Source organism: Xenopus tropicalis, chromosome 3 (assembly GCF_000004195.4).
Source record: "Xenopus tropicalis strain Nigerian chromosome 3, UCB_Xtro_10.0, whole genome shotgun sequence".
Lineage (NCBI taxonomy): Eukaryota > Metazoa > Chordata > Amphibia > Anura > Pipidae > Xenopus > Xenopus tropicalis.
Window position 1 is genome coordinate 96,949,418 of NC_030679.2, and position 144,179 is coordinate 97,093,596.

Below are 144,179 nucleotides of genomic sequence, written 5' to 3' on the forward strand. Positions count from 1 at the left end.
TCTTTCCAACTGTACAAGACCTCCGTTTTTCTTCTGTATCTCTTTACTGATCTATTTGTCTATCCAAAATAAGGTGCTATATTTTGTAAAATAAAATTACATTTTCCACACTTAAACTACGTCTCTATGTCTTTATATTTTATGTCCAGGTGAAATCAATTGGTATACAAAAGGTTAAATAAAAAAGAATTCTACATATCACTGACATAGCCTCTGTCTTTATACACCATCCACACCCACTGCTCTCTCTCGTCTAAAACATTTCTATCTCCTCTATAGGGAACAATCACTCACTATCTTTAAGAAAAAACTCTTACTGCTTACTTCTGGAGCACTAGAACATTATTTTGTTTTAGTTTGTAATATTGGTGTAGGCAGCCTGCTTTCAGAAGGAGCCAGTGTTACACATTTGAACTGCTTTCAGATAACTTATTGTCTCTCCTACTCAAGCCTTTCTTGACACAACCGCACCTTTTTTGACGGCAACCACAAATTTCTGTGGTAAAATGTTGTGGCAAAATGTGGAATTTCGTTGCAAATCCTTTCCTGGCAAAAAAAATTCCCTTATCTCTAACCAGTAACTTTATAAAGTGTACAACCAAGTTTCAACATACATCAATAAAAAACGTTTCTGTGACCAACAACTTACAAGACCAAAGAGCTTATAACACCCCACAACAAGGACTCTTACTTATCCACAACCACCTGACTTCTATGCAGTTTCTTAACCCATCTCCCCTAACTAAGTTGCCAGCACTCTTACAACGTTTTAGGACTTAAAAAGACTTTAGTTCTAGAGGAACTGTTTTTCACCTATCATGGTCAACAGGACCCATTCTCAGGTCACTACCACCATCGCTAGCTGCCAAAACCCTGTACCCTATGGAGAAATGGAGAGATGTTGGCAGTGTGGCCAAAAAGTCTGTGTTTAACACCTACAGGTTGTTACTTCTGAATTCTCCTCCACCAATCAATCCCTGTTAAGCCCATGAATGATATGCCTTTCCATGAACCTCCCAATGACCAGGAAAAGGTGGAAAAACCTCTAATCTTGCTTCCCACACAGGCTACAGGTGTTTTGGTAATAAGAAATAAGAATAATGAAGATCTTAATCTCTTAACCTCATTCATTTTTTCTGACATCAATATCTCTCTTTTTATTTGTATGTTCTCCCCAGTGCTTGCATAGGTTTCCCACAGGCACTCAAGTTTGCTCCCACACTCAAGCAAGTTGGCTCCTGATAATATAATAATATTGTAGAGGCAGAAATCGAAGAGACCTTTTGGTGGTGAGTGATCCGGTGAAGTGCTATATACCTGAACAGGGTCCTAAGTCGTGGCTATCGACCAACAAACTGGGATGCTTTAGATGTCCCACTTGTACCTCATGTCAATATATGACCCCTGGCACCACCTTTACCCATCCGAGGACGGGACAGAGATTTAAGATTAGACACCACATCACATGTTAGATGACACATGTGATATATTTGATCACCTGTTTGCACGCATTGTCATATGTGGGTAAAACTGATTTGATGCTTAGGTTACACATGGATGCACATAGATTGACCATTAATACAGCATATAGGGACAATAGGTCCTCAAAACCGGTTGCTAAGCACTTTTTAGAGATGGGATATCGGCTACCGTCTTTTAAGTATATAGCTATTGATCACGTACCCATGCCTAAAAGGGGTGACGATAGATCAAGGTTGTTGTTACAGCGTGAATCCTTTTGGATAAAAAAATTTGAGACTTTATCTCCCAAAGGCCTTAACGAATACCGCTCTTTGAACTGTTACCTACCTGTAAGATAGATGGAGTTGCATGAAATCGGTTGGTTCCGCCTCCTGTGGATTACAGATTGTGTATATATGGTGATTTTTTAATTTGTTCATTATTTCATTTCTTTTTTGTTTTTTGATATGTAAATTTCAAAGTATATTTCATACGTATTTAGTGGGTTGCTTATCCGGTCTCTGCATTGATTTGGGATCACAAGGGTGTGAGTAACCATATTAACTCACTGGCTACATGGTGCAGGGCATGACCCCTGATGCTTACCCTAGTGGGCGGGGTTTTGTTACATTTAAAGGGATGTGTTTAAACCTGCATTTTTATTGTGGATAACATCTTGATTAAGGTCCTAGACCTGGACCGCAACGTTGATGTGATTTTATGGAACAATAAATTGGATTGATGTAGAACATTGCAGTGCGCATTGTTCCTGCAGTAGAATATATATATGTATACAGTATATATGTGGGCATAAAGGATATAAACAATAAGCTGCTTTACTGTTATATGTACAAATAAAGCGCCCAGCCTGGCTCCATTCCTTTACTTTCCCTTTGCATATGTTTGCTGTTGAGAGGTGTGGCCTCATGACATGCCACAACAAATCAGCTTTCACTCTGTTCTGTCACTCAAACATGTCTGCGCAGACCAGGGAACCAGAGATTCTGGAGGATGGGGGATGGGATGCTGCTTTAATAATTAGCCATAACTTTGAAACGGTGCAAAACTTTTGAAAGCTATAAATTGTCAAAATGTTTGTCTAAACTTTATATTTTCAATATTATGAAAAAATTTTTTTATGTTAGTTCCCCTTTAAAAATTTCAAATAGGACTAGAGAATGAGAATGATTCCTAAATGTGTTGGAATACTAGTTTGCCGAGACACATGTTTTTAATGAATAAATGTTATCCCTTTTTACTCCTGCTCTTACTGTGTGAAATTTATATTTGGATAAAAACCTTACATTTAAAGAACTCCTTAAACAAATTATGTTTTTAGATTTACTGTTAACAGTCTGTTGTCTGGTTTACAACAGAAAGGACATGCCCTCATTGGAGATCAGAGGTGTAACAACAGTGTGCCATGCCACCCAAAAGAATCCATTCTCCCCACAAAAATCTGTCTGTTGCTATCCAAGGATTCACTTACGTTGCAGCCATAATACTGGCTCGTAATAATGTGGCTAGTTTTCTGTATTAGATATTCAAATGTTAAAGTGATACTGACACGAAAAAACAACTTTTTAAAATATAAATCTACATAAAAAGTTGCCTATAGGTCATGTTGATAATTTTTTACTGATAGGGCTGCTTTTGTAAGTAATTGTTATTGAAATCCCAAAACCTGACTGTTTTGCCAACCTGACTGTCCCTTCTCAGCCTGTCAGTTATAGCTTCTAACGCTAACAGACTCCTGCTGGACAAATATGGCCGCCCCCTCATAGGGGAACATGGGGGATCAGATAGGGAATGTAAAAGCATCAGGCAAATACTTTTATGGCAAAATTATAAATAGCATGCAAAGGCAATGTAATGATAGATGTAAAAATGGTTTCATTTCTGGTGTCCGTATCTCTTTAAAAAGGCTTTTGCATATATATTTTACTTACTTTAACTTAATCTAGTGTTTGGGTGCTCAGAACAGGGTGGTTAGAACCCTAAAGCAGTATCCTGTTAGGTGGACTCCCTTCTTACAAGCCCTAAAGCAGTATCCTGTTAGGTGGACTCCATTCTTACAAGGCCATTTTAAGATACTAATGGGCTACAGCAAAGATCCTTCCTGTGAGACCCTTTATTCTGGCTTAAATCTTGCAAGAAATGTATTGCATTACTGCTCCAACCCCACTAAAAAGGGGTTTAGCATACATAATGAAACCTCTTTGCCAAAAAATTCAGAAGATATAAGGAGTAACAGCCTCCATCTTGGTACTATTTTAACTTTTTGCTTTTTTTAAAGGGGAATTAAGCTCACAATGAATATGGCTAGAAACACCATCGTTTATATACTGAACTTGGTGCACAAGCCTAAACATTCATCATTTCTATAATAGTAATGATCTAGGCCTTTAACGTTGTGCATAGGATCTTGTATTTTGTTAGGGATGTCAGTGATGCTGCGCATGTTCAGTGTGCTCTGAGTAGCTGTTGAAAAGCTAGGTTTAGGGTCAGTACAAATCAGCATGCAGAAAATAAGATTCTCATATAATCCAATGCTTTCGGGCTGGTTACTAAATCCTGAGCAGGGAATTACAGGCAACTTCGGAAAACCAAACACCTGTAAGCCTTCCTATTGGCAATTCACTTTATTTTCAGTGGAAAGGAATTTTGGAGAGATTACTTGCCCTCCATAGCCAAGAATTAACTGTGGGTGAGCAATTTCCCCATGTGCCACTGCCCTAAGTACTGTGCCTCTGTTTGCATTGCCTCTTTAAACTGCTTTCACTCTCATTGTTAAGCCAGTCACAGGCATTCCAAGCAACAGTACAGTAACTGTTTATGAGCTATTCATATAAAGGGGAATAGATGTGTATTGTGGTTTAGTGCGTCTGATGCAGGGACCATATATAAAATCCCATAAAGCAAAATTGTCTTCCATTGTTTGCAAAAAAAGAAACCCGAAATAGTTGAGAATAGGGTTGCCAACTTTTCTAGAAAAAAAAATACCGCCCTTCCTATCGTTTTTTCTTTCTGCCCTCTTTATAAGTTTGGGCTCAAGCGCCATTTTTACCAGACAGGCCGATAAAATACCTGCCAGGAGGCAAGTCTAGTTGAGAACCAGGGGCGCAATCTTTTAAAAGTGTAGTAGTAAACGGAAATTGAAGTAACAAAATATAATTGGAGTTATTATTCTTTTATAAGACTCCTCTGAAGAGCATAGGCACAAACAAAACAACCTGAGGTGGAATGAACAAGGAAGGGATGTGGAGGAAATGCAAGGCAGCCGCAGCAATGCATTATTCGGTCAGCAGATGGCGCTGCACAACTCCATAAGCACAAGCAGGAGAGCAGCAGTTCTGCACATGTGCACATCCAGGGAAAGAGAAGGGGGACAGGCTCACAGGAAATCAATGCAAATACTCAGTGCGTGTGGGAGAGACTCTCACACGGGGAAATGTCTGCCCTGAGACGCAACAAAAGCCAGAAAAGCCCAGTCATGAAGGAGGCTGGACGAGTGCTGGAGGGACTGCACTGAAACCCAGGGCTCAGGAGAGGAGCTGCCCTGTGTGCTTTCTGTTCCAGCTGGCTTCGGGCTTCCAGTTCTCTGGGCTACGGAACCATACTACTTGTGGCTCAGCAATGTTCTCTCTCAGGCAACCCAAACCTTCCTTTAAATCCTACCTTCTGCCCCCTCAGGTGAGTGGCTAGTCAGGCGTTACACATCTGTGTAGTTCTGGATTTTAAGCCCGTTGCCGTCTCATTGCTGCAACTCCCACCAGGCTGGCTGAGGATTCTGGGAGTTGAAGCAGAGTTGCAATTGGGCTGCTGTTATTCTGACGTGACATCCCTGGCAGGGTATAGAGATCCGTGCATCCCAGCCTCTGATTGGCAACCTGTGGCTGCTTAGTGTGGGTTTTCAGTATCAAGATTTGGGAGTTGTAGTTTACAAACACAAGAACTGGGGTGTCAGGTTTCTTGGGGTGCACACACACCTGCCTGCATGTATGTTTGCACCCACATTAAGTTTGATTTCTTTATCAAATTTTTGCAGCAAGAAGACAAACTAAATCCAGAGACAAAGATAAAAAAGTTGAAACCTGTCCTTCTGCCAGGTAAGTGATTATCAGTGAGATGTAGCGGATTGATGGCACGCTAATATGGCACAGAGGTGCCCAACCTCTAGCACTTTGTCTACATAAGAATGCTGGGACATGTAGTTCAGAAGTTTGGAAGCATGGTGTTGGTTTCAATTGTTTTAACAACTATTTGGAGAACACACTATAAATATGTGCTAATTATTTGCTTAAAAGGTATTTGCCAATAAATTACATAATAATATGTTAATCAGTCGCTATAAACATCATTATATCTTAAGGGCAATTGTAATTAAATTGATTTATTCTTTTATTGGCGGCTTTATGTATCAAGCATTACGGCAGGGTTAATACAAGCTGATGCACCATGCAGAAAAGGGCTGACATTTGTGCTGCCCCATTCATTCAACTGGAATGTGAGGGCAGGCATCTCTGCTGGAGAGAAGGCATGGCATGTTCTCTTCATTTTGCAACCCCCCTAACTTTGCCTCCTAGGGATCAATGTGGGGGAGGGGGGTATTATAAAAAAAGCTACCCACAAAGACTGGCACTTTTACATCCCAATGGCAATGTTACACTCAGATTGTGAAAGTTTTCTTGGCTTGTATAAAGCTAAGTAATGTCTCATGCTTTGTGTCCCATAACTCCACTTTGGGTGCCATACCCTTTCTCCTTTTAGATTACAAGCTTTATTGAGCAGGGCTCCTTTTTTACTCTTATAGTGCATTTCGAATTGACGTATACCCCTGTTTATTGTACAGCACTCTGCTGTTAGCAGTAAGGGTGCTAAATAAAATGCACGTGGTTTGCCTTATTTTAAGCCTAGCAGTTGAACCTGTGCAGTGACTGGAATATATGTTGTTCTTTATAGCAAGGTGTGATGAGCAAGGTGTGATGCTGCATTTGGCAGGATATATATATATAGATATCGGTCTATATAATATGTTACAGCAGATTGACATATTTCTAATTTAGCTACTGATTGAAATCCCTTATCCCTTATGTAGTGAATTGGAAAGAAGTTTGAAAAGTATCTAACATGGTGTACAGCTTGTCCCAGTGATTGGGCTAGGGGCACTTGCACTCTTGTTCTAAAAGCCAACTTTATTTCCATGCAAAAAGGGGGCTCTGAATGCTTCAGTGAATACAATCCTCTTCCGATCCCCTGCATGCAAATCAGCCTCAGGCATACGCAGAATAGTGAATCGGGCCATTCTAGCAGACACCACAGTGAGACACATTACTAATCTGACCGTGCCCAAGGCATTGATTTGCATTCCTAGGAAAGGAGTTGGTATATCCAAGGCAAAGAAGATTGCTAGAGTGGGTATATCCACGGCAAAGATGATTGCTAGAGTGGGTATGTCATAGACAAAGAAGATTGCTAGAGTGGGTATATCTGAGTCTTGAAAAAAAATATTTCTTCCTACTTGGAGTGAGCCAACCATGACTTAGCATTGAACCTGAATTGCGTTAAAGGCAAGTGGTTATCAAAAAACTTGTCATCCTAAAGCTCTGAAGCTCTGGTGTACCCTATTTAAATAACAAATAATAAGTCCCTTGTAGTTGATGATAACTAGGATAAATCCATGTTGTCAAAACAATGCAGTTAGTTTGCACCTTTTGCCCACTGGCATTTACTAACTTGTACATGACAAGCAGGTGGAATGGGGGCACCTATATTCCTTCCTCAGCCCTTTTCTCATAATTACAGTGCTGTTGAATGCTGGTACTGAAATATTTATGGGGGGTAGTGCAGGTCTTTAGGCTTCACTCTGAAGTGTAAGTCTCTGTGGCCTGTTCTGCAAAGTTCTAGGCAGGGTGCTAAGATGTGAAATGCATGGTTGGTTGTAACCAGTTTTTTGCAATTTGCATATGTGTTAAGGGAGATGGTGGGATTTGTAGTTCTAAACTGCAAGAGTGATGGTAAAGGTTTCTTACCTCTTGCATGAAGTGTAAGTGGCTTTAATCTGATTTAAAGTGATATTGACAGCCACTTAATTTTTTTTTTTTTTTTTTACACCTGCTGTTGTGTTTTCATTTGTATCAGCTTTAAATTCCTTATAAACTAAATCTGCAAAGTGTTTTCGCTTCATAATTATGGTAGCATGAATTACAGACCCACGGAGCTGTCATGTTTGTTCCCCTCTTCCGGGTTTTAATTTAAATGCCTCCCAAGTGAATAAATATACCCAATCACAAACCTGCAATGCCCATTCTGCTTTCAGTCGGTGTGTGACAAGCTCAGCTCCGTTGTCTATGTGTAATGGGGAAGGGGAGGGAGAGCCCTTAGAAGCAGGGAGGGAGAGCCCTTAGAAGCAGGCAGGCAAGCAAGCACGGGAAAACTTAAGCTGGCCTGCTATTTAATTCTTTGTGGGAAGAGCAGAGAGGGGGCACAGCCCTTTGAAGTAGGCAGGCAATAGAAAGATCAAGCCTGCCTGCTATCTAGTTCACAACACCATGCAATGCTATGCGAGGGAGGGAGGAACGGAGGGGGAACTCTTTGAACCAAACGGCAAGCTGAATCTTCCCAGTTTATGACATAGTCCTTTTGACAGATTGAAAAGCTACAGTCGGGTTGCCAGACAGTCGGGTTCAGGATTTTCAGTAGGATTTATGTAGAGAAACAAGACTTTTAGGAAAAAACAGTCAACATTCTTTTTTCCCATAAAAACAATCAACGCACCAGAGGTCACCCCTTTAGATTAGAGGAAAGGAGCTTCCATTTGAAGCAGCGTAGGTGGTTTTTCACGGTGAGGGCAGTGAGGGGGTTGGGGAATGCCCTTCCTAGTGATGTGGTAATGGCAGATTCTGTTAATGCCTTTAAGAGGGGCCTGGATGAGTTCTTGATCAATCAGAATATCCAAGGCTATTGTGATACTAATATCTACAGTTAGTACTAGTGGTTGTATTTATAGTTTATGTATGTGAGTGTATAGATTGGTAGGTGTGGGTTAGGTGTGCTGGGTTTACTTGGATGGGTTGAACTTGATGGACACTGGTCTTTTTTCAACCCTATGTAACTATGTAACTATGAACTATAGGTAGGTTTGGAAGTAGGTTCATATTTTTATAAGAAATTTTTTGGTGTCGGTATCACTTTAATGTTAGGTTCTTTGCATGCGCCATCAGTATTACCAGTTGCTTGTGCATCTTTTGGTTCTTTGAGAAATTAATGTGAACTTGGGATTGGTCACTGGCATTTGTTGTTAGATATTTCTGCAGCTATTTTGAAAGCTGTGCTTCTGCTAGTGGCTCTGTTACCAGTACACACTCTTTGAGGGGTGGTCTGAATGCTTTTTGTTTGTTTGTGGCATACTCTGTATGCAGGTCTCACCTTAAGTGTTCCTTGTGGTTTACCACAGCATTTTTGTACTTGGTAGCAGCTGACACTTAACCACAATTCCTCTTTACACCTTGTAGTGAAGTACCACATTCTAGGGCCTTTAATATGGCAAATAAAGTAAGCTTGCAATGCCTGGTTCATAGTATTTACATAGTAGTTGCGGTAGTGTCTAGATTTGCCAAAGAACTAGTGTAGCTCACTTTCATGTCGTTTTCTGTTGTTGTCATTTTACATGCTAAGTTGTGACTAATATGTTATTTTATAGAACCCACCTTGCCTGTTTAAGTGGTTTTATTTCTTTCTGCAGTGACATAGTTATAGATGTCTGCTCCAAAGTCTGTTCTGTCTTCCACTCTTACTGCAACCCATGAGGCACCTGCAAAGGGGCTATTTAATAGCTTTGGCCCCATTTTAGTAAATAATAGGTAGAGGGTATAATAGGTAAGATATTAATAACCTTTGTAATGTGACATGAGGCTGCACATTTCTTTTCCAGCCTGTGGTGTGGCTAATCTGTATATAAATACTTTGTGTGGCCTGTGTGACATTTGGGACAATGCCACATTTGCAGTTATTTGCTCTTTCTTGTCATTGTAGATAAATGATACTTGAGACGGAAGCAAATATAGTGCAGGCAAATGCTTCCTCTCCTACCTTGCTACAAAACAACATAATGGAAGTTCTAGCAGTAAGTAACTTCTTTGTGTTTTGTAGAAAGTTCTTTTCGTTCAAAGAACTCTGCTTTAGAAACAAAATTTATTAAAGAGCCCCACACAACACAAAAACCCATAATATACTTCTGTAGTACTGTAATCTGTTTCTTCAAAAAGTAATAATATATAGTATTTTTATTTGTATATCTTTATTTATAAAGCGCTACTTATGTACACAGCGCTGTACAGTAGAATGTAGCTGCAAAACACCTCTTTCTGCATCATTTGAAATCCTGTCAGGGGAGGAGGGACTGATTTTACAAATTGTAACAACAACTTCTCCACAGCATGCAGAAACTACATAACCTACAATGCATTTTCTTAATGGCAGTTGCAGGGAATTGTGGGATTTAAAGGATGAAGGCTGAAGGCAGACTGAGCACAGTTGACTACTGTTACATTTTATTTGAGTCTCAAAGTAGCAAGATCAGCAGGAGAACAGGGGGCTAGGCTTAGGTAACTATTTCAAACTATATTATTACATTAAAAATCATGAAAAGGCTATACATATTTTGTAATTAATGTATATTGCAAAGTTGCTTGAAATTATGTTTACTTGTCAAAAAGCCTAAGTTGTGTTTGGGTGGCGTTCCCCTTCAATGAGCTTCATAAAATAGGTAAAGCTGGTCCCCAAGCAAACAGATCAGGCTGATATGATTGGTCACCCCTCCCCATTCAAATGATATGGTAATGGAAATGGTTCATACTGATAGCTGTCTGAGGACTGGACTGATAGTCTTATGTGACCTTTAGCTAAAGGATTTTTTTTTAAAAATTGCTTGTAAAAGTGAACATATTGAAAAAAAAAGATTGCAACAAACATCACAAATACTCATTCTTCATTATTTATTGGTTGGGCCACGTTTATATACAACAGTTCATTTGTCATACCCAAATCCTTACATAAGAACTGGCAGAGCTCTTCTGTACAATGCACACACACATTTATTCTTACTTATTTGTTTTCCTATACATTGATGTCATAACACTTCTACAGTTTCACCTTTAGGCACACAGAAGGCAGCTGTACTGTGTGAGGGGGAGGGGCAGATTAAAGGCCAACCATTTTTCACTGTTTTTCTGCATTTTTTCCTAAAACATTAATTTCACCTAAGCTGAACAGATGGGAGAATTATTTCAAAATAATGTAGTATTTTATCAATCCCTCCACTTTTTTCTTCATATCGGTGGTTGGATGATGCACTGTTATTGGTTAAACAGTATATTTAATCAGCTCTATCTAAACACTTTTATGTCTCTCTAAATATTTTTCTCTCCTAGAATACTCAAATTTTTTGTTGCTGCTGTTTAAGGCTCAGGCACCTGTAAGGTTTTTATTTGTATCATTCTGTCTTACAGTTGGGCACACAGATGTCAGTGCACGTCCTTTGCTGAATTACAAATCCGATGGGCTGGGAATTCCATTAATCTGTCTAATCTAATCAAATTATCTTTCAACATAATAATATGCTGAGAGCAAGTCTCATTTGTCCAGCGTCTGCATTTACCCAGGTTTCAGTTATAGCTTGGTTTGAGTGTCGCAGCATAAGAACTGATGACAGCTTCTACGGGCAAACAGTAAAGGTAGTCCACACACGTTCAGATTTTAGCCGCCTTCTATTGAACGTTGACTTCGCTTGTACGATTGAATGCAACAATCTAAAACTAACATTCAGACTAAAATCGTAGAATAAAGTCCTAAAAAAATAACAAATCGGAGGATGTTCTGAACATGAAATAGTTGGCAGACACCAATCATATGAAAGTGACTTCCTGGAAATGCATTGTAGGTCCCCCAAGGATATATTATATATTGTTATATTACCGAAATGTTCTAACCCGTCTGATCGGCGTGGTATGAAAATTATCGGGATGATAATTTGGAGCCCACACAGAGTCTGAAAATTGTAACCCACAGTAAGCATCACCAAATAAGCGGGTGTTTACAGAAACTGGAATGATCCCATCTTATGGCCCCAAGGCCAATGAGTTCATACGGATATGTCTAGGGAGACCCGTCAGGCATGGACCACATCAATGCTACAATGTGGTTCTTTTCTAAGCTGTCTGAGTTATGGCCACATATCGCTGGCTCTCTGAAGGGCCTCATACACGGGCTTATGAGCTGCCATCTTAGTCTGGAGGTGCTCATCTGTTCTGCTAGTAGATTGTGTAAATAAACAGTACTACACTATATTAGTAATAGTGTATTTATTAACACAGCTGAAAATCTAATAGAAGTATATGATTTTTTTCCTCTCTTTTTATAAAATCTGCTTGTTAGCAAAGGGATACCAGTATTTTAGCATTCAGCCTGGCTTGCAGCTGCCTTTTGTTTTCCCACTTCTCATTTTGTTACGATTAAATGGCCTGAGAACAATAATGGCCTGTCATTCCAACCTACTCCAGTCATGTTTGGGAGTGCTGCAAGCTGAAGGGTCACACAAGGGAAGGCACCATTTAGGGTATAACAGCTGCACAGAAACTGCCTGGTATTCAATCAGCTGGGGAATGTGACTACAAAAGAGACAGTTTTTGGAAGATGCAGATTACATTGCATGATTAATTACAACAATATAATTTGGGAAAGGAAATCACATTTTATATTTCACTGATAGGCCCTGAACCAATATACAAATAACTACAGAAAATTCAGTGAAAATAAAACCACATTTTAATGGCTCAAAGATTTTTTCAAGACATAGTACATAACAAATTTAAATGTATACTATACCACACAGTGACAGGGTACATCCTAGTGCCTCTCCTAACGCGTATCGCACAAAGTGCTTCATCAGAGGAGGTCAAAGATTACATTGCATGCCCTTATTTTCTAACATCTGTTCTGTAAGTGGGCAGTTTAGCCTGTGTATATAACCATTTTCTAAGACTTTATTTTGCTCAACTAACACAATCGAAATACATTTGGAAATATTTTTTAATGTGACAAGTCCCCTTTAAGTAAGTAGAGTATACGGTTTCCTCTTTAAGGAGAAGAGCATCATCAGCTTTTAGGAGCAGGGCCCTCTTTCGCATTCTGTAGCCCTTTTAAGAGCACCATAACTTTTTTTGTGTCTATATAAATAAATAAATGTGCACATACAATATTAAAGGAGAACGCAAGTAAAAATTGAAAAAGCATACTGCCCAATAGTCCTCCTATTATTTAGTAAAAACGCCACACTTTGGGCTCACCTAATCAAATATTTACTCAGTCACACTTACTTCACATTTTCTGAACAGGCAGCCATCTCTAAAAATTTATTCCCTCCCCTCTTCCAGATCTGCTTCTGATTGGCTGGTGGGCATATGTAGCTCAGATGAGGAGACAGGATCAAGTTACACACATGCTCAGAGAATAGGAAGGCTGCCGCTGGCAGCCTACAGGAAGGACAGAGATATTTCAGTGATATCACTGTAGTCTTCACACTGCTGTAGGCTGCTAGCATCATATCTCAGAGAAGCAAGCAGGGATCTGGGAATTTAGATATGCAGTAAGTACTTAAAAAGAATGCCTTTAGAATTAGTTTTAATTTCAAGCAACCTTGAAATATACATACATTTCAAAATATGCAGCCTTTTCCTGATTCTTAATATAATAATATGGTTTGGAACAGTTACCTAAGCCTAGCCCCCTGTTCTCCTGCTGATCTGGCTGACTACTTTAAGATGAAAAATTTAACAGTAGTTGACTGTCCTCAGTCTGCCTTTAGCCTGCATCCTCCAAATCCCGCAATTCCCTGCAAATGCGATGTCAGTAAGGAAAAGAACATTATAGTGAAATGCATTGTGCATTGTGTAGTTCCTGCATGCTGCCCAGAGCACACTTAAGGTGGCCATACAGGGGGCGATTCTAGCTGCGATATTGGTCCCTTAGACCAGTTCGGCTGCTTATCGGCCCGTGTAGGGGCACCAACGATGGGCTTGCCCAACAGACATCTGGCTTGAAATCGGGCAGATATCGATCTGGCAGGTTAGAAAATTTAGTCGGATCAGGGACCGCATCGGCTCGTTGAAGCGGTCCCCGAACCGACTGCGCCCATTAGCGTTGTTTTAATTAGATCGTTTGGCCCCAAAATTCGCCCAATATCGCCCACCCATAGATGGGGATATTGGGAGAAGATCCGCTCGCTTGGCGACCTCCAAACAAAATCCAAGATTCGGAGCTCCTGTAACAATTAGGTCCTCGTCCCAACCAGGATTTTGAATGATGTAAGTTATGGATTTCAGCATATTAAAATAGTATTTATTTACACTTTTTGAAGGAACAGATTACAGCGATGGGTATATTAGGGGTTTCTGTGTTTTGTAGGGGCTCTTTAACAATATACGCAAGCTGACAATCTGCCTCATGAAGCCTTACCCTTAATGCAAACATTCTGTATAATCTTTCCATTTTAACATATGTTTTTTCTTGTCATTGTTTATTTGCATTCGCGATCATTTTATTGTATCATGTGATAATCTCTATAGACATCAAGGAAGCAGTCTTACATTACGGTGGGATTTTTTAGAATCCTATTAGCATATTTATATGTAAACATTTCTTAAACAAATGTCAGGAGGGAGATTTATGAGTCATGTTGCTGTGGGTATTTTCTTTCTGTCCTTGGTTGAGCACAGAATTTCATACCAGATTGTCATATGATGTGACTGGAATAGTATTTAGTTCTAAAGTTTCTTCATAAGTGATGGTAAATAGGAAGGTAAATAATACTAACAGCACAAAAGATACAAAGGAAATCAAACAGAGCAGTAGGTTTGCTTCTAACTAGTTTAGTTAGTGTCAAGACGTGTATAATAATGCAATAACAGACTGTTTATTAGTAAATACCGGCACTTCACTCTGTGTGTAATAGCATTACCTTCTGAAGAGTTTTTTGTCAGATTCTTACAAGCAGGGTTTAACTGGTTCTAGAATATGGTTTGTGTTGATAAAATAAAAATGTAAAGTTTTTCAGTTGCAGTAGCACTTCTCCCCTTTCTTTTCCAAATTACCATTTTTTCTATGTCTAGTCCTAGAACTGTGCCACAACAGCACTAGAGATCAAAGGGATGTCTTATGTTTGTCCAAAAATAGCAAGCTCATTGCTTTAACTAGCTTCAAGACATCGATCACAACATAGGAAATATGGCTCGTTTTTAAATTCACATGAATTTGAACAATTTTAGAAAGAGTAATGAAAGGAAATTACTGAACTTACTGCACCAACCTAAAATTTCAGCTTCTTTAAACAGTAATGATCCAGGCCTTTAAAGCTGTCACAGGAGCTCCGCATCTTGGATTTTGTTAGTAGTGTCAGTGACACACACATGCTCAGTGTGCTCAGGGCAGCTGGTTAAGGACAAGGAAAGGCTAAGTCACTTGGGGGTGCCTAACATTTTGGCACCCCCAAGTGACTTAAATTGCTTACCTTGTACCCCGGGCTGGTGCCCCTGTTAGGAGAAAACAGCACCAGCCTGGGGTACCTGTAGCAGAGTGCTTCCTCCTTCCACCTTCGTTTTGGAAGGACTAAACGGCAGGCGCATGCACAGTAGAGTGAACAGCCGACTTCTCTGTTAAAGTTTGGCTTTTCACTCTACTGCGCATGCGCGCGCGACGGAAGGAGGAAGCGCTGTAGCTACCCTGGGCTGGTGCTGTTCTCTCCGAACAGGGGCACCAGCCCGGGGTAAAAGGTAAGTGATTTAAGTCACTTTGCGGTGCCTAAAATTTTGGCACCCCCAAGTGACTTAGCCTTTCCTTCTCCTTTAAGAAGCTAAGCTTAGGGGTCATCACAAAGTAGAAAATAAGGAACGCCTGTCATAGAAGCTGATGCTACAATGCTGATAATAAAATTCTGATACAGAATGCACTGGTTCCTGAGTTGCCATGTAATGTGAATTTCTGAGCTGCCACGTAATATGATGTAATTACTAATAAGAGTTGGATTGTGACTTTTATACACAGTATACTGTGAGTTGGTCCCTAAGCTCAGGTAACTGACTGCTGCAAAGAGCATGTGCTGTTTATCAGCAGAAAAAATGAGGATCTACGGGAACATCCCTAAAGGCACAGATCTTTACAGGGCTATGCTTGTCTTAGACTGCTTGGCACAGAACCCTAAAACATAATGGGCTAGTTTCAGTTCGGTTATAAAAAAAAAAATGTTGTAGAGGGTAATATCTTGTTCCCTCCAGATGATTTTTTTTCAAGGGCCCTCTAATAACAGATGGATCCAGGGGTATTCGTTCTCTCCAATCTGCCTGTTTGGCTAGTATAAAATGCTGTCATAATCTGGTAACAATCTTAAATTCAATATTATTGTTGAGGTTTTGCTTCCAAGTTTGAGGACCAGTGTAGCAGGAAAATCCAACATTTGGCCCAACTTTTTTTCTTTGGATACAATTTTAGTATCCTCTATATAGGGATAAATGAAAGGTCATGCTGATTATGCATTGCTACTTTTAGTTGGAAGCCACTTATTGCTTAATGTGTGCCTTATGATGCAGGGTATTGATTTATTATGGGAAAATACCATGTACCACTCCTGCTTACAAGCCAGAAATGCAAAGTGTTTGACATGACAAGAGCACTTATCTTCAGTATCTTCCAATATTTCTGTCTTTTCTCCAAGCAGGTTTTGGGTGCTATATTTGTCTCTCTGCAGGGATTGATCTCTACTAGTTCTAGTTGATTAATTGCCTCTAAGGGCGTATGTTATTGTGCATTTGCAGATGTTAAAAAAAAAAAAAAAAAAATCTGAGGCCAGCTGACAATGCTAAGACAAAAGCCTTATTGTTTTCCAGAAACACGACAGATCATTTCAGTGTTTGTCTCTTTTATTTCAGGCTAATCTGTAAAACCCAGTACATGTAGTGTTTTTTTTCCCTTTAAATAGTGTTGTAAACTCTCTTAGCACCACATGTTCGTTACTGTTTAGCAGCACTTGTACACACAAAGCCCCTCATCCTTACAATAGAGAACAAGGACAGAAGAAACATTTCTCATGGTTAATTCAAAGTTAATACAAATTTATTGCTAACATCCCTGAAAGTTGCTGAGGTGGACATTTTAATGTCATCTTTGGGTTTAAATTTTTTCAAAAGTATTTGCTCTTTTTGGTGCCAATTTACAAAGTTTGGTTAACTATAAGGCTTACAGCAGGTTTGCCAGAGTTACATTCCTTTGTAATTACCCTCAGTTTGAGGGGGTGGGGTTTGATTAGTTGACCTTAACAGACTGTTGAAATCGAACCACTGGCACTCCAGTGGAGCTTGCTCTGGTGGTAGGTGCTCTGTAAGTGATTGCTCTTTAAGTGGGGGCTCTATAAGTGGAGTTATAATCACAGGAGTTACAAACTAAGGGAGTTAAAACAAGGTAAAAAAAAAAAAAAAAAATTTGTTTATTTAATAGCCTTTTTTCACCAATTTTTGTTTAACTGTTTCTGTAACTGGGAGAATGAGTGGCAGCAACATTGAAGGTATGACACAGTGCACAGCCTGCCGCATGTATGCAGTTGTGGAACAACAGTTCCAAAGTGCATACCTCTGTTGTGGATGTGAGCGAGTTGCCACTTTAGAGGCTCGCGTTAGAGCACTAGAGGAACAAGTTGCAACACTGCGTTCTATTGACAATCTTGAAAGAAGTCTCTTGCTAACTGAACAAGAACTAGCGGGGTCAGATAGTATGGGGGGAGGGGAGCAAGGAAAGGATGATAGGGCAGTAAGCTGGGTGACAGTTAGAAAATCGAGTGTGGGGAAAAGAAAAAGGGAGGCTGCTCCAGGGTTTGCGCATCCCAACAGATTTGCCAGATTGTGTGAAGAAGATGGGAGTGTGAACTCTGGACTGGCGGTTCTAGATGAGGCTGATCTCTCTAACAGCCGGGAGACCAGTTTCTCTAGTAGTGGTGGGGAGGAGAGCAGAGCTAGGCCTAAACAGATGGTGGTTATAGGGGATTCAATCATTAGGAAAGTGGACAGGGTAATCTGTCGAGCGGATCGCTTCAACCGGACAGTTTGCTGTCTTCCTGGTGCCAGGGTTCGGCATGTGGTTGATCGGGTCGACACATTATTGGGAGGGGCTGGGCATGACCCGGCTGTCTTGGTACATATCGGTACTAACGACAAAATGAACGGTAGGTGGGGGACCTTAAAGAGTGAGTTCAGGGATCTAGGCTCTAAAATTAAGCAAAGGTCCTCCAATGTAATTTTTTCGGAAATTTTGCCGGTGCCGCGTGCTAGTTTAGGGAGACAGCGGGAGCTTAGGGAGCTAAATGCGTGGCTAAAGTCTTGGTGTAGGAAGGAAGGGTTTGGGTTCCTAGAGCACTGGGCTGACTTTTCTTTGGGGTACAATCTATACAGCCCTGACGGATTGCACCTCAATGGAAGGGGGTCTACTGTGCTAGGGGAGAGAATGGTTAAGAGGCTGGAGGAGTGTTTAAACTAGACAAGGGGGGGGTTGGTAAGCTAGATTCTTATGGGAGAGCTAGTGTAGATGGGGCAGTGGGACCAGTAAAGGGTTGTGGGGGAGGAGTGAGGGGGGCATATAGTTTATCAGATAAGGAGCTTCCATTGTTACAAGGGAAACAGACTAATTTTCACCTTAGCTCTAACTGTCCTTTAGCTAATGTAAGCTGTAGAGGAAGAAGTAGTAATCTCCGCTGCATGCTGGCTAATGCGCGTAGCTTGTCGGGAAAAATAGGGGAGCTGCAGGCTATTGCATGTATTGAAAATTATGACTTAATTGGTATCACTGAGACCTGGTGGGATGAAAAATGCGACTGGGCAGTGAATTTAAATGGGTATACGCTTTTTAGGAGGGACAGAGGGATTAAAAAGGGTGGAGGGGTTTGTCTTTATGTAAAGTCAGATTTAAAGCCATGTAATAAAGACATTACCAATGAAAACGTTGAATCTCTTTGGGTAGAAATTTCAGTAGGGCTGAAGGTCACAAAGAAAATGATCATTGGTGTATGCTATAAACCACCCCGTATAGATGAGGGGGATGAGGCCCAGCTACTTTTGCAAATGGAGGAGGCTTCAAAATTGGGTCAAGTTGTTATTATGGGGGACTTTAATTATCCGGACATTGACTGGAGTAATGGGGTGGCTAAGTCAGAAAAAGCTAGTAGGTTTGTAAATATGCTAAATGACAACTTTTTATTTCAGGTGGTTCAAGAACCTACTCGGAATGAGTCTATTTTGGACCTGGTAATATCTAATAATACTGAACTTATCTCTAACATTTGTGTGGGTGAGCATTTGGGGAACAGTGATCACAACATGGTCTCCTTTGAGATAATGCTACAGAGACAGCTCTATAAGGGAGTAACTAAAACGCTCAATTTTAGACGTGCAGACTTTGCCAGTTTAAGGGCATCTCTGCAATGTGTCAACTGGGAAAGGCTTTTCATGGGGTTAGACACAGAAGGAAAATGGAACATCTTTAAAACATTGCTTTGCAGGTATACACAACAGTATATTCCCCTTGTAAGCAAGGAGAGGCATCGCAAAGCAAAACCCTTATGGCTGAATAAAAGAGTTAAGGTCGAGGTTGGTAATAAAAAACGTGCTTTTAAAGCATTCAAGTTAGCTGGGACAGCGGAAACTTTCATCAGGTACAAGGAAGCAAATAAAGCATGCAAAAAAGCTATCAGGCAAGCTAAAATAGAGATGGAAAGGGATATTGCAGCTAGGAGTAAAAAGAATCCAAAATTATTTTTTAATTATGTGAATAGTAAAAAAATGAAGCAAGAAGGGGTGGGAACTTTATTATCACGGGGAGGTACGTTGGTTGATGAGAACGGGGAAAAAGCTGAAATTTTGAACTCTTATTTTTCATCTGTCTATACATCTGAGGAGCCAGATAATGAAGGCTTCCCTTTTAATATACCCAGTGCTAGTAATTTAGCTACTGGCGCATGGGTCACTCAGGAGGAAATTCAAAAGAGACTTGAACATGTAAAGGTAAACAAAGGTCCAGGACCGGATGGGATTCATCCCAGGGTATTAAATGAGCTGAGCGCTGTGATTGCCAAGCCTCTTCACATAATTTTTCAGGATTCGTTGAGGTTTGGCATGGTGCCGAGAGACTGGCGGATTGCTAATGTGGTGCCGTTATTTAAAAAGGGATCTCGTTCTCAGCCTGAAAACTATAGGCCTGTTAGTCTGACATCAGTAGTAGGAAAGCTTCTGGAAGGGGTAATAAGGGATAGGATAGTTGAATACATTGCAGTTCACAATACTATTAGTTTGTGCCAGCATGGTTTTATGCGTAACAGATCTTGCCAGACTAATTTAGTTGCCTTTTATGAGGAGGTGAGCAGGAACCTTGATGCTGGAATGGCAGTTGATGTCATCTACTTAGATTTTGCTAAAGCGTTTGATACAGTACCGCACAGAAGGTTAATGATCAAATTGAGGAATATTGGCCTAGAACATAATATTTGTAATTGGATAGAAAACTGGCTGAAGGATAGAGTACAAAGAGTGGTGGTAAATGGAACATTTTCTAATTGGGCCAGTGTGGTTAGTGGAGTACCGCAGGGGTCAGTCCTTGGTCCTTTGCTTTTTAACTTGTTTATTAATGACCTGGAGGTGGGCATAGAGAGTACTGTTTCTATTTTTGCTGATGACACTAAATTGTGCAAAACTATAAGTTCCATGCAGGATGCTGCCGCTTTGCAGAGCGATTTGACAAAATTGGAAAACTGGGCAGCAAACTGGAAAATGAGGTTCAATGTTGACAAGTGCAAAGTTATGCACTTTGGTAGGAATAATATAAACGCAAACTATCTACTGAATGGTAGTGTGTTGGGGGCATCCTTAATGGAGAAGGATCTAGGGGTTTTTGTAGATCACAAGTTGTCTAATTCCAGGCAGTGTCATTCTGTGGCTACTACAGCAAATAAAGTGCTGTCTTGTATAAAAAAGGGCATTGACTCAAGGGATGAGAACATATTTTTGCCGCTTTATAGGTCCCTGGTAAGGCCTCACCTTGAGTATGCAGTGCAGTTTTGGGCTCCAGTCCTTAAGAAGGATATTAATGAGCTGGAGAGAGTGCAGAGACGTGCAACTAAACTGGTAAAGGGGATGGAAGATTTAAGCTATGAGGTTAGACTGTCGAGGTTGGGGTTGTTTTCTCTGGAAAAGAGGCGCTTGCGAGGGGACATGATTACTCTGTACAAGTACATTAGAGGGGATTATAGGCAGTTGGGGGATGTTCTTTTTTCCCATAAAAACAATCAGCGCACCAGAGGTCACCCCTATAGATTAGAGGAACAGAGCTTCCATTTGAAGCAGCGTAGGTGGTTTTTCACGGTGAGGGCAGTGAGGCTGTGGAATGCCCTTCCTAGTGATGTGGTAATGGCAGACTCTGTTAATGCCTTTAAGAGGGGCCTGGATGAGTTTTTGAACAAGCAGAATATCCAAGGCTATTGTGATACTAATATCTACAGTTAGTATTACTGGTTGTATATATATAGTTTATGTATGTGAGTGTATAGATTGGTTAGTATAGGTTGTGTGCTGGGTTTACTCGGATGGGTTGAACTTGATGGACAATGGTCTTTTTTCAACCCTATGTAACTATGTAACTAACTATGTAACTATCTTTGTGATGCTGAACTACAGAAGTCGCAGGGGTGGCACAGCAATCACCTAGTTGGATTCACAGATACCTTTCCATTCATCTTGCAACTTCTGTCCCTTGTAATTTAATGTAGGTTGTAAGGGCACATAACTGTGTTCCTGAAACACTTGCTATCCTACATTTAACTATTGTAAATATATATGACATCTATATATATATGTATGAAAAATCTTTCAAGCGATGCTTATTAAAGTCATCTTTAATTTTCTGGTTAGCTAGTGATTTAGTTGGACTTTCTAGCCAATCACAAGAAGTTTGTGACTTTGGTATTAGAACCACTGCAAGGACTTGGATATGAGTTATGAATACTCACACTAATACTTATACTCGGGCTTTCTGACAATCAACTAGTCCTGACTTTTTTTTAGAGTTTTTTTTTTTCCTTAGTAGGTTCTCATTTTTGGTTTTTATTTTCAACCATGAAACATTATTGATGAAGTTATAACTTGCTGTATTTCTAAAGTCAATATACAATGTCCTACAAAAGTTTTTGTTTTATAGTTGGCACCACTGATATTCTACTAGGCAAGTCAGTAGGGTTAACCATGTTTCCAGGTTTTCCCTTTAATCTGTGCCATACAAATGTTTATACAGGTATAGGACCTGTTATCAAGGTCCTATACCAAGGGTATTCCGGATAAGGGGTCTTTCCGTAATTTGGATCTCCATACCTTAAGTCTCCTAAAAAAATCAATAAAACGTTAATTAAACCCAACAGGATTGTTTTGCATTCAGTAAGGATTAATTATAACTTAGTTGGGATCAATTACAAGGTACTGTTTTATTTCTACAGAGAAAAAGGAAATCCGTTGTAAAATTCTAAATTATTTGATTAAAATTGAGTTTATGGGAGACAGGCTTTCCGTAATTCAGAGCTTTCTGGATAATGGGTTTCCGGATAAGGGATACCATACCTGTATAGCAATAGGGACTAAAGGAGTAGCCACTATGTTCTTGTTGGAGTAAGCCGTATAAATCTAAAATCCTATAATTTCATGTATGGGAAAACCTTGTGTGTGTTCACATTTTTCACATTCTAGTGGTTTTGTTATCTTGGTACATTTCATCATTTTATAGCATAGTGATGATTTATTATACCACAGGTCAATAAGCAAGGAAGTTAGAGCACATACATTTCCAAGCCAAACTGACCCTATTGTATAGAAGAGAATGTATTGCAATTGTACTGAATCTGTCAGAAGCATTTTGTAAAGTGTTTGTGTATTTTCAGGATTTTTGTAGGCCTAGCTAGGATGAGCTGGATCATTTTGGTGGTATACTTGCTCTATGTAGTGCTTAGTAGGTTTGTCTTAATTGCAGATTAAGGGAAAGAAATGCAGCAGATCCATAAGTGTGGTTCTGACAGTGAACAGAAATTCTCACTTCCCACATGTACCAAAGAGGAAGTGTGGATATCTAAATAAATTGGGCACAAATAAATCCAATTTTAGAAAGCGAAGGGAGTATTCAGCTGCAGCTCTTACAGTACAGAGCATTTGACATGCCGATATAATAGCACAGAAGACACTGCACTAACATTAGCACCTGTGCATTGTCACCCATGGCTTCTACATATACAGAAAGGCATCTAAAGCCACTAGTTAAAAATACTACCGCATTGCATGACCAGCAGTGTTAGGCTACATAAACCAGAAACCCCTATCCCAACAGCTCCTACTTATCTTCTAGGTTCTTATAGGATGAAGTCCAGAAGGAGTGCAGTGCAATTTCTTTGGGATGCTAGGTACTAGATGCACATGAAGTACATTGCTTTTCTGCTATTAAAGAAGTGCCGAATCCCAGAAGAATAGGAAAAGAAAGCTGTGCTTGTGCAATACAGATAAAGTAGCTGCCTATGGGAATTGGCACAGTAGCCAGTCTAACCCAGCCTGGAAAGGGGCTGAGGTTGCCTCAGGCTAATGACACACATGGTATATTTTCCACTGGAGAAAACCGCTTTTGAAGATTGTTCATTGATGTACAGTATATCAAAAAGTTGCATAAGAATGTTTTCTTGCCATATAACTTATTGCCTGTAACCATGCCAGTCAATAGACATCCCAGAACCATAGACTTTAGGTTGATCCTGCTTTGAATATCGGTTACAGGTACCTTTAAAATCACTAAATAGTTTTACCTAATATAAAACAGAAATTTCTTAGAATTCCTTTTTCTATCTTTTGTTATTTTGTGGCGTTCCCCTTTAATCCCTTCATGTTTCCACTGGACAAATACCAAAAGGAAAATTAGCTTCCTCATAATTGTAAACTAGACAAACTTGTATAGCAAGTGCATGTAATCTCCAAACACAGACAGTGTTGATGGTACATGAACAAAGCATAACAAAGTATATATTTGCAGTTGCTAAAATTCATGAGACGAACATGAAGGTATAGTCTCTGTCAGACAACCCTATGGATAACAAGGGCACTGGCCTGTGTAGCAGTTTGTCTTGATACATTAATGTGAATCTCAGTCTAGTGTTTGAGTTCTGATGGGTGACTAAACTTACATTCTTATTAAAGGAGAAGGAAAGGTACAGTAGTGCCAAAATGTTAGTCTTACCCCAAATTACTTAATTTGTAGCTAGAGCTGTTATAAGTATAATCAAATTTTGTGTATTAATAAATATTTACATTTGTCCATGATTCTGCAGTTTATAAAATTCTAGCAATATCTGACCAAAGCCCAGGGCTGATTCCTCTTGTGTCAAATTGTTAGTAAAATGTAAAGTATTTTGCTTCCCTGGCTTGGATCATTGCTTCCTCTAAGGAAACATCAGATACACTTTGAGATTACATTTTTAAAGCTGTAAAGTTTATATATGGCATTCTGTGTCGGACACTAAGGAGAGGAATTGCCTGATGCAGAAGTATCAGGCAATAGTTGAAAAGAGCAGCCATTCTGCACAGACAACATATCAAAGCTAAAGGATTACAGCCACATGTTTGCTGGTTTTTAGTTCCTGTAAATATTTATTTCCTGCCACTAAAATCTGTTAGTAATTTTCTCAGTGTGTGATTATATGTGACAACGGTATATCCAAATTTACAACTTTGAGCCAGAAAGGTACAGGTTGCCTAAAAAACTGTCCAGCCAATCCCCTCAACTATAATATTATTACACAGAGCAGCCTTCTATATAGTTCTGCTATTTGGTGTTTATGCTGCATTTTTGAGTACCAGTAGACAAGTAGCTTACTAAAATGCCTTCCTACAACCAAAGCTCAGATCTATCATGGCAGTATAATGGCAGCATAATTTCATGTTTGATGCTTGGTCTTTTGACAGGAATTACGTGCAAGGGGAACATAAAGAGCTACCCCTGTCTTTTATGGCATGCTAATTATCTTTGTTACAATAATGCAACTCTGGAAAAGAACATCTTAAAAAAAAAAACAAAAAACAAACTACTGTATATACATATACGTATATAAGCCGAGGTACCTAATTTTACCTAAGAAAACTGGAAAAACTTATTGACTCGAGTATAAGCCTAGGGTAGGAAATGCAGCCGCTACTGCTAAGTTACAATAATCAAATAAATGACAGATAAATAAATAGATAACTTTAGGGAAAGAAAAATGCTACAGCAGCAGACAAAAGCAAGTTTGGAAAGGCTAAGGAAGCTGCCATACTAATTATCAAGTACTTGCCATTCTGCTGTGTGCGCTCCCATTGTATCAATCGTGTGCTTCACTCATATGCTTTGTGCGCTCCCATCATATTAGTGCTGTGTGCGCTCCCATCATATTAGTGCTGTGTGCGCGTCCCATTATGGTGTGTCGCATTAAATAATGTACATATTGTGATTCATATATGCTGTCAGCGACAGGACATGAAATGAAAAGGCTATGTGGTTGCCAATAGTGACAGGCATTCTGAAGCCGAGGTTCATTTTGATATTATGGGAACATATTTCTCCTTTGTGCAATACAGATCCAGACAACACAGTCATCAAAGAATGCGCAGCAAATGCTTAATATGTAACCTTCTCCCTCTTACTGACATCTGAATCTGAATCTCCCTCTGTGCAGTTGTAACCGTCTCCCTCTTACTGACATCTGAATCTCCCTCTGTGCACTTGTAACACCCCCCCGTGTATGGTGGGTCCGTGCGTACCTGCGCACACGCGTTACAACTGCACAGAGGGAGATTCAGATGTCAGTAAGAGGGAGACGCTTACATATTAAGCATTTGCTGCGCATTCTTTGATGCCTGTGTTGTCTGGATCTGCACAACGAGCAACAGCACACATATACATATACACATATACTCGAGTATAAGCCGAGGGTTACTTTTTCAGCACATTTTTAGTGCTGAAAACTCAGCTTATACTCGAGTATATACGGTATATGCCATACATGTTCAGATTTTAGTCATCATATGGCGAATGATCATACATTTTAATGCACCCATCTAACACTAACATTCAGCTTTAAATTGTATAGTTAAAATGGGAAAAATACAAAATCAGACAAAGTTTTGGCCTTTCTGCCATTTAAAGCACTTGTAATAGTATGGGCAACAGCTCATCAGGTAAAAAAGAATATAGTCAGATAGGCAGTACATGCAAAGATATTATAGTTAGAATTTTCCTATCTGATCGACTAAACGAACAATTGCCATGGTATGGAAATTGTCTAGCCGATTATTGGGAGACCACACATGGTCTGAAAATCATACAAAACTTTATTTCGTAAGATTATATCGTTGTGTGTATGGCCAGCTTTAAAGAGTAAGAGCAGACACCAAAAACCTAATTTTGGCTATAAACTCAGTGAAATATTACTAGGCAGTTTTAAAACCAAAAATTGCTAGGGGATGACATAATTAGGCATTGTTATTTGGCTTTATTGTGTCAGAAGCAATGTACTTAATGTGGCAGAGTGTTTGGTGCATACTGCAGACTTTTGGGATATTCTATATCAATATGATTATCATTTGAAGTGGGCATTGTAACTTCTGAGGTAGCCTCTAATGCCATCACCTTAGGACAGATGCACACTGACTACAGCACATGTAATAATGTATTCTGTGGAAATATGAAGACTGGATTGCCCGTTTTTTCTTGATGGAGCCCAATCATTAAGTTAATAATGTCACACACTTAAATTATAGTAACAATGCAAGTATTTATAGTCCGAGAGGTTATATTTTAAGGCTGTAATGTAAAGGTGTTTAGTCTCGATTATTATTTTCCTATGTCTTAACTGCACAATCTGTGACCCTAGCAGTATGTCCAAATCCCTATTTATGTTGTTGTGGATCACTTGACCTAAACATTAGATTTGTTTGGGCATTTTAGCTGATTTCGACCATAATGCAAAACTGTCTGGCAGGTCAGGGGTGGGTTTCATCAGATAATCTGGATCACAGATCTCGCTTATTTTAAAATTTTATCTGCAACATGTGGGATAGTGCACAATTAATCTGCAGCCACGGAAGTGAATAGGAGCCTCCATTTGTTCATATAGTGTCCATTTATTTATCCTATGTATACCAGCTAGTGTATGGTCACCTTTAAGATGACCATACACGATACAATTGCAAAATTTCCTGCAACCAAAAGATTGTTCGTTATCTTTACTTGCGTTAAGATCTGAATTGTCACATATGCAGGTAGAACCAATAAGAATTCTACATCTGTCTTACAATTCAGCATGAATGTTTCATAGGATAATATTGGTGCGTGTATGGCCACCTTTAAAATGACAGTGCACTGTATTCCATGAGATAGGGGGATAATAAGGGGCCTTTCAGCAGGGGTAGTTATAGAACAGAACAACATGACCATTTATCTGTAAAAGGGTTACTGCACAAACAAGCTAAACGTTTAGAACAAGCGATTCGGGTGTAATGCAATGTCTTTTGTTGAAATTGCAGATGTACTGTTCTTATTTCTGTACACGTGAGAATACATAAGCACAAATTTCCTGTTTCCACTGTAACAGGATAAAAAGAAGTCTCAGTATATAACCTATTGCTAAGCAAAATAAACATTAACTACAACAAAACAGCATGTTTACTTCCCTTTTAGTTTCTCTTTTTTTTTTTTTTTTCATTTGACTTTGCTTTCAGTGCTGGGCTGTTTATTTACTTGTTATGTTTTGTCTGACCATTCCTCCTCCCCTAGCCAGAGACCACGCAGGATCTGTGATGTGATTGTTCTTCCTACACTTGCTGTGCATATGCCGTGGGTTTATTTGATGCGCTAGGGAAGCAACATCATTAATGCACTGCGGCTAATTTCAAGTAGGAGAGTTTGCTAGATCACACTTCTGTTTTATAATAGATTCTTCTATACCTGTGCAAATTTTTTTTTCAAACAAATTATAAATAACTGTGTGCAACCCTGTTCGATATGAATTCAAAGATGTTACTTTAATTTGAGGTTCTACTCTCTAATCTAGCAAGGTCCGAAAAGTTGGTCTTGTACCCCGACACTAAGGATACTAAGCTGTTACAAACCAGTGTCGTAAGGTGGTCATACAAGGGCCGATAAAAGTCTTATGGACCAAGTTGGCGGGTTGGCTCTGATTGACATACCCAACCTATATCTGCTAAAAATTGGCCACATGTTGATTGTGCAAGTTTAATTTTCCCACTGAGTCTGTGCATTGATCTCGTTGTTGATCAATCAGTGACCCTTACAGTGACAATTATGATCCTTAAGCCAAACTATCAGATCAGCCCAATATCACCCACCTCAAGGCTGGCATATCAGGAAAAGATGCACTCGTTTGCCAACATCTTTTAGTGTATAGCCACCTTTTAACCATTTTAGCAAGGGATCAAAACTAAGTTTGAAAATGACCATAAATGAGCTACCCTAAATGGTATGGGGTCCCTTTTTTGGGTCGTGGTTAGTGATAGGTGAATCTGTGCAAAAATTAGCAAAATGCATTTAAGCCAATGGGCGATTTTTTACTTTGCTCATCACAAGTCAAGTTAGGAATCCCTCTGCTAAACAAGGAGTAACCTTCTATTTACCTGAAATTTGCTTGCTTGCTCAAGGCTCCACATATAGGTGCTAAAACGAGTTTCCCCTTTCCTCATTGTTTATTTGCTCTTAATAAACATCTTCATTTGGGTGCTGAACAAGATCTAAATATATCTTGTAAATTGGAAAAAACAAACTCAAAATGTAGCTAAAGTAGACAGAGAAGAGTTGGCAGGGCAAGTATAGGCGGTAGCTCCTTGGTTAACATATTCCAAAGTGCTGCTTATTTCAGGGGATGGGTGGGGTGCTGTGGTTGCAGACTATTGGCTAGATCTTCTTGTTCTGCTCCCAGTTTAGCAAGTGACTAAACTGGTATAAAATAAACTGTAAATTATGTTTTTCCCCTGAGAAGCCAATATTTTAATCATAGTTATTACCAATGTATTTCTATTTTGAAAACTTGATATTTAAAGAATGAAATATGTTAATATATTCTGCAAGTCAGCAGCTGCTCTTTTTGTTGCACTTACAGAAATATATTAGAGCTGGGAAGCCTTTCATGTGGTTTATAATGAGTTCCAGTGGACATAATCCTTTTTACATATTTACATTGACTTTGGGGGTAGATTGAAACTGCATAATCACCCTGATGGTAGAATACATTTTGTATTGTCTCTTAAAAGACATTTAAAACTCTTTGCTTAAACTTAATTGTATGTTAATATCCACATGTTACAACTGGTGTCTAGGTTGACACGTTTTCATTTTATCTGACTTTTCAGGTGAGTTTGAATTAGACGACACCTCTGTTATTGTAGGATGTGCTTTTGTAGATACTTCTTCTGTGTTAAACAATTTATAAAGTGTCTCGCCCTGATTTCCTGTGCTGGCATTGTGTACTTTAGATAATTATTACCCGTATCGGTAATATGCTGACAACAATTTGATCATTTGAGATAGACATGTATGACCATTATGCCCGGTGAGGGGAACTCAAACAAACGTTTAAAAGTATAGCAGTCTGTGTAGTCAATGTTTACCAAAGAAAACCTAGTTGACCATAGGCTTCTCTGTCTCCACCTGCGTAAAAGTCATTGCCAAGCCAGAAAAGCATAGACCATGTACAGGCATGGGACCTGTTATCCAGAAAGCTCTGGACCTGCGGTATTCTGGATAAGGCGTCTTTCCATATTTTGATAACCATACCTTAAGTCTGTTAAAAAATAATTTAAACATTAATTAAACCCAGTAGTATTGTTTTGCATCCAATAAGAATTAATTATAATTTAGTTGGGATCAAGTACAAGGTCCTGTTTTAATATTACAATGAAAAAGGGAATCATTTTAAAAATTAAGTCTATGGGAGATTGCCTTCCCATAATTCATTGCTTTCTGGATAACAGGTTTCCGGATAACGGATCCCATACACATCAGTGTTTTGGTAATGGCTGTATGAACAATGAAAATAGGTTAAAGCTTCTATGCAGGGTTCACTGGGTTCCAATGATCAAAAACTTCTGCAGTTTCAAAATGCCCACAAACTGTTATCCAGTAGCTTGCGTCTGTACGAACTAAATGTATGCCAGAGAATTTTAGAATTTTCTGCCTCAATAGCACATCCATTTCAGGGGTATTCATCCCCTGTTAATTGTCACTTTTACACCAATTACTGCCCAAAATTGTTTGCCTCCCTGCTATACCTTCTGCAGACAAATGACTTATGTGAATTCTGCATGGAGTCAAACCCTGTTAGACTTTGTGCTGTCCATTTTAAGCAAATAATTCCAATATTTAAAATGATTTCCTTTTTCTCTGTAATAAAGACCCACCTGTTTAGAAAAGTATATTCAATGCATCTTAATTTAATTAAGACCCCTGTTTGTTATAAATTAATGTAAAGTACTGCTTGGGATAGGGGGGGAGCTGGGAGAGGGGCTTGGAGGCTAGTGGATTGGTGGCAGGCTGGGAATGGAGGGCTAATTATTACAAATTTGCCAACAAAAAATCAAATGACAGTTTGAAAATTTGGAATAGATCCATCAATAATAGATTAAATTTTAAACTAGAGATGAATTTCCCTTTATGTAACTGCAAAAGATGGCAGGCCCTCCCTTTTAATGCTTTGGATGAGCTTTCCATATTTGGATTTAGAGAAAAAAGACTTTATAATGCATCATGTTTAAAGGACAAGCAAACTCCACTTCACTGAGGGGATGCCAGTATGTTAGTCATATAGTTTCCCACCCAACTATTGGGCCTGCATGTGTAGTGTTAATATGAAAGAGTGTATTTAATGTTTACTTTACAACTGGCACTTTTGGCTCTGCATTTAGCAGAGTCAGAAGCTAAAATGAAATGTTAGGGCTTTGCTTTTGTTTGACAGTGGAACCTTCAGTTCATTTGCTTGGAATGTAAAACAAACGTTTCAATGCATATACAATAAACTGCTGCCTTCCACTGTAACAGAGTGGCTACTGGGAACGTAATGGGGAAAAAGACAGCCTTATCCGATAATGACTTGGCTTGCTTTCACCCTACTTCTGGTTGCTATTTCAAGTAAGGGTGGAAGATATAACAAGCTGATCTAATTCCTTCATAATTAAATTATTCACTTATTTTGTGCGGGATCCTGTAGCATTAGCCAATGTCGGACAAAGAATTGTGTGTTCGTAGACCTTTAACATAAAAGAATGTTACTGGCACAGTTTTCCATCGATGACTAAGAATCCATGCATGTGTCAGCCGTTCAGCCTGCCAAGTAACTAGGAATTTCAGCAAAATAGTTTAACAAGAAGATTTGTTTCTCTTTGGTTGCCTTTCAGCGTGGCTTGTCACATTAACCCCTTCGCTGGAAAGGAGTTCTCTCTTTTTATAGATTTCTCAGTGTTTATTGTGATCATCATGCAGTGGAGATGCAGGTGAAATAGGCATATGTTTTAAAGGATATACATATTACTTTACTTTATTATACACGCAGTATAAAATGTATATGGATGTGCCAAATCCTAGCCTTTTTTTTAGCAGGATTCCAAATCCAAGTGCCTGGCCAAACTGAATCTGAACACTGGGTATATTTATCATGTGTAAAAAGTGGAGTGAAGCATGAAGCGGTGACTGGGGGCTGCCAATCTGTCAACCTTTAAAGGAGAAGGAAAGGTAAAATCACTGGGGGTGCCAAAATGTTAGGCAACCCCCCGGGCTGGTGTGGTTGTCTCCAGCTGGGGGTACCTAAGGTAAGTGATTACAATCACCTAACATTTTGGCACCCCTCAGTGATTGGACCTTTCCTTCTCCTTTCATTTAGCCCCAGGTACAAAAAAAAATACAAATGATTTAAGAAAACTTGCTTCCTTTCCTTTGTGTCTGTAACTGGTCACATTTTGGTTGTGTTGCTGTAGCAACCAGTGCCAATGACAGTGTTTCATGTCCGGTTTTAACGAGTGAGTCATGTTATACAGTCATTACACAAGTGACTCATCAAGCTCTAAAGCTTTTTTTTTTACTAATTGAGAACAGTTATATAAATCATCCCTTCTTAAAGGAAAGGGGAAGGAGGCAGTAGAGTGTTCTTCTAAATTCTTTGCCTTTATAGAATGTGATTAATACTAATACAAAGATCTCCTTTAATCCTGTCACTTCCTATGCACATAAAGTCCCACATTTTCTTTTCTTTCTCTTCCTTCTTTCTGTTGCATATTGTTCATCACATGCCAATACTGCCCATATATTTACTAACTGCTGCACCCCAACTGCTTACTGCTTCTTATTTAGTGAGTGGTAAGGTGCAATATGCCAAAATTGGCATTCCCAAAAGTGCCATTTTGTTCCTTGAACGTCGGCAACATTGTACCCAGTGCTGTGCTTACTCAGTTCAATAATATATATGCAATACTTTCTTCTTGTGCAAATTGCTTATTGGGAAGGATTACAGTCCTGGTGCTTAAAAGAAAGCTACAGTTCATTAATCTATGTATATGTAATAGTTTCATATGGCAGCATCAATGAATAACAACTCCCTTATAAGCTAGTCTGGGTGACCATACAATAAAGGGAATACATACCCTCATATTATGTAGCAATTTCAACAAAGCACTTTTGTTGTTTTTAATTTAGCAAATTATAGCTTTCAGGCAAGATTAAGATCACATCCTATTTTTCTCCTTGTTGATGCCTTACATTTTTTTAAGGAGAAAGAAAGGTAAAAACTAAGTAAGCTTTATCAGAAAGGTCTATGTAAATCTCTGTCAAAAGATTTCTTGTGTCTGTTTTCCTGTGCCAGAGACATGGAGCTCTCTCCTCTCTCCTGCTCCCCCCTCCCTCATGAATGCTAAGATGTGGATCTGAGCCAATCAGCAGAAAGCTTCCTCATAGTCTTACAAACTGAGCATGTACACTGGTCTCGGTGCAGGAGCAAGGCATTAAGGGAACTTTCTTTACACAGCTCAGCGTTTTTTTTCTTCCTGTTTTGCTTTTGATCATCTGAACAGGAGAAATATGGGGAGACTTAAGGGCACTATTGAGAGAACTGAAGGTATGCCTGCAGCTTGAGATTAACTCTTTATTAGCCTTTCCTTCTCCTTTAAGGCCTCTAGACCCCATGCTTGCCACAAATCTAGCAATCTTCTTATCTATATGTACAGTATGTAGGTGGGAAGAGACTGAGCGATAACCAGTAACTAAAGGACTAGTTTATAGCCGATAATTGCAGATACTATTCTCCATGGGTGATCTTTTTTGTGGGCTGTGTACCTGTAAGAGTATTTTGGAAAATCATTAAATGAGTCAATCACGATAAAGTATAGCATACTGTACATTTATGCTATACTTGAGCTAGGGCTCAATTTGAATCAACATGTTTTATTTTAGGTTCCGGTATATGTGTTTGTTCTTAATTCCTAAAATCTCAAATTTCTATTTAGGAGTACCCAATAGCACATAATACAGGTGTGGGATCACTTATCCGGAAACCCGTTATCCAGAAAGCTCCGAATTACAGAAAGCCCATCTCCCATAGACTCCATTTTAATAAAATAATTTAGAATTTTAAAACTGATTTCCTTTTTCTCTGTAGTAATAAAACAGTACCTTGTAATTGATCCCAAGTAAGATATAAATAATCCTTATTGGATGCAAAACAATCCTATTGGGTTTAATTAATGTTTTATTGATTTTTTTTTAGTAGACTTAAGGTATGGAGATCCAAATTACGGAAAGACCCCTTATCCGGAATACCCTTGGTCCCGAGCATTCTATATAACAGGTCCTATACCTGTATAAACATTTGTATGGCACAGTTTAAAGGGAAAACCTGGAAACATGGTTAAACCTACTGACTGCCTAGTAGAACATTTGTTATCAGGTGATATCAGTGGTGCCAACTATAAAACAAAAACTTACGGAAAGACCCCTTATCTGGAATACCCTTGGTCCCGAGCATTCTGGATAATGGGTCCTATACCTGTACTAAAGTATATTTTTATGAAAATGGTTTATTTAGATGAAGCAGGGTTTTACATATGAACTTGTTTATGCAATGTATTTTTATAGAGACCTACATTGTTCGGGGGTATAGTTTAACTTTAAGTACAGTGAATAACTAGTGCAGTATGGGAATAAAACAAAGGAATATGTTTATTTTGAATCCTTTTGATTTGTTGACGTGGCCTTTTTTTTGGTGGCCTTTTTAATGAAGTCTTATGACATGGGCTCTGCACTTTCCTGTGTGTTGATCTATTTGTTATTTGAATTAGTCATTTGGAAAAAGTGTCTAGTATTATCTCAGTTAAAGCTCTGTGTGTTACCTAACCAAATGTTTCTTGCATTTTTAGGTGAGATAGTTGTGAATGAAGTGAACTTTGTCAGGAAATGCATTGCTTCTGATACAAGTCAGTATGACCTGTGGGGGAAATTGGTCTGCACCAACTTCAAGATTTCATTCATTACAGAGAACAGTGTGCCCTTCCAGGTTGGTCTTATAATTTGTGTTTCCTTACAGAATGATTGGATAAAACTGCTGTTTTTTGCCTCCAAAGCAGACAATAAAAATATCAACTGACTCTAACACTAAATTTGGCAACTGTATTAATGTTGTTTTACCCTCCCAAACACGCTTTACCTGGCACAGTCTGTGCAGCACTGCCCAGGCTGTACAGGGGACCCATTTAATTTCCATATTAGAAGCAGTAGAGGATTCCCCTGCAGCTTTAGCCTTGAGTGCAATGAGCTGTAGCAAACATCTGGAACAGTTTGTCACTTCCAGCAGGCTTTGACCTCCAGATGTGCTGGCTGGGCCAGAGTGATAGGAGCCACATTGCACTGCAACGGTTAGGTCTGACTGTGCTGGGAAAACTGTGCAGACCAAACATATTTTTATAATTTGGTCTTCACAGAACTAGAGAAGTCTGTTACACAATGACAGGACCCAGACGTGTTAAAAAGTGTGTTACAATTCTCAGTTACACATTTGAAAACCAACAATTATTTTATATCTTTTTTTCGTTTGGAGTTCAAATATGGTAATATCAGTGCTACATGAGTCCATGAGTGCTCACTTGGAATTGTGCATTAGAGTCCACGGGTTATGCTTAAGCCTTTGATTTAACAAGGAACCGAATGCACTCATACAAGTAAATACAAATACTTAAATAATATGGAACATTGTTGAGAATACCAATAGTTTGTTTGAAGTTTATGAGGAGCATATTGTAGGGACACAGGGGTGCATAAACCAGCATTATGCATATGTGCTAATTCTTGTAAGCTCTACAGGTCAGGGACTTACTCATCTCTTTGACACTTACTATAGTTTGTAATCTTTATTTAACTGTACTTTGTATTTATTATTGTATTGACCCCCTGTTTGTTCTGCTGTACAGCACTGTGTATATAAGTAGTGATGTATAAATAAAATTTATTCAGAGGTACATTCTTATTTTACTGTAAAGTTGGTGGTGGTTGCGTGTGGGGGGCTTTCAAATACACACATCCAGTGCTTTAAAAAGTGACCAATAATTTAATTTGCATGTAACTTATTAGTTTTATTATTCCTTGTTTTTATGGCACTGACATGTTCTACAGCGCTTTACAGAGATTATACACTATCTCTATCAGTTTATGCTCCAATGGAGTGTATAGGCTTAGTTGCTACTAACACATTTACATACAGCAGCCATTATATAAGGAGCCCTTTATCCCGCCTATATGTTTTTTGAAGTGTGGAAGGAAATCCGTAGTACCCAGAGGAAATCAAGTATGAGAAAGCATACAGGCTCATTGCAGATATTGCCCTGCCAAGAATAAGACCTTGCACCCCAACAGCAAGGCAGTAATTCAGGTATGGGATCTGTTATCCAGAAACCCATTATCCAGACAGTTTTGACTCCATTTTTTCCTTGTACTTGATCCTAATTAAGATATAGTTAATATTTATTGGAGGCAAAACAATCCTTTTAGGGTTTATTTAATCTTTAAATGATTTTTCAGCAAACTTATGGTATATGGATCCAGATTACGGAAAACTCCAGGTCCTAAGCATTCTGGATAACAGGTCCCATACCTGGATTAATAACCACTCTGCCCATACTTAATAACTAATAATTGTTACAAACACATGCTCTATTGTTGTAGGGGTAGATTTCAGCAGATATGTGTTGTACGTGTTTGATATACTGCACTATAAACATGGTAGTGTATCAGGTTATTTGCACTAATTTTTTAATTTTTTTTTTACATTTTATGTTTCAGAGATTCCACTATAAGAACCTTCTTCTGGGTGAACATGATGTCCCTTTGACATGCATAGAACAAATTGTTGTAGGTATGTGAGCTTTATTGTGTGGGCAAGGTAAATCCAAATCAATCTATTTGCTCTGAAAAGGCCAAAGGCACAACTCTCTATAATTAATGCTAACTCTGCCCGTTCTATATACTCGGGCTGTGTGTACTATTAATTCTTTAAAGGGTGAGGGATGGGTTGTGAAAACTTTGTTCCTTTTTCTGATGGATCCTGTCCTGCCAGTAAAAAAAAATTTGCTATTTTGCTTCTGTAAATGCCACCCTAGCTATTTCATCTATCATTGTGCCTTAAAGGATAAAGAGATACATAGCAATGGAAAAAGGGATTCTCCCACTCATGTGTTATATATAAATATTTTGCCGGGTAAGGTAGCCATCATGTAAAGAAACAAAGGACCCAGCACTCACAGGATTTGCAGAAAAAAATTAAAAAAATTCTTTAAAAAATAAAAAAATAAAATAAAAAAAATTCTTTAATGTGCAAAATAAACGTTTCGTTCACATCTTGGGACCTTTCAATCTTGAAAAAGGTCCCAAGATGGGACCGAAACGTTGATTTTGCACATTAAAGAATTTTTTTTATTTTTTCTGCAAATCCTGTGAGTGCTGCGTCCTTTGTTTCTTTATATATATATATATATATATATATATATATATATATATATATATATATATATATATATTTGTATATATATATATTTGTATATAAATATATATACAGATATTTAATGAAGGGATTGGTTGTGTCAAGGTCAACAGATTGCATTGCATTGTGCTGTTGGTCGCTCTGAATCCGATGACAGCTACACAAAATAAGTATGGTAGTCTGAATAAACGTCATACATTTGAGTAAGGATTGTCATTCATTTGCCCTAGAGATTGCATGCTCCATAGATACTGTTGCCATTATTCCCCCATTGATGCCTTTGGATAATGGTTATGTGTAACTGCAAATAGGCAACAAAGAAAAACTGCTAGTAAAAGCAATGTGTGGAAGAGATGTATTTCGTACAGAGCCTCATTTACAGTTGCCTACAGTATATAACTGTGCAGGAGCCTGACAATTGACGTGTGCCTTTGAGAACAGAAATAAAATACTCTGTTTGATGCTGTGCCACCTCATGGACATATGTTGTACTGTACATGTCAGTGGATGTTTTGTCAGTATTCAGAGACTTTGCTTCATTGAATGTGAGCATATTTTCTTTTCAGAGTTATTCTTTAATCCCATGATATCCAAATTTCAATATTGACATTTTTTTTAATAAGTATCCAGTTTTTAAAATTGCTTATTAAGGTAATGCAACGGCAGGCCATCGGCTTGCGGTTTGTCACAAAATCTTTTCCCTGGAAAAATAGCAGTAGCAAGTTGCAGGGAATAGTTGCCAATCTCTTTCTTTATCTCAGTTGTGTCAAAGTGAATGTCTGAGATTTCTTACCTTGGCATAACCATTTCCTTCATTAGATACTATCCTAGTCCTTTTTCAACATTACTAACTATTATCAGGTATAAATACATATATTTTAATAAAGGTGTCCCTTTAATATCATTTAAATGGGCGGTGCTTTTTTTGCTTTGCTTCTAACCACAATAAAAACTTTCCATAGAAACAGCAGAAAGACTTAATACCTTCCCCTCACAATAGAATTCAGCAGGTGTGTATGGCAGACAATATATTATCAGTTTGTAACATGCATATCTGAAAGCTGATATAGAAGGCTAAAACTGTGGGTAAGTGACATCTCTGTAACTTTAGATCCATGGGACTGAGTGCAGTATTAGTCTATATCCAATAGCAGCACTCACCCAGAACATGATATTACGATTTAGTGCATGTCATACAGTGGCCATATCCGCCTGATCCTTCAGGAATATTTATAGTAGGTAGCTGCCTTCTATAGTTATTCCTGAGTGCAATATTTGCACTCGCACCCATGAGCACACTAGTAGATACCATCCTAATGAAAAGTCTGTGTGTGGCATCACACCATAGAGTGATGTGACTGGGTGCAATTGCACCTCCTGCACCCACTGTGGTTACACCAATGGTAACTGCTGTGCTGCCGTTGTCTGTCTTTTGAGCTTGAATGCAGTTTCTCTGTTTTTTGTTTCCTAGTTAATGACACCAAGAGAAAGCAAAAGATTCTCTCTCACAACCAGAAACTGAAGTTTAATCCTACAGAACTAATTATTTATTGCAAAGATTTCCGTATCCTGCGCTTTCGTTTTGATGAAGCTGGCCCAGAGAGTGCCAAAAAGGTGAGGTTTTTTTATGCTAAGTTTTCCCAGAAAATGTCCGTATATATGATTGAACCATTGAGATATGGGCTGCAGTTTTGTTGTTAGCATATTGTTACAATATGCTATTTTCTGCCAGTTAGGTTTATGCATATTTTATTTTTATAGTGCTACTTGCATACACAGCACTGTACATTGAAACACTGCATTCATATCTCAGAGGAATAACACATACTATATTATACTGTAAATACCTATATACAATGCATAGTATTACTTTCAAGATTAAGTGCTAAGTTTTAAAGGAATACCAACACTCCACTGTAAAAAAGAAATGTAATTGCAGTAATTGTGTTGCATTTTTAATGGCCGTAATGGCAGACTTTTAGCCCTGTTATCCGTGGAACATATACACATTGTTTCGTCACTGTAAATTTATTGAATAAGCACCAGAGGTCTTTATTCTCTGTTGGGCTTTTGGTGCTCAGTGAAAAGCATGACTTTTTTATAGGTTGCTGACAGTATCACTTCAAAAGGCAAAAGATAAAAGACTTTCCTTAAAGTATAATTAACTGAACAACACCCATATAAAAGATAAAACCTGGGTGATCTAATGGTTCTGTTTGTGGACATTTTTGCAATTATGTGGTCACCTGCTCATGATCTTCTAGAGGTTGATCATGTACTAAATTTTGGACAACTTTGGTTTAGGGCAGTGGCACACAGGACGATTATTCGCCCTGTGACAAATCTTCGTTGTCGCAGGGGACTAATCTCCCCGCAATGCCATCCCACCGGCTAGAATGTAAATCGCCGGTGGGATGGCATACGCGTCACTGATTTCTGGAAGTCGTCCGAAGTTTCCTCTCAAGGCAATTTGGGGCGACTTCCAGAAATTGCAGCGACACGTATGCCATCCCACCGGCGATTTACCTACTAGCCGGTGGGATGGCATTGCGGGGAGATTAGTTGCCCGCAACAACGAAGATTTGTCGCAGGGTGACTAATCTCCCTGTGTGCCACTGCCCTTAGGCTAATGCCCCACAGAGAGATTAGTCACCCGCAATAAATCTCTGCTACCGCGGGCGACTGATTTCTCCAAAATGCCTTTCCACCAGCAACAAAGTGAATTGCCAGTGTAAAGGCATGCATGTTGCCTTTGAAGGCAACTTTGGGCTTCTTAGGGAAACCAAAGCGACACATCTTTTTTTCTACCAGAAATTTACATTATTGCCGGTGAGAAAGCAATTACAGGAGATAATTTGTCCACTGAGGTTTATCGCAGGTGAATAATCTCCTAGTGTGCCATAGCCCTTAATGACTTTTTATACGTTAAACCAAACCTCTTTATACGATGTAGTGTTCCATCGTTAGACACATAATTTGCATAATTTCCCAACAGGTACTGAAAATAGTCAGTATGGTGAATGTGTATCTTCATCATGATACCTCTATATACAACTACATAAAGATTTGTACAATACTGACAAACTTGTGGCTTTGAGCTTTGGAGGCTTGCTGGTATATGCTGGCATTTGCAGGTGCTTAACAAGAGCTGGGATTTGTGGGCTTTTATATTCTTGATTTTAACGTTGAGTTGTTTTTGTCATTTTTCACTCATGAATGCACTTGCAGATCATCTGTATACACAAGGCTGATAGGCGGAAAATGTGTCTGTGGAAATAAATCTGCATTCTGCCAGTGAACTAGACTTGCCATACATGGCATGCTATATTAGGCTGGAGGTACCTGCATGCATGATTAAAGATGTGTGATATTTATCCTATCGGCCAGTTCCTTTGTGAAATGGAAAATGTTTCTTTTCCCAGCTTTACAGGACATTTACTCATTAATGTAATCTGTATTCATCTCCTGGAAATTGTGCAGAATTAGCGTTTCTTTGGCAAGAGTGCCATGTTTCCTCACGCCATTCTACCTGCCAAGTCAGTGTTAGTGGGTTCAGGAAAGGGTGAACAACAGAATTATTCATCAGCATTTCCTAAAAACATCACGGCGTGCATTTAGCCGCGCTGAATCACTGTAACCTGGCTTGATTTGGAATTGCTCAGATAGCCATCGTTCTCTGAAACTATGTATCGTACGTGCATCTGACTTCTGTGAATCAGATATTCATGCGAGAGAGCCTCAGATCAGTACAGCTGCCTGGAGTCATTCCAAGGCATAAAACTGTGTGTGGCTATTTCAGAGGCATTGCCTAGATGTTTTATCAGAACTATCAGGGCAGGATGCTAATCGTTTCCTGCAGACAGGCCATAAGTAAGCTTATTTCTGGCGATTTAGCACTTATGCAGTAGTGGCCTCGATGGATAGCCGTAAGAAAACATTTGTAAGTTATGTACAGAAATCATATTTAGTGGTTTCAGCATCAGTAAAAAAAGATAAACACCATATGCGCTACACCCTGTACATAATGTTTACTGCAGCATGGTGTCCTTTTCTGAGATTTACTTAGTGGACTATTGCTAGTGGAGATGAACCAGTAAAGCATCAGCTTTACCATGCTTCCTCCAGCTGATGTTCTTTTTTTCCTTTAGAGCTCAAATACCTTAGACACCTCACCTTCTCAAACAACATTACTATAGCTAGTTGTGCCCACTGTGTGAGGTCTCTCTAGTTACATTAGCCATAGTATTCACCAACTGGCTATGGCCAATAATCTGGTATGTGACCTTTATCATGGTGGTAAGTTAATTGATGAACTGATAAAAACACCCTTGTATGGGAGAACCTGTTTCAGTGTACTTCATACCCCACACTTAATTGATTTTGCTTGTAGTGTCTACAATAGATTCAGATATATTGATAATAACAGATAAAATAGATACCAATTCAGTAATCCAGTAAAGTTGGTAATTCCATTTTAACACAGAAAATAAGTATAGAACAAGAATATTTCTTTTATACAGTATATACTCGAGTATAAGCCGAGTTTTTCAGCACCCAAAATGTTCTGAAAAATTAACCCTTGGCTTATACTCGAGTCCCCCCAGCTAGGAACCTCTGCTGCCTGATTCCCTGTGCGCTGCTCCTTCTTGCCACCTTGTGTGTGACGAAGCGACGTCACACGCTCTCTGCTCCATTACCTATGTGTGTAATGGGGAGGGTGAGCCCTTAGCTTCGGTGTCTAGCTGGGGAAGTAGAAGCGGCTGCAGTTGACACGGAAGTGCAACGGGCGGCCCCTTGTTGATAGATGGCATCAGCGGTGGGGTGGCAGTCAAGGGAAGAGGAGCTTGCTCGCCGGTACCGGGAGCAACAGCATTGGATTAAGGGTACGTCCCGCATCCTTTGAGTCTGCACCACTCAATAATGCGGCCCTTTGTCTCTTCTCTCCTAATGATCGAGTGCACTATGTGTATGTGCACAATATATCCATGAATTATTTAATGGCCATACAATAGTATTAATCATAACGACCATCCCCTGTATCTAACACCAGTGTCCCTACTACCAAGTATGTGCATTCCCCGAGGTCCGCAAACGGAGCGCTGCGTGAGCGCTGAACATGGGGCTAATTTTTAAAAGCATGCTTTGGCCCAAGACATAGTGTTGCTAAGCAACAGAACATAAACAAAACAAAACAGTGCTAGTGTAAAGAGTAAACGAGTAAGAAAGATAGATAGGGTAAGAGTGTACATGGTGTCATAAGTCTGCCCGTCACCCCATTGCCTTTTAAAACGCTACCTAGAGGATACTTACAGCCCGTCGCTTCACAATCGCCAGACAGTGATCAGCTCCTGACAGGCGGTACGCACTTTCGGTAAAGTCCTGAGCTTAGAGGCCAAAGCTTCTGCGAAAACGACACGGTCCTACCCTAATCTATCCCTAAAAGAACGCCAGGCAATTAAGTCCCTTAAGGATGACACAAGCTTGGTCATTAGACCCGCTGAGAAGGGGGGCTCAATTGTATTGTTGGATTATACCTATTACAGGGATGAACTACTAGGACAACTGAGGGACTCCACCACGTACAGACTCCTTCCCGGGGATCCTACCAGTACATTTAAGAGAGAACTAGATTCCCTGTTAATCTCGGCCCTGAATGCGGGGTGGGTGGACTCGGACACTGCCCAATACATGAACACGGACTACCCACGCATACCCATCATTTATACACTACCAAAGGTACACAAATCACTCTCAGCTCCACCAGGCCGACCCATCATCTCTGCAGTGGGCTCACTGTATCAACCTGTGGCCACCTATATTGATTCATATCTGCAACCTGTGGTCAAATCCATGCAGTCCTACACACGGGATTCCACACATGTGATACAAAGACTCAAAGACCTCGGCGATATCCCTACGGACAGCCTTTTGGTTACCATGGACGTTAAAAGTTTGTACACGGTTACACCCCATGACCTGGGTAAATGGGCAACCCGCAGTGCATTAGCATTAAACCCACCTAACAACACACCCATTGAGTTTCTCCTACAACTCCTAGAATTGACCCTGACCAGAAATTATTTTCGCTTCGAAACCTCTTTCTACCTCCAGATGTCAGGCACCGCAATGGGTAGTGCACTGGCACCCTCTTATGCCAACCTCTTTATGCTCCAGTTTGAGACTGAACACATCCTCCCCCTACTGGGCAGCTCTATCCTCACTTACTTCCGCTATATCGACGACCTCTTCTTCATCTGGACAGGTGGGGCAGAAAGCATGCTAAGATTTCATCAGGAACTGAATTCCCTGGATAATCCTATCAAACTCACCCTGAATTACCATGAGGATAATGTTGATTTTTTAGACTTAAACATATTTAAGTCAGGTCCAGGACTGGGTACCAGACTCTTTCGCAAACCTACCGACCGCAATTCCATATTGCACGCTACTAGCCACCACCCCCCAACTACTGTTAGGGGTATCCCCTACTCCCAGTTCCTGCGGGTAATAAGGAACAACAGCTCACCCGATACAGCAAAAACACAACTTAACGAGATGTATAATAGGTTTCTCGAACGAGGTTATACTGACATCCAGCTAAACCAACAACTACAAAGGGCGCTCCTACATACCCAGGACGAACTGATCTACAAGAAGAAAACAGATGCGAATCAAACTACCCCCTCATTTTTACTACTACATATGGCTCTACATCCTCATCCTTATCTAAAAGCATCCAGAGAAACTGGCCAATGATTAACCAGGATGAAACCCTATCATTGTATCTCTCCAATAAGCCAATGCTGGGTTACAAGAGAAGTAGTAGCCTGAGGGATTTACTGGTCAAAACGGATTTTAAAGGGCCCCCTAAAACTCAGACTGACTGGCTATCTACATATAAGAAATTAGGTTGTTATAAGTGTCCTGATTGCACCACATGTAGATGTCTGCTCACAGGCCCTGACTTCCCTCACCCTCATACTGGCAAACGACTCAGGATCAACCATAGACTGACATGCACTTCTACATACGTTGTGTACATCATTACCTGCCCATGTGGATTATATTACGTGGGCAAAACCATTACTACCTTACGTGAACGCATTGGAAATCACCGCTCTGCAGTAAGCAGAGCACTAAAAGAGGGCAAAGCAGACCAACCGGTAGCGAGACATTTCCTTAAATTGAGGCATCCTTTACCCACCTTTAAGTGTATGGCCATTGACTTTCAACCCCCTCTGCCAAGAGGAGGGAACAGGGACCAAGCATTACTGCAGAGAGAATCAAGATGGATCCACAGATTGGACTGTGTATCCCCCAAGGGTCTTAACGAAACATTGCCACTAGGATGCTTCATCTAAATCACTCCTTCTACTTCTGTGTATATCGATGGCTACCTTGTAACAAATCCGTCTGTTCTCAATGTAACATTGGCTACTGTATCTCTTCGCCCTTATCACACTGTTTAACTACAATGTATATCTGTCTCCTCTTTGCCTCTCAATGTATTACTGGCCAAGTTGTAACCTCTCTCTACCTGAACTATAATAATGGTGATTTGATTATACTGTCCGGAAAAGCTGCATGTTACTATAATGACATAATGTCAGATATCTTCATGTTTATTTTAAACCCTTTCTCTTTCCCTTTGGGGTGTGTGATTTTGGTGTATACTCTGCCTAAATACCTTTCATTTGCCCAACCCAATTAAGGGGTAGCAGGTTGTACCCCGCCATGCCCGCTCATAGTGCCTCATGCGTATGAGGCTGTTCGTTTGGACAGTGACACCGATTGTATATAACTTTGGGACGTGCATCACCTTGGACTTGCCCCGCGGGGGGCAATGATAGGCCTGATAGGCGTTTTCTAGAGGTGGCATTTACCTCCATGGAATACCCGCTAAATAGGACAAGGGGCTGTGCACATTTACTTGGCTACTACCAAGTATGTGCATTCCCCGAGGTCCGCAAACGGAGCGCTGCGTGAGCGCTGAACATGGGGCTAATTCACTGAATAAGCCCAGGAGGGGGAGCACTGCCTGCTCGAAGCACGGCGTCTCTATTACCCGTAGCCCCCTAGCAACGCTGGCCCTTCTACTGCCGTCCTGTCTGCGTGTGCACGCAATGAGCTCCTGCCTGTCAGGAGCTGATCACTGTCTGGCGATCGTGAAGCGACGGGCTGTAAGTATCCTCTAGGTAGCGTTTTAAAAGGCAATGGGGTGACGGGCAGACTTATGACACCATGTACACTCTTACCCTATCTATCTTTCTTACTCGTTTACTCTTTACACTAGCACTGTTTTGTTTATGTTCTGTTGCTTAGCAACACTATGTCTTGGCGCCAAAGCATGCTTTTAAAAACGCCAATGTCTTTGCCTTTCTGCACTCCCTGACGAAAGTCCTAGTAAAGGACTGAAACGTTGGAAACAATAAAACTCACCGCTTGCATTTGAAAAAAAGCTTTATTTTTTGCCTTATTGTGGAAATCCTAAGAGTGCCGACATCTTTTACTTTCCTGCAGATTCTATAGCTCTGGCACCTAGGTTCACTTTCTTTTTATGGTGTGCCTCCCACTTCCATCTCAATGGTAAATCTCTCTTAATTTTCTCGCTTTGATTAGTTGTTTTGTCTCACTTTATAGGTATGCCTAGCACTTGCTCACTATTCCCAGCCAACTGATCTCCAGCTTCTTTTTGCATTTGAATATGTTGCTCAAATGTATCATAATCCAGGTAAGTTTTACTTTAAGCATTGCTGACAAAATAAATATTACTGGTCTGATTTTTAAAACTATAAATGCTAATGTACCTTAGCTTTCAATTCTTGTGATATTTCCACTGCATAATTAAATATTGGGGGTTAAAATTAAGCCCTAAGCATATTGCAAGCAAGGTCCCATTTTGGCTCATTACAATTTGCTACTGCAAGCTAAATTGCAAACAGGTAACAGAAAATGTGGCTGAATGTTTTGCCTTCTGTGTACTCACAAGCCAGAAAGTACCTCAGTCAATGCTTATTTGTCACATTTTGGCTATACTGTTACAAACTTTGTAAGACCTCTGTTTCATAGCAGACAAAGTCAATGGGATAGACCCTGGAGGAGGGGACTTTTGCCAAAGGACTCCTTTATTTGAAACCTACTCTGACTGGGATCGAGAGATAAAACGGACAGGGGCTTCGGACTGGAGAGTTTGCTCTGTTAATGAAGGATACATGATTTCTACTTGGTAAGAATATAATGATTGTTATTTTAATGTTGCCTTTGTCTGAAAGTGCGGTTGTGCATAACCTACCTTCTGAAGCTTATTTACTTATCCCATGGAATGATCTTACCTAACCAGTTGCTTTGTGGATCACTGTGGATAAGTGCTTCCTATGCATTTATTAGTTGGCTCACAACCTGATTCATTTACTGAACTGGTCAATTCAGCTTTAGTTCAGTTGAATGTCTAAATGGCCACATATCTCCAGTTAGCATAGTAATACGTTTTAAAAGATAAGTTAAATTGACCCTGCCACATTTTTCAGATTTTTGCTCTCAGATTCTTGCTCAGATCTTGTATATCTAGATAATATAGTGTAAGTAATGTTTATTTTTTTTAATGTTTATTTTTAGTAATGTTTATTTTTGTATCAACTAACATGATAGAAAAGAATTTGGAAACATTTCTTAGAGTGACAGGTCCCCTTTGAGGTATTTAACCCTGCCAGCAGGAAGACATCCATGCTTTCCACTTTGTGAGCATTCAGTGCATTGACTAAGTGAACTACATTCAGAAAGTTGGGCACAACTGACAGTGTGGGCAGTTTTGCTCTTTAGCCTTGTGTAACATTACTTATCATGAACAAACAGTTGATACTGAGAGGACGCACCCTGCCAGGCATATGGTAGCCAGTGAATAATGTAATTAATGTGGGCAGAGCTTCATCCAGCTCACTCATTCAAACAAATCAAACAGCCACTTTGGAATCTGGATGAGTCTGTCTAATTAAATGCTAAATGGCCTCATCCACTGCTTCCATTCAGTTTAGTGTTAATTAGTGTTAAAAAGAGCTTTGCTTGAAACACTTTAAGTTTCAGCGTAGCTCTGCAGTGTGACCATTCTTCCACCTGTGTTCTTTTGGTCACTAGTTCTTTTGGAACTAAAATGTGCCTGTGCCATAGGAGCCATTAATAGATCCCGGTTTTAGAGTTAGTTACCCTTTGATATTCTGAAAAAATGTTTTTTCAGAAGTGAGTGCATAAAAACTGTGGTGTGGGCCACGAAAGTAATTATAGGAAGCTGAATGAGAGTATTATGATTGCCGATCTCAGGCCTGCTTTGCACAGATAATATGTGTTCCTTCTGATGAAAAACACAATATAATTGGGAGCTTTGGCTGACTGATAAAAGGAAGGGGATGCAGACCTAGAATTACCCGAAATTATAACATGTGCATTTGGCTGCCTGATTTCTGGTACAGCTTTACAGCAAGTATCCTAATCACTGTTATTTCCTGTGTGGCTCTGTGTGGATATAAAAATGCTATCTAACCAGTACCGCGCATTACACGATATTTCCTCTACATGGCATTTGGCTTACTCTACACACCAGTGCATTAGATTGAATTTGGCTATCATTCTTTACTTTACTGATGAAAGTTAGTGTGTAGTGTGCAGGAATTGGGGGGGGGGGGGGGGAATTCTCTCCTGCAAAGATTGATTATTCATCATGCAATAATTAAAAAAACAGAATCATTTTCATAATGATTTGTTTAATTTCCCTCATAATTAAACATATAGAGAATTACCTTATAACTCAGCTTTTCTTACATGATAGTGTGCCCTTACCCTTATATGTTTAGTTGAAGTCAGTTTACATTAAATGCTATATTGTCTTGCAGCCTCCCAGAATATTTTGTTGTCCCTTCCTCTTTGGCTGACCAGGATTTGAAGCAGTATTCACATGCATTTGTTGGAAGGCGTATGCCGGTGAGTTTAAATTAACCTTAAGGTGTGTTAACAGAGAGATGATCAGTTGCATCTTGGCTAACATACAGTATGCATGAAACATGGGATAGACTTCCAGGGACAGTTCTTGCCTTGGTCCCCAAGCATCATATGCCCCTCAAAAATGTCACTGGTAATGAAATATTATATTTTGTATCATTTATATTAGTTAAAGACAGGTAACATTTCATGGTCATCAGGTTTGGAGGTGGGAAGGTTGCTGGTATATTGCTACAGTATGAAGGGTGCAAATTCTACATTCATTATATAGTTTTCTGCACTTCCCTTTCCTAATTTTAGTACGGGGCACTATAGGGGTGTTATGAGAATTGTAGTTCTGTGACTTCTGGGATTTACATTAACATTTATTTATAAATGTAGTTATGTAGCAGTAGTTATGCCACACTGGAATAGAGGGTAAGGAATACGTATAAGGCTTTCCTGTGCATCTCCTTGTGTCTCCCTCATACAGTTGTGGTGCTGGAATCATTCCAATGGGAGTGCCTTGGTAAGGATGGCCAGCATTAAAGATCTGTTACAGCTAAGAAAAATAGACCAAAGGTAAGAGAATAGGCTTGTACTGCTCTAGCAAGCTGTGGGACAAAGTGGGATGCTGGGAATATTCTTGGCATAAGTATAATAGGCTTAGTATCTAATCCACTAATCTGCAGCAGTCTTACCTAATGCTGAACTTGACAGCAGATGCGGTGCCACTTGCTCCTCGATGGGTTATTTACTACTTTGTGTTACAGTCACAATATAACAGGGATGGGGACAAGGCAGTCTGACTGGATGCTTGGCTAGCTCCCTTAATAATATGCTGTATGAAAATAGCTGTGTATACCGGCCACATAATAGAAAAGCTGAGCCAAACTATTATTTTCACTGAACTGAATGGAATTTATATCTTTGGACATTTTTAGTGATTATTTGCCTGCACTGCCTTGTATCCAGTAGATAAGAACAAACATAGTTACACTGCAGATATGTCAGGTTCCTGATTTACAAATTACAGGATGTGATGTACATTTGATAAATTGTCAGGAAAACCCCAAACTAAAGTGTAGACTGCATTGTTCTGCATCAAAGCTTTATTGTCCCTGTTTCTGTACAATAGCAATTGTCACTAGTCAGCAGCTTTTATTCACCAATTGTAAAAATGTCCACAAATTTGTAATAAAACTGAAAATTGGCACAATATTTAATATATATTCTATTTACAGTGTGAAATATTTTTTTGTGTATGTATGTAGAATGGTGTATTAGTAAAAAGTGTAAAGTGAAGGCCGGTTTGACTCTGCACATGCTTAAGTAGTAGGCATATGTTGGCCAGTTACAGTCCAAAGTGTATAATAAAGGGTTTGATCGCTTTCCCCTGTTTTACTAGCAATTCATTCTTCACAAGTGCTTATATTTTCAAGAAACATGGTTTTCATTTAAAATCTTATCATGAAGTTGCTAAACCTAAAGGTGCTACCATGTGATTCTGGAGTCCTAGGTTTGATTCCAGCCTGAGCAAGGAAGTTGAATTCTCCACGTGCGTGTCTCCTCCATGTAAATCAATTTTCTTCCACACTCCTACACATACAGACAGGTTAATTGGCACCTGATAAAACTGCAAGAAAGTTTTGGCTGGCACAACAGGTACAATGCAAGCGGGGCTTAACCCCTGCGTGTTTATTTCAAGTGAAGCAACATTTCGGGGGATGCCTGATGAAGGGGTCCGCCCCCCCCCCCCCCAAAACGTTGCTTCACTTGAAATAAACACGCAGGGATTAAGCCTCCCTTGCATTGTACCTGTTGTGCTGGACAAAACTTTCTTACATTGTGTATTTGTGGGTGCCGACCCTCTAAACTGAGCATCAGGTCGAAAAAAGGAAGAGGTACAGGTGTGCTGGTGGAATTTCTTCTTACTTGATAAAACTGACCATAGTATATGAATGTGATAAGGGCTTTAGATTAAAAATCAAAAATAGACCGTGCTGATCATTTACTGGTAACTGTCTCTATGTGTGTTTTTAAATATGTAGGCACTTGCAATAATCAGTTAATAATTACATATGTATGTTGTACAGTCCACAGTCTGGCAAAATCCCTTTACTAACACAAGGTATTCATAACTCACTGATGCTATTGGTATGCTAGATACTATCATCAAGCTTATTTATGAAAGATCTGTAACCAGCAGTGCATAGGGACCACTGTAGTGTTTTAATGTAGTCTAATGACTGTTTTTGTGATTTGTGCTCATCTCTAAGGGTTTGCAGTGGAATCACCCGCAGCCACCCTCTCCGGAGCGATGTTTACAAATGTGATCTAGATCATAATGTGCCAGGGATCCAAGACATCCATGCAGCATTCAGCAAACTCAGACAGCTGTGTGTGAATGGTAAATGAAATCCGCTTGTTTCTCTGCATTCTCTTACTCCAATATTTCTGAACCTGTCAATCCAAGTCTGACTCCTACATGTAAAAAGAATAAAGACAGAATGCTGAGAGGGGGATAGTGAAGAATAACTTGATTATCTCAGAAATAAAACTGAATTTTTAATTATGGTAAGAAACTTTCTTATTTTGTGAGAAGCAGCTCATAGTAAATGTTTATCTTCACAGTAGTTCAACTACTGTGGGATAAAAATGATAAAAATGTCTGTAAAATCCAATATGCAGCAGCGCTCTGAATCTTTGTGAAAAATGTTTGTGCCAACAAAACAGGCTATGTTTCGGGCTCTAGCCCTTTGTCAAGCCTCTTGGCTTTAGAAAGGCCTAAATACACAAAAAGGGCAGTCAGCACAACCCAATGGATATCTTCACCGCAGTGCACATTCCCCACTGGTCACTTACCACTGGAACTCAATAGAAAATTGATTTCAGTTTTCTATTGAGAAAGGGCTAGAACCCAAAACATTGCCTGTTTTTTTGGCACAATAAACATTTTTTCGCAAAGATTCGGAGTGCTGCTGCGTGTTTGATTTTACAGACATTTTTCATTCATTTGAGATCTCCGTCATTCTTTGAGTTAAAACAGGTTTTAACTCCTGATGCAACATCAGGCACCCCCCAGTGATTGTAATCACCTACCCGATACCCTGGGCCAGTGCTCCTGTTAGCAGAAACCTGGCCCTGGTCCAGTCTACATCTGAGCGATCCTCTTCCTGCTTCTTTCCTAGGGCCTTGTGTTCATGTGCAGTACAGTGAAAAGCCAAACTTTAACAAAAAAAGATGGCTTTTCCACTTTACACTGCATGCCTTTACCCTGGGATTTAGAAGAAGAGGATCACTCTCACATTTACCCACGGCCGGTGCAGTTTTATGCTTACAGGAGCACCAGCCCAGGGTATCCGGTAAATGAATACAATCACAGGGTAGTGCCTAACATTTGGCACTCCCAGTGAATATGAACCTTTACTTTTCCTTTGGTGTAAAGAAAAATGAGTGGAAAATAAACCCAATTTATCACCAAAACTACTCTGCATCTGAGTTTGTAGATAGCAAATATAAGGTTTTACAAAAACATGGTTACTAATAATCTGTGGGGGCAGGTCACAGTGACATTCCTTGACCATCAGACTACTATCAGAGTGCTCATTCAGTCTAATATAGGGGTCCCAAACCTTTCTTATACGTGAGCCACATTCAAATGTAAAAAGACTTGGAGAACAACACAAGCATCATAAAAGTTAATGGAGGTGCCAAATAAGGGCTAAGATTGGCTATTAGGCAGCCTCCATGCACATTATCCGCTTACAGGAAGCATTATTTGGTAGTAAATCTTGTATTCAACCAAAATTTGCTACCAAGTGAGGAGTTCAAAAACAACTACCTGGTTTGGGGCACTAAAAGCAACATCCAATGGGTTGGTGAGCAACATGTTGCTCACAAGCCACTGGTTGGGGATCACTTGTTGAAAATAATATCTTGCAATAAGTAATGAGAGAAAGAGAAATTTTGCCCTGAGTAAACCCTGAAGCAAGTGATTTATAAAACCAGGTCTATGGGAGTGCCAGAATGACCCAATACAGGGAGTTTGGGGGGCCCTTGCAAAAGCTTATTCTTGTCGTATAGGCTTTCAGTTTGAATTTATGCTCTTAGGCAGAGTAACTACTGAAACACATGGTTTGCATCATTTATTTATCTCTTGCCCCAAAACACACTACCCCAATCTGGTTCACCTGTTGCTCTGCGGTGTAGTAAGTGGTGTGGTTATAGGGTATAAGGCTGTAGTCCGTTAGTATCCTTGGTACATCCTTCATGCAACCCAATCTGTAGTGCTAGTGTGCACCACTAGTGCATGTCACCATTCTATTTTATATATCAATAGACAATTCTTATTTTACTTGAAGCACAATTCAAAAGTGTCCTATTTAATGACAGTATTATTAAATACCCATATACTTACTGGGTGACTGCCCTTCAGTGCGACTGCATTTCTCATCTGTAGCATCATTCCCTGTTATTGTCCAGTTTGTTATGTAGAACTGTGTTATACCATGACTTGCTGATTTGCCATTTGCCTATCCTGACATGCTTCTATATACTTTTAGAACCATTTGATGAAACAGAGGAAAAATGGCTTTCGTCCCTTGAGAATACACGGTGGCTTGAGTTTGTCAGGTATAAACGGAGTATCTGTTTTGTTACTAAATATTAGAGTGTCACATATTGCTAACTGTGAGTCAATTCTGTATATGTTTGTGCTTTCGTATGTTTGTGTGTTTATACACTCAGGGGGTGTCTTAGGGGCTTGTGGGGCCTAGCTGTTCCCATGGAGACTTGTGGCTTTATCAAAATAACAATCCCCATGGTGACAACTAGTGATGATTTCTCTGTCTAGCACATTAGAACAACATCCTCCCCTCCACACACCCTTAGATCAGAGTGCTAGTTAGTGACTCCAGGGTAGCCCAGGTTATTTATATGGTAGTTTTATCTGAGTAGGTTTAATTGTTTACTTTTTGTCTCTTCCATACAGGACGTTTCTAAAGCAAGCTGCCGAACTTGTATACATGCTGGATTTCAGCCGGCGTTCTGTGGTGTTGCAAGGTAAACAAGAACAATATATTATATTATCACACTGTTCCTCTCATTTCCTAGTATTCTGCCAGCAGAACAGAGGCAAGCCTGTGTCGCTATAAGAACATTCAGCCTACTTTGTTATGAAAATATATTTTTCTGGCATGTGTTAGCAGTCGCCACCCCTTCTGTTTGCCTCCGTACATTCCTAACACACTTGTCCCTAGGGTTTCTTTAAAGAAGATTGTTTCATTCTGCTGAAGACTGAGGGATTTCCCTCCAACCTGTGTGACTCACTCTCTGCTCTTGCCAAGTCAACTGATCTAAAGAGCTCATAAAGTTACTGAGTCAGAATATTGCTATTTCTGTGAAGCTCCAAATACTTTCCTGCCAAATATTTCAATTCCAAATTTTTTTTCTCTCTAACCAGTCTTAAAATCTCTCATCATTTTAACCACTGGTGAATATTTACAATTAACTGCTGTGAGACCTTTCGTGATCCTCAGGCAAGGTTTAACTAGGTTCAGCTTGTGGTGGGTGTAACTAAGCTGGTTATGGAATAGTAACACAGAAGAGTAACGGCCACTTGTACGTTATACAACATCTGCCACTGACAAGGACTGTAAGGGCTGTGGGATCTCCCTTGTCGCGGGCGACTATTCTCCCTGAAATGCCATCCCACCAGCAAGAATGTAAATCGCCGGTTGGATGGCATAGGCGGCGCGGCGATTCGCGAAGTTGCAGAAGTTTCCTCTCAAGGCAACTTCCGCGACTTCGGCCTGTGGGATGGCATTTCGGGGAGATTAGTCGCGCGGCAACTAATTTCCCTGTTAGGAACTGTTTCGGAAACTCATTAAGACAAAACACATGAACCCACCATTGTTGAAATAACAGTCAGTACAATGCAATTTATACCTCAACTGGATACATTTGGGGCAATATTGTATGTTTTTCTCCTTTATGTAGAAGAGGAAGGCAGAGATGTCAGTTGCCTGGTGGCCTCTCTTGTCCAACTCATGCTCGATCCCTACTTTCGGACCATTGTTGGATTCCAAAGCCTGATACAGAAGGAGTGGGTCATGTCTGCATATCCGTTTCTTGACAGGTGCAACCATTTGAAGAGATCTGAGAAAGAGGTACCTTACTTACTTGACCATACAGCATTAAATACAATATCTCTTGCCTAGGTTTCTAAGGGTTATTGAATCTTAAGGAAAGTTAGGTTTGGTCAGGTATACCAGTATTTCTCAACCAATCTCTTGTAACTAAATTTCATTATTTAGCCCAAAATATTTAATTCTATTCTGTTTCTATTTACCTATACAGCAATGTTTCTGCTCATCAAAAACCGTTAACTATTATTCAAAGATAACATAATTGAACACAAAATGCAGTTTTTAAATGAAGGTTTACGTTATTAAGGGAGAAAAAAAACTCCAAATCTACATGGCCCTGTGTGAAAAAGTGATTGCCCCCCTTGTTAAAAAATAACTTAACTGTGGTTTATCACACCTGAGTTCAATTTCTGTAGTCACCCCCAGGCCTGATTACTGCCACACCTGTTTCAATCAAGAAATCACTTAAATAGGAGCTACCTGACACAGAGAAGTAGACCAAAAGCACCTCAAAAGCTAGACATCATGCCAAGATCCAAAGAAATTCCAGAACAAATGAGAACAAAAGTAATTGAGATCTATCAGTCTGGTAAAGGTTATAAAGGCATTTCTAAAGCTTTGGGACTCCACCGAACCACAGTGAGAGCCATTATCCACGAATGGCAAAAACATGGAACAGTGGTGAACAGTGGCTGGCCGACCAAAATTACCCCAAGAGCGCAGAGACAACTCATCTGAGAGGCCACAAAAGACCCCAGGACAACATCTAAAGAACTGCAGGCCTCACTTGCCTCAATTAAGGTCAGTGTTCACGACTCCACCATAAGAAAGAGACTGGGCAAAAACGGCCTGCATGGCAGATTTCCAAAGCGCAAACCACTTTTAAGCAAAAAGAACATTAAGGCTCGTCTCAATTTTGCTAAAAAACATCTCAATGATTGCCAAGACTTTTGGGAAAATACCTTGTGGACCGACGAGACAAAAGTTGAACTTTTTGGAAGGTGCATGTCCCGTTACATCTGGCGTAAAAGTAACACAGCATTTCAGAAAAAGAACATCATACCAACAGTAAAATATGGTGGTGGTAGTGTGATGGTCTGGGTTGTTTTGCTGCTTCAGGACCTGGAAGGCTTGCTGTGATAGATGGAACCATGAATTTTACTGTCTACCAAAAAATCCTGAAGGAGAATGTCCGGCCATCTGTTCGTCAACTCAAGCTGAATCGATCTTGGGTGCTGCAGCAGGACAATGACCCAAAACACACCAGCAAATCCACCTCTGAATGGCTAAAGAAAAACAAAATGAAGACTTTGGAGTGGCCTAGTCAAAGTCCTGACCTGAATCCTATTGAGATGTTGTGGCATGACCTTAAAAAGGCGGTTCGTGCTAGAAAACCCTCAAATAAAGCTGAATTACAACAATTCTGCAAAGATGAGTGGGCCAAAATTCCTCCAGAGCGCTGTAAAAGACTCGTTGCAAGTTATCGCAAACACTTGATTGCAGTTATTGCTGCTAAGGGTGGCCCAACCAGTTATTAGGTTCAGGGGGCAATTACTTTTTCACACAGGGCCATGTAGGTTTGGATTTTTTTTTCTCTCTAAATAATAAAAACCCTCATTTAAAAACTGCATTTTGTGTTTACTTGTGTTATCTTTGACTAATAGTTAAATGTGTTTGATGATCAGAAACATTTTGTGTGAGAAACATGCAAAAGAATAAGAAATCAGGAAGGGGGCAAATAGTTTTTCACACCACTGTACTTTCTAAAATTACATTGCTTTCTGTTGCAAACTTAACACTGGTAGGAGCAAGCCGTCAGCAGTTAGAGAAATGCATATATATTGTCTGCTTTATTCTGACAAAAAAAAAATCTATTTTCTCCCCCAAGAGCCCACTGTTTGTGCTGTTCCTGGATTGTGTTTGGCAGCTACTACAGCAGTACCCAGCAGCTTTTCAGTTCACAGAGACTTACCTGACTGTGTTACATGACAGCACCAGGAACTCACTGTTTGGGACATTCTTGTTCAACTCTCCTCACCAGCGTGTGCAACAGAGCACAGTGAGTCTTTTCCAGGCTTTAAAACTTTCTTTTCATAGTCAATAATCTCACTTTTTTCCAATAATACCAATGATATTGTAGCAGCAGAGATGTTAAGCTTGTAAACTTGCCCCTGCTAGCCTCCAGTGACTGGTAAACATCTAGAAAAAAAAGCAGGTTGCTCATCCCTGCACTACAGACTCCTCAGGCCTTGAGAATGCCTGCCAGTTGTTCTCTGTGGCTTTAACTGTTAAACTGTTCAAGTTCCAAGTATAAAAATTAAACTTTAATGTTAAGGGACAAAATAGGTGATAATGAAGGTCAGAGCTTTCATAAATCATGAGAGAAAATTGAAAGTAGCTTTCAGTTCTTTATTTCTTGTGCTGAAAGATTCATGTTGGAGGCATTTAAAGGGGTGGTTTAACTTTAACTTAACGTTCAGAATGATGATGTAGACAGTGATATTCTGAGACAGTTGTTTAGCATTTTGTTCAGCAGGCTTTCAGTTTGAAATTTTAGCAGCTACCTGGTTGCTAGGGTCCACTTTACTCTAGCAACCAGGAAGCAGCTTGAATAAGAGACTGAAATATAAATAGTAGAGGACCTGTGTGGTAGGCTCACAGAGCAAGGATATTTTGGCTGCTGGGGTCAGTAACCCCCATTTGAAAACTGGAAAGAGACAGACAGGAAAGGCAAATAAATCAGAAACTATAAAAAATGAAAACCATTTGCAAAGTTTCTAAGAATAAGACATTCTGTAACATGCTTAACTGAAGCACCCCTTTAACAGCCTTTTTTCTGATCAGATTTTCCTACTATGACATGATGAAAAAAGGAGTGTTTCCTTAAATCGGTGCGTTGACCATATGATAGATAACATGTCCAGATTACGTGCCATTATTGTTATAGGGTTACAGTGATGTGGATGCAATAATATACATTGCCAATTCTCTCAGCCTTTATACTGTATCTGCGTCCTGTTTTCCGGCCTACTTTGGCAGTCTTGCTGTCTCACCTACTGTAAGATTGTTTGTGAATAAATAAACATTTCCATTCTCAGTTATACAACAAAGTCATTAAAAAGTAAAAATATACAGGCCCAGAGCTGACAAAGCATATTCTGTAACCTTTTAGTTTGTGAGTCTTAAACCGCATTTGTGGTTCAAATATGCTGTTATTACATTTGGCTATGTGGTTAAAGGAGAAGGAAAATTACTATTACAGGGGGGTGTCAAATGTTAGGCACCTTCCCCCTAGTGATTATAACTTACCTGATACCCCAGACCTGTGCTCCTGTTAGCCAAAAACTACACAGGCCAGGGGATCATGCAATGAGCGATTCACTTCACTTCTATCTTCGGAATTCTGGGGCCAGTGCATGCGCAGTAGAGTGAAAGAGCCGGCTTTCTTGTTTAAGTTTGGCTTTTCACTCTATTGAGCATGCGCAAGCTGCGTTAAGGCAAAAAAAGGAATAGGACCGCTTGATTGCAGGTACCCTGGGTATCAGGTGATTACTTGCAGATAAGTGCATTTTGGCACCCCCCCAGCAATCGATTATTTCCTTTTAATGTATAATATACACACATGCTGAGCATGATGTCTGCTAGCAGGCCTTGCATTGAATGTGTGTTATAATATAGGTTTACCTTTCCCCTGGCAGTTTCATGGGGACTAATAATGTATACTTGCAGGCTGTACACACAGTTATAATGCCTTCAGAACATGAAAATAAAAACCAGAACTAATAACAGCAACAGTTCCCTAGCTTGGAACCCAGTAGCATTTGCAACCTGCAGAACTAATGCTACTTTGCATTGTACAAATGAATGGTTTGCAATAAAGGGATTTTTGTCTCCCTTACTTTTAATTACAGCATCAGTTCTGAAACTCTGTTCATCCCTAGGCTTGGCTCTGTGGCTTACCTTCCACTTTATACACACTGACTAAAGTAACATTATAACCACATAATACTAGGTTGCTTTTCATCTTGCATGGCTATAGGATGAATCACTTTGCTTTTACCTCTTTAATGACAAACAAATGTAGCCATTGGATGGCGCTAATATAAAGAAAAGCCATGTGCAGCCCTGTAGAATGCCAATGCTTACACAGACTGATGCATTCTAGAACACTAATGGTATCTCAGCATCAGTTGGACAGCTGCCTGCTCCCACCACTGGGAAAGCTGCACATTGTCCTGAACTTATATTCAAGCTGGTATGAATGTATGTTTGTATTTATATAGCGCTACTTATACATACATCACTGTACAGCAGAACAATAAATGAATAGGACAGGGCGGTCAATACAATAATACATACAAAGTACAGTTGCATAAAGATTACGTATCAGAGACAAGATGATCCCTGTCCCTTGGAGCTTACACTCTAAGTGATAACGGTAATATAAACAGGACATCAGTAAAACCTGTTTTGCATAGAATTGCTAATGTATTTTTTTTTTTTTTCCAATATATACAGGTATCGGACCCCTTATCCGGAAACCCATTATCCAGAAAGTTCCGAATTACAGAAAGGCTGTCTCCCATAGACTTCATTTTAATCAAATAAATCACATTTTTAAAAATTAATAATAATAATAATAAAACAGTACCTTGTAATTGATCCCAACTAAGATATAAATAATCCTTTTTGGAGGCAAAACAATCCTATTGGGTTTAATTACTGTTTATATAGAATGTTAAAAAATAGTAAATAAATAATGTTTTCAGCAGATTTTAGGTAGGAGATCTGATTTACAGAAAGACCCCTTATCTGAAAAACCCCAGGTCCTGAGCATTCTGGATAATGGGTCCCATACCTGTACTGTATACAGTAACACATTAATGTTCATTGTGATGACCTCCTGATGATGATGTAGAAACACAACTCCCAGCATCCTACTGAAACCTGTCTGGGAGTGCTACAAGTTGTAGTACAAGGCAGGGCCTTAGGGCTCTGGCACACGGGGGAGATTAGTCGCCCGCGATTAACTCCCTGTTCGCGGGCGACTAATCTCCCCGAGTTGCCTACCCCTGCCATCCCACCGGCGAACATGTAAGTCGCCGGCAGGATGGCAGACGCGGCGAACAGGGAGTTAATCGCGGGCGACTAATCTCCCCCGTGTGCCAGAGCCCTTACATTGAACGTATGTTTTTGTTTTGTTTTGAATTCTCATACCCAAATAAGCAGCTAGTCCTTTGCTGCTACAACAGAGACCCCACAACACTAGATGTGGACAAATGCAGATTATAACGTGATAAAATAAACCACCATATCACACAGCATAAATGTCACTAATTTAACCCACTTTATGCCCTCTCTAAATGGAACTTAATAATGTATGTAATACTGAGCTTTCCTGCTAAATAATTAAACACCAACAAAATAGAAGTGCCTGAAATACATAGGGATCGATTGTTATTTGAGGCCTCCTGAAGGATAATCTGCAAAAACTGATCTGAAATGCATATATCTATGTTTATGGCTGTTTCCCTTCTTATACTATTTATCCAGGAATTTGCCATTGGCAAAAATATCCAGCTGGGAGAAGAAAAGGGCCTCAAGTTTCCCTCTGTGTGGGACTGGTCCCTCCAGTTCTCTGCCAAGGATCGGGCTTTGTTCAATAACCCCTTGTATATAGGAAAGAGTGTTCCCTGTGTGCAGAACGGAGCTGTGAAATCATTTAAGCGCACAAAGGTATATGGCTGATAACTAATTCTGTTACTATTAGAGGGGCTGTGTGCTCAGCATCTTGTGCGATCTTGAATAACTTTAAATTTTCATACAATGGAGTTCTGTTCAGCTTTATTTTTCATAATGCAAATTTCTATGTACTCCCACTCAGTGACACATTCTGGGATTCATGTGTAAAAGCCTATCAAATGAACATGGATAAGATTACACCAAGGGCATAACCTAGTTTTTCCACTTTAGTCAATATCGACTACAGGTATTATAGTTTAGCTAATGTCTACATATAAACATATTGTTATAGAATCTAAAAATCCAGTTTGGTTTTGAATATTGCAGAACTGTTTCATGAACATGAAAACCATTTTGATCGGTTATAAAAAGTCTTAGATTCAATGTCATGCACTACCTTCCCCGTTAAGCAGCAATACATTGACATTTTCTGTTTCTGAACTTAGAAGAACTACAGTTCCACAATGCGTGGGATGCCGCCCTCCCTGAAGAATGGATTGGTGATTCAGCAAGAGATAATGCCTCGTAGGAACTCTCTTATACTAAAGCTGAAACCTGAAATTCTCCAGCAAGTGCCAGTAATGCCCAGTAATGGTTTTGAGCAGTATATCAGAGACTGGTTTTCCAAACCTGCAGACCTGCATGGGGTGATCCTACCCTGCTTGCATGGAACACACATAAAAATATGGAAGCTCTGTTACCTTCGCTGGACACCTGAAGCACAAATTAATCATGGCGGCTTTATTATGGCCTTCCAAAGAATATCTATTCTAGCAAGTGAGATTGAACTGCTGCAGTCAAGACTGCGTCAATATAGGGGTTACCCACTGTCCAATGCCACTTCCCCTGCAGGAGAACAAAACCGAATGTTCTTTAGACCAGAGGCGTTACACAGCAGCAATGAAAGCTTGGACATTCTCTCGTCCTCGTTCCCCTTCTCCCCTATTGGGAACTTGTGCCGCCGAAGTATTTTGGGAACTCCTTTAAGCAAGTTTTTAAATGGTGCCAAAATATGGCTATCAACTGAAACACTTGCAAACGAGGACTGAGGTCCATTGAGATGTAGGCTGCATTCTGTGGGATATGGATGCCTTTACTATGAAATTGCAGAGTTGATGTTTTTGCATTGTATTTGTAGTGGCGAAAACAGCAGGGTTTTCAGTTGGAGAAATATGAGTGGCGCCTTACTTCAAAAACAGGCATACTGGGCTAAAATGCTAAAAATCCATAGTAACAAAAGGGAGTTAATCTTGTGGAGTGTATGTTGGTGTGGGGTTGTGATCTGTGCATTTATAGAGAAGGTGAATGTTCATGGCCAACAGCCACACATTGCAGCTCCATGTAATTAGATGTTTTTTATACCTTTATGTGATGCTTGGTATAGGCAAATACATTATTTACCTATACTGCACCAATGCATTGCAACTTATGTATATTAAAAGCTGTGACTAAAATTACACAACAGACTTCAATTAACAACAGTGGTGTTGAGGTTGCACCTATATTTGGGGGCTCATTTACAACTGTCATCATGACTCAAGAACCAGGCACAAGAAGAACATCAGTCTTGCACAGTACAGAATCTTTTACCTCCAATGTATGCACTGATTAATAGCACATTCATTACCCCAGTAATGGAATGTCTCTGTGGAAAGCATCCCTACCCCCCCCCACTTGGGGCAAGACTGATGCCACTCAGTGTCCTGCACTCAGGGTACAACTTGTGGCCTCTTTATAAATGAGGTGCCTCAGTACATTCAATTCCTGTATTCAGGTTTTTGATGATGATGGTTTGCGGTTTTAGCCGATTTACTGCAGAATATGTATTCTGCTGTTACCTTATTTTTTGGTAGAATTTAGAAGAGCTGAAATGTTATTTCTAGGGTACAATTTATTAAGCTAATCTTTGTACATATTCCTGAGACTGGAAATATCTCAGTGGGGTACTCTGAGCTTGAATCAATCTGTGGAAAGTAAGCTGCAAGATAATGTGCACTGTTAATCTCTGTTGTAGATAATAGATGTAGAAGTGCCTTAAGATACATTAAATTAAAATATGTATATAGTTTAGAGTAAGAATAAATAGGTATATAATGGTACTGTTACATGCATAGGCCATTTACTAAACCTAAAAATCACTGCATTTATGCACAGATGGCATATACCAAATCCCAGCTTTGGTCAGACTGACACAAGCACCCTTTGTGGATGTGGGAGCTATGCTTTTGGGAACACTCATTGTGGGCTGTGGTTTGAAGATGTGGGGATATATGTAATAAAGCATGGATAACCTTTTAAACCCTTGTTTCAAGAGTAAAATATCACTAAGGCGAAATGAACATAAATTAAGTTTAAAGGGGTTGTTCACCTTAACATTAAGTATGATGTAGAAAGTCATATTCCTAGACAATTTGCAATTGGTATTTAGTTTTTATTTGCCGTTTTTGAATTGTTAAGCTTTTTAGTTGCAACTATTTAGTTTGGAATTTTAGCAGCTATCTGGTTGCTATGGTCTTAATAACCATGAAGTGGTTTGAGCGAGAGACTGGACGATGAATAGGCAAGGGCCTAAATAAAAAGTAAGAATAACAAAATTGTAGCCTTGCAGAGCAGTAGGTATTTTGGTTGCCAGGGTCAGTGATTCTCTGTTTTGAAAGCTGGAAAGAGCAAGAAGAAAAAGGCAAATCCTTAAACTATACAAAATAAATAATGAAGACCAGTTGAAAAGTTGCTAAGAATTACCCATTCTATAACAGTAAAAGTTAACTTAAAGCTAAACTACCCTTTTAAAAGAAACATTCAGAAACTTATGAATTAAAAATTGAAAGTGCTGGCAAGCTATAATTTGGGTCCAGTCCTTCCAGAAACAGGATTCTAATTGACTTTATTGGTGAATATTGGGAACGAGCATTGGTCCATATCTGACTTCCCGATTATTATTCAATAAGCCCGTAGAATAAGAAAACAGTGATACTATTGCTATATGCAATGTTTTTCCCTTTTTTCATCACATATCATATTACATACACAATTAAATAGAGATGTGGTTATGTATTAGTGCTTTGAGCCAATCCTTCCCCACTTTGCCTGTACAGCTGCAGGATCTATTATCCAGGTAGGGGGCCTTTCTGTAGGAGCCATAAGGCCACTGAATTATGCTGCGCTTATGAGAAAAGAAAAAATGACTGCTAATTTTTGGATTTGATGCTGCTGCCTGTAGCCCTCCTCTAACTTGGAGGGGAAAAGCATCAGAACCGGTAGTTTTCAGGCCAAAGAACATTTGGGGCTGGAGAGAGCCAATACTGACTGTCAAGCACTTCCCATTTTAGTGTATGAAAAGCAGCACCGGGCAGTTTTTTTTTGTTTTTTTTCCTCAGCATACGCTCAAGTTGTAGGGGGTTGTAATACAAAATGCACCTTATGAAACATGGTGTGCCCTTCTAGACAGTTATGGAAGAGAAAAGGCAGGGGAAGCAAAATCATGATGTTTAAAAAAAAAAAAAAAAAAATGGTTTTCTTGAGTGGCAGAAGTCTGCAACGTTATTCAAGCACATATTGATTTGGATTAAAAAAGGGTTCACCTTTTAAATTTAACGTTTAGTATGTTACAAAGTGCATCTTTTCATTTGGTCATTCTAACCACTGCCTAGATGCTAGGATAAGATGGACCTTAGCTCTTTGTTGAGCAGCTCTCTATTGCTAAATAATAATAAATAAAAAAACAAATGAAGATCCCTGTGTGAACAACCCCTTTAAGACAAGTTTTGCACTGGTGATATCGCTAATGATAACTATGAGCATGCATGATAAAGAATAAATGCCAAATATCTGACGTCTGATTTATCTTTAGGGTCCACTTCCTTAATCTGAATTGCTGCAAAGCATTTGCACTATGTACTACTGTGTGTTACGTTTGTGCACAAGCTTAAAGTATCAATGACTTGTGTCCATTAAAGCTGGTTAGCAATCTCTTTAATACTTATAACTTCATTGTGGAGAATAACCTGTACCCTTTTTAAGCAATGTTGTATGATTATTGTGAGGGTTTTTCACAGTATGAAAACACATTTTGGTTGGGAACCTTGGCTAGATTCAATAAAAATTAATGCTAAAATGTTGTGCAAAAATAATAAAGCATGTGATAAGAATTATATGGGGAAGCAGAATTTGGCAGCGAGGAAAATGCATTTTGTTCACAAGCCAGAATACATTTAGGGGCATATTTATTATAGTACGTTAGTCACATATCCGGTGATGTTTCCCATAGCAACCAATCAGCAATTAGATTTGAACAGTCACCTGCAAGTTAGAAATGTAAAGATCTGATTTGGATGGTTGCTATGGGCAACATCACTGGTAATGTTGGCTTACACACTAAAATAAATATGCCCCTCTGTCTGTGTGCCCTATGCATAGATAATAACAAAAAGCCTGATTCTTTAAATGATCTAACTGTATCAAACATTATTATTCATTTAGGATACTATGGTTCAGTTCTGTGGAGATTTAAATAACCAAAGAGTCTACCTGTGAGAGATGGTCTCTTTTTCAGCTCCTTAGTGGGTGGGCAGGCTACCTCTCGTAACAAAACTATCATGCCGTCAATAAAGGCCACAACTGCATTAGAGCCAGCTGGGAGACTGAGGATTGGCATGGCACTGGAGCCAGTAAAAAGCTTGTCACAGGGCTGCTGTTCCCTCAAGCTGCTTAGGTTTATAGAGAATATTGTCAACTAGTAACTAGTAGTGATAAGTCTTGCACAGCACTACTAGGTACTGTATATCATGGCCTGCATAAATGAAAAGCTAAATAAACACTGTCAACAGCTGTCAAATAAAACAAGTAGCCTGGCTGACTAAAGCCAAAACTAGGCCCATCATCAGTACACGTTTCCATCCATAGAAGGGTATATTTAATTTAGAGTGTGAGCTTTTTGCCCACACCGGTCTATAGCCAGTCCTATAACGTCTCCCTTTGCTACAGTGAATGTTGCAGGTGGCTGCTGCACCCTGTCCAAGACCTTCCCATTGAACTGGAAAAACTTGATAACAGTGGGTTCCAATCACAAATTACTTTTGTTGATTTAAGTATCAGCCAAACGGCAGATAAATCTCAGATCAGGCTAGCATGGGTTGTGTTCCACATCATCTGGATCTGGCCACCTTAACATGAACTCTTCACAGGAGCTTCTTGTTCCAACTGGGCAAAGGGGAATAGACTGAAACCTTTGTGCCTCCATGGACTGCTAACTTGTTACTGGGAGAATTTCTCAAGAAATGGGAACTAAATAAAGATGCCTTCAATACCCTGTCTGTGTGATTTCATGAACTAATAACTGAAAGAAAGGTTGTCAGAATAAGGCACTACAAATCACAAGTTAATTAATGAAGTTTGTTTTATATACAAGATTTTAAATAGATTATACATCAAAATTAGGCAACTCGGTTGCTTTTGGCTCCAATTGAAACAACATGGCAAACTTCCACACTGGCTCCCAGCTTCTGCAGTTCATGTAACCAAATGATCTGCTTGTGTGACAGCCGATCATTGGGGCCTTTCACTTCCACCAGCTGCAAAATAAGAAAAGATGCATACCGTGGAGCTGGTGTTTAACAAACACAATAATTAAAAAAAAGTAACTGACACCAGCTATGCTACCTCATACTTAAATCAGCTGTACAGAGGTGTGCAGCCAGCTGAGGCTGAACTGGATGGATTATTAATCTAGTTTGAGAACATTTTGATGTATTTAGTGGGATGGAAATATGAAAAGAGCCCCAAAGAAAAGAGATGACAAGCCACAATCTACACTAGATGTATCAAAAATTTTGTAATAGTTATGATTTGGGACCCCAGAAATGGGGGGGGCATGCTTCGCTATTGTGTATAGGTTCTCACCTTGCCTCATGGATCTGTACTTCGACAATGCTTAAAATTAAGAATCAATGATATTTAACTTACCTTGTACTGTTTTGTCTGTCCATTCCATACAACCAAATCAGGGAGCCCTCCTTTGCAGTGTCTGATATCTCTGGACATCTTCTTGCATACTCCACTTAAAAATGCCCCCCCGAGGCAAGACACCAAACTCTGTAAAGCAATTTTTAATGTTTCAATACAATTTTTATTTAGTTGTCTTTATAAAAGTTTAAACAAAGTAAAAGCATGCCAAATATTTATACCAAGGAACACAGGACTCTTGTACAAAATTAAGTGAAGATATACTGTAAGCACAAAACACACTCCATGGCCTCAAAGCAACATCAAATGTGTGTGCAATCCTATCTATAATCTAACCATGTTTGCCTGACCATCTTAAAATTAGAATATCATTCTAATGCAGTACTAATTAGCCTTTCTTTAGTCATCTCTTCATTAACAAAAATCCAGTTTGTCCCCATGAACGATCCCATAGGCTGCCAATTTGGTCTATAGTGCCAAAGTTGGTACCCAAAATCACAAGTGTATGGGAGAGTGATATTCTAATATACAGTAACTTACAACTGGTCTTCATTTAATTTTTTTTTTTTATCATTTGTGTTTTGTTTTTCAATTATTTAGCTTTTTGTTTACCATCTCTCCAGCTGGAAAGTTAAGCAGTTATCTGGTTGCTAAGGTCCAATTTACCCTAGCAACCAGGCAGTGGTGTTAATGAGAGACTGTAGTTTTTGGCTGCCAAGGTTAGTGACCCCCCCATTTGACAACTGGAGAGAGTCAGAAGAAAAAGGAAAATAATTCAAAAACAAAAAAATGCATTGCCCATTCTATAACATATTTAAAGTCAACTTTTAACTACCTCTTTAAGATACAGCAGTAGTCAGTCTGGGTTGAGCATGATTAGATTAATAGCTAGAGCCTCACAGAAGGAGTAACCGCTCATGCATAACCAAAGGCAATGAGTCTACTATGTCATCAGTAAATGAACCGGGCATTGAAAGTAACTCCGTCTTCACCTCATTAAAGACCTGCTATATGGTCACATACAGCAATGGTGTTGCCACTATAGCCCACTATAACTCAGAATTAATTATTTAAATTATTTTGAATGTTATATTAAAATATGTTATATTAAACATTGGCATAGCATTAAATCTTGGGTGGCGATTACTGTTAACCTAGAAATGGTTCAGAAACCCTGTAGGTTTACTAGAAGTCAGTAAGCAGGAAGTCTATTTAATATCTTCTTACGGGTGGTACAGGAGAACTTGCATTGCATTATTTATGTCTGGCATGATAACCTTGCAGCAGTCCAACTCTGCTGAACTATAGCTTCCAATCTGCCAAGAGGAGCTAAAAAAAGCAAAACTACTATTAACTTGACATACTACGAGAAACTGACTGTTTACCTGGGCTTGCTGAAGAGATGAGAAGCGCTCCCAGTTAACTAATGCTGCCACTTTGCCCTCATGAGCATTCCAAACATCAGCAATCAGCTGGGACAGGGTCTCTGTGGAGCATTCCTGGAGCAGCTGGAGCCGGCACTCAATAGCTTCTCTTCTGTTCTCATAAAAGCTATCCGTGTACAGATCCAAAGGGAAGGCCTGAATCAAACATACCAACAGCTTCAACTAACTTGCTGTTAGCTTTGTCATAGCACTACAAAATACTTAACAATATTTACAGTAAATTCAAATTGCATTTAGACAGGAAAATAACAAATGCTTTAGAGGAATCATCTGCATCACTTTTGACATTTGAATTAATGGACCACAAGGTGCACACAATGAATTACCTGGTAGGAATTTCTGAAAACATCTGGAATTCCTTCCATGAAGATGATGTCCCACAAAAGCAAACCATAAAGTGTGAAGAATGTGGAGCCTTCTCCATGAATTCCTGATGTACAAAAGGGAAGAGGTTTCATTTCCATATTCTAACTCCATTTCTATAAAGTACAGATTTTTAAAACCCCAATGAATGTCTTAAAATTTCTTGGATATTGGGCATGAGTGACCTAGCAAGTACAGAGCTCTACTGCACCTTGTGTCTCTCCATAGATAGGGTATGGGAGAGGGGTTGCCTATGTGCCACCATCCAAGCTGCTCCTCATGAATACAGTGCTGATGAATGCAGGCAGGTTTGTAAGGAGGAGAACAGGCTTTTAGTTTAGGCCAAAAGCACCCTGGCAGAACAGACCAGTGAAGCAGCACTTGGGCAGTAAAGAATGGTAAAAATCAATTTCAGGGTCTTAGCCAGAATTTTAGTAGTGCATAGAATAAAATAGCTATTCTCAAAGTATTCTGTCAAAGTAGACAACGTCAAATGCATAGTCAGCTACAATATTATATATATATATATATATATATATACATACATACAAGATAAATTCTTTCACATAAAGACAGGACAAGTGAAATCTGCCATTCCTGCAGCACAGCTACCAGTCTTATCTCCCCTATCAAGTCAACTAGCAAGGGGTGCTGGGGACTGAGTTGTATCCCCAGTCTTGCAGATCAAATCAATACTGATAATGGACTCACACAGAAATAATCACTTACATACCTTGATCAAAGCCCTGCTGCCTGTAATGGGCGAGGGACAGCTCCTCAACTGAACACATCACCTTAGAAAGAGTGACATTTGCTCCAACTTCTTCAGACAGCTCTTCCATTATAAATACAGATTTGCCCATTCCTGTTTGAGGATACATTTTGCCTTTGATGGTGACCTGCATATTACATTGTAAATTGCAATATTAAGGTTGAACAATGTCAATGCGTGGTAGTTTCAACATAGATACAACAGTCACATCCTAATGTACAGCAGGCACATTGCCTGCAACCTGACACTGACTGGGAGACATAGCATCAATGCAGAATGAAAACATAAGGAGTGGTAGGATATGACTTGATAAAAATCAGCTTCTGATACAGAAATAGATAGGTGAATTGCAGTGTAACGTGTCAGTATCACATTAAACTGTTAGGGCTTACACACATAACATTCAATAGGTTACACCATTCATGATTGATAGATGTTTTGTGAAAATCACCTAAGGCAAAAATCATGAAATATTGTCACATTTTTAGAAAATAAATGTTCAATGTATATGGCAGACTATATGCTTATTTTGTTTTCTTTTATCTAGTTTTTTCTTTATGAAGAAATAACAGAGGTCCCCAGCCTTTCTTACTGGTGAGCCACAGTGAAATGTAAAAAGACTTGGTGAACACAAGCATCATAAAAGTTCATGGAGGTGCCAAATAACTATCAGCTTACAGGTGGCTTTATTTGGTAGTAAATCTTGTTTTTATTCAAACAAAATTTGCCACCCAGTCAGCAATTCAAAAATAACTACCTGGTTTGGGGGCACCGAGAGCAACAGCCAAGGGGTTGGTGAGCAACATGTTGTAATGGGGATAACTGAACTAGAAGATGCACAAAACAGACACAAAGCAATGTTCCTATAACTAGTAAGTTGAAATGATGACTGGTTTCCAGTTAAAACTGAACTCACATGAGGTACATCCTCCACTTCAATAAGAGGCAGGTCACAGAACATCTGGCGGAATTTTTTGCAGCTGGGCGAGTCTCTCATACGGACAGCACGTTGGTACAGGGAAAGCTGGTGACCAGTGCGCACGTGAGGATCTGATAAACCCTCTAGGATGGCACCAATTGCCTAGGAAATAAGAGAAATATAGTATGGCCAAAGCAGAAGCAAAGAAATGCAATATTCGTACCACCTAGAAACATTCACTTATGTTTATATACTGCATTTAGAATAAAAAAACACTACAATGGTTATTATCCTAATGATGGTTACGCTGGAGAATAATCCATCTAATATCATAGCACTAGTATCATAACAGATACACTAAAAATTGCTGCCTCCGTGCTATTGTATAGAGCGGCACCTGGCTCTTTATCTTTTTAAACATTATAATATAGATAGATGATAGATAGATTCTGAATTTTATAAAGGTTAAAAGTATACACATAGTAACAGTATATAGAAGTTGCTTAACTACATAAAAATAAATACTTTTTACTAAACCACTAATGGTAATGGTATATTAATGTACAACATATTCTTTTTGTTGAACTGTATACATAATGCCAAGAGTAAAAAAGGAGACTATTCACCTCCTGTGTGCGTTTCAAATGCTGATGCAAGTTTAGAGCCAGACGATCCCACCAGCGCCCTCTGCTGTCAGGACAGTAAACTTTCTGAGACAAAAGGCATCGCAGCAGCTCTACAGCTTCCTGCAGAGAAGAGATACTGCTTGGTCTAATTGAAAGGCCTATATTGACTAAGCTAAAATAGCTCCAACATTCAGTATTTTAAATATGTATTTTTGGTGATATATGTTTAATAAACTGAAAATATAAAATACGCACAGAATTGTTCATAAATGTTTTTTATAACTAATGATAACTAATTTGAAAGGACAAGAATATAATTTCTGATTATGACCACATTGCCATATTTGTTTAGAAAAATAAATTCATTACATATACACTTTGCACCGGTTAATGCAGAAAACAAACAAAACTCACAACAGCAATTGTGCTAAATCCTTCTATTTTATCGAGATCTCAATAAAGGATTTAGTGCATTGGTTGTTGCTAGTGCCATCTGAATTTCTATTTGTTTTCTGCATGAATATGAACCCTTGAGCAGCAGGCTTCTCAGATATTGCTGCTTAGAAACACATGGGCAGGTTTTTGCAGTTGAGGCTGTGTCTGCTATGTAGTTTTTCTTTTTGTCCTCTGGCTGAAGCACAGTAAGTGTATAGCAACTATTGACTTCATTCGATCATCTTAGGAAACGTTAATGCTTAGGAATTATCAGCAGAATATTACCATCAAATTTTTAGATATAAAAATTCCACCCACTACGGAGTCAGTTTATAAATCATAAACATTTATTAAAGCTGTGTTCATCTGTTATTAAGGGGCAGAGTAAAACTATGTTGCTCTTTGGGAATTGTTCTGAATACAAAGCAGTGCAACTTTATTTACACATAACCAAACATGATTCATAATTAAGCACAACGAGGCTTATGTAATTAGAGTTAAATGTGTTAGGGTGCATAGGATACTGAACCACTTCCTAGGTGTATGCTAATCTGAAGCCACAGACTGCCATGATGTCATTTGTAATAGATTGTTGAAAATTCCACATCACATTTTTATTGTAATTTTTTTTTTTTTTACCAAACATTATTTTGGCTTCTTGGTGCAGTCAGAAATCTGCTTTGCATCAGTGCCTTCTCTGAGGAAGGACAAACTAAACCCGTAAAATGAATAGGGATAGAAATGCCATATTTCATATAGCAAAATTAGTGCACCAGTTTAAAAGTTCAGCATCTCTATATACAGTATATTGTGCATCGGTCCCCAAGCTCAGTAACTGAATGAGGATGGAAAGTTCCTACATAGTATAACAATACCTTATAGAGGTGGAGTCGTTGCAGGATCTCTACTCCTCGTGATAAGATTTTGGTATATATCCAGCCAACAGTAAAGCAGCGGAGATACTCTGGCAATTTTTCATGGTTCCTAAATATTACAAAGGTGTTTAACAGATCTCAGAGTCACAAGTTAGTTTCATTATTTTCTAATTGTTCTAATATATTAGATAAACATTACTCAAATTTTCATTCAAAATTGTACTAGTAAAAGGATATACCTGACATAATACAAAATTAACAGACAAAACATATTTATTAATTTATCTTATACTTTATCCACATTTAATGAACAGCCCCCAGAGCTGAGCCAGCAGTATATCCTTGTAGATGCTAGGGATGGCCTTTACCTTTCCAAGACAGGCTCTGCCCCAGGGGTAACTTACTATGCAAATAGTTTCTATTTTTTGAGAGCTGCCTTATATTGGGTCAGCAATCCAGCTTTGACTTAATACTCTGAATATGATATACTGGGACACAGTGAAGATTGAGTTGAGTACCTTCACCACCCTGGTGAATTGTGCTTGGCTATGGTAAAATACAGGGTCATTTTATTAAAAAACTGCACTGACTGTAAGCTTGTGAGTTTCTGAGATGCAGGACCTCTTCTCTCAAAATGTGAGTGTAGAGTTAAATACATTAAACTCACCTGCATTTTATTCATTCCTATGGGATTTTTAGAAGCATATTTATCAAATGGTGAACTCAAAATGTTCACCTATTGATAAATACACTTCTAAAAATCCCATAGGAATGAATAGAGCATGGGCGAGTTTTTATGTATTAAGTTCTAAACTCACATTTGCATAAATCTGCCCCTTAGTTCTTTATGATGCTATTAAAAAGCACTGCTCGCACATGCATAGACATAACAGCATTAAATACAACAAACCTTAATGATGGGTCATCTTTCAGTTCATCCCATTCCTTCTGGGTAAGCTGATAGAGGAGGTGTGCTTCTTCCCACTGACCACTAGTCATGGCTACTGCTACATCTACTAGCTTGTGCATTGCAGACTCATACCTATGAAAAGGCAGATAAAGTCAAACAGCTGCTCAGATTATCACCAATATGTGTGCCCTTACAAGAAATACAGCTATGTTATTTAAATGATTCCATAATTCAGTGATTCACTGAAAAAAATGACTCAATCTAATTTGTGCCACAAACTAGAGTCCCATGAAACTGGAGGTGCCTAGTTTTGAATACATTATTTAATTAATGATTTATTCCAATATGGTATTTACACAGGTGAAAAGATCTGTAATGTTTGGATTTAATTTTAAATTAAGCTACACTTCATGCACATAAGGTGTTTACTTCTGCTGCAGTCGGCAGCACTAACTTTTGATTTGTGGTGCCTCAGTGTTGGTATTCTAATACCATCTCATAAATGTATATAACTTTTACCTTACACCGATACATCTATGACAACACGCACAAACATAGGAAGAATATATTAAAACTGTCAATAAGCTAGTCATTTTTTTCTCATTATCAATAACTTTTCACTGTATCTCAATGTTACAAATTTAGGACCTAAACAATTGGTTTATTACATGGTCCCAAGGATATAACTGGCACAACGTTTATTTCTGCCTATATGGCTACAGTGATTAGGGGCATGAGTGTTAAAAAATATGCTATTAAGTTGCCATTGCTTTTATTGTAGCTGACAGTTTACAGATGTGTGCTAATAAATAACATACTTAGTTCTGTCTGAAAACCCTTTCATTGTTGATTTAATATATCTATTAAATATTATATATATATATATATACGGTATTCCTTAGAGAGAAGTAATATTAAATTTTTAAGACATTTCTTTTAGAAGCCATTCTATCCCTAAAACAAATTAAGACTATCGCTCTGAATACACATAAACGAGTTGCATAAGTTAATATAGGTATGGGACCTGTTATTCAGAATGCTCGGGACCTGGGGTTTTCCAGATACAAAAAATAATTTAAACATTAAATAAAACCAAATGTATTGTTTTCCCTTCAATAAAGATTAATTACATCTTAGTTGTGATCAAGTACAAGGCAGTATCTTATTACAGAGAAAAAGCAAATCATTCTAAGAATTTTAATTATTTGCTTATAATGAAGTCTATGGGAGATGGCCTTCCCGTAATTCTGGATAACAGGTTTCCAGATAAAAAATCCCATACCATGCCTGCAGACCAAGGGAGAGATTCCCTCAGTGCCCTGTGTCAATCAACACAGTTCAGCTGCACCAAAAGAATAGGGCACATACATCACTTGCATGCCAAATGCTGGAAAGGACGCCAGATTGGTTTTAAAAATATGTGCAGTGCAGTGCAGTGCTACTGTGTCAAGCTCATTGTCTCTTTGAGACCACAATGACACCAGAATTCATGGTGATTGCTTAAAAATGCACTTTGCTACCTGCATTTGTGGACATACATGTTCCCTTATGTCATTATGACAGGTATGGGATCCCTTATCCGGAAATCCGTTATCCAGAAAGTTCCTAATCACGGACCCCATTATAAGCAAATAATTCTAATTTTTAAAAATTATTTCCTTTTTCTCTGTAATAATAAAGCAGTACCTTGTACTTGATCCCAACTAAGATATAGTGAATCCTTATTGGAGGCAAAACAATCCTCTCTTGTTTAAATGATGTTTAAATAATTTTTTTAGTAGACTTAAGGTATGGAGATCCAAATTACAGAAAGACCCCTTATCCGAAAAAGCCCCAGGTCCGGGCACAACAGGTCCTATACCTGTACCATATATACAGTAACTACGTTAGTAATGGTTAGGTCCTTTTCCTACCGGATAAGATCTTCTCGGTCATTAAAAATTCGGGTGCTTCTTTGTACAGTATATTCAGGAAATGTCATACGTCCCATGTTCACCATGAGAACTGTAGAGAGCTGAGTTTGTCCTCCACTAGCAGCTTCTTCAACATCCATAGACTCAGTCAAAGAGAAAAGGAGAAGGACTCTAGAAAACACCCCTCTTGGACCTTTACAAACCCGCACAGCTCGTCCTGTAATCTCTTTAGCCCTGGTAAGATAGAGAATCATAGTATGCTCACAAATCTTTAAAGAACTTATATACAGTATATTAATATAAATTAAACTGACCAAGTTTTATTTCAGTAATAAACCTGCGCAGGCGATTTCGGCAAATCGCCAAAAATGCCTAGCGAGGCAACTTCGGCGATTTGCCGAAATCGCCTGCTTAGCGTGTGCCATCCCACCGGCGACTTACATTTTCGCCGGTGGGATGGTAGTTCGGGGAGATTAGTCGCCCGTGACAAGGGAGATTTGTTGCGGGCGACTAATCTCCCTGTGTGCCAGAGGCCTTATAGTCACAGGTTCTGCTGGCCCCATCTTCTATTTTGCATATATGTAGCAGAACCCAAACTCCTGCCCATTCCCATTGGCTCATTGCCTCCAAAGAAAAAAAGAGAACAGCCTTACTTTTTTAGAATTACTGCAGCAATACCAGGTTGCTTTTTGCCAAGACTGAATACACTGCGTTGTTTTGATAATCGCAGAAGTTCCTCAGCGAGCTGTTGCTTTTGCGCATTTGGATTTGCCAAGTGAAAGGCTTTTGCTAACAACTTCAGTTCTGGAGCTGAGAGAAGATCCAGTGCTTCTGAGAGTTCTTGTAACTCAGAGTCTGGAAAGTGGGCACAATAGAATTAATGTTAAGATGTATATCTTTAATGTCCTTAAAGGAAAACTATACCCCCGAACAATGTAGGTCTCTATAAAAATATATTTGATAAACAAGCTCATATGTAAAACACTGCTTCATCTAAATCAGGGGTCCCCAACCTTTCTTACTCGTGAGCCACAGTCAAATGTAAAAAGACTTGGAGAGCAACAATAGCACCATAAAAGTTCATGGAGGTGCCAAATAAGGGCTAAGATTGGCTATTAGGGGCCTCTATGCACACTATCAGCTTACAGGGGGCTTTATTTAAAAGTACACCTTGTTTTTATTCAACCAAAACTTGCCACCAAGTCAGAAATTCAAAAATAACTCCCTGGTTTGGGGGCACTGGGAGCAACATCCAAAAGGTTGGGGAGCAACATGTTGCTCACGAGCCACTGGTTGGGGATCACTGATCTAAATAAACCATTTTCATAAATATATATATAAATATATATATAAACTTTTTTAGTAGTATGTGCTTTTGGGTAACCCTAAATAAAAAAATGTAATTTTAAGGGCCTGCTGGGATCATAGGATTCACAGTGCACACAAATTATCAGCCAGCAAATGGAGTTCTGTTTTTTGCTCTCACATTACTTCCTGTTACAGTTAGAGCTGCATTATTTCTGGTCATGTGATCTCTGAGGGAGCACCTAGCCCATCACTAAATCGTGGATCAAATGAAAGTTTGTAAAATGGCAATATTTACAGTTTGGCAAGATTATTTAATAGGCCACTTAACATAATATTAATGATCTGTTGGTTAAGTATTCTGAATCCCAGGGCCAGCACATGTGCACTAGAGTGAAAAATGCGGCTTTTTTGTTAAAGTTCGGCTTTTCACTCTACTGCGCATGCGCAAAAACAGAAGAAGGAACTGGGCTTTATTATTTATTTGTTTGCTTTTATTTATTAGCATTTAAAATGTTGCAGTAGTCAAGTCCACTCTAGCCTAAATTCCACAATGAATTGCATGTCTTGTGATTAACAGACCTGTAATGAAAGAGATGAAAGAGAAGTGTTCAAGGAATTGTGGGAAATGAAGTCTTGGCTAAAGCTGAGCTGATTAATACAGTGATTAATGGCAGGTGTAGTTAGATCCAGAAGGAATGGTAGTCGCAAAAGACAGAGCTACTGCTTTCAAAAGCAGATACATTTACAAATATTTAATATTAAAACTAATGAGAATTCATCTTTATAATACACTGGATGGTTGCTTATAATTAATTTAGCTTTCTTGATGTCAAAATCTTTTACTTTCTATTTTAGCTTAACCCTCTTAATGTGTAATTACTTGTTGGCAGTGTAAAATGTGGATATTATATGTGGCCAGAGTTAAAGGGATAACTTCCAAATTCCCTTTAAACTGGAGGACTAATCTATGAAAACATCATCTGTATAAATAAAAATATAGGTGATTTCTAAGTCGGTAATAGTGGTCAATACCTGACTGAAGAAACCCATTTCGGACCAGCTCTTCAATAAATGGAACCAAATCTGAGGCGATCTCTGGATACTCAATTTTGTTTATCTTCAGCCAGTTCAGCTTCCGTTGAAATAAACGCACATATAGCTTTTGCCCACCACCTGTGGTATACAAATCCAAAGAATTGTAATTAAAGGAGAACTAAACCCTAAAAATGAATATGGCAAAAAAAATGCCATATTTTATATACTGTACTTACTGCACCAGCCTAAAGTTTCAGCATCTCAATAGCAGCAATGATCCGGGTCTTTAAACTTGTCACAGAAGTTCCCCATCTTGGAAAGTGTCTACAACACTCACATGCTCAGTGTGTCCTGAGCAGCTGGTGAGAAGCTCAGCTTAAAGGAACAGTAACACCAAAAAATGAAAGTGTATAAAAGTAACTAAAATATAATGTGCTGCTGCCCTGCACTGGTAAAAGTTGTGTGTTTACTTCAGAAAGTCTACTATAATTTATATAAATAAGCTGCTATGTAGCCATGGAGGCAGCCATTCAAAGGAGAAAAGGCACAGGCACATAGCAGATAACAGATAAAACACCATTGTATTCTACAGAGCTTATCTGTTATCTGCTATGTAACCTGTGCCTTTTCTACTTTTTTCCAGCTTGAATGGCTGCCCCCATGGCTACACAGCAGCTTATTATATAAATTATAGTAGTGTTACTGTAGCAAACACACCAGTTTTACCAGTGCAGGGCAACAGTGCATTATATTTTTATTACTTTAAAGCTCTTTCATTTTTTGGTGTTACTGTTCCTTTAAGGGTTGTCACAAATGATCAAGCAGAATTAGGTTTAACCATCATATAAGATGATGCTACAGGACTGATTATTAAATTCTTATGCTAATTACACTGGTTTCTGAGCTGCTATGTAGTAATTTTCTTTATTAATTTACTAGTCAGCTTTATATTTTGAAATTCATTTTGAGTCTATACAGTGCCAAAGCCCATTAACTGAGAGCAGCATGAGAATATGCAGTGAATCAGCAGAAAAGAAGATGGGGAGCTACTGGGGCATCTTGGGAGGTACAGATCTTGCCTGGCTGGTACAGAAGCCCAAAACATATTGTACAACATTTCTGCCCTACTTCTTTAGTTAGGTTTTATTTCTGCATTAAAGATGCTCAAAGCATGCATAAAATATACATAGATAGACAGAAATCCTGTGTGTCTTTTTATGGAGGACTCAGTGCAGCATTTCTGTGGGTGCTTATGGCTGTATTTACATTGACCTTTCTGATAAAGCTTACTTAGTTTTTACCTTTCCTTCTCCTTTAAGCTTTAAACTCACATTTTGCACGGCATAGTCATAACTTCACTTCTGGGATCCAATGGAATAGGCTATAAAATGCCTGATACATAAAAGAGCCATATTTTATTGTGTTGCTAAAGGAGTACCTGAAAGTTCATAAAATGTTCTTAAGATGTGTATATCTTCTTCACTGAAGAGACTCATATCTTCTTCACTCTCCATAACTGTCTGAAGAACCATTAGAAAGTTTCGCTGATAATACGGGATGCTCAAGGATTGGGGTGAAGATTCCTGTGGAATGTTAGCATCCATTCCATTTTGCAAACTATCTACTTGCTCTTGGCTATCTGGATCATTAAAAGGTTTTAAAAATTCATCTAGTATACTTTTATCTTCCATTTCATTAGACCAGCCATCTTTAGCATCATATATTTTTGCCAAAGCAGGTTCAAATGTTTCTGCAGTAAGATCACAATGTTTTGCTCTTTTACAAGCTGTATTTTCTTTTTCTGAATTGTGCCTTTTAGCTTTTGTATCTTTATCAACTTGCTTTCTACCCGTCGGTCCAAGAAACATGGATTTAACACTGCTTGATGTAGGAATTAGGCATTCATCCAGATGGTGACTATATTGCTCTGCACCAGTGTCCTTTTTAACATCACTCTGATTGTGGTATTTTGCAGTCAATCTCTTTGTGTCAGTAGGGTCTGTCTTTTTTTCACACTTAGAAACAAAAGTAAGGCTGCTAATATCATTATTTTTAGGTTGATCACCTGTTAAAACAGAAAGGTCTTCACTTAAAGATTCACAGCAACCAGTGGCATCTTTGTTATTTTCTTGCATTTCCTGCTTCATTTCACGTACTTGTCGTCTTCTAGAGAGTTTGGAGGAAAGACTTCCCAGTGGCACTGTTTTAATAATCTGCATTTCTGTTTCTTTGTGAAGTTCCTTTACAGGGCTGCATTTGTTAAAATATGAGCTTGTTTGTTTCTCATTATTTTTAGAAGGACTAGTCTTAGAGACTGGATTTCTGATGTTTTCTAATGGTCGGGTGCTTTGACATTGTTCTGACTGCATGGAATCCTGTTCTTCAATCAGTATGACATCGTCAGCACATTGCTTTGCTTTTTGGCATGTTTCATCCAGGTGTTTGTTAAGGCCAAATCGTGGCACCATTTCAGCACAAAGAGGGCAAGAGAGCTTTGCAGGAGGTGCATTTTTAAATAGGGCAATAATTGATGGAGACACTGATGTTTTTCTTGGTGACTGAATGTTTTTTAAATTGACATTAGGTTTTTTTTTTGATATGGATAGACTTCTGCGGGATTTTTTCTTTTCAGGAGAATTCATTTCTGATGTACTGGGATATATACTTTGACTAAGCCTCTGAATGCATTGTTCATCTCCTGCAAACACAAGAAAGATTAAGTAGATAGAGGACTGCCAAAAGAATTATTTTTTGTCACAATTAAATTAAAAAAAAACAAACAAACAAACTTTCTATTATGTTTACACATTGAAAACCAGTATATTTTTTACTGGCCGGGTCATATGGTAGCAACCTTTGCCATACAATATGAATGATTATATTATGATCCCTTTCCAATAACGTGGTTATTATACAGTGTTAGCAGACTACAAGTGTTAATTCTGACTTTAGTATCAATAAACAGCCTTTGTGCAGTTTTTAAAACCTGGACCATTCCCAAGAAACAACCATTTCTATAGACATGTAAACCCCAGGACTATATCAAGAAATAAGATTGTAAGCTCTTTTGGGCAGGGCCCTCTTCACCTCTTGTATCGGTTACTGATTGCTTTATATGTTACTCTGCATGTCCAATGTATGTAACCCACTTATTGTACAGCGCTGCGGAATATGTTGGCGCTTTATAAATAAATGTTAATGTAATGTAATAAGAAGGTCTGGTGTAATTAACTCTCATAGATGGTAGTGACTGGCAGTAAAATGTAAAAGCGAAGTACCAAAAATACACACCAAGCAGCTGGTACTAAAACATAATTAATGACTCAATTTTGAAACAAGCAGCGTATACGTGAGTCTCAAATACCCCGCTTTTCTTACCTGTCACAATCCAAGGCATCCGCCATGTTAGCGAATCAGGATAGCTTTATTGGCACAGACAATACTGCCAAAAGTACTTGCATGAAAGACCTTTTTCGCAATTACATGTTACCATACGCCATAGTGTAAAGCAAGCACATATGCTAGACATATCCTACTCGGATATCAGTCAGTTTGTGTGTCTTACTGTACTTACGGAACCATAGCACTGTAGCAAACGTTTCCGGCCGGAGTGGTTTCGTAGGCGCACTTCCTCTTCTCTATGGAACATGTGAGTGAGCTGCGCTGATCGTGGCAAAGGATGATGGCAGATTCTGAAGAACCGAGGCATGGGCTGGAACAGTGCATGGAGGTTCTGGAATTAGTGAGTGCCCACCCGGAGCAGTTGCTGAGGTACAGAGAAAGAACCCTTATTGGCTGCTATATCCTCTTAGCCTATGATTATGCTGTTTATTTCCATCGTTTACTGCTATAACATTTGTGTGTGTGCTGGACTAAATCCTGGAGACTCACTGAGCTGCCTGTGCCAATCACTGAGAAAAACCATAATTACATAAAATAATTAAAAATAAACTGGCAAGGATACTGAAGATTTGTTTAATCTCTGTTCTTTAAAATGCAAAAAAAAAAAAACAATAGTACGTAAAATCTTCCATATCCACACCAGAACCACACATAATTAGACCTTTATTATACACCTTTATTTCATATCCTTAAAACGCTTTAACCATTTTTTTTGAAGAGTAGAAAAGTGCTGTTTTATGCATTATATATATATACACACTATAGTTATGGTGTCTGTGGTTGGAGCTTATGCATCTGAACCATTTATAACCACTGAGCGACTTTGCTTATTCTCTCAATAACAATCTTATAGTTTGAACAGCTTGACATGTCTCAACACATTGAAGGACTTAGGGCATTGGGTACCCAAGGCACACTTTTATAATAAATGAATTCAATTTGTTTTTTTACTTAATGTTTAATAGGACTATGCTGAGCACGAAATAGAGAAGTTATATGTGAAAGAGGTAGGGGGGTAACACTAAAATGTGTTTTAAAATAATTAAAATTTAATGTGCTGTTGTCCTGCACTAGTAAAATGCCTACTATATACTATTATATAAACAAAGCTGCTGTGTAGACATGGGGGGAAGCTATTTAAATTAAAATAAGGCTAAGAGCGCTGCCAAACTTGGAGATTAGTCGCCCCCACAATTAATCTCCTTTAGTGTGGGAATGTTTTCCCACCGGCAATAATGTCAATCACTGGTGGGAAAAAAAAAATGTGTTGCTTCGGCTTTCCAAAGTTGCCCATTTTCCTCTCGAAGCAAACTTGTGGGAGACTTCCGAAAGCCGAACGACTCATATGTTTTCCCAATGGCAATTTACATTATTGCCAGTTCAAAAGCATTTAGAAGAGATTTGTCACTGCCGTGGGCCAACTAATCTCCTCTTGTGTGAGGGTGCGTAATGGCACAGGTTTCATAGGAGATCAAAGATAAGCTCTGTAAAACACCATTGCATTCTACAGAACTATTTGTTACTTGGTATGCATTTTCTCCCTTTTCCCATCTTTGGTTGCACACTTAACACCAAGGCACGTATAGCTGTTGTGTCAGTATGTATGTATGTATGTATATCATTATTTATAAAGCGCTACTTATGTACGCAGAGCTGTACAGTAGAATACATTAATACAGTTTGTTTGTATGATACTGTCCAGTGCTACACTCTTGTTCTCTGCTCTATTGTGAGTGTGATATTTTTATCTATTCTAAACTCTGCTCTCTAGTAATGTGGGCAACTGTTAGATTTTATAAATATAGGTATGGGACCTATTATCCAGAATGGTAGGGACCTTGGGTTTTCTGGGGGTTGTTTCATCATTAACAAAACCAATAATATTTTTTTCTCCAATAAGGATTAATTATATCTTAGTTGGGATCAAGTACAAACTACTGTTTTATTATTACAGAAAAAAAGGAAATTCATTTTAAAAATTAGAATTATTTGCTTATAATGGAGTGTGATAACAGGTTTCCAGATAATGGATCCCATACTTCTACATTGTAATAAAGTACATATGATTTTTTTTTTTTTACTTATTTGCAGGAGTATTTTAAAATACATTTGTTTTTTTTTTTCAGTGTGCAGGATGAATTGGCAACAGAGTTCTCTTGTTTAACAAAAGCTCTTTATGATTTGCAAAAGTCACAGCTTGCACTAGAGGTGGGAAGCCCATTGGAAAAGCTGATTATAGAGAATTTTGATGAAGAGCAAATATGGCAGCAACTAGAACTGCAGAACAATGCTGTTCTTGGCTACTTCAAGAAAGCAGTTAGTAAGACACAAAAAGACAAGGATATTTATCTCATACAGTCAACTGAGGAAGAGCCATCAGAATTGGAATACGAAGATGAGGAAGGTGTGTCAGCAGAAGAGTCAGAGTTAATTAGTGAAAATGAAGATGAACAAAGAACTCAGAAGAAAAAAACTGCTGATACTAAAAGACCAAAGAGAACACCAGTGGAGGCATTCAGTGATGATGATGATTCAGATATGGACTTTGATATTGATAAACTGGAGAAGCAGAGTCAGCAGATACCAAATAAAAAACCAATGGCTAAACCTAGTGAAAAGTCAGTACTTGATGACAAGTTCTTTAAGTTGTCTGAAATGGAGGCCTATTTAGAAAAAGTCGAGAAAGAAGACAGTGAGGAGGATGACGATGATGATGTTGATTATTTTGAGGATATTGACTCTGAAGATGATGAGGAGGAGGAGGAAGAGGATGATATGGATGAAGATTTTAACATTACAAAAAGCAAAGAACAGGTAAATTGTGCACTAATAAAGCCCACTAATCAGAAAAGAGCAAATGCAGCCCTGCAAAGCATTTGGACATCCGTATAAACATATGAATGTCACCTCAAGGTGTGTGGGTTGAACATAAGCTCTTCAGGATGTTATGGTCTGCATTGAATAGGCAGGCATATATGGTTGGTAAAAAAAGAAAAACAGCTAAAGTAACAGGTTTGGCAAATGGGTAATTTTTAATGGTATGCATAATGTCCCCATTAGTGTAGCATTAATGGACAAAGAAAGCTAAAGTCACTAGGGGATGCCTGTTTGTTAGGTTTATTTGTCTTGGTTGATTTTTTTCATTTGTTTTCATACACCAAACCTGACTTACCACTGAAAATTGCTGGGAACAAGAAGAAAGATTGGGACCACCTGCCATGGTGCAAGTGAACCAGTCTGGTTAATTGGTAAAGTAGTGCCTCACACCCTAGTAACTTTATCTTTCCCTGTCCATTTTTATTGTTTAAAAGAAAGAAACCTTGCTGTACGGTGCAGTGGAGTGGAATATAAAAATGTTCTGTGTGCAGGCAAAATACTAAAGGGCAGATTTATGTGTGAAATAAAAGGTCACTACAGAAAAATCACCTGTTCACTATTCATTCCTGTGGGATGTTTAAAAGCATAGTTATCAAATAGCAAACTCCAACTTGTACCCATTGATAAAATACACTACTAATAATTTTTCTTTGATCAAATAGTGAAATGAGAGTTCACCAGTCTCCCCCCGCCAATAATTCCAAATGAGCATGAGGCAAAGTTGCAGTAAGAGCAAGCATGTCAATTCTAGTTGTGTTATTGTCTTAAAGGGGACTTGTAATTCCAGATTATTTTCTGTTGTGCTAGTCAGGCAGAATAAGGGTGAATAAGACACACGCAGCTACTAGTAGCAGATACTTTTTCCACAGCTACTAAACGCCATAACTGCCATAGACAATACTGAGAATTGCCTCTGCTTAAACAGACGTAGAGACAATTATCAGTAAAAGATCAGCATTGTCTGTTTTAGTAGCCATGACAAGTAGCTGTAGCTCCGTGTGTCTTTACCCTAAGGGCTCTGGCACACGGGGAGATTAGTCGCCCGCGACAAATCTCCCTTGTCACGGGCGACTAATCTCCCTGAACTACCATCCCACCTGCGAAAATGTAAGTCGCCGGTGGGATGGCACACGCCGCGCAGGCGAATTTCGGCAAATTGCCGAAGTTGCCTCGCGAGGCATTTTCGGCGATTTGCCGAAATCGCCTGCGCAGCGTGTGCCATCCCACTGGTGACTTACATTTTCGCCGGTGGGATGGCAATTCGGGGAGATTTGTCGCGGGCGACTAATCTCCCCGTGTGCCAGAGCCCTAAAGGTGAAGACACACAAAGCTACTAGTAGCAGCTGCTTGTTGTGGCTACTAAAATAGACAATGCAGAGACAATTCTCAGTATTATCTATGGCAGGGTATTTTCCAGAGTTTAGTAGCCATGAAAAAGTAGCTGCTACTAGTAGCTCTGTGTGTCTTCACACTAAGGCATGTGAAGATAAGTGTTAGGAAGAATTACAAACCACTGGGGGTGGGGTGGAGGTAGTACTGTTATACAGTATAACATTACATAGTTGTAGCTATATTAGTATAACTTGAGACTTAGGGGCACATTTACTAATCCACGAATCCGAATGGGAAAAATTTGGATTGGAAAACGAACATTTTGCGACTTTTTCGTATTTTTTGCGATTTTTTTTGTCGCCGTCGCGACTTTTTCGTAACCATTACGACTTGTGTGAATTGTCGCGACTTTTTCATAGCCGTTACGATTTGCTCGTATATTGTCGCAACTTTTTTGTATTGAGTGCTCGTAAACGTCGGGCAAACCATTCAGAGTTAGCATGATCTTGGAAGCCTCCCATAGGACTCAATGGCACTCTGCAGCTCCAACCTGGCCCAAGGAAAGTCACGATACTGAAGCTTGAATGAATCTGAAACTTTTGTACTCATCGCGACGGCTACGAAAAAGTCGCGACAATTTGCGCAAATCGTAATGGCTATGAAAAAGTTGCGACAATTTACGGAAACGTCGTAACGGCTATGAAAAAGTTGCAACAATTTTCTAAAAAATCGCAAAATACTGATCATTACGAAAAAAAACGCATTCGAAACGACAGAGCGTTCATGGATTAGTAAATATGCCCCTTAGAATAAAATGTCACCAAATTTTCCTTTGAGCAAAAATTGAGGGGGAGGGTTTTTTTTTTTTCTAGTGCACTAAAGTTATTTTTGAATGGAAGTAAAATTGGAATTTAGACATATTGAATATTGAAAGACAGCAGTAATGTTTTGAGACAAATAGGCATTGTGGTTGTCATAGTAATACAATTAAAATGCTTCCAGCTGATTTATTGGGATTGCACACTTTTTAGCCATTTAAATCTATGCATGTTAAAGAAAACCTTGGTGACCATGTACACTTATTATATGTTGCTGGCTGCCAGTAAGGGGGTGTTCGTAGATAAATACTGATATGAGTCTGTCCCTTTCTAGTCTGATTGTTAGTATTGCAGTAGAAGCTAAAAGCCTTGAAGGCATTTTATATTCCCTGTTCTCCAGCGAGGTATGTCTTTCTCCAACAGCAATATCCCCAAAGTGCATGTTCTACATATTTGATGAATTTGCTGTGTTTCACTTGAGCAGATGTAATTTTCTGCCACATTAGCTGTGCTTCTTCTGTTGCCAATGTATATTAGCATTGCAGTAAATTCATAGAATTGCTTAGTACTCTTATACCAACCACTTTTCCCAGTGTACTGTGTGTTGCAAGCTGTGCATATACATCTTTGCTAGCCTCTAGTAGTATTCTACTATATTGTTATTTATTGTAGTACATAACAGATACAATCTGATAAAAACCAAGCTGTGTATTATGCACTGGTTATACTATGGAAGCTCAGTCTTACAAAAGCCTTCAGGTAGGGCTGTGATGGACATCATATTCATTTTGTGGGTTGTGGCCTGAAATTGTGCTGTCTCTCTGAAGTTTAAGGGCTGTGAAGCACACATCCTAATCTTAACCAGCGGAGAAGTTAATGGTAGATGGTAGTGGCAGTTTTTCTCATAGAGCCCCATTTTCCATCAGCCTAAGAGTTTAACCTTTCATAAGCTTGCATCTGGTGCATATAGTGACATAAACCTTCCTTTATTGACCCCTATGCAGTTATCTGCATAGCATAACTTGGTAAACAGTAACTTGTAAGAACAGGGTTAATTGCTGTACTTCCATATCCTGAACATATACTTTAGAATGTTACTTTTTTCATTTAAAGGGGTTGTTCACCTTTGAGTTAACTTTTAATATTAAAGTGGACCTGTCACCCAGACATGAAAATCTGTATAATAAAAGTCCTGTTCACATTAAACATGAAACCCAAATTCATTTTTATATTAACACATCCAAACACATTATAAAGGCATTTAAAAATCACAGCTGTCAATCATATATTGCTTGCCCCACCTCTATGCCTTAGGCATAGAGGCGGGGCAGACAGTAACTTTAGCTTTCCATTCAACACTTCCTAGATGTCACTGCACATCTCACTTTCCCCCTCCCTCCTCCTTATCTAACTGTGTAGCCAGTGCATGGGCCTGGGCATCTGGTCCCCCATTCTATCACATAAACAAGATTTTGGCATGATACAAAGCTTGCCTTAATAACAGTGTCCACAAAATGGTGCCTGCCTGCTTGCTTTGATTGCGTAATTCCAAGACGGAAGGAAACAAGATTTATATTATTTATATAGAGTAAGTAAAGTTTATTTTGCTCAACTAACAATATAGAAAATAATTTGGACTTATTTCTTAGGGTGACAGGTCCGCTTTAAGTAGAGAGTGATATTCTGAGACATTTGGTCATCATTTTTTATCTGTGTCTTTTTAACTATTAAACTTTTTGTTCAGCAGCTCTACAGGCAATGGGTTGAATGAGAGACTGGAATATGAATAGGAGAGAAAGGAATAGAAAGATAAAGAATAAAAAGTAACATTAACAGTACAATTGTAGCCTCACAGAGCAAACGTTTTTTGACTGCTGGGGTCAATGACCTCCATTTAAAAGCTGGACAGATTCAGAAGGCGGTGGCAAATAATTGAAAAACTATGAGGAAGGATTGGCCATTCTGTAACATACTAGAAGTTAACTTTTATCATATCCGCTCATGCATTTCTCAAATTATTATTTCAGGTGAAAAAAAGTTCAAGAGATCTTCAGTACCAAGATTTCTTTGACCCTGTTGAGGGAGAGGAGGGATGTGACATTGATCCTTCTGCAAAGAATAAGAAGGAAGAAAAAGAACAGGATGATTTTTTGGAAGATGATGAAGAGGGAGATGGTGAGGAAGATGATGAAGAAGGAGATGGTGAGGAAGATGATGAAGAGGGAGGTGGTGAGGAAGAAGATGAGGAGAAAATGTCTAAAAAGTAAGATTTTTGATTATTTATTAATGATTCTGAGTTATTGTAGACTAGCTTTGGGAAGAGATTCTGATGGACTTACCAAACAAATCCATATCTGTGTTTTTCAAACAAGTCCTAAAAGTAGATGATGAAAGCTTGTTTGCGTTTTCCAAAAGAAAATTAATCCTTCTCATATAATTTAAAGGTAAAATCGGAGTCTGGTGTTTTTGGGGTTGTCAGTGGGCTGATAATCAGGTGTGAGTGAGAGACCCTGTTTTATTTAAAGACTGGGGATCCAGCAAAGCCTGATCACACACACAACACATTTGTGGATGCCTATCATGGCTTGAACAAAGGAGGTGTCTGAGAGCATCAGAAAAAGAGTATTTTGACATTTTGTTAGTGGCTGAAACTGTGGCATCCAATGCAGAGGCTAAAGCCGGCTTTAAATTAAATGTTAGTGGTGTTTTTTTAGTGATGAAGATGAGGATGAACAAATGGAGGAAACAGAAGAGAGCCAAAAAGCTAAGGAGACGTTGAAACGTGTGACATTTGATCTCTCTGATGAGAGTGAAGGAGAAGATGTTGGTGATATACTGGGTGGAAAGAAAAAAGAGATCTCCGAGTCTAGTGAAGTCAAATCTTCCTTTGAGAAAAGGGAACAAAAGGTCAGTCCTTTCTATCTTTTCTGCACAAGGAGATTGTACAGCTGATGGAAATATATGCATAGCTTTAATTAGCTCTAAAAGAGAAAGGTAATAAATAACCCAATGTCAATACACCATATTTATGTTTTTTATTATATGCCCCAACAAAGTGTAGCATACAGGTGAATAGTTTGGGCCAGATTTCACTCTCTAATTCCCATAACTGATAGGCGCACCTATAGGCGCTGATAGGCGCTTTCTTCCTACTCGTTCCTTTGCTTGTGTTTTGATTTCTTTTTTTGCATGCCACAAAAGGTAATTTTTTTTTCTTTTGCTAGTCAGCCAAAGGCCAGTTCCTCCTAAAACTGTCTAGGATTAAACTTTTCAGCAGTTGAATGATTTGTTTCCATTAAGGCTACTGAATATTAAACATTTTGAACACCTCTGTTAAGTTGAGGCACGCTAGATACAGTGGAATAAAGCAAAGCAAGCATCTTCAAGGAACAGTTTAATGTAGAAATGAAACTGGGTATAATAGATAAACTGTCTAATATAATAACACTGCTTCCTCCTTGACAGCTCTCTAAGCTGCTCACTCCAGCTTTTATAGATGACAGACATTTTTTTTTTTATTTTGCCCAGTTTCATTTTTATATTAAACTGTTCCTTTAAGGATGAAATAGAAACGATTATTAGTACTACAGCTGTAAAACATGTTGAGGACATACCCTCCCTTCTACAGGAGTAGCTGTCTGCCTGTCATTGCTGCCTATAAATTGCACACTTGGAAGTCTTCTTTTTGACTTTCTGTTTGTATTTCTACCCAAATGCAATAATCCATATTTCAGATGGCTGAAAAGATTCAAGCTCTGCAAAAAAACATGCTAGAAGAGAAGCAGTGGCAGTTTTCTGGTGAGGTAACAGCACAAAAAAGGCCAGAAAACAGTTTACTTTCAGAATCATTGGTATTTGACCATGCCTCCAGGATGGGTGAGTAAGAGTTATGTCCAGTAATGTTCTTTGGGTAGAGTAAAACATTTATGTAAATCTTACCTTTTGATCCATTACGTTTCTGTCCTACATTGAGTTAGACATAGGGATGGGTAAAATAATTTGTGCGCCGAAAATTTTTTGCACATGCATAGTTTTTTTTTAAAGCATGCGTCATTCATTTGACGCGCACATTAAAAGCAGACGTCCACGTCAAAGGAAGCGACGAGTAGTGAATTTTACTGTCACGCGGCAAATTATTTCACCGCGCAAAATTTTTTCGCCCATCCCAAGTTACACTCAGTGTATGTATACTGGGCAGTTGGCTAAAATGGGTACAGATTCATTAGCATAAACATTTTATTTTTCGTATAGCACCCGTTATCTCAGAGGAAACCACTATGCAACTTGAAGATATAATCAAACAGAGAATAAAAGACCAGGTGTGTATTGCTCCTTTGGTAAGGTTTTAGTTTATTTCAAACATACAGCTGACTATGTCTAAGGTTACCGTACACTAATTACAGCTAAGTAGTACATGTCAGTATATGCCTAAAGCTGACCCATTTTACTCCACGCATGCATGACCAAACTGACCTGGCCCCCAGGTATAGAATTAGGAGAGGTGATAGCTAACAAAAGTCTGCTTTTCTAATGCAAAAATAGATGTGTCCATTTATATTCTTTGCTATTTATTTTGTCAAGCTATGGGATGATGTGGTGCGCAAGGAGAAGCCAAAAGAAAATGCCTTTGAATACAAGAAACGACTCACCTTGGACCATGATAAGAGCAAACTCAGTCTTGCAGAGATTTATGAGCAGGAATATATTAAACAAAATGAGGTACGAGGAAGAAATCTAAGCTATGCATTTGTTTATTCAGTCAAAGATTATTTGGGCAAACATGATTAATATATAATTACATGGGAGATATATCCAAATCCAAGAAAAGGTTAGTCACGGGTGGATCTCAGTTGAAACCTTATGCATTTGAAATGGTTTTGTAGTTTTCTGGACAGATGCGAAACCTTAAGAGCGCAAATTCTATTAATCAGATCATTGGGATTTATGTTTTTCTTGGCAAGTATCATAGTTGTTTTGAAGGAAGCCATCACTCTATATTAGTGAGCATGGTTGATGGCAATAAATACTTTGCGGCTGTCAAACTTCTTCAGTTCCAGGCCCTGTTGGAGAGCCAACCTTTCTTATTAATGGACAAAGTTGTAGATATTGGAAAACATTGATTTTTAGTGATTCAGCGATAGTTCCAAAAATATATTTTTTTACACCTCTTCATTAGCATATAACGTTGCATAAAGCAGTTCCATTGGAGGAACTGAAAAAATGACCACAGCAGCTTGCCACATACAAGATACTTTGAGAAACACTGACAGCTCTTGTAATTATATTAGATACATTTTTTAAATTACAGAAAAATAAAGAAGAGGAAGAAAATCCAAAACACATGGAAGTCCAAAAAATGATGGATTCCCTCTTCCTAAAGCTGGATGCCCTCTCAAATTTCCATTTTATACCGAAACCAGTAAGTATTCTTTACCCACCCTTCTGTATCCGCAGCAATGTTTAGCAGCTCTCCAGTTTACCAGTTTCAGCAGCTATCTGGTTGTTAGGGTCCCCAATTTACCCTAACAATAAGACAGCTTTTTGAATGAGAGAGTGGAAGATGCAGGCAAGCGATCCTCGCCTTTCCTTCTCCTTTAATAAAGATCCAGGGGCCCATGCATGTGCAGTTGAGCGTAAAAGTTTGGCTTTTTACTCTACTGCACATGAGCAAAGACTGAAGCAGAAAGAGGAATGCTCGCTCGCATACACCCCAGCCGGTGCAATTTTCTGCTAACGGAAGCACCGGCCGGGGGTCTTTAGGTAAGTGATTACAATCACTGGGGCGTGTCTAACATTTTGGCACCCCCCAGTGATTGTAACTTTCCTTCTCCTTTAAAAGCAAATAATTCTAAAAATGTAAGAAATCAAAATATATGATCAACTGAAATGTTGCTAAGCATAGAACATTCTATAATAGAATGAAACTTCATTTAAAGTTATAAACCTGCATGAACATGCATTTTTGACACAAAAAAAATTGACACTGAATTTTTATTTTATACACTGTAGATTTCCTTTTTTTGTGTAGTCATTAGAGAATTTTGTGAAAAATGTAATATCTATCTTTGATAAATATACAGTTGTAAATTTAATAACAGTTAAAAGCATATTTGTCCCTTACTGCACTATTTGTTCTGACTTTTGAAATAATGTACTCAGTACTCCTCCAGCCAAGACTCCCAATTCCTACAATGGTCAGATGATTAAAGTTTAATTTCCATAATGACATTTTCTTTCCCATTATGCAGTATGTATTTTTAGAATGCAATTCCACTGTATCTGAGTCAAACTAAACAATATAGCTTAAATCTGATCCTGTAATATGAGAGCAAATAACAATATTAAACCCTATTTAAAAAGTCATTTGTAATTTAAGAAAAAGGGGATAATTATTCAGTGAAGGTATACTATTATGCCTTTATACTTTAACTTTTTTTTTACCTTTTATCCTGCCAATCCCTTATACTGTATATGTGACTTAATTCTTACACATTTTTATACATGATTTCCCTCTAGCCTGTTCCTGACATAAAGGTGGTTTCAAACCTGCCTGCAATCAGCATGGAAGAAGTGGCCCCAGTAAACGTCAGTGATGCAACACTTCTGGCTCCAGAGGAAATCAAGGTAAGAGCCACTAGAAATGCTTCAGTTAACAGTTAGTTCTTCTTCTATAACAATATTAATGTAGTTGAATTTATTGCTTTACTTGTGCAAACCTATACAAAATGTCATACATAACATTTCACCTTGTTACATAAGTGTTTCTTAATTTGCAGACTTACCACAGTGTGGGGACCTAATGATGCATTCTGACCCACATGTTAAAGGCCCCATGATAGCATAGAGTTTGCAGTTAAGATCTGTTGCACTGAGCAGAATATTTTGACATGTGACATGTACCATGACATTCTGGTGATCACTTGGATTATTACAACAGTACAATAGTGCTAAATGGAGCCTATGTCTACTTACATATATAGAGAGCAACAGACTTTGACAAAGGTCTTAAATGTATGCAAATACCTGCTGTTTGTGACTCTTCCCAGGAAGAACCATAACGACTGCTTTTAGAAGCAATATATAGATATTGCAACTGTACATTCCCATGAACACAAGTCTTGATTCATTTTTGTATTCTGTTTCCTCTCCCAGGAAAAGAACAAAGCTGGAGATATAAAGACTAACGCTGAGAAAACAATCACTGATAAAAAGCGGGAGAGAAGGAAGAAGAAGGCTATCAAGAAGCAGAAAATAAAAGAAAGAGAAGAGAGGAAGAAGCAGGCAGACAAAATAAGAACAGAAAAAGGAAAGAAAGCATATACTAAAGCTGATGCGGCAGATGATCTTAAAAAGATTGCCAAAGAGGGAAAGGCCACAGTATTAAAGGTAATATTTTCTCTGTTCGAGTCACTTGTTCATTAGTTGTAATTGCTGAGCTAACTGAAATCATTTACTAACATAAATAGAACTTTGCACTAGCGCAATTACCCATAGCAACCAATCCTTTATAAGTTTCAATCATGACTAATCACTAGACTGAATGGGTCTAAAGGAATGACTCAAAAATGACATTTTAATTGGTGTAATTTAGTAATAAAAATGACACCATAAAAATTGATAATCCCTTTAATAATTGGATTTCTTAGATGTTTATAATACAGTCTAAGTATATTGCTGTGCAGTGAAGAGTTTCCTTTGTTAGGTACACTTCATTTTATAATTATGAATATTTTAAATATGCTTCTGTGCCCTTTACATTGCATTTCAATCAAATCAAACAAAGCTTTCTCTGCTATTTAATGCCTTTGTGTATATATATATAGTTCAATGTATCCATCTTATTTATTATTTATTTTTTGGCCTGTGAGTCAAAAGCAAAATCTTGATTTTCATTCTTCAGTTGATAACATGTTTTTTTTCCTGTTTCAGGATGAAGGGAAGGATAAAGCTTTAAAATCTTCTCAGGCATTCTTTTCTCAGCTGCAAGATCAAGTTAAATTACAGATCAAGGGAGCCAAGTCAGCACAGAAGAAACAAAAGAAAGAAAATGAACTTTCAGTCCATAAACTCAAACTCTAGTGTACAGCTGTGCTTGCTTTTCTTTATATATAATGGGATAATACACAGATGCCTAGCCAACACGCAGTCATTAATATGTGGAACTACATCTTCTACAATAACTTCACATCACATGCTGTCAAGGCTGCTTGCAGTGCTAAAATATTTGGAGAGGTGCATATTACCCCTGCCTAGGCTAATCTATTTATATAGATTGGGGGAAAATGTTTAATATCAGAGTGTAGAAAGGAAATGTAATTTTTTTTATGCCTACGTTTTGTAAAATAAAATGTGTTTTACAATGTAAGGAAAATTTTTCATTTATTTTTAATTAATCTGTATGTGAAGTAGTAGTGGTGGGGGGGCCACAGGTCTGGGGTCTAATTTTGTCATTATCTGCTCATTCAGCAGGGAGCCACCGGTCTGAGGTCTGCATATATTTTATATGCAGTGGGGGGCCGCAGGTCTGGGGTTGCTATTACTATTACATATTTCAGCAGGGAGCCACAGATCTGGGGTCTGCAAATATTTTATATGCAGTGGGGAGCCACAGGTGTGGGGTCTACAAATATTTTATATGCAGTGGGGAGCCACAGGCTCTGGGGTCTGCTATTGCTATAAGTGCGTGCATCAGGGGGCCCACACATCGGGGGTTTGCAAATTCTATTACTGCATCTGACAGGACAATGGGTCTGGGGTCTGCTATTATTGCACAATTAGCAGGGGGCCAACAGGTCTGGGGTCTGCTACTGCTATAAGTGTGTGCAGCAGGGGGCCACACATTAGGGGTATGCAAATGCTATTACAGTGTTTGATGGGGAACAACATGTCTGGGGTCTGTTAATATTGCACATTTAGCAGGGGGCCACAAATCTGGGGTGTGCCAATATTATTATTTCATGTTTCAGCAGGAGACCATAAGTCTGGGATTGCTATTACTATTCTTACATATTTCACCGGGGAGCCACAAGTCTGGGGTTGCAATAGTTATAGTAGATGCTAGGCCTCCCCAGTCTATGCACTGGTAGTAACAGTAGACCCCCTGGCCTGTGGTTAGCTCCCAATCGGTACTTTACAGATACTGTAATAATATTTAAATGTACATATTTTCACCTATGCCTATGAAACCAGCATCATAAAAGAAAAACAAAGACAAGTGATGTTTGTGTGCTTTTTGTTTATTAAAAAAAAATAGTAAATACTTTAAAAGATTAAAAAAAACAACCAGCAATGAAAAATAAACAAACACAATGATTACCCAAAGGCCGTATCAAAAGCATTAAAATCCCATGTAACATCCTTCAGGGTGTGGAAAGTGCTGCAGTATTGTGGTGTCCTAAATAGCCATAACCCAGGTGATGAATGACGGATATGCAGTCTGTCTTAATTTTCTGTGGAAGAAAGAAAAATATTATTGATAAAAATGATTTTATTTTGCACAAGTCATTACACCAAAGGGGGTAAAAACAAAATACAATGGCAGTCAGGACTGTATAGGCCACTCTTTGTTGTTGTTTGGTTTTGATTAGAACAATTATGGGCATTGTTGGACCCAAATTGGAAAAAAAACATGACAAACTGAGGCATTATTTGCGCATGAACTTACAACCTTCCCAAATGCTGTTATTTACAAAAACAGACCACACTGAAATGAGTTCCCATGTCATAATCCATAAAGCCCCCCTCAGTCAGGCTTCCCCACACTGTTCCCCTTCATGCAGCCTTTCCCCTGCAATGTCCCCCTCAGTCAGGCTTCCCCACACTGTTCCCCTTCATGCAGCCTTTCCCCTGCAATGTCCCCCTCAGTCAGGCTTCCCCACACTGTTCCCCTTCACACAGCCTTTCCCCTGCAATGTCCCCCTCAGTCAGGCTTCCCCACACTGTTCTCCTTCACACAGCCTTTCCCCTGCAATGTCCCCCTCAGTCAGGCTTCCCCACACTGTTCTCCTTCACACAGCCTTTCTTCTCAACCAGCCTTCCCCACACAGCCGCCTTCAACCTCTCTCAATCAGCCTTTTCTTATCGTTTCAATCAGTCTCTCCCTCCCCTATGCATTCCTCTCAGCTTTTTTTCTCACAAAGCCTTCCCCTTCGCATACCTCTCACCCAGCGTTTCCCTTCCCTTCTCAAGCCATTCCCTTAGTGTATCTCTCCCCCCAAGCCATGACTGCGGAGATTCGTTCCCTCCCTTAGAAAACCTTCTCCCCCAATGTAAGCACTTGACACAGAAAGGAGTACACTGACACCAAGATTCCTTTTTTGTGGGTAGGGTTCGGCCACAGCTTTATTAAAGAGATACAACCGAAAATATTCCTTGCCATGTATTTCAAAACTTTCCCAACTTCACCAACAACTTATTTGTTATTATAACGGATGCCAGCCACTGCAAACGCAGTGGGCATGTGAAAAACACCAAACCAACCGGACTTAAATGGCCAAGGACTATCCCCGCCTTTGCTGTGACATACAACAATGTACGATCATATAGCAGATATACATATAATAATATATATATATATATATATATTTTTTTTAAATTAGTACCTGAAAGGCAAAACATAACATGTAAATTAAGTGAAATAACCTGCCTACTGGTTCACTAGTTAGAGCGCTTAAACAGGGCGGGTGGGAGGGAGATGATCCTCCGTGCTGCTGCTGCCAGTAAGTGAGACGCTGCAGTGTGAGCTGTGGAGCAAAGGGAAGGGGGGAGCTGTAGGAGTGTTCTCTTTTTTCCCGACTGTAACAAGGAGCCGATTAACCCCTTCGTGTACTGGAGGGAATTAGGCCCCTTGCTAACTCCACAGTCCCTCAGCGCTTTCCTTAGTTACTTCAGCGCTGTCCATGAAAAGAACATGCGATGGGGATAAGGAAGAGGGAGTATTAACCCACAGCACTGTAATGACAGGACTTCCGGGTTACAGCCGGATATCCTGTGAGGAGGAGAGACGTCGGGGGCGCGCACGTAAGTGGCCAGTCCTATCGGCACTTATTACTCTGCAGTCCGTGACGGCACCAGAAGGCGCGCTCACTGATACCACAGAGTTTGTGTAAATTTTTCTTTCAATGACAGCGGAAAAATGGCGGCGCCCACAATTAGGAGTGCTGCAGGTACAGTGTGTGACTGGATTAGCAGCAGTTATTAAACAGACGCACTGCGTTACAGCAGGTCGTGAAAACTCTGTGTTATGTTTATAATAAGTTTATACACCAAAGGGGGTAAAAACAAAATACAATGGCAGTCAGGACTGTATAGGCCACTCTTTGTTGTTGTTTGGTTTTGATTAGAACAATTATGGGCATTGTTGGACCCAAATTGGAAAAAAAACATGACAAACTGAGGCATTATTTGCGCATGAACTTACAACCTTCCCAAATGCTGTTATTTACAAAAAGAGACCACACTGAAATGAGTTCCCATGTCATAATCCACAAAGCCCCCCTCAGTCAGGCTTCCCCACACTGTTCTCCTTCATGCAGCATCTCCCCTGCAATGTCCCCCTCAGTCAGGCTTCCCCACACTGTTCCCCTTCATGCAGCCTTTCCCCTGCAATGTCCCCCTCAGTCAGGCTTCCCCACACTGTTCTCCTTCATGCAGCCTTTCCCCTGCAATGTCCCCCTCAGTCAGGCTTCCCCACACTGTTCTCCTTCATGCAGCCTTTCCCCTGCAATGTCCCCCTCAGTCAGGCTTCCCCACACTGTTCTCCTTCACACAGCCTTTCTTCTCAACCAGCCTTCCCCACACAGCCGCCTTCAGCCTCTCTCAATCAGCCTTTTCTTATCGTTTCAATCAGTCTCTCCCTCCCCTATGCATTCCTCTCAGCTTTTTTTCTCACAAAGCCTTCCCCTTCGCATACCTCTCACCCAGCGTTTCCCTTCCCTTCTCAAGCCATTCCCTTAGTGTATCTCCTCCCCCAAGCCATTGAAAAGAACATGCGATGGGGATAAGGAAGAGGGAGTATTAACCCACAGCACTGTAATGACAGGACTTCCGGGTTACAGCCGGATATCCTGTGAGGAGGAGAGACGTCGGGGGAAGTGGCCAGTCCTATCGGCACTTATTACTCTGCAGTCCTATCGGCACCAGAAGGCGCGCTCACTGATACCACAGAGTTTGTGTAAATTTTTCTTTCAAGGACAGCGGAAAAATGGCGGCGCCCACAATTAGGAGTGCTGCAGGTACAGTGTGTGACTGGATTAGCAGCAGTTATTAAACAGACGCACTGCGTTACAGCAGGTCGTGAAAACTCTGTGTTATGTTTATAATAAGTTTATACACCAAAGGGGGTAAAAACAAAATACAATGGCAGTCAGGACTGTATAGGCCACTCTTTGTTGTAGTTTGGTTTTGATTAGAACAATTATGGGCATTGTTGGACCCAAATTGGAAAAAAAACATGACAAACTGAGGCATTATTTGCGCATGAACTTACAACCTTCCCAAATGCTGTTATTTACAAAAAGAGACCACACTGAAATGAGTTCCCATGTCATAATCCATAAAGCCCCCCTCAGTCAGGCTTCCCCACACTGTTCCCCTTCATGCAGCATCTCCCCTGCAATGTCCCCCTCAGTCAGGCTTCCCCACACTGTTCCCCTTCATGCAGCCTTTCCCCTGCAATGTCCCCCTCAGTCAGGCTTCCCCACACTGTTCTCCTTCACACAGCCTTTCTTCTCAACCAGCCTTCCCCACACAGCCGCCTTCAACCTCTCTCAATCAGCCTTTTCTTATCGTTTCAATCAGTCTCTCCCTCCCCTATGCATTCCTCTCAGCTTTTTTTCTCACAAAGCCTTCCCCTTCGCATACCTCTCACCCAGCGTTTCCCTTCCCTTCTCAAGCCATTCCCTTAGTGTATCTCTCCCCCCAAGCCATTGAAAAGAACATGCGATGGGGATAAGGAAGAGGGAGTATTAACCCACAGCACTGTAATGACAGGACTTCCGGGTTACAGCCGGATATCCTGTGAGGAGGAGAGACGTCGGGGGAAGTGGCCAGTCCTATCGGCACTTATTACTCTGCAGTCCTATCGGCACCAGAAGGCGCGCTCACTGATACCACAGAGTTTGTGTAAATTTTTCTTTCAATGACAGCGGAAAAATGGCGGCGCCCACAATTAGGAGTGCTGCAGGTACAGTGTGTGACTGGATTAGCAGCAGTTATTAAACAGACGCACTGCGTTACAGCAGGTCGTGAAAACTCTGCGTTATGTTTATAATAAGTTTATATTGCCACTATAAGTTAAAGTATTGACAGATGTGCAGGGAAAATCCCGTGGTGCTGAACGCAAAAATGAACCCAACATGAGATCCCAGGACATGGGGTGTGGCTGCCAGATCTGATTCTGGCTTAAACTGTACATTCACCTGGGCTGCAATGACTGGGAGCAAGAAACCAGATCTGACACCTATCCCAGCCGCACAACTTAGCAAGCAGTCACAGCGCCAGTAAAGGGGGGAAAAAGACTTTTTAGGGCATGCACTGATTCAGTTTGCACATAGGCTTTTAAAACCACAGGGTGGGGGTTTATTCTCATTTAATTTTATCACTTAGGTTGTAGTTTGCATAATATGGCAGAAATTGATTTGAATTTCTTTGTGAAATTTAATTCTTACTCTTTTCTCTTCCACAGGCCTATTTAGAAGAGTCTGTGCAACTGCCCAAGCACGGAGAAATATTGCAATTTCTCCATGTTTAGTTCAGAAAGTCCCCAGCTCTGTGTGGAATCTGGGACGTCTCAATCATGTTGCCATCGCAGTGCCTGATTTAGAGAAAGCTTGCTTCTTATATGAGAAGGTTTTAGGAGCTCAAGTGAGTAAGACTGTTCCTCTGCCAGAACATGGTGTGTACACTGTCTTTGTGGAGCTCGGGAACACAAAACTGGAGCTTCTACACCCTTTGGGACAGAACAGTCCAATCTCTGGGTTTTTACAGAAAAACAAAGCAGGTGGATTGCATCATATATGCATTGAGGTAATTTCTGTAATACTAAGTTTATTACACCCCATTTATACAGTTATACATTTACATTAGAAATGGAAATTTTTTATCATTATATTTGTCTGGTTCAACAGTCACATATTGTATTATTTACATCATTTTGTCACCTAGTAATTTTGATTAGAAAAAAATTATTTTAATGAACAGATAAAAGGCGAAGTACCAGCTGAGTCTGACTAAAAACAATCTGATTTTTATTGTGAAATCAGAACTGCTTTCTATAGCCATGTTTAGTCCTTACTAAAAACTACAAAAATAGAAAAGTCAGAGTTTAAGGCCCCAATAGGTACTCTGGCCAGTGTTGCATTTGTATAATCACACTTGTAAAATATTTTATTCCCATGTTGGTTTTAATCATAGTTTAATTCCCTCATATAAATTAATGTGTAAATTTAATGAAAAAACATAAAGTCACTGTGCATTTTCATATGAGTCAGTTGGGTCATTTTTAAACCACTGTGCAAATTCATTAGGATTAACTGAATCTACAGTATGTACTAATTCATTTTGATCTCTAGAATCATTCACAGCCATACACTGATTCATTATAACATCTCACACATATAACCATAATTCAAAATAATCAGAGACATCAAACAACAGAAAAATGTATAACTCTAAAAGTTACACGCTCACTTTAAATTAGCTTTTGCTCATGGTGCAGACAGCGATAGTGTGAGACATTTGCAAATGGTCATTCATTTTTATTTTTAGTGTTTTTTTTAATTATTTAGTTTCTTGTTCAACCACACTCCAATTAGGAATTTCAGCAGGAATCTGGTTGTTAGGGTCTAGTTAACCCTAGCAACTAGGCAGCAGTTTGAATGAGGAACTGAGAAAATGAATACGATAAAGCTTGAACAGAAAATTAATATATAACAAAATTGTGGTCTAGGCTTTTGGATTTGGTGCCCCCCCCCATATTTGCAAGCTGGAAAAAGGCAAAAAAGGGAGACAAATTGTAAACACTATTAAAATGAAGACCACATGAAAAGCAGCTAAGAATAGTCCATTCTGTAACATACTAAATGTTAACTTAAAGGTAACCTTTCCTTTTAGAAACAGGACCCTATACGTGCAGAAAAATGCTTTTACAGGCCTTTTAACAAGTCCACATGGCCCAAGTGCTGACATTTAGTTGAAATTCTTTAAGCAAGGGTTTAAATATTCTCACGTTTAATATCGCAGTGAGAGAATCAAATGCAATGTTAGTTATCTGGAGTGATATAAAATGGTATGCTATTGAATTTTATTCTTTTAATTGTATTGTACATGCATGTGACAAACTGAAACAGAAACAGTCTCCAAAATATCCATTACTTACAATTGAAATGAATAGGAGTAATGGTTAAAAAACAGCTTCCTCTCCTTTCCAGGAGGTGGCAGCACATGTTTCATTTCATGGTTCTCTGTGTATACACAGAGGGTATGATAGAAATTCTATAACTCAGATAGAAAAGGTCAGTAATGGACTTTGTATAGCACCAAAGTGTTTGGATGTTTCAAATGTATCATTTTCGTTAATAAAAGGTTGCAGAATAAAAGTGAAAAAAAATAACCAACAAAAATGGCATGTTCATTAGCCCAGTGTTTTTCAACCTTTTTTGGGCAAAGGCACACTTGTTTCATGAAAAAAATCACGAGGCACACCACCATTAGAAAATGTTAAAAAAATTAACTCTGTGCCCAGCAGCAGTGCCCCCCTAGTACACTGGTGCCCAGCAGCAGTGCCCCCCTAGTACATTGGTGCCCAGCAGCAGTGCCCCCCTAGTACATTGGTGCCAAGAGCAGTGCCCCCCTAGTACATTGGTGCCCAGCAGCAGTGCCCCCCTAGTACATTGGTGCCAAGAGCAGTGCCCCCCTAGTACATTGGTGCCCAGCAGCAGTGTCCCCCTAGTACATTGGTGCCAAGAGCAGTGCCCCCCTAGTACACTGGTGCCCAGCAGCAGTGCCCCCCTAGTACATTGGTGCCAAGAGCAGTGCCCCCCTAGTACATTGATGCCCAGCAGCAGTGCCCCCCTAGTACATTGGTGCCAAGAGCAGTGCCCCCCTAGTACATTGGTGCCCAGCAGCAGTGCCCCCCAGTACATTGGTGCCAAGATCCAGCCCCCCTAGTACATTGGTGCCCAGCAGCAGTGCCCCCATAAGTCAGTGTGCCCCGTGGCCCCCCCTAATACATTGGTGCCCAGCAGCATTTTACTCTTCGGCGGCTTCAGCAGCATCTTCCCCTCATGCGCGCCGCCTCTGCACTTCTGCCTACACGCGACCGCACACAGGCCCTTTTATAACGTTGCGCCCCGTGCGTACTGACGTCACCCGTACACACGGGGCGCAACCAATGACAGGGCCCGGATTTTTTTTGAAAGTAAAAATTGCGGCCCTGCCTACGGCACACCAGGCAACATCTCGCGGCACACTAGTGTGCCGCGGAACAGCGGTTGAAAAACGCTGCATTAGCCTATGATTAAGGTTTTTTTTCTGAAACATGTCAGGCTGTATGTTCTACATTAGCCACTTATATTTTTTTAATTTAAAATAATAAAGGACTATTTTTTTTAGAGAAAGAGTGCAGTTTTTTTTCCCTTTCTTTTTGTGGCATGTTATAAAAGTTGTAAATAATGTTTTATTCCTATGCTATGGTATTGTTATTATTATATTCACTTACTGCAAATGTAAAGTGCTTTCATGCTATTGCTATATGCTCATTGCAGAGTCAGAAAGGGCCAGTGCAATGTGACTTCAAGGTACTGCTTTGCATGCATTGACTCTTCCACACATTAATTTGGGTAGGATGGGGATCAACAACCCCCTTCTCAAGCAGGACAGTCCTGAACTTCAGACTCCCTAAGTTGGTGAAACATGTGAAATAGTTCACCAAAGGGGAACTACCTTTTTAATCACTGGTATGCCAGAGGAACGACAGGGAGAACTTGAGCAGTGGTAAAGCAATATTTTTCAAGACTTTAGCGCAAGACAGTTACTTACAAGCAGCCTGGGCCCAGTGTCATTGCATTGGTTTCACTGTGGCTACTTTCACCCTTGTCCTTAGCCTGTATTGTAAATGGATGTATCATACAGATAACTATATGATCCTTTTTGCATTCAAAGGGCAGACATTACAGTAAAAATAGTCTTACCTCAGGAAAACTGAGACTGAAGTATATATATGGTAAACATACTCACATACGTAGAATAATACTTGCAGTGCATATCAAGTTGTTGGCATTTTTTGGCATTATATAAATTATGTATTATCTCAGCTTTAAAAGCACCTTAGAATAATTTCATCTTACTTTCTTTTAATTGGGACAAGTGTATTGTTAGAATCCCATAAGAAAAACAGCATTATATGTATGTATGTATGTATGTATAACTTTATTTATAAAGGGCCACAAGGTTATGCAGCGCTGTACAATCTTACAATATACAAAATTACACACAGGGAGGACAAGTGTTATAATAAATTCAATAAATAAATATAAATACATAGGGAGTAAGTGGTGCCATGTGGTATGAGACACAGTAGGAAGGAGGTCCCTGCCCCGTAGAGCTTACAATCTAAGTGAAATTATAGCAGAGGAATTATAGCAATAAAGGGTTTTGACTGATTTCTAACAGATGCATGGGCTCTTGCGGTACGTGAGTAGATTGATGATGCCCAATTCTCTATAAAATTCTATGTAGTTGAACAAAGTTGTATGTAACATCCCTTATTAAGGTTTGAACATTATCATAGACCTTGCAGGAAAAGGGGGTCAGAATTGATTTTCCTAAGAGGTATAATTGATTGCATCAGCATTAAAGTAAAGCTAAAATGTACCAAGTACCACTTGTGCTAGATTTGCTTCTACTATAGTTAACTGTCTTTCCTGTTCTTTTACCAGGTGGGTACCGGTGCTCTTAATTATGTCAAGCTGCAGGCTTTCATCTTTTAGCTGGGTTTTTTTTAGTTCATTCACGGTGCACTTAGTTTATTACATTGATTCTCCAGAAAAATGATTGCAGCAAGTTTTTTGCCATTGTCATTTTATTTCCTACTTTTAGAAGAAGGTTGTTGTGCCCTTATAGGAATCCTATACCACTGGGTTTAAGATAAATACAAGTAGTTGTAATCAATCTCCTGATGTAGCATGTGCATACTAAAGATTTACTGTCAAATTTAGCTTTTCCAAAATATTCTACAAGCTGACATTGAGGAAAGGATACCAAAAGACTCAGCAAGACAGCTTCCTTTCTCTGCTGTTTTGTCTTTTCCTCCATTTTCTCTTACATGTTTTTTCATTTGCACCTTTGGGGTACAGTCTGTAACTGTGATGGGCTTAAAAAAAATCATCTTGTTTGGCGAGCGGTTCTTATGGTATATTTTTGAGCACCAGAGTCTAGGCTGCTGTCACTTATCATTAATGGGACAAATAGCTACCCTTTTGACTACCTACTCCAGTGGTGCCCAGACTTTGTCACCCTGTGATCTACTCTTGCCACCTGGCGTTCGTCATGAGATCTATCACAGTTAATATAGTGTAATGTCTATCATTTTGCGCAATAAGCAAGAAAAAGTATCAGTCGATGTTTAACAGATACACATATCAATATATAAATGCAGTGCCAAATTCACATTTAATGTCCACATAACATTATTCAAGTGCCAACTTCAAATTTAATGTGAAAGGATTGTAGTAGTTTTTACTTACCTTCTTCATGTCCCACTTTGTAGTCTGCACACAGAAACATATATAAAGTGGGAACAAGGTAGGTATTCAGTCTGAAGCATATATTAAATCTTTAAAAAAAATGCCATCCATTTTTACTGTATGCTGAAGAGAGACAACTCTCATCTGAGGTTAAAAATAACCTGCTGTTACATACTACAATTAGAGCAGCACGCTGCAGAATGCTTATCTCACCTTTAATATTATTATTCTTACCCTTTGGACAACCTACAATTTTTGAATAATTATATGGGAAACCCATTTCTTACCTGGGCAAAACAGGGATTTACCCAGATGAGGCATTTACTACAAACCTTAACAAATCTATATTTCCTCTCAGACCTTAGGGAATGATATCCCTTAATAGTCTGGGATTTTTTTTTTCATATTTACAAATTAGGCATTATGTACACACAGTGATTTGTTTTATCCCATTACAGGAAACTGACAACCCAATTGACTGCTTATTATGTTTGAATACAATACAACCTTTCCTTTCTCTTTTATATAAAATCCTGTGAGTTCATTATCTGATAAATATTTAGAAAAAGACATAGGGAAATGGATACATCAAATTCCAGACTTAACACGAGAAAAATTATTTACCCTATTATTTATATATAAAAGACATGATTAATTTATATATAAAACACATGATTAATTGATATATAAAATACATGATTGCTAAATCGTTTGATACAGTACCTCACAGAAGGTTAATGATCAAATTAAGGAATATTGGCCTAGAACATAATATTTGTAATTGGATAGAGAACTGGCTGAAGGATAGAGTACAAAGAGTGGTGGTAAATGGAACATTTTCTAATTGGACCAGTGTGGTTAGTGGAGTACCGCAGGGGTCAGTCCTTGGGCCTTTGCTTTTTAACTTGTTTATTAATGACCTGGAGGTGGGCATAGACAGTACTGTTTCTATTTTTGCTGATGACACTAAATTGTGCAAAACTATAAGTTCCATGCAGGATGCTGCCGCTTTGCAGAGCGATTTGACAAAATTAGATAACTGGGCAGCAAACTGGAAAATGAGGTTCAATGTTGATAAGTGCAAAGTTATGGACTTTGGTAGAAATAATATAAACGCAAACTATCTACTGAATGGTAGTGTGTTGGGGGTTTCCTTAATGGAGAAGGATCTAGGGGTTTTTGTTGATAACAAGTTGTCTAATGCCAGGCAGTGTCATTCTGTGGTTACTAAAGCAAATAAAGTGCTGTCTTGTATAAAAAAGGGCATTGACTCAAGGGATGAGAACATAATTTTGCCCCTTTATAGGTCCCTGGTATGGCCTCACCTTGAGTATGCAGTGCAGTTTTGGGCTCCAGTCCTTAAGAAGGATATTAATGAGCTGGAGAGAGTGCAGAGACGTGCAACTAAACTGGTTAAGGGGATGGAAGATTTAAACTATGAGGTGAGACTGTCGAGGTTGGGGTTGTTTTCTCTGGAAAAGAGGCGCTTGCGAGGGGACATGATTACTCTGTACAAGTACATTAGAGGGGATTATAGGCAGTTGGGGGATGTTCTTTTTTCCCATAAAAACAATCAGCGCACCAGAGGTCACCCCTTTAGATTAGAGGAAAGGAGCTTCCATTTGAAGCAGCGTAGGTGGTTTTTCACGGTGAGGGCAGTGAGGTTGTGGAATGCCCTTCCTAGTGATGTGGTAATGGCAGATTCTGTTAATGCCTTTAAGAGGGGCCTGGATGAGTTCTTGAACAATCAGAATATCCAAGGCTATTGTGATACTAATATCTACAGTTAGTACTAGTGGTTGTATATATAGTGTATGTATGTGAGTGTATAGATTGGTAGGTGTGGGTTAAGTGTGCTGGGTTTACTTGGATGGGTTGAACTTGATGGACACTGGTCTTTTTTCAACCCTATGTAACTATGTAACTATGTAACTATGATTAGTTTATACAGTGGTGTGAAAAACTATTTTCCCCCTTCCTGATTTCTTATTCTTTTGCATGTTTGTCACACAAAATGTTTCTGATCATCAAACACATTTAACTATTAGTCAAAGATAACACAAGTAAACACAAAATGCAGTTTTTAAATGAGAGGTTTTATTATTTAGGGAGAAAAAAAATCCAAACCTACATGGCCCTGTGTGAAAAAGTAATTGCCCCCTGAACCTAATAACTGGTTGGGCCACCCTTAGCAGCAATAACTGCAATCAAGCGTTTGCGATAACTTGCAACGAGTCTTTTACAGCGCTCTGGAGGAATTTTGGCCCACTCATCTTTGCAGAATTGTTGTAATTCAGCTTTATTTGAGGGTTTTCTAGCATGAACCACCTTTTTAAGGTCATGCCACAACATCTCAATAGGATTCAGGTCAGGACTTTGACTAGGCCACTCCAAAGTCTTCATTTTGTTTTTCTTCAGCCATTCAGAGGTGGATTTGCTGGTGTGTTTTGGGTCATTGTCCTGCTGCAGCACCCAAGATCGCTTCAGCTTGAGTTGACGAACAGATGGCCGGACATTTTTTGGTAGACAGTAGAATTCATGGTTCCATCTATCACAGCAAGCCTTCCAGGTCCTGAAGCAGCAAAACAACCCCAGACCATCACACTACCACCACCATATTTTACTGTTGGTATGATGTTCTTTTTCTGAAATACTGTGTTACTTTTACGCCAGATGTAACGGGACACGCACCTTCCAAAAAGTTCAACTTTTGTCTCGTCGGTCCACAAGGTATTTTCCCAAAAGTCTTGGCAATCATTGAGATGTTTTTTAACAAAATTGAGACGAGCCATAATGTTCTTTTTGCTTAAAAGTGGTTTGCGCCTTGGAAATCTGCCATGCAGGCCGTTTTTGCCCAGTCTCTTTCTTATGGTGGAGTCGTGAACACTGACCTTAATTGAGGCAAGTGAGGCCTGCAGTTCCTTAGATGTTGTCCTGGGGTCTTTTGTGGCCTCTCTGATGAGTTTTCTCTGCGCTCTTGGGGTAATTTTGGTCGGCCGGCCACTCCTGGGAAGGTTCACCACTGTTCCATGTTTTTGCCATTTGTGGATAATGGCTCTCACTGTGGTTCGGTGGAGTCCCAAAGCTTTAGAAATGGCTTTATAACCTTTACCAGACTGATAGATCTCAATTACTTTTGTTCTCATTTGTTCCTGAATTTCTTTGGATCTTGGCATGATGTCTAGCTTTTGAGGTGCTTTTGGTCTACTTCTCTGTGTCAGGTAGCTCCTATTTAAGTGATTTCTTGAATGAAACAGGTGTGGCAGTAATCAGGCCTGGGGGTGACTACAGAAATTGAACTCAGGTGTGATAAACCACAGTTAAGTTATTTTTTAACAAGGGGGGCAATCACTTTTTCACACAGGGCCATGTAGATTTGGAGTTTTTTTTCTCCCTTAATAACGTAAACCTTCATTTAAAAACTGCATTTTGTGTTCAATTATGTTATCTTTGACTAATAGTTAATGGTTTTTGATGATCAGAAACATTTAAGTGTGACAAACATGCAAAAGAATAAGAAATCGGGAAGGGGGCAAATAGTTTTTCACACCACTGTATATAAAAGACATAATTACTGACTAATTGTTACAGTTACTTTACTTGGGCTGTGATTCATTCCTTTTTATTTCACTTAGGTTGATGACATCAAAGCAGCAATGACCAGTTTGAAAGAGAAAAAAATAAAAATTCTAAGTGAAGAACCAAGAATAGGTGCACATGGAAAGCCAGTTGTCTTCTTGCATCCAAAAGATTGTGATGGAGTTCTCGTAGAGCTTGAAGAAGCTTAATACAAATGGCTATTGCCTCCTTAGTCGTACCATATATCAATGTTTTTACAAATGAACCATTAATTTACATTTCAGTTACTCTTTGTCCAACTTCAAGCTGTTAAAATTCACTCTGGTAAATGTAGCCTATTAGTTACTTGTCATAATACTCACATTGTATCATCTTGTCAAACCAACAGCATGGCAACCAGTGTTTAAAAAGAGATGCCCAGCCATTTAATGAGAGACACTTTTTAGATAAAGAAGCAATTGTAAGCAACTTTCAAATATACATTCATTTAAATAAAACGCATTGATAAATGTGAATAATGTTAATGTAATTACTATCAAAAGCAGTGTCTGCCTTACCTTTGCTGCTATATTCTGATTATATTTAATTTGCCTCACTAAAGTAAAAATAAAGCAGGAAGCAGCAAGCAGCTCTCCTCTATTCTAGAATGCCTTGCATGCTTTTGTAATTCTTTGTCTTCTCAGGTCTGTTTATTACAGGCTACGGAGACTACGGTATAGCTGGAACTTTAGTCTTGGATGAAGGAAAGTTTATTACCCATATAATGTGCTAGGCAAGTGGTTAGGACAAGAAGTGAAGGAAATTGTAAGAGACAAGTGTTACATTTACATATAATTATAAAATCATTGAAAAAAAATGTAATATACATTGAAAAGCTGATTAGAATTACATTTTTTTATTAATAAAATGCTTTTTATTATTCGGCTGAACATTCTGTACAGTATCATGGCTTTTACACCAAAAGCATATACTTTTTTTTTTTATACCTTTAAGATAAGGGTTTAACAATTTAATTTCTGCATTTATATATGGAATAAAAAATGTAGATTTATTTCAGATATTGATATAACTTATATTTATAGGGATTACAATGAATTAAAGATGCTAAATTGTTACTTTTTAAGACAGATCATTTCTGGGTACAGAAACATTTTGTTTAATCTTTATTATGAAAGTAAGAATGTACACTACTGTTTTCATGTTTTGGTGCTGGTATTTTATTGAATTATATAATAAAATGCAAGTGTAACTTAAACATTTGTTACGTGTTTTACTGATGGGAACATATGTAAATAAATTGCATCTTCTGCATTATGTAGTAAGTTTCATAAAATGCGAATATAAGCCACTGAAGGTAAGGGAATGCTGCTCCCTTCATGCCTGCAATCCTGCTGTTTTTGCCAACACTCTGAGCAGATTATCTGTTAACTGATATACTTAATGAGCAAGAAAGCAAGTAGTAAGTGCTGTATGCCACACTTCTATTGCAATTACCTGGTCAACTGCTGGGTGGTGCCAATGAGTGGTAAGCTCCAAGTCCAAATTTGTGCCCGTTGTTATTCTCACAACAGACCTTGAAACCGAGAGGAAGCATGCTTACATAGATGGTGAGGTCGCTGTTGGCTACATTATTAGTAACTATCCCACAAAAAGCAAAGCAAGATAGTGAGTCACTTTCCATTTGTTAATTAAAACATCCAGAGCATACATTAACAGTTAATTCTCCCCTTTAAGTATTGACTGGAGGAATTTAGGTTTCAGCAAAGCATTTTAAAAGAAAGAAAATATCCATGCGGGGGGAACTTATCCATAATTTTAAGTTTTAAGTGGGCAAGTTTAAAAGCCTTAGCTCTTTTGAAATATCACAAAATTAAGTAAATGAAGCAAGTGGTGGCTTGCACAATTTTTGGACTTGGTACCCCACACACATGAGATGCACACATTTTTGTTTTTGTTACATTATCAGTATTTTTAGTGTTATAAAAGTCAGAGAAATGATTTTAAGTTTAAAAGTTGCATATTGTGTTTGTAACTAATTCTGCTTAGTGCAGTGAGATATTTTAAAACATTTCCAATTTCAAGCTACTTTTTATCACATCAGGCTCATGTTAATGAGCACTTTGTGCTAATCCTTGTGATGATGTAATAATGCAGAAAGAATAATTGCCTAATTGGTGTTAAGTAGGTTTTCCGATCTAATTATAACCAGTTGCAAACGCTTCAGATATAATTTACTATATTGGTGATTGCAGTTATTTAACACACTGTGACTTGTGGGTATTCAACTGCAGAACTGAAAATTGATTATCCCAGAAACCCTAAGCATAACGTAATGTAACAACTCTCGCTGGTGTTGAATGTTTTTGCTCTGCTAAACTTTGTTCTGGTGTTGTACTGATTACTCTCTCATGTTTTCCCTCAGAATTTTAGATCAACTCATGTATGGATAATACAACGTGGAAACTGCAGTCTCGCACATTGTCAATATGGTTTACAAAATAAACATCATAAATGTCAGGGGATGCGGACAGCGGGGGCACCTGCTGGGCCCCTGGGGCAGGAGCCCGGTGGGCCCTGCACCCCCCAGTCCGGCCCTGAACAGACCTGTCTTGCTGGAGGAGATTGACCTTGGAAACATTGGCCAAAAAGTCATAACCAGGTCTTAAGCAAATGCTGCTTCTTTCAATAGCAATTACATTTACACTTAAAAATGTTAATTCATTTATATTGGAAAGTTGCTTAGAATTATGCTTTAGGTTTCCTTTTATTGCCCAAAATTTTCATTTTCTAGCATGTCCATAAAGTTTGCAATGGTGCAGTAACACATAGCAACCAAGCAGTAGTTAGCTACGTTCAGTTTACCACAGGTAATATAATTAAAATAGATCTCTGCTTGGGCTGCCGTTTCTGCACAGATTTGGCTTTGCCTCATGCTAGTAAATGGCCCTGTGTGTGAAACAATATAACAAGACTGTCTGATAAAATGCTGGTACAGCTAATCTGCTAGTGATTGAAATGATACATGTAACATGTACATGTATGTGGTCGTCGGCTTAAAACCTTTAAAAATCCCCTAAATGAACTAGTCATTCCACTTTTAGAAGACTTATATGTAATAAAAGGGATACTGTTTGCCCAGGTACAGCAAACAATGTTTTTTTTTTTGTAATCTTGTAGAAATATCAGTTACTGTGTGTAGTGTTCCCATAAATATATGCTGCTTGTTTTGGCTTTAGCTTGTATAAAGAAATCATCCAGACAATTAGACTAGCTCCAGAAAGCTTTTATATCTCATTTGCAAACTTGAGGATAAGACTAATGCATCATCATTTGGGTCATTTGGGACTTCTGCAGATTCAGCCATTTTCTGTTACACTATAATATTCATAAAAAGAAAACTTTAAATTCATGCCTCTAATTAGGGCATTCAGTTACTCTAGTGCCTACAGGGGTGTCCGCATCAGCATATCTATTATAACTTCATCTAGTTAAAAGTGAAGAACTGTACTTTCTAATTTTTTCATTTGGATTAAAATTTCAGATATGATTATGGGACAAACAGCTTCATAGCTGAGACTTTCAAAAATATTGAGACATAATGAAAATGCTTTTTTCTCAGACACTTATGTGTTTGTAATGAAAAGGATTGCATTTAAAAGGTGTTAGTAGTCAACAAGAAAATTACAGTAAACCTGCTCGGAGTGCTCTTCTGAACACCATTGCAATTTTTTTTTTAGGAGTATATAATATATTAGGAGTTACTGGTAAATGGGGCTTACAGCTCAGAAGCCGTATCTTAAAGCTGCTGTCATAGTGCCCCAAAGTATCTCCATCCCTTCAGCTGTTAGCACAGTTTTAAACTTCCTAGGGTGGGAGATTCAGATTGCATATACATTTATCCCTCAGGCTGCTGACGCAGGAGCTCTGAGATAGATCAAGCTGGTAACTGTTTCTGTAAACCTTTCAAAAATTAAAGAAATTAGTAAATTAAGTAAATAGTAAAAATGATCAGATAGTGAGTACGTTTATAATTAAGTTTATTTTCTTTTTGACTATAGATCCTCTTAATCCCTTGACTGGCCACACTGGCAGTAAAAGGGTTAGTATTCTATAAACATCTCTATGATGTTTGCAGTCTGCAGGCACAGAGTAGTTTGAGATGTAGTAATGTGATGCCTCCTATACCCTAATATCTCACTAGGCAGTAGCAGGACAAACACCATGAAAGAACCATGAATCAATAACTTCCTAACTGTTAGGAGAGCAGACACAATGGAAGAGGAGCTCATGTAAGAGTTTTATTTTTGCACAGTTAAATGAAAACATAGGGTTGGAACATATTGGGGGCTTTTTATCCCCTACTGCAGTTTTGGTTGTGCAAATTTTCCCACGGTTAATTGGCAAAGTATTCCATTTGTTAAAAGGGTTTCTTTACACTTTCTAAAGTTGTTCTCAGGGCTGCTTAGTCCTTCCTGCCTCCTGTTTCAAATTGAGTTCAGTTGCGCCTATTGACACAGGGGAACCCTAAAGCTACTGCCACCTCAGATCCAGGCTTTAGCTCCAGGGTTCCCACAGTCAGTGGCATAACTTGGTCGTGCCAGGCCCCCCCCCACACACACACACAGAAAAATCTTTTGAGATGGCCCGGTGTGACCAGTCCCTCCTACAAGTCCCTGCACTAATCACTAACACATTGGTTGCAATTGTGTTAGGTGAAGCTTCTGTGGTGAGCACAATGACACTGCTCCTTAGTAAGCACCACTCAAAATGCGAACCAGAGAGTGCAAAGAACCTTCCTGCATTGCTATTGTTTCATAGTTTTTGGTCAAATAGCTTAGAGTGGCCCCAGCAGGTGTGATTAATGTACTTTGTACCTTGTGATTCCTGCAATAGTATGAAAGTCAGAGGTGGGGGGAATGTGCTTAAATTCCTTAATGGAAAAATATACATGTAATCGGTACAATTTTTACTTCTGTGCATACACAATATAAATATGAATTCATAGATTGAACCAGTGCCCATTATATTTGTTGCAGTAGTTGTGCAGTGTAACTGTCTAATAAATATGTTAGTTTGAAAAAAGTGGTTTGAATGTATAGCTGAGGACTGATAATAAGTGCTATTAGATCACTTGAAAAATCAGAGACACTTCTAACAAATAGATGTTGCTGGGCTGCACTGATTGCTGTACAGGACAAGGAAATTGATTTTTTTACCAATTGATTGTGTAGGACAACTCTCTATTTGTTGCAAGCACCACCTGAAACTTGGAACTTATGCTGGGGTCTTGTTAATTCTGTACTTTACAGCATCCCCATCTTTGCAAGCAGGGTATACAGAAGGCCTGTAGTGCTGAACAACCTGCATCCACATTAGGGCTTTCAATGGCCTACAAATAGTAAGGAGTTGCTAATGCACATGTGCTGCCCTAATGCACCCATGCATCACTGCAGGCCTTTGCTGAATATGGCTTTCAAATATGTTGTCAGGCACAACCACAACAGAAATTAATTGGGGAATTTCAAGTTTTAGATATTCTTGCAAGCAAAAAAAAGTTAGTGACTGTTGTCCCAAGGGATGGTCTTACATAATCAATAGATAACACAATTTTAGTTGTCTTGCCCTATACAATTAAATGCAGTCAGTACTGCTCTTTTAAGGTGGCCATACACGTAGCAATTATGATCTTTCCTGCGACCATTGTAATATTGGTCGTCTTGTTGATCTGCTATACATGCACCGAATATCGTACAATGCTATCAGTGCGTGTATGGGCAGCTTTTCTAGGATGATTTTGAAATTTTTTGCATTTTTTGTTGTGTAAGTGCCAGAAGTAGTCAAGCAGAGAAGGTACTAGCCAGCATGAAGTCTAGATATTTTAGTAGATGCTTTAGCAAAGGCAAGTGCACTGGATGGCCCAAAGCAAACTAGCAGTTTAAGGCCAAAGCCAGACTTGGCAAACTAGCAGTTTAAGGCCAAAGCCAGATCATCCACCAGGCCTTGGCCTTAATGTGGTCATTACTTTGGTGACTAATACAAAAATAGGTACCTAAGTGTTAATGGAGAACTTAACCATAAAAATAAATATGGCTTGAAATGACATATTTTATATACTGAACTTACTGTACAATATAAAGTTTCCGCATCTCTATAGTTTTTTGTATTTTGTTAGAAGTGTCAGTTACACTCACATGCTTGGTGGGCTCTGGGCAGCTTCTGAGAAGCTAAGCTTAGTGGTTGTCGCAAATTATCAAGCAGAAAATGAGGTTTGCCTCTCATATAAGCTAAAGCTACAGGGCTGATTATTACATTTTGATCCTAATTGCACTGGTTGTAGAGCTGTCATGTAATGTAAATTTGAACAAATTACTATCAGCCTTATATCTAGACATTTATATTCTATATACTGCATCAGTCCCTAAGCTCAGTAATTGACAGCAGCACGTGAATCATGTGCAGGGAATCAGCAGAAAAGAAGATGGGGAGCTACTGGGGCATATTTAGATTCACAGGAAACAAATTTACACGGGGGCAACAAAGACACTGAATTTTAGGAAGGCAAATTTTAGCTCCTTAAGGGCAGCGCTTCAGGGCATAGATTGGGGCATTATGTTTTCTGATAAAAACACAGAGCAGAAATGGTTGTCATTTAAAATGATATTAAATCATTACTGTTCTCAATTCATTCCATTAATAAGAAAAAGTAGAAGTGTTAAGAATCACCCTATGTGGCTTAACTCTGAGGTAAAGAAGTTAATAGGGAGAAAAAGGAAAGCTTTTAAGAAATATAAGTCAGAGGGGACAGTAGCTGCGTTTAGTGAATGTAAACACTGTAACAAGTGTTGTAAAACAGCAATCCGGAAGGCAAAGATAGAAAATGAGGAGCGCATCGCGGCCGAGGCCAAGACTAACCCCAAAAAGTTTTTTAAGTATATTAATAGTAAAAAGATGCAGGTTGAGGGTGTGGCCCCATTGAGTTATAACAATATGGTTACAGCGGATACAGAAAAGGCAGATGTGCTTAACCAGTTCTTTTCTTCTGTGTATACAGTAGAGGAGCCAGTGGGCCAAGTCCCACCCAATAGCTGCACTGTTGCCTCAGCTCCAACTATACAGTGGTTGGCACAGGATATGGTGCTTAAAGGGTTACACACGATAAATGTAAACAAGGCACCTGGGCCAGATGGAATACACCCTCGGGTACTGAGAGAGCTAGGGGCAGAATTGCAGTGGCCCTTGTTTCTGATATTCTCAGACTCTCTTTCATCAGGTATGGTACCTAGGGATTGGAAGAAGGCGAATGTCATTCCCATATTTAAAAAGGGAGTAAGATCTCAGCCTGGCAATTATAGGCCTGTAAGTTTGACATCCGTGGTGGGCAAGTTATTTGAAGGCTTGTTAAGGGATCACATTCAAAATTATGTAGTGGAGAATGGCATTATGAGCAGTAATCAGCATGGCTTTATGAAGGACAGGTCATGTCAGACCAATTTAATTGCTTTTTATGATGAGGTAAGTAAGAAGCTGGACAGTGGGGATGCAGTAGATATAATCTATTTGGATTTTGCCAAAGCATTTGATACCATTCCCCACAAATGACTGCTTTCTAAGCTAAGGTCTATTGGTCTTAGTGAGGTCGTTTGCACATGGATAGAAAACTGGCTACAGGATCGGGTACAGAGGGTGGTTGTTAATGGTACATTGTCTACTTGGAATAAGGTCCTCAGTGGGGTCCCTCAGGGTTCTGTACTGGGTCCACTTTTGTTTAATTTGTTCATAAATGACTTAGGGGAGGGTATTATGAGTAATGTATCAGTGTTTGCAGATGACACAAAACTCTGCAGACCAGTCAATTCTATCCAGGATGTGACATCCCTGCAGCAGGATCTTGACCAACTGGCAATCTGGGCAGCTAAGTGGCAGATGAGATTTAATGTGGATAAATGTAAGGTCATGCACCTGGGATGTAAAAATATGCAAGCCCCGTATACCCTTAATGGGACTGCACTAGGCAAATCCATAATGGAGAAGGACCTTGGAGTCCTTGTAGATAATAAACTTGGCTGTAGCAAGCAATGCCAGGCAGCAGCTGCAAGGGCAAACAAGGTAGTATAGATTCACGGGAGGAGGGGGTTATTCTTCCCCTTTACAGAGCGCTGGTAAGGCCCCATCTAGAATATGCTGTTCAGTTTTGGTCTCCAGTGCTCAAACGGGACATTATTGAGTTAGAGAGGGTCCAGAGAAGGGTAACTAAGCTGGTAAAGGGTATGGAAAGTCTCAGTTATGAAGAAAGACTGGCCAAGTTGGGTCTGTTTACACTGGAGAAGAGGCGCTTAAGAGGTGACATGATAACTATGTATAAATATATAAAGGGATCATATAATAACCTTTCTAATTTTTTATTTACCAGTAGGTCCTTCCAACGGACACGAGGGCACCCACTCCGTTTAGAAGAAGGGAGGTTCCATTTAAACATTCGGAAAGGATTTTTTACAGTGAGAGCTGTGAAGTTGTGGAATTCCCTCCCCGAATCAGTCGTGCTGGCTGATACATTATATAACTTTAAGAAGGGGTTGGATGGATTCTTAGCAAGTGAGGGAATACAGGGTTATGGGAGATAGCTCTTAGTACTAGTTGATCCAGGGACTGGTCCGATTGCCATCTTGGAGTCAGGAAGGAATTTTTTCCCCTCTGCGGCAAATTAGAGAGGCTTCAGATGGGGTTTTTTGCCTTCCTCTGGATCAACTAGTAGTTAGGCAGGTTATATATAGGTATTATGGTTGAACTTGATGGACGTATGTCTTTTTTCAACCCAACTTACTAAGTTACTATGTTACTATGTTACAGATCTTCCCTGCAAAAGGGCTGTGGTTGCCTTGGGCTGGTACTGAAAATAATGTACAGCATTTCTAGCCTACTTCTTTACTTAAAGGAGAAGGAAAGTCATTTTGGCATTTTTTTGCCAATAGAATAGCCACATAAGCGCCACCTAGAAAGCTACATTTATTCTGCAGAAAACTTTACTATACCTGAGTAAACAGCCCCAGTAGCTCCCTCCATTTGTTTAAAATAGCAGCTGCCATTTTAGCTTTAGTCTCCATAGCTTCCGTGCTGCTGGTAGCATAGATCACACATTCTGAGGGGAGGGGGAGCAGGAGAAGGGAGAGAGGAAAGAGCTGGGCAGACTGAACAGAAGAACATGTTTGCACAAAAAGAAGACAAGGAATCCTGTGTTTCTTTTGATACAGGACACAGGGAAGCTTTTCTGTGAGTGCTTATGGCTGTATTTACATAGACCTTTCTGATAAAGCTTACTTAGTTTTTACCTTTCCTTCTCCTTTAAGCTTTAGTTCTCCTTTAAGTCTAGAGGAAGATGTTAATCTACCGAAGAGTTCCAGATTTGCCCCAAGATGTTCCCAAAATTTTGCAGATTTGTGGTGGTAATTTGTGAAATTAACAATTACTAGAAATGTATTGCCTTTCCAATAAAATAAAATGCTATTACTGTTTTAGAACAAAGCAAAATGCATCTGTGCATAACTTTTACCTTTAGTGCGAGCAATACAACAATACAAATTATTAGAAAAAGTAAAGATTGCCTTTTGAAATCAATTTTTTAGGTAGAACATACATAAATTACAAGGTTTAATGCTCAGGACCTCCTTGAACAGAAGCTGATGACACAGGACTTTCTGTTCTTACTGCTGTTGATTAATACTTGACTGCAGCTTTTTAGAGAGCTAAAAATGTGTGCAATAAGTTCTTGAAAATCTAATGTACGTATTGATTTTTGAAATGTATCACTTGTAGAAATGGATGGCCCTGCACAGAATTAAAAGAAAAAATGGAATAGTTACATAGTAAGGGTTAAAAAAAAAAAGTCCATCAAGTTCAACCCCTCCAAACGGCCCCAGTGCACATTTAGGGCACATACCTGTCCAGTCCAGTGCAGTTGTGGTTCCTACAGTCAGTTGCTTGGAAAACTACAGTACTTTCATTAAAGGTACTTACATCAAAATGCAATCCTTACACTTCTGTAGGTTTGCACTCAACGCCGCTCAGTCCAAGTTGCACACTACTGCGCCTATTGACACAGCAAAACCTAAAGCTACTGCCACCTCCGGGCTAGCCAGTAGCTCCAGGGTTCCATCAGCAGCCTGCCTCAATTGCTGCTGTTCACTTTTGTGATAGAATAGGACACACATGTCACTCGCACACCAAACACCAGAAATGAAGCCAAACAGAGTCTGAAAATAGAAATGAAAAATATCCAGCGCACATGCAGTTGCATTTATTTTGGTGAATTGGATGCAGTTGTAATAGGCACAGCCATCCCTTTGAGGCTGCAATGACTCAATTCTGGAAAAACCTGCATTTTGGGAAAAAACTTGGTAAGTGTACTCAAAATTATACTTTACTTACTGCACTTGCGGAAATACATGTACCATATACTGTATAAGCTAGCTTATACAGACCTATCTATACACTTGCATGTTTGTTAAAGAACTCATCCAAGCCACTCTTAAAGGCATTAATAGAATCTGCCATCACACCATCACCCAATAGGGCATTCCCCAACCTCACTGCCCTCACTATGAAGAACCCCCTACACTGCTTCAAATGGAAGTTCAGTTCCTCAAGTCTAGATATTATATTGCCCACTAATGTACTTGGACAGAGTATTCATGTCCCCTCGAAAGCGCCTTTTCTCCAGAGAAAACAACACCAACCTTAATAGTTTACTTCATATTTTAAATCTTCCATCCCCTTTACCAATTTAGTTGCACTTCTCTGTACTCTCTCTAATTGTTTAATCTCCTAAAAGGGCTGGTTTGCCTATTGCTCTGTGCAAAAAAGCTAAAGTTAACTCAAAGGTGAACAACCCCTGAAGGAGCCCAAACCTCAGATGAGGCCTTACCAGCAAAATGCTGTTTTAATACCTTAATTTATGTCTTTTTTATGTAAGACAGAACTTTATTTGCTTTGGTAGCCCCTCAGTGACACTGCCTAGAATTACACAGCTTGTTATCCACAAAAATCCCCAGATCCTAACATTTTTTGTATGTATTTATGTTTTGTTATGGAAGAAGAATACAAAGGACACTGTTAACAGAGGCAGCTTGCTTTTTAACTTATATGTTTGAAATAAAGTCACGTATAAACTACCCAGAGCATTACTGCATTTTGTCTCCTTCAATGAATTCTTTTGTTCATACATAATAAATTGTTTTTATTTAATAAAACATGCCAGTTCAAACCTCTTAGTAATAATCTACTTGCTATTAGATTTGTTTCTGATTTTCTTCTAATCTATTCTTTTCAAGCTAAAATCAATATTGCTTGCAGTAAAGAGGAAAGGCAAACACGCTACATCTTCTCAGTTTATTAGAAAAAGAGAACACTATGGAGAAGGTACTGGGGGATTGTGCTTGTGCTTTTTAGAAGGATTTTGCCTTCAACTGTGAGGCGTTAGTAAGAATCAAACAATCTTTTATGCTGCTAAATGTAAAAGAACACAGGAGCCTTTATATTTTGTGCTGGGAAACTCTACTCACACCCCAAGGTGTCGCATTGGCACACACATTACCTGCTTACTGTCCACTTATATTGCACTCATACCCTCACTAAAACACAAACCAAACATAATTATGGTCAAGCGCATAGGGAGTAGTTCAAAAACATTAATAAAAGGGAGTGTTTGTGCATTTAAGCCTAGAATTGTCCCCAAAACAATGTAGGTCTCTATAAAAATCTATTGTATGAACAAGCTTATATATAAAACTCTGCTTCATCTTAATTAACCATTTTTATAAAAATATACTTTTTTGGTAGTATGTGCTATTGGGTAATCCTAAATAGAAAATTACCATTTTAAGAATTAAGGGCCGCCTCCTGGGATCATAGGATTCACAGTGCACACAAAGAAGCCAAGGCAAACATACATGCTAGGCCCCATCAGCCAATTAATGGACAGAGTTCTGCCTATAACTCCCACACTACTTCCTGTTACAGTTAGAGCTGCATTACTTCCTGTCAGCCCATCACTAAATGGTGGATCAAGGGAAAGAATGTAAAAGGGCAATATTTACTGATATATATATATTGTGTTTCTCAAGCAAAATAAACTTTACTTATTCTGTACACAAGCAGTGTAGGAAAGCGGATCCGCTGAGAGAAGCGGATCTACGCTTTGTGTGACCTTGCTCTTATTACATTATATGACATTTTTAATACCCAAAGAATGTGTTTCATCTCTTTCTGTGATAACTGATTCATGTAAAAATAATTTTTTTTTTCCAGTCTGAGGGGGCTAACACATTAGCTGAAGCAATTGGTGTGAGTCAGTAGTTTTAACATTGTTTACTGCTGTCTCAGAGGCTCATAAAGTGTAGGTGTTGTTTTAGGAGCTGGAGATTTTAGTGTTTTATTTTGGACTGGAAATCATAGCAGCGGGAGAGGATTCAGGAAAACATTAACATAAATGTTTGAGTACTAGATAGAAATAGTATATTAAAGAAGTACATAAGGGGTAAAAAGAGGGATTAGATTAGACAGTAGGGGAGTTATAGATCATTCTGGGTGAGTCACAAATTAATGTGAGTCACTATATTGTTAATGTCTCATATAAAGAAAATCCTGCTGCTATATCTTATTGCTAGGTGACTTAACTATGTGAAATGATTTGAGCCTTTTTTAGTATATAAATGTGACAATCTACAGTTACCACTGTAACTCAATTTTTAATTATCCTTTATATAGCAGCAACATATTTACGCAGATTTTTTACAGGGGTTACAGGGTTATTTAGTATGGGCTAAGTGCAAGAGCGCTAAGTGAAATTGCAGCCTGTAGACTATAATCCTCCTAGCGATAGCAGTCTAAGCTGCACTTTGTGGTTTGCCAGTGATTGAGGCACAAGGCGAAGATGGTAGCTTTGTTTAAGGGAGCAGGTGGTAAGTACAGGACTGGGAAGGCCTTTGTGTGCTCTGATTTCTGTGTGCCTTTCCTTTGTGGTGGATTAAAGTAGTACCTGGCAGCATGGCATCTAGGCATTTATAGTTCTCTTGGGGTTTACTCTCACACTAGGTATTTTCTCCCAATGTATCAGACTGCCTCAAGGGTGCTCTACACGTGGGGGCACATTAACTAAAATGCGTTTTTTTTCTAGCCATGAAACGAGATATGGTATAAATTCGAAGTAACCACGATCATTTCTGTAGTTCTAAAATGTCTTAACAATGCTTTTATCGTTCTTACGAAAATATCGCAATTGCGTTCCAAACATCACAAAATTTTCAGGCCGAGAAGTTTGTAATCGCCATGGAAACAGTTCTGGCTTTGAAGCCTTCCTTGTTTGGCTTTGGAAGCCTTCCATAGGACTCAATGGCACTTGACAGGTCAAACCTGGCAAAAATATAGTCCCGATGAAAATGTAACCAAAGCTTTAAAGAATTCCGAAATGTTTGTATTCTTTGCGCAAAATACAATTTTTTTCGTAGAAATTTACCGTAAACCACGAAAAACTCATGGAATTTTAACAAACTTTTGCCATACATTCCGAAATGTTCTATAATTTAGAAAAATTACGAATTTATTTCAAAATTGTTTAGTAAATGAGCCCCTTAGTGAGTACCACTTGGGGAACAACCCTACACTAAGGCGGCCATTTACTAACGCTCAGGTTTTTTTTCTGATTGTTAGCGCTAAAAGTCACAGGAAAACAAGTTGTAGCTTTTTCGAGATTTACTATGTGACAAAATGGCTAAGATCAGCTAAAACTTGTTGAAATCATGTAGAAGTCAATGGCAGATGTCCCTTCCCTTTAGGATCCTTGTTTGCTTCGAGGTTTTTGGATTTTGATGCTTGTTTTTTGTGCGACAGTACGAAAATGTAAGGGTTTCGGTGCAACAACTTGACAAAAAGTCGTAGTTTAGACACTTTTCTGTGAATTTTTCCCACACGCAGTTTTTCAGTCCAGACTTTTTATTAATGTCAGACGTTAGTAAAAATTAGGAGATCGGGTACATAGGGTGGTTGTTAATGGCACATTCTCTACTTGGAGTAAGGTTCTCAGTGGGGTCCCTCAGGGTTCTGTACTGGGTCCACTTTTGTTTAATTTGTTCATAAATGACTTAGGGGAGGGTATTATGAGTAATGTATCAGTGTTTGCAGATGACACAAAACTCTGCAGACCAGTCAATTCTATCCAGGATGTGACATCCCTGCAGCAGGATCTTGACCAACTGGCAATCTGGGCAGCTAAGTGGCAGATGAGATTTAATGTGGATAAATGTAAGGTCATGCACCTGGGATGTAAAAATATGCAAGCCCCGTATACCCTTAATGGGACTGCACTTGGCAAATCCATAATGGAGAAGGACCTTGGAGTCCTTGTAGATAATAAACTTGGCTGTAGCAAGCAATGCCAGGCAGCAGCTGCAAGGGCAAACAAGGTTTTGAGCTGTATTAAAAGGGGTATAGATTCACGGGAGGAGGGGGTTATTCTTCCCCTTTACAGAGCGCTGGTAAGGCCCCATCTAGAATATGCTGTTCAGTTTTGGTCTCCAGTGCTCAAACGGGACATTATTGAGTTAGAGAGGGTCCAGAGAAGGGCAACTAAGCTGGTAAAGGGTATGGAAAGTCTCAGTTATGAAGAAAGACTGGCCAAGTTGGGTCTGTTTACACTGGAGAAGAGGCGCTTAAGAGGTGACATGATAGCTATGTATAAATATATAAGGGGATCATATAATAACCTCTCTAATGTTTTATTTACCAGTAGGTCCTTCCAACGGACACGAGGGCACCCACTCCGTTTAGAAGAAGGGAGGTTCCATTTAAATATTCGGAAAGGATTTTTTACAGTGAGAGCTGTGAAGTTGTGGAATTCCCTCCCCGAATCAGTCGTACTGGCTGATACATTATATAGCTTTAAGAAGGGGCTGGATGGATTCTTAGCAAGTGAGGGAATACACGGTTATGGGAGATAGCTCTTAGTACAAGTTGATCCAGGGACTGGTCCGATTGCCATCTTGGAGTCAGGAAGGAATTTTTTCCCCTCTGAGGCAAATTAGAGAGGTTTCAGATGGGGTTTTTTGCCTTCCTCTGGATCAACTTGTAGTTAGGCAGGTTAGGTATAGGCATTATGGTTGAACTTGATGGACGTATGTCTTTTTTCAACCCAACTTACTATGTAAACGTTAGAGTTTTAATAAATCTGCACAAACTGCAAAAATCATCAAAGATTTGCTATGCAAGTGGGCCTGGTTAGATACTGACTGGCAAACCTCATTACTAAATAGCTTTTAATGTTTAAATTATATTAGAGGTTCTGGTCCAAACTTATATTTTCTGTATTTTCTTTGATACCAAGGGGGCATACTGGTACTGACAGTCTCCACTACTAGGCTGCCAGCTGTAAACCAAACAGTTTGTTTGTTAGAGCTCAGCCTCTCCATTTTATTATGATGCTTGAAAGACAGCAGAATTATATAGCTTGCTGCAATATATCAAAAATATATCTGGCTGCCTACATTGTTGCAAACACATACTTTAACAGTTAATCATTCCTTTTGGGGCTTTTCTGGAGTGGAGATGCAACTTCATTACTAGGTTTTATTTGATGGGTTAAAATATTAAAAGCAATACAATCTGAATTATTAAAAAAAACTATACTTCATGGTCTTGAAATTGTTCTACTAGACCAAGGGTTTTTTTAAAGAAGGATATTTGAACTTGGAAAAGCAATTGTTTCATACTTAAATCAGCTGACTGCTACTGTGAATGGATGCTTGATGTCCTTGAATGCTTCTAGAATATATTTTCTTGTGGACACTCAAATAAGTCTGTACCATCAGCTCTTCAGTCAGTGCAGAAGAGCCTTTACACATACTTGATTTTCAGATGTTGAATTTGTTGGCTTTTTGTTAACAAGAAAAACAATTATTATAATTATTTATGGAATGCCATAGTTTTCCGCTGTGCTTTCCAAAGTAAGGGGTTACAAAAGCAAGACGTAACAGTTTATATATACAGACAAATATTTCATTAAGGTACAGTATATGCACAGTTACAAGTGTTAGGAGACAATAGGGTGGGGGTCCTAAGTGAGACCATACAATCTCAATTTAGTCAAACTAAAATAAATATGTATATATATATATTTCCATCCCTAACATCCCTGACATAGTCACAATGAGGTTATATGTAACCCAAAATGTTACACTTACATGTATATTACATGTATCTACACTCAGTTTAACCTGCCACTTCGATGCCTAATTTGTCAGCACCTCTTGCAAGGATTATACCTGTATAGATGCTATTGATCATTGTGTCATTGGCACACACTTTCAACACTGTCTTCCAATTCATTTATTAACAGATTTATATACATGTGGCCCTAATACACAAACAAAACTGTGCAGTACACCCCTTAAAACCTGAATTTATTTTGAGGATGCACAACAGGTGATTACAATCTGCACACAATTCTTTAGCCAGTTATATATCCATGTACAAATATTGATCCTGAGACCAAAATATATTCATTCAATAAGCAAACTTATATGTGGCAAAAAATCCTTTTCAGAATACATCTCTGCAAAATCACTATTTATTTTTTTTGTGCCAGTTTACCTGGCACAAAGCCCAAGAATGTTATGTGCAAAGAAGATGGCAGACAGTTGACTTTTGGATGTTAGACATTCTGTATTTCAGTATTTCTTCCAGCAACAATTTTATGCTTTCAGCCAAACTATTGTGTATAATCCTTATTTTATTGAATAGCTCTTAGGTACTGTGCTGCCACATGTCATTTGTATGTCTGTATATTTTGATTTATATAGCACTACTTATGTACACAATGTGGTAATAAATTAATAGAACAAACAGGGGTCAGTACAATTAAGGCTAGGTGTCAAAGAGATGAAAGCAAGGTAATCCCTGCCTTTTAGAGCAATCCACATTTTAATGCAGGGTTGCGAGGCTCAGACAAAAATTAAGGACCAGGGGGAGAACTTTACCTACAAGGTAGGTGAAAGATAAAGAAATAAGATAGACTAGGAAAAGGAAACAGAACAAGGAATAGGGTTCAGACCGGAACAAGGGATCCAGGGACAAACAGTATACCTAGGAACTTATAAAAGTATTTGTAATTGGGGTGTATTTATAGACAGGTACACTTTCTACTGTGCAGTGCTGCGTACATAAGTAGCGCTTTATAAATAAAGATATACATACATACATACTTAGGAGGTGATGACATTTAGTGACATCTGCTGGTTAATGCTGTGCAGCTATCAGAATCAGAAAAAAGTGGAAAACATTTAATGGAATGGCTTGCCACCTGCCTCTGTTAATTAGATGTAAGGCCATCAGAGGCTAAGGTCTGAGGAGTGGTTCCACAAGTCTTCCTATACAACATTTTTTCCCCATTTTCTGTTTGCTTGCCATTAGTGGTATTTTGCATAATTTCTTTATAACAAATATATTTTGCTGCTCTCTGTGCTTGAATAAGGATGTAGTGGTGTTGAGATGGTGACCAGATGAAGATCTCTCTCTGCCAAGGTATGGATTTGTGCCACTGGACATAATGTATGTAGCACACCTGTGAGTGTGTGTATTTGAGCTATATACAGATTGAGTACCTGGGCCAGGAAGGGCAATTGCACAATTTCCTGCAAAGTCCAGGTCACTCTTTGAGTGTTACCTTTAATCCTGTGCCTCAAGCAGGCTCCAGCTGAGCTGTAGGGAAGAACCACCAGTGAGGTGTTGGTTGCTAGAAGCTGTAGTGAAGGGATCATAGAGCTCTTACAAACATGAACTTCTTTTACTGCAACTTCAAATAAGTCGCTGAGCGATGTTATAAGTGGGTATAAATGTTTCTCGCCAGTATCCAACTTAGTAACCTCTTTCATACAGGAAAATCTTCCCTCTCCTATCTATAACCCCACTCTTAAACACTGCATTTCCTGGGAACTAGCAGCCAGTAGTGCCGCTCTAAACTAAATATCCCTATCTTGCTTTTCACTCCTAGAGCGACTATAACAATTACTAACTGTGCTAGCTATTACTGAACTAAATCCTGTAGCCACCTGAAAGTGAGGTGAAGTCCCAGGGCACACCTGGATCATGTATGTGCTCTCCCCTTTTATATGCACAAACACTGCCACCTTCAACCAATTACTAAAAAACACTGAATCAGGAACCACTTTAGGTGTCCACTCTAAATTAAAGCCTACTTAGTTGGCCAGGATATAACTAAATCTGGGGGTCCCTACACGTATATACAGGGTAGGTGATCGAAAAAGATGCCAAAAAGCTATCTATGACCAATTTTTATGACAATAGCAGTGTGTCTATTTTTGTAAATTATTTAAGAAAGTAAATAACTCACCCATCCCCACTTTCTCTGTGCTTCCTTATATTGCCTTGATCTTGCTTAAGGTTGCCTAAGCGGGACGTGACATTGTGGGGGCAAGGCTAATCGCTGTGTCAATCCTAGAGAATACCGGTCGGTTTTCCAAATTGGGAAAACCAGGCAGGTAGGTTTGACCAGGACAGCCCTACCAAAAACTGGGCTTTCCAGGTCAAAACCGGACAAGTGGCAATCCTAATCATGCTACCCCCTCAGCACTAACAGAGGATATGTACTATATGCTAATTTCTTCATTTGTTACCATATTAATACATATTTAGGGAAATGTAATAAAAGTAATTAGTGAATAAAATTGTATTCCTTTGTATAAACAATTTTTTCTTTGCGTGAATTTAATATAGCGTTTAAAAACCACTTATGCTAGTAGAAGAACGGTTGCAAATTTAATATTTTGCACCGATGCGCTTCTTGCAATGCTAACATTTGTGCAATTTTTTTCCATATACAACTTTTATTCCATTCTTCCCAGTGTCTAAGAATATTTTTATTCCTACCAGTAAAATGAAGTTTTCTTACATCTCCATTTTTATTTGCTTTCTTTTGTTTTTGGCTTTGATTTTACCTTTAGGAAATATTGCAAAACTCCATTTTTCTTTAGCTTGACACCTAAATGTTTTTTGTCTCTTTAGCAGTTCTACAGAATTATTTACTGGTATCCCTGCTGCTGCTTGTGGAAGTGTGTGACTCAGACATTCTTTGGTTTCAGGCAGAAAAAAGAATGATAAAACTATAGGAATCCTTTTATCTATCTAAACTAACAAATCTGGGGATATGCTGAGAATCTCATGCACAGTATTCTTCATCTATAAAAAAATACTAACAGAAAAATTAGTAATCCTGCTTTAACATAAAAATTAGAACATAATGTTTCAAGGCCCTAGGTACTTTTCGTAAAGTACATTACATGGCTATAGGACTTGTACAGTATATATAGAGAAGAAGAATGCTGCAGTCACAAAGCTTCACTGCACAGTCCTAAATGGGCAAAATAGGACTTACTTGACATCCCATTAGTAATACTAATATGTATAACCATTCTATGCTCAAGCAGATATATTGCATTTTGTATGCTTTGGTCCTCCAGGATAAGGAATGCAGCAAGCAGAAGATACCATCGTTCCTCTTTATACATAAACATTTGCTGATGGCACATAATGTAAATTGATAATGGCTTTTTGATAAATGTGAAAAGAAAACTAATTTGTCACACTTAGCACATCACAAACTCCATCCATTTAAATAATTCTTGCCGAAACCAAAATTTATCTCACATAATCACTACTGATTGCATTCCCTTAGTATTCTGCTTTTAAGCACCAGATGTGAATTTATCTGCATATTGTTTTAAGTTTGATCCTCTGGATATAGGCCAGTTCCTGCTCTACATAAATGCAAAAATGGCAAAGTGCAGACTGGATGCAATGTTGTCCCACTTTATATAAGAAAGACCATACTGTTTATTATTACACTTAGCGGCACTTTGGGTCAACCAACAAGGATTGCTAACCACACACTGTTCTTCATCAGTGAAACATAGAACTGCTTGTACTATTTATCTTACACCCTTAAAGTAAGCTATGACCCGTATTTATGGGGTCCCTTTTATTGATTGTTGCTAAGGTCTTCAGCCTACCTTATAATTCAGGCTTCTCCTTACTTGGGTTTTCTGCCCAGGGCCGTATTTGATAACCTAGCACCCCCAGGCTGCCCCCTTTTTCTCCCTCCACTTCCAGCGCGCATGCGAGCCCACTAAGCTCACTGCGGCATGCCGCCCTAAGCCTGGCCTTTGTGGCCTCGCAACAAATGTGGGCCTGTTTCTGCCTTAAAGTGACCATACACATTAAGATCTGCTTGTTTAGCAAGGTCACCAAGCAATCGGATATTTCATGCGAAATGCCACCTAAGGTGCCTGATATCAATCTAATTCGATCTTTTGGCCTAAAAAATTGGATGCAGTCCGTGATTCAACAGGAAAATGAAGCCTGTGTATGGCCACTTTCAGGCTCTCCAGCAACATATATGCAGTAGAGAAAAAAAACGATCTCTTCAGTTTTATAGGTTAGGGCAGGGGTCCCCAACCTCCAGGCCGCAGACCAGTACTGGGCCATGGGCGACTTTCAAGTGGGCCGCCTCTGTTCCTGCCCGCAGTAAAAATGCAGGCGACACAAAGCGGCGCACATATAAAGGCACAAAATAAAGAGCCGCGCGTTCAAAGTTATGCGTTGCGCATGTAAATACACGCATAGAGACACAGATAGAAGGCGTGCATGAATGTGCGAATGAACGTCGTGCGCGCGCAACAACCCCCCGGTCTGTGGAAAAATTTTTTGGGTTGCAACCGGTCCATGGTGAAAAAAAGGTTGGGGACCCCTGGGTTAGGGAATCCCCATAACACCCCTGGTCTATACATAGACCATGGTAAAAGTCTCAGTATTGTTGCAACATTCATTTCATTTTTTAACTTGAAAATTTTACTAACCTTAAACTAAACAATATTAAAATGTTATGTATTAATATTATACGGATCTGCATATTATTATTATTCAGAGAGCCCCATAATCTGGATATCGGGTCTCTTACTTTTAAAGCACATTGGTGCCTTTGCCATAGGGTTAGCCTCCATTAATATGACATTTAAAGTTAGCTTACCAGAGCATGTGATAAATTACAGTTCCAGTGGATGCTACCTAAGTATATCTGATAACATCATAGTATATCTGTAACATATTCTTCCCATAACTGGCTAACCTTGACACAGTAGAATTAAGACCTCCATAACGCCTCAGGAAAGCCATTCTCTGCATTTTAACTTGTCTGAGTAAGTAATTTACATTATTCTTTTTCTTGCTCAAACTTTCTGTTTAGGCCATGGCCGTGAGAAGTTGCACTCAATTTAAGGAAATCTTACTAATATAGATCGAAAGGCAAATGTCTTTAAACATCTTCACTGGTGCATTTGTCTTCCAATCCTCTTCTAACACTACTTTCATCAGTCACATCCAGAATCTGCCATCATGAAGGTCCAGTTTTCTTTATGCAGACATGTAAATTAAATATATATGTATATAATGTAGATATAATGGTACAATCTGTAAACTACACTTAACATTTAACACCCTGTCTAAACAAATTAGCTTACTAACAGGGATCTTAGTAGCAAAGCCTAGCCTTACTTCCACTTATGGGAAAAGGAATACATTTTTTGACCATGGCCGTAGGACAGCATGAACCCATACATTATGAATTAATATTGACGTCAATCACTACTGAGATATCCGGGAGCTCTTTGTATCTAAAATTCTAATCATAGTGTGATTTATTCAGTGTGTAGGAAATGTAGAATGCCCTGTATAATCAATGAAACCCATTACTGATCTGTTATAGGTAGTTCATAACTAATACTTTATGCAGCCGAGATCTAAGACGGTGGGAAACTTGAGATATATTTTGCGTCCTGCATGCACCCCAATAAAGTAAAGTTGTAAGGACTGAAGTTGCACACTAAAATTTGTGCTAAAAGAAATCATATTCTGTATGTACTGTGGATAGAATGGAAGTAAAAGTAAAATGATTATGGTATAACATAGAAAATATAGGAATAGGCATATGATATCCAAAAGCTAATTCAATCTTATGGAATGGAGTTTTGCTAGTGAATGGACTTTTGAGAGTTAATAAATAAAAAATGTATGAGAAGGGACTAGTCCTATGCTAAGAGGATAACACTCTATACAGAGTAAATGTGATTAAAACCAGATTTGAAATGGAATGCAATCATTGTCTGCATAATTAAACCTAATTAAGGGAAATACTGACAGCTACATTAGAGGATAAATAGAGTAGCTGAGCAGTTTATTAAAATATTTCAGCCACAGGGAATGGCATATATACAACAAATATCAGGAACAGAGGAACAGATGCAAACACAGCCTAACAAAAAACAGAATTTTAGATCAGCGGAATTTTCTAATATAGTTGAAAAAGTAATGATTTTATGTTACCATATCTTATAATGTTTTGAATGGAATTGTAACCCATAGTATTATGATAAGGTTATTAGGCAACCTCAAAATGTAAGCTAAAAACTAACTACATATTTGAAGGACTGCAACTTTTCCAGAAGAAAATTCTGCCCTTCCTATCAGTTACCTTTCTTCCCTGCGGATAACATTAGGAATTAAGAACTAATTTGACTGACCAAAATGGCTACTGTACATCTTTCCAGGAAGGCAGCAGTGGGGCTTGTCACCAAGCTTCTTCACCAAGCTTCATGATCTTCAGCACAGGGTTGATACTGGGCCAGTCGAATGAGCTATGTGGCAGCTAAGCTAAGAGCAATTCTAGCCACAGGGTGGAAGGTGGCCAGAAACATAAATCATGTGGGAATGATATGGGATTTTACTAAACCGGTACTATGCATGCAAGTTCACAAAAATGTGGGTAAATTTGGAATATTTGCATTGTTTTTTAGCAGGCAGGAAGAAATGTCACATGTTTAAGTCATAGGGGCTGATTTACTAAGACACGATTTCGAATCCGAATTGGAAAAATCCGATTGGAAAATGAACATTTTCCGACTTTTTCGTATTTTTTTCGATTTTTTCGGCGCCTTTACGACTTTTCGGAAATTGTCGCGACTTTTTCGTTACCAATACGATTTGCGCGAAAAAACGCAAGTTTTTTGTAGCCGTTACGATGCGCTCGTATCTTGTCGCGCCTTTTTCGTATTGAGCGCTCGTAAGCGCCGGGCGAAACTTTCAGACTTAGCATGATTTTGGAAGCCTCCCATAGGACTCAATGGCACTCTGCAGCTCCAACCTGGCGCCTGATTCACTAAAGTGCGTTAAAAATTATCGCACGCTTTTGCGCGGTAAATTTGCGCGGTACATTTGCGCGCGATTCACCATAGTATTATCGCGTGCGAAAAATCGCCATTTTTGCATGGGTTATTTCTCGCGCTAGTTTTACCGTTATGCGTTAATTTCCGCGCTGAAAAGAATACGATCGCATGATTCACTATAACTTTTGCGCGCTAAATATCGCATTTGGCTATGCGAAAATTAACACCTACTACAGGCAGGCGAAAAATTATAGAAAAGTGCAGTAAATGAGTTTTTTGCAATAAAATATGGACTTACAGTGTTATTTATTCAAGTATGTGTTTCCCCCAGAGTAACGCAGCCGCCAGTTTGCAGGGAAATGGTCATTTTTAATACAGTAATTTTCCGCAAGTATTGGCGTGTATGGCTAACATGGCGTGCGTTCATTTGCGCGACTATTTATATTTGGCTACAAGTGATGAAATGTTTCGCCAGGCATGGATTTGCAGCGAATTTTTGCACGTGCGTTGAATTTTTCCGCGGCGGATTTTTTCATGAGTTTTGCAAAACAATCTGCCAATGGCAAAACGCATGAAAAAATTCGCAACGCAAAAATTCACCGCACGTCAAAAAATAATAGTCACGGGCAACAATTTTTTTGCCCGCACAACATTTTTGCCGTTTCGTGGATCTAAAGAAAGATTTGCTAATTTTTCACCAAAGATAACCAGAACACATTTGCTCATCACTAGTGGCTACTATTTATAAGCATCTACTATTTATATGATACCATTTATATGTGGCTAATATTTATATACACCATTTATATGCAGCGGCAATCTTTATACACTATTTCTAAGCTACCATTCATATGCGCCGACTTTTTGCGTGCGTAATTTAGCACATGTACCAGCAAATACCGCTAAGAATATTTAGCCAAATACTTAGGGGTCCGTTTGCTAAAGTGGCTTAAATTAAGTTAGAGATTTTAGACACAGAATAAATGGCAAATATGTTATGGGCACTTTATTAAACGGGGACAAATATAATATTGCAATTATTCTGGCAACAAAACATTGGATTGGCAGTTATCACACTCGCCAGAAAATACGCTACTTATTAACGCAAGTTTTACTATTCAGCAAAATGGGCTCAAGACAAAATTGTTACCAGAATATTTGCAAACATTTAACCCATATAGCATATTGATGTGTTACTGATAAATGTAAGAGTGTAGGAGAAACTACATGAAAGTATAGAATACCATATCAATGAAGGATAAATAATGAGACATTACTCAGTTCAAAAGTATAAAACTAAATACTTTTACTTATAAAATAAAAAAAGGGGGGGGGGAAAAAACTTAGGGCTTGCTGCCCTTGAGTTCGGTGACTTCCCTCCTCAGTTCAGCAACTTCCCCCCGGAGCTGGGCCACCTCAGCCCTCACATTGTCCAGGTCCTCCTGCACGGACCGTGATCTTCCCTCGTCAGCAGGAGAACCTGGTTGCTGGCATCCGGGGGGCTGGGAGGGGAACTCAAGGGCCGGGGAAACTGGGGACAAACTGGGAGAGGAGTAAAGGGGGGGGGGGTGTCCGGGGCCTCCATGGCCTCCTCGGCTTCGGCGGCCTCCTCTGCCTCATCTGAGTCTGGGGCCTGGCTGGGTCATGGGGCCTCTGGGGCCTGGCTGGGTCCTGGGGCCTCTGGGGCCTGGCTGGGTCCTGGGGCCTCTGGGGCCTGGCTGGGTCCTGGGGCCTCTGGGGCCTGGCTGGGTCCTGGGGCCTCTGGGGCCTGGCTGGGGCCTGGCTGGGTCCTGGGGCCTCTGGGGCCTGGCTGGGTCCTGGGGCCTCTGGGGCCTGGCTGGGTCCTGGGGCCTCTGGGGCCAATAGTTGGGCCTCGGGGGACGGTGGATGGGCCTCGGGGGCCGCAGGTCGGGCCGCTGGGGCCGGTAGAGGCTGGAGGGCCTGGGGTTGGGCCTGGGGAGGAGGCGCCAGCTGAAGTTCTGTGAAATAGTATTGCAAGATGTTATTTTGTGTAATATATTATATATATATACATTCATACACCATCATAAATAACGGGGCCCCTCACAACAACATTTTTTGGGCCCCCCTCCTCACACTATGGGCCGCTCCCTGCTGCTTCCCCCCTGCTTTAAACTCATTTATGCATATGTATTTGACAATAGATGTGTATATATATATATATATATATATATATATATACAATAGGAAGTGCTGGGAAGCTGCACACCATAAGGAACAATAATACCTGGGTGCCTGTGGCAAAACAAAATCTAGACAGGCATGGGGTGATGGCACACACAGGATTCTCACAAGGAGTCACAAATATGTGAAATAATATTCAGAGGTTTATTGTGACCAACGTTTCAGTTCCTCACTGGCATTATGGTTGAACGTGATGGATGTATGTCTTTTTTCAACCCAACTTACTATGTTACTATGTTACTTTCATCATCCCTGACATTTCTTACATTTGTACCTTTAGTTCAAATTACTTGCTAAATCTTTTACTGAACGTATACTGTAACAGCATAATAAAGTACAATAATTACCTTCTCTAATTTCAGCGACCAGTTCTGGGCTCCTGCGCTTAAGGTCGGACCACAGCCGCCGGAGCTGGTGGGGGCCCACATCAAGGGCAAACCTGGCGAGCAAACCCTCTCTTAGCTCAGCCAGGATTGCCCTCTTCCTCTCTTCCCGGCGGTGGCTGGTCATATCCTGCACGCAGGAGCACGCTGATTATATAGCGCCTCTCCCCTGGTAGCAAGTCTGAAACCCCAGGCATCCTCTCAGTTTGCTGCCTCCAGGCTGAATGACACAAAATGGCCCCAAGTCGCACATGTCACGAGATTACAAAATCGCCACAAAATGTCCGCAATTCGCGAGATTACAAAATTGCGGAAAAAAAAATCGCCAAAATATACATAGTAATGTATTTTGCGCGAAAAAAATATTCGCCGCTACAGTACTGTATATTAGTAGCGAAATTCCATACATGCCAAGACTTTAGTAAACTTGAGTAAAAAGACACATACTTGAATAAATAACACTGTAAGTCCATATTTTATTGCCAAAAACTCATTTACTGTCCTTTTCTATAATTTTTCGCCTGCCTGTAGTAGGAGTTAATTTTCGCATAGCCGAATGCGATATTTAGCGCGCAAAAGTTAGAGTGAATCATGCGATCGTATTCTTTTCAGTGCGGAAATTAACGCATGCGCTAAAACTTGCGCAAGAAATAACCCATGCGAAAATTTCGATTTTTCGCACGTGATAATACTATGGTGAATCGCGCGCAAATTATTTTGTGTTTTTAAATTTTTATCGCACTTTAGTGAATCAGGTCCTTAGCATGATTTTGGAAGCCTCCCATAGGACTCAATGGCACCCTGCAGCTCCAACCTGGTCCAAGAAAAGTCACCATACTGAAGCTTGAATGAATCCGAATCTTTCGTACTCGACTTTTCGCGCAAGTATTAACGCTACGAAAAAATCGGTAGATTTTGCGCAACTTTCGGAATGGCTACGAAAAACTCGCGTTTTTACGCGCAAATCGTATTGGTAACGAAAAAGTCGCGATAATTTTCCAAAAAAATCGCAAAATACCGATCATTACGAAAAAAACGCAATCGGACGCATTCGGCCAGTTCGTGGCTTAGTAAATGTGCCCCATAGTCTCATCCAGCTGATGAAGGCTTGCTAGGGATTGTACTACATTGGTGGTTTTAGAAATCATGGTAGTCTTATTGCAGAGTGCATTTTGTATATTATTTGTTGGTTCAATTTGGCTGAGTGGGTTTGGCAGTGGGGATGAGACATATATGAGATTTCCATCCTGTCTGTGACAGTAAGGAAGAACTAGAGACTTTCAAAATAGTGGAGGAGGGGAGGTTGCAGCAAGCTATGAGGCATAATTAAAACAAACTGAAGAATTTGTACTGCATCATTTATAAAACAATTTCACATTAAATCCTATATAATTTAAAATTTTTTTGTGATGTCTCCCCTTCAACTTAGGGCAAACAATCAATTAAATGCATTTTAGTAGTCATAGGGGCAGATTTACTAATCCACGAATCCGAATCCCGAAAGGGAAAAAATCGTATTGGAAACGAAAATTTTGCGACTTTTTATTCACCGTCGTGATTTTTCGTATTTTTTGTGACTTTTTCGTCACCGTCACAACTTTATCGTATTTTGTGCGACTTTTTCGTTGCCGTTGCGATTTTTTCGTATTGAACGATAGTAAACGGCGGAAAAACCATTCCAATGTTTTCGCTACGGCGTCGAAAAAGTCGCGTCAGCGACAAAAAATCGTGTGACGAAAAAGTCGCAAAAATACCGATCATTACGGAAAAACACATTCGGACGCCTTCGGACCATTCGTGGATTAGTAAATCTCCCCCTTAATGTATTGTTCTCCACATTATGGAAAGAGCGCTGGTCTGGAAAATTGCAGGTACCAGGTATTTTGCATGAGAGATCTACCTGTATATGATTCATGTTTGATCTTGGGTGGGGAGGCCCAGATTGCATTGTTAGGGGCTCCTCCATTCTAGTGTCCAGCACCTACTGTGATCAGTTAATCACTTGCTGTTCATTTATCTGCAGCCCTTCCCTTTGTTATACATTTACTTTTACACACACATTACTGCCATGGAATATAGCTGGCCAATTATTTCTTACAGTAGACTGTGTATTTATTAGCATATTAAGCAACAAACTGTTCAAATCATGATATACAAAAAAAGTCTACAGAAAATAAAAGAATAAAATTCCTTGAAAGCCTGAGTATGTTCCGCTGCTTTCCAGCGGAATAGAACTGCGCCAACCACTGTGGTTATTGTCTGCGGCTTATTATTGCATAATGCATTATTAAACGTAATATTGATAACATCTCTTCAGTCACACAAACTCTCACATGAGAAGAATGATTCATCATCTGAAAAGGGACTGTAAGGAAGCACAGAAAACATGATATATTATTTATGAAGATGTGGCATTAATTTTATGGGTTATGCCCACATGTCAAAAGCATCACTGTGCCCTCACTTCTGTTGCAGAAGAAGCAGCCTCTCTTATCACTAGCATTAATCTAGATTCTAGACTATACAGGGGAGCTAAATGTACAGCCATGTAGTATCTTTGGTATGGCAACTGTAACATTTGCTGGAAACAAGGGCTCAGCCTTCACTTTTTATCAAGTTAGCTGGAACTTCCACAGTGTTGCTGTAGTTTTGATACAGCGCCTACACACGCACACATTGCAGATAGACATTGCAGTGTTGTTAGAGGTGCTTGGTGAGACACATAGTTGTTGCACAGACAGTTGGGGGCCCATTCATGAAACAACGATTTTTTGTGGTTAAAATCACGATTAAGAAAGTAACCACGATAATTTCTGATGTTCCAAAATGTCACAAAAATTATTTTACCGGCTGTATGGAAATATTGTGGTTGCATTCCGAAAGTCACAAATTTTTCGGATCCAAACATTCATTAATGGCGCAAAATCTTCAATGTATGATTTTAGAAGCCTTTCATAGGACTCAGTGGCACTCTACAGATCCAGCCTGGCCAAAAGATAGTCACAATACCAAAGCTTGCTAAAAATACGACTTTTTTTGTGGAAGTTAACGAAAACCACGAAAAAGACATGGAATTTTAAAGGAGACATATCCTATAAAAATTATGAATGTACCAGGGAATTATACTCCTCTAGATATAGAAGGATTGTGCTTAAAAAAGTTGTGTTTCTGACTGATTTATTGAGAAATTCCACAAAAACCCCACTAGCCCCGCCCATCTGTTCCACTTCCTGCTGGCTGAATTCTCTGGATGAGCTGGGGAGCCGGCGGCCTTCCGTACCCTGCACTGTAGGATAGGAACCAATCAGCAGCTAGGCTGACCTGATAGGGAACTGAAGCCGGTCTGTGCTTGTGGGAGTGCAGGGCTGTGATTGGCTCTCCCCCTCCTACTGTGCTTCTGGCAGGGACCGTTAGGACACGCCCACTCTTCATTTCAAACTGGGACAGAGAAGTGATAGGATCTATAGGGAGCTCCAATAAAGGGACCATTGTTACAGATAGGATTAATTTTTAGCACAAAGTGAAACCAGCACCGGATATTATTCATAATTGCCTACAAAATTACCTTTTTTTCCCATTTATCCAATATGTCTCCTTTAACAAAATTATCATGGACATTATGAAAAGTTCTATAAATTAGAAAAGAAATTGTGGTTTAATGAATGGGCCCCTAAGTTGTTAGATCTCATTAATAACTTATATGTGAAAATGATTACTGAAGTGTAAGATATGAAGCTCATTAATGCAGTCTAAGCAGTGAGGTAAAGTTTTTTAAAATAAGTCTGCTGTTCCTGTCCACATCGTGCGCCCGCTTGCGCATTCGCCAGTGCTCACATGGGGCAATGGGTGGGACACATCGACCAGGTTGCCTAGGGCACCTGGCGGGCTTGGCCTGGCACTGCTGATATGTCATACACTGTGTTCCCAACCTGACTGTCCCTTCTCAGCCTGTCAGTTACAGCTTCTAATGCTCCTGCTGCACAAATATGGCAGCCCCCTCATAGAGGAACATGGGGGGATCAGATAGGTAATGTAAAAGCACTGGGAAAATACTTTTAAGGCAAAGTTATAAATAGCATGCAAAGGCAATGTTATGATGTAAAAATAGCTTCATTTTTGGTGTCAGCATCCCTTTAAAGGAGAAGGAAAGGCTAAGTCACTTGGGGGTTTAAGTGACTTAAATCGCTTACCTTTGCATTTTTGATGTGAAATAAAAATAAAACATTTTGGATTAAAGTAAAAAAGTAATTTGTAGTTCAGACAATTGGGAATTTGGTGTTTAATCATTTTTAGGTGTAAATGAACATTTTAGTCTGATTATACTCCAAACCCTTGATATTCATCAAAAATTAGTTGCATTTATTCGACTATCACAAGCCATGATTTTAAAATAAATTTGTAATGCCACTTTTGTAAATTCCCCTGAATGTTTGTTTGATAACAACCTTATTGGAGAAAGGAACTTTTGACATTAACTTATCATTCAAAGAACAACAAATTCACAAACAGCTTAGGCTGATGCCACACGAGGCGTAGGGCTGATATTTTCGGCAAGCGGAAAAAACGCTTGGTGAAAATTCAGCCCTACGCCTGCTACTTGTGCCTGCACCGGAATGAATGGGATACGCTCTGGTGCAGGCACATGTAACCGATATACGCATGTCACGTTTTCATGCGTATATCGGCTACATGTGCCTGCACCCGAGCGTATTAAATTCATTCCAGTGCAGGCACAAGTAGCAGGCGTAGGGCTGAATTTTCGCCAAGCGTTTTTCCGCCCTACGCCTCGTGTGGCATCAGCCTTACTTCATTTTGTAATTTACAGCATGGGATTGCAGTTACAAAGCCTGTGTGAAGAGCACTTACTGATAGTAAAATTGAATCCACACACTGCATGACTAATTAGCAATTAAGTCAGTTGCATACTGCATAGCCATGCAGAAACAATTGCAGACTGCAGTATGCAAATCAAAGTTTTAAGGGCTCTACACGCAGCATGTGAATGCATGGGTTGCACAGAGTAAACTGCTAAGTGCAGAAATTTGTATTTGCCTGCATTTGGTGTTAAGTGTGGCACAGTGGGTATAGTCACTATAGTAGGGTGACCACATCACTTGAAAATCCAGCTAACAGTCTGATTGCAGTTTAATTTAAATGCAACAAGTGCTGCCCTGCAACATGTATTTATTAGATGTTTCCCTGAATTTTCAAGTGATCTGGTCACCTTACACTAGGGTAGGGTAGAATGGTTTTGTTTTATGCATTCTCATGTGATGTGCAAAAAAAGCCACCACAAGGAAACGCCTGTTTGTAAGACACATTGGAAGCAAGTGAAGCCATTACTGGTGTTACTGAAGTGGATCACAGTCTTTAGTGTGAATGACAGTGGTGAGGTGGTGTTAAGTTTGCAAATTATGTGGCAGATTTTCTGGTGTAAAGGAATAGTTTTACTACAGTTTTAGCATTTTTCTTTAATGTGGCAATAGCAAAAAAAAAAAAAAAAGCTATACATTCCTTTTGCTACTTTTATACTACTGTTCTGCATATGTAAGGATCCCACCTCACACATTACACACATGCAGGTTGAACAGTATTTTGTACAGTCATGCTGCTATTTAGCATGTTGATTATATATGTAAGAACAGAATTTATTTTCTTTGTATTAAAGGGATCCATCAATCAATTGTGGCTACTTGTATCAAGTTCAGTTTAAGGTTTGTTGCTTTGTATGTGACAAACCAAATGGACTTCCCTAATCTTTGCTGTACAAGTGATTTGCATGGCATAACTCACAGATCTCAGGACAGGTAAGTGGGCTGGCTGTGTGTAGGAATGCAGCTGAAGGTGATTACTCTATTTACTGCAAGTCTCCTCCTCACATCCCATATTGTGCTGTCTGTACTGGGGGCAACAGTTGGTAAGATGCTGCTTTTTAAATGATTATGTTTTTTTCCTGTCAGTTTTTTTTACCTTGACAATCAATACGTTTCTGCTGTACTTACAAAAAGGTTCTCTGCCAAATGTACAGAGCATGAATTTTAATGATGCATAATTTTTGCAGCTGGTTAGAATTATCTCTGTGTATCTCAGTTTGCATATGTGTGTGCCATATGTAGTGTGTAACAGCAGCCCTGTAATGATGTTTATGTTTTCTAAAGTTTAATGCTATGCAACATGGCTGCCGTTAGAGGGCGCCCTCTGCAGCAAGCCAGAGAGTATCATAGTCACTATGGTAATGATACAGCTGTATGAAACAGAGCTGATAGCTGTACAGTTAAATAAAGCCTGCAACCAAAGCCTTGTGTGCTTGTGAGTCAAGACTTATACATTATATATGTGAAATGGCCTTCTAGTTGTGAAATGCTAAAATAAGCATCCCTATATAGCCAGTATTTGTAAGACTGCAGGTTGTTAGTATGTATTTGTAGTTTGTTGTAAAACCTTATGATAATGTGATTTCCCTGTAATAAATCACTAAACTGCTTTATATAAAAGCCATTATTGGGAATAGCTTGGAACAGCTGTGAGCACTGGTCTAAATGTGACAATCATGCATACATGCTTTTTCCCTTTTTTTTTTTTTTACTTATGACCTATACATAACATGTGGGTGCATGTCTGAACTTTCTTGCACAATGCATTTCTCATAATTCTCTTTGTATAACATGCAATTCACATAATAGCTGGCATTATATATACAAGCATAACAACTCTAAGCATTAAACCTGGTGAACTGCAAGTTTTTTGTTTTCTATTGAGCCTCATGTAATCACTTCCCCACAGCTGGTTTGTAATTGCATTCCTGTGCGGTCAATATTTTAGGCCCCTGTCTTCCTTATGGGAACTGTACTCACTCAATGCCAATAAGACTGGACATGCAGGACTTAACTAGAGTTTGGCATTTACATGCTTTCATGTGGATAAAGTCCTCATAGAAAAAGGAAATCCAAAATGTCAAAATGGACCTTTTTCTGAAGAAGGCAGGGATTCTATAGATCTGCTAGAAAATGTTTGGCTGTAAGATGCTACAAAACACTTTGTAGATCCTCTAATGTAAGATGGCCCTGACCTGTCTATCTTACTCCAGGCTGAGAATTGCTAGATAATTTTCTATATTATGTGCATTTCATGTATAAGTGTGCATATCATTTTCTTATTTTAAGTAAGAACATCAGTCTTGTGCTCCTAAGCACTGCTTTATCACAGAAATATGATTATCCTCTAATCTTTAAAACCAAAGGCAACAAAAATGCCACTGTCAGCTTTGGTTGCACAAAATTTGCTAATCCATCAATTTAGACAGTTTATTCATAATCCAAATAAGGGAATCAACTCTGAGGTTTAGCTGAGGACACGTCCTTCACTGAACTTATGCATTGTTTTGTTTTGTAAATATACTGTAATGTCCATTTGCATGAATAGATTGGATAAACTTGCATCCTCATTCCTATTGAGGTAATGCATTTACATGAATGGTCCCCAATACTCCCAGCCAAATTATTCAGTCATATCTTAATTAGGATCAAGTACAAGGAACAGTTTTATTATTACAGAGAAAAAGGAAATCATGTTGAAACATTAGAATTATTTGCTTATAATGGAGTCTATGGCCTTAACGTAATTCAGAACATTCTGGTTAATGGGTTTCCGTCACAGCAGCCTTTAATTGACACAGGAAAAAAAAATATTTCATTGTTTTTTAAAGAGGAAGCTATACAATCTAAAATGAGAGCATAGAAGACTGCTAAGTAGCTTAACTAGCTTGTCCTAAACTTACTTTGAAATTTTAATGCTTCATGACTTACATAATCATTGCTCATCCCTATGAATCTTAGAAGCATTTTATTTTTAAATGCATAATTTGACAACTATAGCGTTTGTAAAACAAAAAGGGGTCTTATACATGGCATTTCAATCCTTGTTTCCCTGTGGTGTATAGCATGCAAGGCTCTGCGGTCTCCTGTGGTGGGATGCATGCAAGAACCAAAAGCAGGTGGAACGCATCAACTTGCACTCCATCTGCATTCAGAGCATTCTATTTCAGGTAAACACCCATGTTAGTAATTTTATTCAGTAACCTTACATAGAAACATAGAAAGCAGAACAGTCTGTCAGAGTTGATTTAAGTCAACCCTGCAGCATTACCTTGTGTGACAGATGTAACCACTTTCTATTAAATGTTTCTTTGACGACCCCTAAGGCTAATGTCACACGGAGCATATTCTTGGGTGCAGGCACATTTAGCATGTATTGTTATTGATACAGGGCTGCTGAACCTCTAGGCTGGTATAGTAAGTTTAGTATATAAAATCCAGTATTTCTAGCCAAATACAGTTCTCCTTTAACTGCTTGCTTTCTGCAGATCCTAACATCTACAGCCCTGGCAAGTAAGGGGCCTGAGTACAGCTGCAGTAGATTATACCTTCCTGAGCTGATCTTTGATCTATGGTGCACCTCCTGCTGTTTAACAGCAAGGGACAAGCCAAGATCAGAGAACCCTTAGAGGCAAAGTGTTAATTTAAAACAAGGTTTCTACGCTCTTTTTCCTAATTATTTAGTGCGAGACAGTTTATTTTTGACTAGATTTTAGGGCAATCACATAAAAGAAGTAGTGTATTCCTCTACAACTGTACAACTCCAGTGTAGCTTGAGCTCCAACTTCTCTTTTTTTCTTACTCAGTTTGTGCCCAGTAACAAGTTAGAAACTTTGCAATATCACACCATCGCCAAGTGCTAATTTTCTACCGCACACTAATGGAGAATCCGCCATAAGCTGCTCTGTTTATTACCTTGTAAATATGCAACGTTTCATTTTAATGGGGGAACATGTGATCTTTCCCTATATAATACATTACCTTTCAGACGGCTGCGATAATATTTCATTTATGCAGAAACATTTAGTTAGGGTGAGCTACAGCAGATGGGGATAAATACACATTTACAAACACTTCCCTCTTGTGTATTGCTCACATTAGGTATTTCTTTACTACAAGGCACAGAAGCCTACAGGAGGAGGATGGGGCAGCCATCTCTATGGTTACAGCCTCTTCCCCCTCCCTTCTCTCTCTGGTGCATTCTTCTCCCTTTCTCCATCAGGGTGTTACACATTTAGCCTATGCATGTTCCCAGGCGAGGATTGGGGCTGGTCCATGCTGCTTCCCGGGTTAATTAGTAGTCTCAGCGTGTGGCTGGGAAGCAAGCACACAAAAGAGCTGCTTGCTGGCTGAGAATCCTGAGCTTCCGCAGATAAAGGGAGAGCAGAGCAAGACACTGCAGAACAGGTAGGCTGATCTGCAACTTGATAAGGGGTGTGAGACCCTTTGCTTTAACATCCTGTTGTGGAAAGAGATTTCAGAGAGGACTGCAATGATAGTAAGAGGCTGTTAAAGAAACCTTGTGTACTAGAGGCTCAGTCGTGGGCACATCTGTTTGCCATGAAAAGCATGTGCATATTAGGCTGGGTCTGGAGATGAGCAGCAGAGCAATACATTCATTTCATGAAATGGGATGAAACAAGGAAACAGGAGTGATGATAAGGCATGTTATTGGGAAAGCTTGCTTCCTTCTGTGTGTGTTGCTGCTGCTTCATCAAGACCGAGGAACTGATGTCTGGAAAGATGTGCTACTCTATGCACTAATAAACAAACCCCAGCTGATGGCCAGGGGTGGGGACTGCTACTGTATGTGCCTGGGCTAATAGACAATGCCTGGTGGCAAGGGGAGAATGGAGCTGTTCTTGGTCCTGACCAAGGTGTATCTGAAATTTAACACTGAGCTCTAACCATTTTTTTTATCTACTAGGGTATCTGCTGTTCTGCTGTTCTCACAGGCTGCATAACCTCTATTAGCCCCTTACTCCTCCTTACATAATAGCACAACTAGGAGCTACACAGTAATAAGTAGATGTACAGCTTACCTGTCTTCTTCCGAACTAACACCATTACGCAGGAGCCCAATAAGTTGGCAGTGGGGTGACGCAGCATTAGTTTGGTGAATCGGAATACCTTTTACTAAATCAAAAAATACTATGTATTTCTGTGCTACTTTTCTAGCTAGTATAAAATTGGTACTTCTAGCATGCCCTCCTAACATTTTGTATACTAGTTTTTTTATACTAGATTTTTATATGTGTACATGTAGAATTGTATAATTATTTAGAAACAAAATATCTTAATATAATGAAAATATAGGAAATTAGAAAAAATGTCAAAGAACTACTTTAAGGAATCTGTGATTTATACAGAGAATCACTTTTTTACAGTTTTCGAAATTATGTCAGTACAACAATGCCTGAAGCCAAAAACTGAGAGAATGAACCTAAGTCCTATGTGTAAAAGAAATGAAATTGAGAACAAGTTGGGCCATATTCTGAAGGCTGTAAATTGGTGCAAGTGTCACTCAAAATAAACCCCACTGGTATTAAAGTTGTACCCATATTCAGTATGCAGGCGTGACCTTTATGAAAGCAATCTGTGTCAATTACAAATGATTCTATTAAGCTGTCATCTACGGGTCACTGGTAACTCTGTTCCTCGGCTTTGTTCCACTGGACATTTATGGCTAGGAGGGATGGAGAAGCTTATTTACATCTTCCTTCTTTGGCTTTAATTATATAAGGAAATTTATTAGAACTGTCCTTGCTGCTTTAGTTTTTCCACCATCTTCTGTCATTAATGTAACTTCTGTTAAATGATCCCTTAATGATTCGGAACAGCTCTTGTGCATTACGTAGAACAGCTCATCGCATCAACAGCTCATCAAATTTCCCTCCTGGGTATGTTATTTGTACACTTTGCCGCTACTTTGTGCATAGAGTTCCACACCAAAAGCCAGCCTGTACTGTTCAGTTCTTGTGCTGCACCCTATGCGGGTAGAATCTAGTCATTTGGAGCATAATATTTTCTAAAATATCCAAGTTCTCAGCCTATGCCTAAAAACATATGCTATGATTTTTGCATCCCATTTTACAGCTATGCATTGCTTAATATGCTTTATTTTTATTTATAGCCAAACAGCCACACATTTCTATCCATATGGGGCTGCTATGAAGCAGTTTTAGAAAAATCAGCCTTCCCATTTCCTGTCCCATGGGGGTTAGGCAGATTTAAGATCTTTTGTACACTAGAGGCATGGCCCTCCTGTCATTGTGCACTGCAATTCTTTTCATCCTCAGATGGCTGGAGATGCCAGGAATTAAACTGCATATTGCCTGCAGAGCCACAAGTCTTATTTGACTAATGTAAGAATAGAAAACAATGTGGCTGGGTTTGCAATGTTTTTACCTTTGCCATAATTACTTTTTGCTTTATGTAATAATATCCATGTTGGGTGGGAAAGAAAATAAACATTTTTTTTTAATTTTGTTTTTCAGCTGTTATGTTCATTTTCTTGCCAAGGTATATGCAGAAACCTTTGGAAACAATTTTATAGTACCTATACCATGATGCTTAGGAGTATGGGAACCTAGATAAAGTACATGGTGCCTAATAACTGACCAGCGCAACATTCCTGCATTAATTCA

The 144,179-nt window shown here is 39.2% G+C and overlaps 5 protein-coding genes across 18 annotated transcripts in view; 4 read left to right on the top strand and 1 right to left on the bottom strand.

The window, feature by feature from the left end:
* The first annotated feature begins 4,796 nt into the window (after positions 1 to 4,796).
* mtmr10 (myotubularin related protein 10) lies at positions 4,797 to 63,457 on the top strand. Of its 3 annotated transcripts, none has more exons than XM_031897684.1 (16): positions 4,797 to 5,154; positions 5,510 to 5,570; positions 34,011 to 34,147; positions 35,926 to 35,998; positions 38,094 to 38,236; positions 45,263 to 45,353; positions 45,692 to 45,848; positions 47,506 to 47,593; positions 48,084 to 48,172; positions 49,870 to 50,000; positions 52,156 to 52,225; positions 52,584 to 52,654; positions 53,591 to 53,760; positions 55,628 to 55,798; positions 59,293 to 59,475; positions 59,931 to 63,457. In XM_031897684.1, exons 1-16 carry the CDS (start codon positions 5,098 to 5,100, stop codon positions 60,528 to 60,530), a joined length of 2,292 nt encoding a protein of 763 aa, XP_031753544.1. In that variant the 5' UTR covers positions 4,797 to 5,097; the 3' UTR covers positions 60,531 to 63,457.
* A 1,401-nt stretch (positions 63,458 to 64,858) lies between these two features.
* fan1 (FANCD2/FANCI-associated nuclease 1) lies at positions 64,859 to 79,699 on the bottom strand. Of its 2 annotated transcripts, none has more exons than XM_012970859.3 (14): positions 79,618 to 79,699; positions 77,482 to 78,741; positions 76,041 to 76,181; positions 74,354 to 74,555; positions 73,701 to 73,934; positions 71,788 to 71,919; positions 70,878 to 70,986; positions 69,568 to 69,687; positions 68,939 to 69,103; positions 67,984 to 68,149; positions 67,214 to 67,317; positions 66,828 to 67,022; positions 65,443 to 65,571; positions 64,859 to 65,051 (listed from the first exon to the last, which is right to left on the bottom strand). In XM_012970859.3, the coding sequence occupies exons 2-14, from the start codon at positions 78,683 to 78,685 to the stop codon at positions 64,914 to 64,916; spliced, it is 3,039 nt and encodes a 1,012-aa protein (XP_012826313.1). In that variant the 5' UTR covers positions 78,686 to 78,741; positions 79,618 to 79,699; the 3' UTR covers positions 64,859 to 64,913. The 2 variants fall into 2 exon arrangements, with proteins under 2 accessions (XP_012826313.1, XP_002934961.2); XM_002934915.5 differs by lacking the exon at positions 79,618 to 79,699 and adding an exon at positions 79,422 to 79,510.
* mphosph10 (M-phase phosphoprotein 10 (U3 small nucleolar ribonucleoprotein)) lies at positions 79,698 to 92,837 on the top strand. Its single transcript, NM_001199571.1, is given in 11 exon segments — positions 79,698 to 79,814; positions 81,572 to 82,259; positions 86,500 to 86,735; positions 87,187 to 87,379; positions 88,207 to 88,348; positions 88,724 to 88,791; positions 89,054 to 89,191; positions 89,781 to 89,891; positions 90,989 to 91,096; positions 91,625 to 91,858; positions 92,402 to 92,837. Coding segments are annotated over 11 exon segments (2,160 nt in total). The 5' UTR covers positions 79,698 to 79,722; the 3' UTR covers positions 92,552 to 92,837.
* A 2,389-nt stretch (positions 92,838 to 95,226) lies between these two features.
* On the top strand, positions 95,227 to 108,049 carry mcee (methylmalonyl-CoA epimerase). 5 transcript variants are annotated; one of them, XM_031897818.1, is made up of 3 exons: positions 95,227 to 95,491; positions 98,157 to 98,497; positions 106,851 to 108,049. In XM_031897818.1, exons 1-3 carry the CDS (start codon positions 95,371 to 95,373, stop codon positions 107,001 to 107,003), a joined length of 615 nt encoding a protein of 204 aa, XP_031753678.1. In that variant the 5' UTR covers positions 95,227 to 95,370; the 3' UTR covers positions 107,004 to 108,049.
* Positions 108,050 to 138,482: 30,433 nt separating this feature from the next.
* The window catches only part of apba2 (amyloid beta (A4) precursor protein-binding, family A, member 2), a 158,168-nt gene continuing 152,471 nt past the window's right edge, over positions 138,483 to 144,179 (top strand). For 4 of the 7 annotated variants that reach the window (XM_018092413.2, XM_004917927.4, XM_031899158.1 and 1 more), the window contains exon 1: positions 141,766 to 141,939. The gene's annotated coding sequence lies outside the window, so the exon portion shown is untranslated. Of the gene's footprint in view, positions 138,576 to 141,764; positions 141,940 to 144,179 lie in introns of those variants that run through there. The other 3 variants (XM_031899155.1, XM_031899157.1, XM_004917929.4) reach the window with 3 other exon arrangements.

Coding starts and splice junctions, on each gene's coding strand:
- mtmr10 (XM_031897684.1), top strand. CDS start 5,098: ATGTTCTCTCTCAGGCAACCCAAACCTTCCTTTAAATCCTACCTTCTG. Junction 34,148..35,925: donor AGAACAGTGTGCCCTTCCAG/GTTGGTCTTATA, acceptor TTTATGTTTCAG/AGATTCCACTATAAGAACCT. Junction 55,799..59,292: donor AGCGTGTGCAACAGAGCACA/GTGAGTCTTTTC, acceptor CTATTTATCCAG/GAATTTGCCATTGGCAAAAA.
- fan1 (XM_002934915.5), bottom strand. Junction 69,104..69,567: donor ATTTGAAACGCACACAGGAG/GTGAATAGTCTC, acceptor CTTATTTCCTAG/GCAATTGGTGCCATCCTAGA. Junction 65,572..66,827: donor CATCTCTTCAGCAAGCCCAG/GTAAACAGTCAG, acceptor ATTGCTTTACAG/AGTTTGGTGTCTTGCCTCGG.
- mcee (XM_031897818.1), top strand. CDS start 95,371: ATGAAAAGAACATGCGATGGGGATAAGGAAGAGGGAGTATTAACCCAC. Junction 95,492..98,156: donor GAGACGTCGGGGGCGCGCAC/GTAAGTGGCCAG, acceptor TCTCTTCCACAG/GCCTATTTAGAAGAGTCTGT. Junction 98,498..106,850: donor TGCATCATATATGCATTGAG/GTAATTTCTGTA, acceptor TATTTCACTTAG/GTTGATGACATCAAAGCAGC.